Genomic DNA, 144,179 nt, shown 5'->3' with positions numbered 1-144,179 from the left:
GTCCTTCTTTTCTTCCTTCCTCTTTCCCTTCCTTCCTCCATCCCTCCTTCCGGTTTGCCTCCCTCCCTCCTACCTTCCTCCTTTCCTTCTTTCCTCTGTCCTTCTTTTCTCCCTTCCTCTTTCCCTTCCTTCCTTCCTCCCTCCCTCCTTCCTTCTTTCCACCCTCCCTCCTACCTTCCTCCTTTCCTTCTTTCCTCTGTCCTTCTTTTCTCCCTTCCTCTTTCCCTTCCTTCTTCCCTCCCTCCTTCCGGTTTTCCCCCCTCCCTCCTAACTTCCTACCTTCCTTCTTTCCTCTGTCCTTCTTTTCTCCCTTCCTCTTTCCCTCCCTCACTTTCTTCCTTCCTTCTTTCCTTCCTTCCTTCCTTCCTTCTGTGTACTTTACTTGAGTATTTAGATTTTATCTAAATTTGATGGTAGTTTGAAGTTATTATTAATAATGAGTTATAGAAACTACACCATTAAAACAATGCTTATATATTAGACATTACATCACATTAAATCAGCAATAATAACGTCAACAAAAATATAATAAAATGCCATATATGTAATATAATGTCATATGGTGTTATAAGTAAAATAAAGATATTAACAATACCAAAAAAGTACATTATAAAGCTCCTTAAACAACTTTATATAATATTGAAATATACAGTATGATGTAAATGTTTCGTATCTTTGTAGGCACAGTCACAGTGTTGAGGATAGTAAGTCTCTTTTCAGCATGATGTATTCTCAGGCCTCTGGAGACGCCTGCAGCATTAGCGGCACTAAGAATCAGCAGGCAGACATGTTTCTGAAATGTGTGAAAAGAGCCGTTTCTATATGTAGGTATTCTGAATCCTAAGGGGGGAAAAAAGAAGATACATTACAAATATTACATATACAGAAAGAGCAATGTAAAAATCAACAAAATGAAGCATTTTCTCTTTGTTAAAGTCTACTTTTTTCATGAAATGTGGTAAAATGCTCCTTTCTATCCCTGCTGGTTTTTGTGTCATCTACAGTAGGGGAGATCAGGGTTGGTCGTCACATTCATCAGGTATCGGTCTCTATCTAACCTTGTATCATCAAATGTATCATATTGGATACATGAGTTTTAGAGACCTTTAAATCATCAGTGTGATCATATTCCATTCCTGAAAACCTGAAGATCAGATAAAAAAGTTTAAAAGGTTTTGTTATGAGCTTTATGCAGGACCTTAACACTTGTGTCGTCCTCTCGGGTCAAATTGACCCTGTCTAATTCTTCCTCCATCCCCCTTTCTTCCCTCCTTCCTCCATCCTTTCCTTCTTTCTTCCTTCATTCCTTTCCTTTGCTCCCTTCCTTCCTTCCTCCCTCCCTCCTTTCCTTCATTCCCTCCTTTCCTTCCTTCTTCCTTCCTCCCTTCCTTCTCCCCCCCTTCTCTCTTTCTTTCCTCTGTCCTACTTTCGTACCTTCCTCCCTTCCTTCTTTCCTCTGTCCTGCCTTCCTTCTTTCCTTCCCTCCCTCCCTCCTTCCTTCCCTCCTTCCTTCCTCCTTTCCTTCCTTCTTTCCTTTCCTCCCTTCCTTCCTTCTTCCTTTCCTCTCTCCTTCATTCTCTCTTTTTTCCTCTGCCCTTCTTTCCTACCTTCCTCCCTTCTTCCCTCCTTTCCTTCCTCCATCCTTCCTTCCTCCCTTCCTTCCTTGACTCGAGGACAACAGGAGGGTTAAGATATCCAGAAGGACCAGACTCCTCCAGATGTAAAGTTCAGAGCAGTCAGAGAGACGAAAATAAACAATATTGTTATATAAGGACAAAAAAATGCACTTATGAGAAGGATTGTTCCCGTTTTTGTTCTCTAAACTAAACATTTTAAATACTTTTTAAGATTGGCTACATTTATAATTTTCCCCCATTAAAATAACACAGGGACAACCAACCCCATAGTGTGTGACCACTTTACTCCTACCTGACACTTTAGGCTTCAATTACAAAATAAAAGGAAATTTATTCAGTGTGCGGTTAGCAAAGGAAAGTAAAAAAAATGTGACTACCAACCCCGTTCTCCCCTACCAGCCATCTAACCAGCAACTGTCCAATTTTCACACTGGGAGAATACAGAGGATGTTTTAGAGTGATTTTTTTTTATCAGATTCTTCGTAAATTATTCACCAGAAAACATTTTTGACAGGAAATAGGCCAGGACAAACCTTCAGAGTAATTCTTCACTCTAAAATCTAAACAGCCTGGTTTAAATGGTTATCCCCAAGTTTGAGAGTTTCAAGACTCATCATCATCATCCAAACCACTCTATCTAAATATTGTGATGACTGATTCTAACTGGATGTTTTTCAGACTCGAGTTACTCAGAGAGTCTGACAGAGTTTTCTTGTTGTCAACAATCCTGAGTAAAGCTAGTCCTCTGAAGAATGACTGAAGTCTATATTCTGCAGTCGTTTTAATACCGCCGGCCGATACAAATAAAGCTGTCCTGTGGCATCTTTAAATTTAAAAATGGAGCCATTATTATTCTTTTAGTGTCCCACAACTCATTTTTGTGTAATACCAGCCTTCACTACCAGACTTAAACTGCTTTTTTCACTGCTCTGCTAGACTGTTTACAATCTATGATCCCTGCTCATGTTACTTTTTGATTATAGGCCCACCATATCATCTTTTTTTGGTCCAAAAAGTGGAGAAACTTCATTATAATAAAAGCAGATGTGACCAAAGTGCTGTTAAAAAATTACCAAAGTTGTTAAGTTACTGACGCCTGGTTTGAAGTTTATAATGTTCCATGTTTTAAAGACTATAATAACTATAAAGACTATAATAAACAGTTCAACTTTAAACCTCAAACTGCCTTTCTGTCCTTCATTGATATTCTGTTATATGAATGAAAGGACGGTAGCACAGCCTCCGAATTAAAGAACTAAATGAGGTGTTTGTACAGTAATTGCCCTCCAGCTTTTAAGGTCTTCTTCCCTCCCTCTTTTCCTTCCATCTGTCCTTCCTTCCTTCCTCACTCCCTCCTTTCCTCCAGCTTTTAAGGTCTGACGTGAGCACATGGCACATGGTTGCTATTAGAGACAGATCATGGGTTAAAATAACTGCTTTAGTAACCTTCATGTCGTCCTCCCAGGTCAAATTGACCCCATCTGTTTTGACTGTTCCTTCCTTCCTTCCTTCCTTCCTTCCTTCCCTACCTCCCTCCTACCTTCCTCCTTTCCTTCTTTCCTCTGTCCTTTTCTCCCTTCCTCTTTCCCTTCCTTCCTCCCTCCCTCCTTTCCTCCCTTCCTTCCTTCTACCTCAGTTCCATCCTTCCTTCCTCCCTCCCTTCCTTCCTTCCCTCCCTCCCTCCTACCTTCCTGCCTTCCTTCCTTCCTCCCTCCTTTCCTCCCTTCCTTCCTTCTACCTCAGTTCCATCCTTCCTTCTTCCCTCCCTTCCTTCCCTCCCTCCCTCCCTCCCTCCTACCTTCCTCCTTTCCTTCTTTCCTCTGTCCTTCTTTTCTCCCTTCCTCTTTCCCTTCCTTCCTCCCTCCCTCCTTCCTTCTTTCCTCCCTCCCTCCTACCTTCTTCCTTTCCTTCCTACCTTCCTTCTTTCCTCTGTCCTTCTTTTCTCCCTTCCTCCCTTCCTTCTTTCCTCCCTTCTTTCTTTCCTCTGTCCTTCTTTTCTCCCTTCCTCTTTCCCTTCATTCATTCCTTCCTTCCTCCATCCCTCCTTTCCTCCCTTCCTTCCTTCCTTCGGTCCTTCCTTCCTTCCTTCCTTCTACCTCTGTTCCATCCTTCCTTCTCCCCTCCCTCCTTTCCTTCCATCTGTCCTTCCTTCCTTCCCTCCCTCCCTCCTACCTTCCTCCTTTTCTTCTTTCCTCTGTCCTTCTTTTCTCCCTTCCTCTTTCCCTTCCTTCCTCCCTCCCTCCTTCCTTCTTTCCTCCCTCCCTCCTACCTTCCTCCCTTCCTTCTTTCCTCTGTCCTTCTTTTCTCCCTTCCTCTTTTCCTTCTTTCTTCCCTTCCTTCCTTCCTTGCTTCCTGCTTCCTCCCTCCCTCCTTTCCTCCCTCCTTTCCTTCCTTCCTTCCTTCCTTCTACCTCCGTTCCATCTTTCCTTCTTCCATCCCTTCCTTCATTCTTCCCTCCCTTCCTTCCTTCTTCCTCCCTTGCTTCCTTGACTCGAGGACAACAGGAGGGTTAAGGTTAGGGAATGATTTCAGTCCTGATTACGAGAAACCAACACTGACTTTTGGTAGAAAACCGGAAGGATAATAACATTGATTTGTTCTATCTTGTTCTGATGTTCTGTTTGTCTATCTGTGCTCTCTCTGTGGCCTTTTGGCTCTACAACAAAAATCCCTCCTTATTTGCTTCAAACAAAGATGAGTCATAATTCCTACCACATCTATAGGTCTTTGTCGTTTTTTTTGAGCATTTGATGAAAGGAGTGATGCTGTCGTGTTTCTCTGGAGAGCAGTCTTAAATCTAACACATGCATATGAAATGCTTCGAAACATCAGAAAATAAGAAGAGATGCAACTTGAGTAATGAGTAATTATCCATAGATGACTCGTTCACCTTTCAATCACAGTAAGATTTTTTTAGTTTACCAAGAAGAGAGAGCTTTGTTCCCAGAAAGTGGTAATTGTAAAATTACAATTTCATGGAATCTTTAAAAACACTACAATGAATTATATTTAACAATCACACAGGAAGAAATACAACATGTAAAAAACACAACCTGTAGCTTCCACCTGCAGGAGCCTCAACAGAGCAGAATGTAATACAGCTACAGGACATGAAGTGTTTGGAGTTGTCAGTCTCAGTTCTTGTCAAATAAATAAGCTGTCACTCCTTTATCACTATCATTGCTGCTCTCTGTCACCACTCTATTCATGAAGCTCAATGCAACAGTGTGACATTTATGTGATGCCAGAATAATCAGAAAATTTAGTTTTCAACTGGGAAGATTCACATGAATGCCTCATTCAAGTCCGGAAAAAAACCTGTGAAAATTTTGGTCCACAACTCGTTGAAAGTTGACTTTATATGCACAGAAGATAAGATAAGATATTCCTTTATTAGACCCATGATAGGGAAATTTACATTATGGCAGCAGCAAAGTAGACAGTGAGGTAGAAGTGTATCAATAAAAGAATAAAGAACAATAAATAATAAGTAAGTACAAGAGCAATAAAAACAATAGTAGGAAAAATATATAGTAAAACAATAATAACATTATGTACTTAAGTAATATTGGCATTGAGTGATAATATACCTAAGATTGATATTGTTATTGCACAGATTTAAAGTGAATATATATACACATATTACATAGTTGAACTGAAAGTAGAAGCACACCTGAAATGCTAATATTATCAGGGCTGGTTATAAAGTCAAGAAAGATGGCAGATGAAAGTATCGCCTTATAAAGTCCATAGTAAGCAAAGCATACTGAGATCGTAATTCATATACAACAACTTCTTTACTTACTACTAATAAGCAATAATTTTGAGGTTATTGAGGGAATAATGACTAATTAAGAGCCAATATCTTACTAATTTGCATGCTAATAAGCAACTAATTAATGGTGAATAGGCGTACCTTAATATAAAGTGTTACTGAAAGTAGTAGTACACCTGAAATGCTAATATTACAAAGGCCAGTTTATCAGATTGTCCAGGTTGGGGGTCTGTTGGACTACTGGGAGCAGGGCTGGTTATAAAGTCAAGAAAGATGGCAGATGAAAGTATAAGTTTGATTTATGACAATAATATTTACTAATTCATGCATTGCATATAAATTTTTTCCCCCTGACATGTAATTTGTAATATGATATTAGGTTGTAAATGTTAGTTGCTGTCCACTTAGAGTGACTGAGATTCATTAGAAAATTAATTTATTAGCATTGACCCTGATAACAAGTCAGGTGAAGCAATATTTTAATGTTTTTAGGGAATGTACTGGTGCACCAACAAGTCTGGGACAAAATACAACACATCTTCTTTATACTGTAGCATCCATGTTGTTTCCACAAGATGACTCACAAGCTCATGAACTGTCACGCATGTTCCCTGACGACTGAGGCAAATAATTCCGTGAAATGTAGTCAGAAAAAAACTGGCTGAAACCAGGCGGGGGTTCTGGTCCTCTGAAATGAGGCCAACGCGGAAGTAACTTAGAACTGCATTCTATCAAAAGGCCACCAGGGGGCGACCGTTTTGGTGTCAAAAGGACTTCCGTCTCTATACAAGTCAATGGAGAATTCACCAACTTCTCACTTGATTTCTAACCTCAGTAAACGTTTTCAAAATGTGTTTATGGTCTCAATCACTAGTTTAAAGCCTTCTTCAATGCAGTATGATGTTCATTTGTGAAATTTTGGCCTCCCTGATTTTATATCAGTCAATCCTGACGTGGCTACGTCGGGATTGACAGGTTGATTGACCAATGTCCTCTAGATCCAGCCCTCGCAACCATAGCAACCTCCCCGCTCCTCCCATGACTCCGCCCATGACCCCGCCTCATGCCCATATAAGTAGAATCCCTGTTTTTATTTTTCCAGCATGCAACTGAAATTTTCAAGATGGCGCTGCCCAGATTCGAAACTATTTGCTTCCGAGCAGCAGTCCACAAACCAATGGGTGACGTCACATCCGTGACGTCACCCATTGGTTTGTGGACCATTTCTTCTATACAGTCTATGAGTGAAACAGAAGAATCATCCCAAACTTCTACAACTCCTGTAACAATGTCACCTTTTAGACATGTGAACACTGAGGTGAGACTTCTTCTTCCTGCTCTTCTGGGCCACGGCCGAGCTGTACATCTGTGAGCCTCTCCACAATAAATGCTGATCAATGACGAACAGGTGGCTGACACAGAAGACTTTATGAATATGGATATGAGTAATGTGTTGAACAGTGGCGGCGTAGTTACAGTCGCACGCTCCACAGAAGGGCTGGGGGTGGCTGGGGGTGGCTGGGGAGGTTAGAGTGTTGGGGGGGTGTAGCGGAGTCTGTAAGGGAGACAGCAGGAAATAGATTCTCATTTCTCCACACAGAAGAGGTAAAGGTCAGTCAGAAGCCCATAATCGAATGCACCATGTGCCACTTCCTTGTTTCACATATTGTACGTGACTGGAAGGCTGATCTGGAGCTCTGTGGTTTGACAACACTGAACTGGTCATCATTATATGTCTGTTTTGTTTGAAAGAGAAGTCTTTTTTTTAACATTTCACCCTAAATGAGGCTTTTGAGACTCCAGTTCCACCACATGACATTTATTAATTGTACAAAAAATCTTTATTGAGGTCCATCGCCAGGTAATGTGTCCGTATCTATTCAGGTCGGGTTGATTTTCCTGTATAACACACAGCGTGAGATAGACAGCCGTGCTTTTTGGGCCAAGGCCAGCGGGTCATTATCTTGTTCTCAGGCTGTCTTTGGAGGATTTCAGGGCAGCAGTGATGTCTCCTCTACGTGCACACACACACACACATGCACACACACACACATAGTGCACAGTACACATCCAAACACACACATGTAGCTCAGCAGGATGTTTTTTTTTTCCTCTAGCAGTGACCTGTCCGATGTCCTCTGTCTACCTTTCTCCCTGTGTAGCTGTTCATCACACACATCCCTACACTTGTGAGGACACATCTGTGACATAAGGCCTTCCCTAGCCACTAACTCTACATTTAAAGGGTCAGTTCACCCAAAATTGCAAAAAAAGAACAAAGTCGAGGCTTTGCGATATGGGCCTTTATCCTGCCACCCCAATATAGTGGAGGTGAATGGGATTTCATAGGTGTGGTGATCAAAGCAACAGCAAAAGGATAGTTCACAGACCTCACTATTACCTCAGAAAAAGTAGTTTCAGTTTCAAAGTGACTGCATGGCCGGGTGCCAGTGGTCAGAAAGTGAGAAAATACTCCAGTTCTTTTTAAAAGCTGGGTGAACTGACCCTTTACACAAATCCCAAAATCCAACTTGAACCCTGAAACCAAGTCTGTGCCTGAAATCACTTTCTTCATAAGACTCAGAAACACTAAACTGAACTTCTAAAAACCTCCTCATAATACAAAGCTTTATCCGTGATAGAAGTAAAAATTGCCATTTTTGTTAAGTGTCAGAAATATCAATTGACTTCTCATTATAGAATAAACTACAGAGTGTTTTTTTAATAAATAGGAAATGATGAATAAAGGAACCAGGAAATGATTGTGGATGCAGCTGAAGGCTTGTGAGATAATTGCTTTTTACATATATGTGTAGGCAAGCAGCTGCAGCACTAGTGGCATTATTCACACACTTGCCTCCATACTTTCTTTGTATCTGGAGGATAGGCAGCATATCAGGACTCAATCCAGCAATATATTTTCTTAAAAAAGAGCCAATTGTGCACAATACAACACTCATTATAGGCGGAACTCTCTGCCATTATTATAATATAGTTTTTAGAGTGTGCTGATATCCTTTCCTATTGTTCTGATATAGTGTCACCTACTTTCATTCATGTGCTTCATCAGATGCAAAACTAACACAGACAGGACATGCAGGATGTTTAAGGGCTTTAACACACACACACACACACACACACACTCATAATGACCCACAGAGAGCTATCACCCAACTCAAATGTTTTAGCATCTTTCGATCAGTTGTTTTGGTTTTATTGCAGATGCACTCATCAATCTAATTAACCACATTTCCAGCATTGGCAGACAGCTGTTTTTTTTTTTTAGCAAAAAGCCTCTAAAATCCCACTTCAGGTTACAAGCCCGGCACCAAAAGGTAGTTAGACAAAGTTAGGAACTAACTGGTGAAAATAGTAGATACTTTAGCAGGTAAATAGCCAAATATATCCAGCATGAAACCAATGTTAATAATGATAATGCTGTACTGTATATGCTGGATGAGTAAATACACAGTTTAATATATCAACTTTATAAGGTGATAATATGTCAGAGTTGTGCTCACCTCATGTAATGCTGCACCAAAGTAGCCAAATAATAAACTAATACAGGTTTAAGTCAGTTTGTTGCAGTTTAAAGCTTATTTTTATGTTTTTTGCTTTTATTTTGGTAATAATAAGACACCCAAATATCATTAAAAAAGAAAGTCAGACAGAGCAAGAAACACGAGCAGCCACACGATCAATCAGTAATATTATTATACCAAACAGCACTAACTACAAAATACAAGCTGTAATAAATTTCACTTCTGCTGTAAACCATCAAAACAGCTCAAGTGAACACTGGAGAAACTTCCTTCACTTTCCAAAAATACCCTCACACACACACACACACACACACACACACACACACACACACACACACACACACACACACACATATATATATATATAGTTACAAAAACACAGCGACAGACTCGACTCAGAATATAACTCAGAATATTTTTCCTCTGCCTCCGCGCCCACTTCCTCCTCCTGTACCTGTTTACCACATCCACAAACTCCCAGCTGTGCATACATAAACACACACACACACACACACACACACACACACACACGCCAGCTCATTAGCTGACCCGAGGCTTGGCTCCGGGCCTGCAGTGTGTCTCTGTGGAACAAAGGTTAGCAGGTAAAGGCTCAAGGTACCACTGTTGTTTTGTTTTTTTTAGGGGGAGGGGGGGGTGCAAAGGCTGACCTTAGATCTCTGTAAACTGGAAGGTTCATGAATTCAACATCTTCCAAAAAGCTTACGTGTGTCCATGAATAGCTATTCATGCAGTGAAAGAAAAAAAAGACAAAGCATCAGTAGAAGACTTTAAAAAGAAAATGTTATAAATGACTTCTGACGGAGGAGGAAGAAGGCTGTGCTATGCTACGCTGTGCAGAGAAAGAAAGACATCGCTGCACAAGAAATGCCACCATTTTGGCATCGACTTGCCTTTCTCACTTTTTCTCCAGTTGCTGCACGAGAGATTCACATTTCAAAAGCCAGCAGGCACACAGAGGAATCGAGGAGGGGTGAGGGAGGGAAGGGGGAGGGGGGGTAGGTGATGGCGGCGGTGGCGGTGGTGTGGGTGGGTGGGTATTGCGGGAGGGCTGATTTGATCAAGCAGCAGGCAGCTAAAGCGTGCCCCACCACCACCTCCACCACCACCACCTCTCCCCTCCACCCTCCTCTCCCACCCTCGCTATTCGTCGCCCCATCTCTCTTCCACAGAGCGATGGAATAAAAGTGACAGAGTGCAATCACTGTCTCTTATCTGCCAATGAGGAGAATGGGTAGGGATGAGATTGAGTGACCGGCCAGCTGTGGTGTGTCTGCCGTGTCAACCTTTATTGAATTATGACCCGGCAGGAAGTGGGATGTTATGAGTCGTTCGGTGTGGGGGGCGGGGGGGTGGCGGAGGGGGGGGGGGGGGTGGCGGCGAGATATCACGGGCGTGGATTCAGCATCAGCATGAGCAACTGAAATGAAACCTGTCTGTATGTAAAGTTCATGATGTCTTTTATGCAGTAATGGGATTTGAAAAGATATTGCGGTGGCTGTGATGGAGAGATGAGTTACAGCAGGTTTTAGAGGAATGTAATACATCTTCTGGTTGGTCGCATTGCAATAGATACTACACATTATTGTATGTGTCAACACGGCTGCCATATTGGTCTGATAATGTGTGTTATCTGCTCTTACAGCGAAAAAAACTCACTGAATTGTCAATGAACACGGTTGTGAAGGTTACTATGGTTACACATTACTAGTTACCTTTTTTTAAATGTAGTAATGTAAATATTTCAATGACTTCATCAATGCAATGCAACTTATTATATTTGATGACTTTTCTAATTTTCTAACCAATGTTTTCATCCGTTAGGGTAAATGTTCCCTCCATCTGTCCTTCCTTCCTTCCTTCCTTTTCTTTGTTCGTTCCTTCGTTCCTTTCTTCCTTCTGTCCTTCCTTCTTTCCTTCCTTCCTTCCTTCCTAAGATCTAAGATCAGTTGTTAGGGTAAATGTTCCCTCCATCTGTCCTTCCTTCCTTCCTTCCTTCCTTCCTTCCTTCCTTCCTAAGATCTAAGATCAGCTGTTAGGGTAAATGTTCCCTCCATCTGTCCTTCCTTCCTTCCTTCCTTAATTCCTTCCTTCCTTCCTTCCTTCCTTCCTTCCTCCTTCCTTCCTTCCTTCATGGATACTGACATGATTTATAAGGGAGATCATTTCTTATAAAGCAACATTTATCTCTCATTTGAAAATGTATTCATTAGTTCATGTAGATTTTAAAATATAAAATAAAGATATTTGATGATAAAAGTCAAAAGTCTGACATGGAGCTTAATTGATACTGTGACACAATTTAAGCCCATGTGTGCTCCAAATAAGCCAATGTCATGATTTATTTACTAAATATAAAAGAAATATTGATTTCAAAGAATTAAAAACAGTAATATATGTATTCAGTAACATGTTAGATATTAAAAATCTTAAAGGTGTGACTTCAGATATAATCTCTTCTGTAATCATCAACATTTTCATCAGTAACTGTCATTTAATGACACATGTTTTCTCAGTAGCAGATTACACTTACATGTATTTTAGTTAAATAACATAACACTGTTACATTTAACTAGTTACTCCCCAACACTGTCAATGAATCAATTAATCTCCCAGCAGATTGGGATTATCACAAACTCTACATTTGCATCCAACATTCACTTCTTTCCGATGTGGTTTTCTCTCCACTAACTCAGAGAGAATAGTGCTTTACTGCTAGATTCTGCTCTATCTTCACCAAATGTCTTTCTGCCATGCTGAGCAGGCAGCACACACTCTGTCTGTCTGCCTCAGCTTGTTTGCTGGAAACAACTCCCTGCTGTTTTATATGCAGGCTTGATGAAGGCCATAAGATTCAACCATAAAGTCTATTGTCTATCATTTGCTCACATCATATCGTACAGAGTATAAATAGAAACTGAGAGAAATCTGTTCATATCAGCCGCCTGGTTATAATGAGAAGTAGGAGTTGGCAGGCAACTCTAAGTAAAGTTACAAGTCTCGTTAAGCAAATTTTACATCAAACTCTCAGACTTTCAGTTCTGTGTGTGCTGACTATTACAATAACACAGCCATAGATGACATAAAACAGTGTTGATAGTGTTTTGCTTTGCTTGTCCTTTCAATTCAAGCCAAAAAGTGTGATGTGTTGTTAAGTGAGTCCTGCTGGTTGCTGTCTTTTATGGCTATTTTGTCATTGTTTCAGTATTTTATTAGGTCGAAACAAGGGAATTTAACTTTTTTTTTTGTGTCTTTCTAGTCTCAAGTCAGTCTGTGAGGGAGTCTGAAGTCTGATTTAATGTCACAGCTGTCACGTCCAAATCAATCCTTCACCCTCACACACTGTTCATATTCTGACCGTCCACAGTTTCCCCTCATAATTATAGTCTCGACCAAACTTCTGCACAACAAATCATTCATCAATACGTCATCATCAGTCATAGATAATGGCAAGATGAATCCTTAATGAAGCTTTCTGAGAGCAGAGAGAGTTTATTTTTCAGTTTTGACACTTTGGGCCTGATTTACTAAGATCCCAAATAAAAGGTACTAAATTGCGTGCACAGTGCAATAGATTGCGCGTTTCGTTTGGGTGTGTTTTGTGGGTGATCTACAAAGAATAAATGTGTAAATGAAATAAGGAGCAACAGGTGCAGACAGCAGTATTTAAATGAGGGTTTTGCGTCTGAATGGAGAGTTTGGACGAGCAGAAAGCTGCAAGAGCTAAATGAAATGTGATCAGGTTCTAGTGGAAGAGGTTAACTAATATATTGAGTTATAACAAAAAAAAATACTATTGCCAGAAAAAATGATATATGGGAGATTATTTGTGACAAAGTTAATGCTAGAAATATTCCACTCCAAAATATTAACACAGGTGTCTCCACTGTCTCCTCGTCTCCATCGTAACAGCCGGTTAATATCTGCCCTTCAAAGGTTTTATTTAGTAGACGCAGTTAGCATCAGCATATTTTTAATAAATATGGGTCATGTTCTGTTTGTTCTGGATCACATTAGAAGGAGTCATCAAATATCAGGCTAAGATTTAAGTATTTAGGGTTTTTACAGCTCTCAAATGTAAAAATAGGTCAAATTGACCCTGAACAGTATGTAAGGGTTAAGTTCTTAATTGGTCTGAAGTCTAAAGCTCTAATATTAACAACTAGCTTCTATCCTGATTAAAAACCAACAACTAATAATCTCATTTACGCTGCATCTCATTCATCTGGTGTAACTATATGACAAGTAATTGGGGAATCTGTCAGGAATGATACCAATAACACTACAGATGACACATTTCCCACGCTGCTGACATGGTGTGAACGCACCACGAATGAGCTCAAAGGGGTTAAAAGCTGCACAGACCTGCAGCGCAACCTAAACGCACAACCTTATTTCACATTAAACTGTAATTTGATTGTGTGTGTTGATATTAAAAAAATATTGCTGGGTGCAGGTTAATATCTCCATAGTTTCAACCCAGCAGACTGCAGCGTTTATGCTGTTTGTGCTGAATCTGTCTTTCTTTCTTTCTTTCTTATTTTTAATCTCAACATTTTAAAATCTTTCCAGTCGTCTTTTGTCTATTTGTCATGCTCCCTCTATCTTCTCTGTCTTAAGTTATTTGACCCTCATTTGAACAAGGTAACGCACAAGGACGGCAATTATCAAAGGTACGCTGCTGCAGCTCAGGCCAGGGATTTGTGGAAAATTACACAGCAATAAACCAGTCACCATATTTCTATGCAGATATATATATCTATATATCTATATATATAGATATATATATGGTACACAGGGCAAAGGCTGTATTATGACTGTTGAAGTATTATATGAGGGAATATGTACAACAGGGTCTGTGGCTACGTGCCTTGCCTCAAAATGAGCTCTGAGCAGACGAGTCACCGCAGAGGGCAACAGTAGAAAGAAGGAGTCGATGAAGGAAGCATTTTCAGTCTGTTGACCATTTATGTGGTGTGTGAAATCACAGATATCTGCTGTCTGCTCTAATAAACACTCATCGAAAAAGCTCACGAGTGTCATCCTCCAACATCAGCGGCTGAAAGAGAGATGCTGTCACCTCTGGCATCCGCACTTCTTTTTTCCACAGCTCTGCACAAAATGAATACAAACTCAAGGGGATAAGGATACTCAGCGACTCTACTTAATAATGTAATTCTTATAACTGACATTTACATTTTTCCAATGCAAAGTGAGTTAGTCCCAACAAAGTGAATGCTGTGACAAAACTAATTAACTGTTATGGATTTTTAAAATGTCAAATAGATCTGTGGCAAAAACAGCAAAGTCGGTTTATTAAAAAGTGGAGAATAGTTTGATATTTATTATTTAGATATCATTAAAATGCACCAAACTCCAAACAGAAGCTCACTAAATGTTATATGTATAACCAAATAAAGCTCTTATGGTTGTTTGAAGCAATCACCTTTATAGAAGAAGTCAGATATAGAATTAAAGTGACAATAAATTAGCTTAAATCGAAATCAGCCTCATTTTTCCTTTTTAATTTTCTTACATTTTCTTACAAGAGTAGGATTTTTAAAAACTTGCATTATCAAAGTCATGTAGTTTAACAAGAAGGTCAGAATCGTGTCATTACTGATGTATTTTACTGCTGCTTTATACTGCTGACAGTCACATTATTGTAATTTATGATTCCCAAATGACACAATGACACTATCCTGTTTGAACTACTTTTTTTATATATATGTATCAGTGAGAATGTGTAAAGATTTATAAATGTGAAGTGACTGAAAGGAAAAATAAATAAAGGTTAGAAATGGAGAAATGCTTCGTCATCCATTTAGCAACCAGGAGTGAACTCATGTACTCGTATCTGCAGCTTTAAAGTCAATGAAATAGATGAAATGAAAAGAAATTCTTCACCTTGCTGCTAATTGTCTGTTGCATAACACTAGAGCTGGATATCAGATAAAAATAACAATACCAGCACTAATCTAAGTAACCTTAAAGTGACACCGACACCAACTGAGTACTTCATTCATTCAATACCCGTCAGGTGAAAAGAAGCATTAAATTGCACAAAATACCAACACCAATACCAAGACGTTCAGACAATCACATAAAAACGAAAACATGCTAGTGCTGTCCTTACAAATAGTCATATTTACTAGCTCTGGGTGCAAAAAGGATCGATTGCAGGTATCGATTTATTTCGGTCGATACCTTAAAGACTGTGTAAAGTGAATTCAGACATTTTCTTGTAAACACATTAAATAGGTCATGAATGTATTTCTAAAAAAGGTGTAAAAAGCATTTCAACCATTTAGATTTGAATTGTGGAGCTAGGCTTCACAAACTGTGTTTCAAGATTTCTGTGTTCAGGATTTAGTGATTAGCATAAACCCGCCCCTGTTGCTGTAGAGGTATAAATACATTCAGCGCACACTACTACTACTACAGTCTACAGTTAGCCAGTTAGTCGAGCTAGCTGCCGAGTTAGCTGCTGAGTTAGCTGCTGAGTTAGCTGCCAAGCTAGCAGCTGAGTTAGCCGCCAAGCTAGCCGCTGAGCTAGCAGCAGAAAGCTCTCAGATGTAGCGTCCATGTTTCTGGTAGAGGTGGTGACTTTGATTGACAGGTGACACTTGGTAGGGGGCAGGGCTTCAGCGAACTCGGCGGCCACGCCCACAGTGTTTGGGAGCAGAGAAAGAGGCTGATTTTTACACAACTTTGAAGCCTAATTTAATAGCCTATATTTGGCGATTTTTTTAATCATTCAAATTTGGCAGGGTGGTTAACAACACACTTTTCTGTGGTATGTCAAACTCAGAACACATATTTATTCTTACTTTACACGGACTTTAAAGATATTGAGTGCCGATACCAAGCCTTACATAACACTATTTATTGGTACATTTAAAAACATGTTTCCTTATACTTTCATATTATGGTCCAAAATTCTCTTCTTTGTTTTGAAGACAGTTATCATGTTTCCATCTGCTTCTGTTATGTGAATATAAAAGTGTTGGGATGTATCAAGATAAACATCTGGAGGCACTCCTTCTTTGTCTGGTGTCTTTGAACTATTGCATAAGGAGAGAGTGCAACAATATGAGCTCATTAAACAATAGAAACCCAGGTTGAAAACATGATGAAATATGGTATTATACTGCTTGATTCATGAGTCTCCTCATCGCTCCACACAGATGTGATATTCTCACCATTTTTTTTGTGTGTGTGTGCCTTCAGTCGAGCACAAGCTTGAGTGACATTTAAGTCACATGCTTCACATGCTGAGTCTGTTTCCATTGTCACGTTTTCATTTTATCAATACACCAACTTTTCTCTCTCAACCAAGCGTGAAAAAGAGTTTTTGATATTTCGTCTTTCCCCCCTTCCCCTCCCCCCCAACATTTCCTGTGTTCTCACTCAGGTTTAACGGGTCGATAGAAAAGCGCACTTCACAGTTTTTTGAGCAACCCGATACAGTTGAATCTCCTTTCACATGCTTCAGTTCACTTTTTAAATGCTCGCTTTCTTTGTTAAACCCCGCCTGACATCCCGTTTAAACTAGAATCTGAATTTTTTACAGTTCATTGAGACTTCTGATCACATTTACGCTCCAATAAGAAGATTTTCAACATGAAGATATGGGCGTCTTATCTGTCTAAATGAGCATCTCATAGAGCAGGGGTGTCAAACATGCGACCCGTGGGCCAGAACCGACCCGCCGAGGAGTCCAATCCGGCCCATTTACCTTCCTGTCTTCTTTTCCTTCCATACAGTATTTCCATCCACCCTTTCTTTCTCCATCTGTCCTTTCTTTCTCTCTTTCTTCCTTCCTTCCATCTTTCCTTCCTCCTGTTCTTCATTCCATGTCTCCTTATTTCCTTTCGTTCCTTCCTTACTTCCATCTGTCCTTCCTGTCTTCTCTCCTCTTCCTTCCTTCCTTCCTTCAATCCTTCCTTCCTTCCTTCCTTCCTTCCTTCCTTGCTTCCTTCCTTCCATCTTTTTAATGGACCGGCCCACATTAGATCAAATTGCGCTGTATGTGGCCCTTGAATGAAGATGAGTTTGACACCTCTGTCATAGAGGATTTGTCTTAGTTGTAGTGAATGATGCTTCTGTCCAGAGAAAGATCGAAGTCAGACATGTTTGGTTTCTTTGGTTTAAAACACCACAGATCGCAGCCAAGTTGGTAGTTTAATCTTTAGCCTCAAAAACAGCTGATTATGAGAAGAAGAAAAAAAGTTGTCTGCGGCTGAAGTGTTTTCTTAACGTATAGCACTTTGAAATGAAACACTTCTGCTTATACACTACGAACTTAATAAGTAAAATAAATATGAATGTTCCAGAGCAGTTCCACAGATGTGCTGGAAATGACCTCCTTTTTAAAAAGAGAAGCTGGCACTCTCCCTAAAAGAATGACATTGGTGTTTGGTTCAGTGAAATTTATAGTGACTCATGGTCTATGCTGTTTTATGGGTCTTTCCACCAGCCAAAAAACTGTTTCTGCAGGGAAACTCTGTTCTGCTAGAAGCACAAAATCACTTCTCACTGGGTGGCATCGCACCGTGAAAAAGACTTTATATATAACGCTGTCTGTGTGCTTTGGTATGTGTGAACTTTGACCCTTGATTTGCTGACATTAGGCTACTAATCCAGCTCTGCTTTTCAGAGACTTATGTAGTAGTTTGGGGGTTGGGGTGGGGGGTTGGGGGAGGGGTAATGGGGGTGGGCGGGGGGGTTTGGTGGTGTTTTGTTAGACAGGGCTCCCATGAAGAGAGAATTATGGGTCCTTGTTCAAATAAAGGTTCGGGGTATAAAAGGGGGAAGAAGCGATAAAAACAAAATAAAAAAAAGCCGCAAATAAAATAGGATGTCAAAATGTAAAAAGGTTTATCTCTCTAGTCTCTGCTGGTGTTAGAGTTAAAGCTTTAATAATAAACTCCTCTCAGCAGTACAACATTTCTAATACATTTCACCAACTTTTAACTGCTGTTTCTCAGTCATATCACATATAACGTTCAGCAGCGAGCAGATACAAACATGATTTATATATCTTTTTAAGCATAAAAACTCTCAACCCTCTTTAGGCTGGAAATGTGTCTCTGAAAAGTGTCTAGCTTGCTCCTGTGCAACTTAATGAGTTTTTATCCACAGCAGTTAAAATGGATTCAAATGGAGACTCAAAAAAAACCATTTTATACTGTAAAACAACACGAACACTGAAACTTCTCAGACTCTTGCTGCTGTTGATTCATTCAGGATATTACAAACAATCATCCTCCCACTAATAAATGGTTAAGTACTTCTGGTTCGACTGTTCCTTCTTTCCTTTCCTCCCTCCTTTCCTTCCTTCCTTCCTTCCATCTATCCTTCCTTCCTTCCGTCTGTCCTTCTCTCTCTTTCCTCCTCATTACCTTCCTTCTTTCCTCTGTCCTTCTTTCCTTCCTTCCTCCCTTCCTTCCTTCCTTCCTCCCTCCCTTCCTTTCTTCTCCCTTCCTCCCTCCCTTCCTTTCATCTCCCTTCTTTCCTTCCTTCTTCCTCCCTTCCTTTCTTCTCCCTTCCTTCCTCCCTCCCTTCCATTCTTCCTCCCTCCTTTCCTTCCTTCCTCCCTCCTTTCCTTCCTTCCTCCCTCCTTTCCTTCCATCCTCCCTTCCTCCCTTCCTCCCTTCCTCCCTTCCTCCTTTCCTTCCTTTTTCCTCCCTTCCTTCGAGGACAATAGGAGGGTTAAAGGAATAATATAACAAAGTATATGAAACAAAGTGAACATAAGGGTCGACACTGACTGGAGTGAAGTGTTTTCTTGCAGTAGTGAGAGTAGTGAGACGAGCTTCTAATGGACGTTTTAATAGGCTTTGACACATTTTTACCATGATCTTGAGTTTCCATTGGCATCTTTTCTTACTGCTGTCGGTTGAAGCTACTGTACAGAAAAACAAGTGAGAGTGGCCAAAACCTGCAGAGCACATTCACAAGACACAGAGAAAGGTAAATATAGGAGTGGACACAGGTTTGATTCATGATTAAACTATGACACCAGGGTCTTTATTGGACAAAGGGGAATTGTGCAATACTGACGGCAGCCAGTGGAATATCCTGTGTGTGTGTATTATGTGTTTTAGTTAGTTTAGTACTAATTACTCATTTATTTTATTCCTTTACAAGCACCTTCTTTCTTTCTTTTTTTGCTTATGATTTCAATTTTGTTGCACATGTATAATGATAATAAAGACTATTCTCTCTCTCTTTTATATATTTATTAAAATGGTCACTAGTGGGAGATCACAGCATATAGTAATAAAGTATTAATAATAAAGTAATAAACACCTTATACTCATTTCTTTAACCTTCCTGTCGTCCTCCCGGGTCAAATTGACCCTGTCTGTTTTGACTGTTCCTTCCTTCCTTCCTCCCTCCTTCTCTCTTTCTTTCCTTCCTCTCTTTCTTCCTTCCTTCTGTCCTTCCTTCCTTCCTCCCTCCTTCTTTCCTTCCTTCCTTCCTTCCTCCTTTCCTTCCTTCCTTCCCACTCTCCTTCCCTTCCTTCCTTCCTCCCTTCCTCCTTTCCTTCCTTCCTTCATCCCTCCTTTCCTTCCTTCCTTCATCCCTCCTTTCCTTCATTCCTCCCTCCTTTCCTTACTTCTTCCTCCCTTCCTTCCTCAACTCGAGGACAATAGGAGGGTTAAGCTGGACATTTTTCTTGTGAGACCCACAGTAGAAAAAAATTGAAATACAATGCATTATTTTATTTTTACTTTTTACAGCTGATACCCATTTTTGGATGCAAATGTACAAAATCAAAAAAAAAAAAAACACCATCCAAATATGTTTTATTCTTCATAGTCTATAAAAATGTGCATAAATAAGTACAACACATTCTACTCTTTAACAGCTTCATTGAGGATTTTTAAAAATTAATATTTTTGACAGACAGTAGAACAAACATAACATTATTATCATTGTACAAGAATACAAACATACATAAAATTCACTGTAAATGAAAACATACATTAAATAAACACAACAACAGCTTTTGACATTTATTAATGTCTGATGGGGAATTGATTCATGAGATGAGTCAAAATATGAACAGTATGTAATGACAACCTGAATGCACCATGAATGTTTCCAGGTGAGACATATACTGCATATTTCTGCTCAAGAAAAGGACGTTTTTTATATTGTATTTTTCTGCAATAACCCGAGTAAGTGTGGTCAAGAGCAACGGTAAACACCATGTTTGAAGAGATGAGGAGCAGAGCGCCACCTGCACAACAGCATCAGCCAGAGAATCACAAGCAATAATCCTCCACATGCCCACACTGTTTGATTGACAGCCCATCTGAGGGAGAAAAAGGCTGTGCAGGAGCTCCACAGCACAGAGCGCCTAGCAACAAAGATAGAGACAAAATGAAAAAGGGAAGAAGAAAAAAAAGAAAAAGGAAATAAAACAGTATGTCACGGATTACCTCTTCATAAAGGACTCTCATTTCCAACACATCCATTCTCATCAGTGTGAAGGCTGCTGATCTCACTGTGCCAAAAACTGCCTGCCCGAATAAAGCTTGAAAAAAAAAAAAAAGCCAGAGCAGTCGAGGACACGCAATATGTTTCACCCACATCATCATGCTGCTGCTGCCACTTCTCTTCCTGCACAAGTTTTTTTTCCTGCTTGTTTGTTTGCTGTTGTTTTTTTGTTTTTTTTCCACCCCGACAACAGCCTGAAGAAAGAGTCAGGCTGCAGTGATGTGTGTGTGATGTGATGTGTCACCTAGAGGTGGAGAGGTGTGGGGAGGGCAAGGGGGGGGGGGGGGGGGGGGGGGAGAGGAGGAGGAGGAGGGGGGGGGGGAGAGGAGGAGGAGGAGGAGGGGGGGGGGCAGTCACAGTCTAGCATGCAATACTGCACATTAATTGGTGTCACTTCACCAGGGGAGGAGGAGGGGGGGTTAGTGTTACATTAAGCCCCCTTCCCCTCTTCTTTTTTTTTCTGACAGTCTAATTAGTCTATCTGAGTTGCAAATACGCCTCTGTGTGTTGGAGCGTGTGTGTTTGTGTGTGTGTGTGTGTGTGTTTGGCGGGGTCGTAAACAGGTACACAGGGCCATGAAGGACAGAGGGGCTTTACAAAGGGGGGAGGGGATGGGGGTGGATGAGAAATGCCCTGATGAGTTATGGGTCATCAACGCCTTCTCTGCTGCTAATCAGCACCATGTTTTCATCTCACCCTCCCTCCCTCCCTCCCTCCCTCCCTCCATCTCCCCCCCGCCCCCCCTCGCCTCTGCAACTGCACCACCGCTGTTGGCTTGATGAACACTGAATCGTCAGCCGAGGTATCTGCAGGATGCTGGATCCTCCAATGAGCCACTCCACCAATCATTTTGTGACCTTTTTTTTTAGAGTTTGAAAATAAACTGGCCTGTTTATTTATTTTTATATCAATAAACGTATAAATAAAATTCAGCTCCTCGTTCATCAGCTGTCTGCTTGTGCCGACTGTATGAATGAACACTGTGCACAGGTAATCTTGATGCTTTTAATCGACCGGTTAGCAACAGATGCCAGAAATGTTCCTGCGCCATTGAAAAGTAGCTAATCAAGACTCTTTTCAAAGGAATAAACTACAGCTCGTAAACTTCATTTAGACTCTTTTTTCCTCCATTGGAAATGCAAACAAAGGGTTTCCAAGCTCTTAAAAAGTTTCTGTGATCCAGAAAAGGATTACAAAAGCCTCTTTAGCCCAATTGTGTGTTTCCACTACATCTGAAGACCTGCATGAACAATTTTGAGATTTTTTTTACTTGTGGCAACTCAGAAAGATGTTTATTGTAATTATCTGTTGTGTATATGTTAGAATGGATTTATTTTAGACAGTAGACGTGCACAGATTGGAAAGGACTTTAAAAAGATAGAACAATAAGAAACTGTTTGGGTTTTATTTTTTGGGGGTATTTTTTCTCCATAAGAAGTAACCACACTAAAAAAGATAATTAAAGTTTTGTATTTTTAATCGTGCGTGATATAGATGGAAAATATTTGACAACAAAACAATTAAATTTACCACAGTATGTTTGCTAATACTCTGTGAAAGTAATGGCCTTTAAATTTTATGGAAGGAAATATTTCTTTAATTCTTCTTATGAGCAAAAGAGTAGGAATCAAAGCCTAGTTTTACTTTGTACTCATGCCCCCCCCCCCATCAGTCCTTTTCTCTTTTTGTTTGTTTTGTTTTCTTCTATTCTTGGCTGTTGGCCAAACTACATCTAAATTAAAAAGCTTTCTCATAACTTCCTCAAGTAAGGAAATACAAGGAAAACACAGTCATGGATCAGCATTTACAGATCCAAGAGTTTAAGCAAGAAAATGACATATAATTCAGATCCTTATGACTCATAGATTGACAGATTTACTAGTTAAAGTGTTGTTTATTTGTTTTATTATACTCTGTTTGTTTGTGATATAATTGCTTATAATTGTATTTTCCTTATCGGCAAAAGTCTGTTTCTGAAAAGATCACACGATTCTTTCAGTTTCCACCTAAATCCAAATCAATAAATGCAGTTTATCAATAATGAATTCAAAAAAACATCTGTTCTGGCATTAACCCAAATTTCCCTTTTGTAGGTTAATAAAGTTTCCAAAAAGAAAAAAAAAGACCTAATTCAGGAATAATAATTCAAAGAGACATCTCTGATATTATCTCAACATTATCTTGACAAACTACAGCTCTGCTCATCTGTTGTCTCTCTCCCTCCACAGATCAGAGTGTCTGGCTAACCTTTCCGTGGGAAAACTGATATTGAGGGCTGAGTAGATTAGGCCTTTAATAACAAGGCCAATATTTGACTCTAGACATTCTCTGCAGTGCAAAAAAACCCACCAAAAAAAAACATCAATAGCTTATTGCTAGTCATTAAACGAATTGTGAACCAAAAAAAAAAAAAAAAAATGAGAGAGAAATCGCTCTCAGACCAGTTCCACTCCAGAGGCATGGCAGACGGACGCAGTAAAACATTTAATCACCGCTGTTTAAAAGCTCAGAGATTTATTCACCCCGCACTGTAGAAGGCTGCAAATGTTGCGATCTGATCTGTTTAAAATACCGCCCTTGATCCGCCCAGGGCAAGAGGGCTTCTCTGGCTCATTTTCTAACGCGACTCGCTGTTTAACTGCCCACCAGTGATGGAGAGAGAGAGAGAAAGACAGAGAGAGACAGAGAGAGAGAGGGAGTTAGGGAGCCAGCAGGCAGTGGAAGGTCAGCCCAATGTGAGCTGCCGAGCCTGGCTGGTAAACATCCCCGGGGGAGAGGTGTAAGAGGCCCCTTACCCAAGCCTCGACCTAGCAGCCCACCAGGCGAAGCTCGGCAGATGAGGACGGGGCTATGAGCCAGCTGAAAAATCCCACCAACCTCTAAACTCCCACTAAAAAATCATTCTCATTTGTTATTCGCATGCCCTTAAGGGCCCAGTGCCTGCCTATCGCCTCCCAGCGTCTCTAACACCTATTTCACTGTGGAGCTAGTGGGTGGATGAGCATGTGTTAATGCTTCTGTTTGAGGGACCTCGCTTCACCTTTGATCATACATTTCAGAACTTTTTGCACATGGAGCAAAAACAAAAAGTGCTTCCAGTATCAAACAGATGCTTTTTTTTTTTTAACTCCCCTCTGTGACCTTATGAGGTGAGATGCATCGTTGTGTCACTGTGATGAATCTCAGAGAGGTCCACAGCTGTCTCACCATGTGCTGTTTTCTGCAATTGTTTACTTGCGTTTTGATGGATATGACGGCGTAATCCTTGTGACAAAGTGACTGCTGCAGCGAGCCCCGAGCAGCTTCCCATGCAGCTGACTCTCTTCTTTGCATGGCCGAGTGATGTGAGCAGTTAAGACAAAGCCCTAACGACGAACACATGATGGGGTCCCTTGAAAACAACATCTAGACTTGCGACATGGCAGGGGACATGAATGAAGACCTTTGTGTAGTTACATGAGAGAAAAAGTGCTGCATGATCTGTTTCCTACCAAAGTGCTCATCGTGATTATGATGAGGAAACAGGAACGCTCCCAGAGCCGGAGATCATCAAGGGTGTGGTCGAGTCCCAACTGCAAGTCACACGATGAGTCTCAAGCTCTTCATGGAGGTGCAAGCTGGAATAAATACAAATATGGAGGTCTTTTTGCAAAATTACACACTAAAATCTATCCTCCCACTAACCCCTGGTGGTATCTAGTGAGATGATTCCTGATTTCTTCGCCCAGATTTTGAAATATAGGCTGATTAGACTTCCGGAGATAATCCACAGCCCTCACTCTGGAGAGCTCCTGTTACCCCTTTTCCACCGAGCTGGAGCCAGTGCAGGTTCGGAGCTAGTGCTAGAGCCAGTGCTCAGTTGGTGCTAATCCAAGCACCTCTGACGAACCTGTTGCTTTTCCACCAGCAAGGAGCCACGTGATTACGTCACTGTATAACGTAGCCAGCGCACGCCTTTGAAACACTTCATGATTCACCAGTGAGAGGCAGCAACATGGCGCAAGGCATCTAGCCTGCCGGAAACGAAGAAGAAGAAAAGAAGAAGAAGAAGAAGACAACAGCTCTGGCAAAAAAAATGATAAAAAATAATATTTTTCATTAACAAATCTTTAACCCTCTGTAAATGCCACACTAGTCAGCTAATAAATGTTAACCCTGCTAGTCAGCTAATAAATGTTAACCCTGCTAGCCGGCTAATAAACGTTAGCCCCGCTAGCCGGCTTATAAATGTTAACCCCGCTAGCCAGATAATAAACGTTAGCCCCGCCACCAGTCCGCTGACGTAATCGGTTTTTGCTTTAGCTTTAGACCAGCAAAGAGTTGGTGCTTGCTCTGGCTCCCGTTCTGAGGCTCAGGGCTGGAGCTTTGGCGGTGGAAAAGCAAAGAACTGGTGCTTAGTCAGGCTCTGGCTCCGAACCAGCACCAGCTCCAGCTCGGTGGAAAAGGGGTATGTGTGAACTGTAGCACATAGCCAGGTACCTGCCTGTCTGCCAATAAAATAGTACTGGTTCAAATTTGTGGCAGATTTTCTTCTCTTGTGGCAAAAGGTAGTTAAATAAAGTCACATTTTTGAAAATGTAGCTAAACAACAGAGTACTTTAATTGTGGACCTAACACGTTAAGTCACTTGTGACATCAAAAAAGCCTGCACACCAGTTGCATCAGCCTGTGAAGATGCATTTCCATGTGTCAGGTTATGCCACTGTCTTGTTTGGTGTCAGCAATTTTACATCCGCTGCCCACATCAGCACATCACAGCGTCTGTGCATGACTACCTTCTCCACTTCTGTATTTATACTATCAACTGTATGGATGGTGTGGCTTATGCTACAGGCGTCATATATCAATGCTCCTTATTTGTGTTGCTATTTAAAACAATGGAAACGCTTGTTGAATGCTAAAGTAATCATTTTATCCATTTTAAAATAATGAGGTCTTCACATTTTACCATCCAGTGAAATAGATATTCATTTATCTTAGAATACAAACTCCGAGAAAAAAAACACTATCATCACTCAGCTTTTCAGAGAGAGAAATGGAAAAAATACTTAGTGCAATGAGAATTAATCAAGAAACTGGGGTGAGATTGCATCTCTCTAGAAAGTTGGAATAGAAGGAGAAAATAATCACTTTATAGTCACTTTTAAGGGGGACAGATCATGCACATTTCAAAGTCTATATTTTATATTCTGAGGTTCTACTGGAATATCTTTGCATGATTTACAGTTCAAAAAAGCCTCTTTATGTATCTTATTCTGGCTCTTTATGCAGACCCTCAGTTCAACCTTTATGTTAAACAGGTTTTTAGCGCCTGTCTCTTTAAGGCCCCCCTCCGGATGAGCCCGCTTTGCTCTGTGTTCGAAACCGCATACTACATACTACATACTACATACTACATGCTTCTATACTACATATTTCTAAACTACATACGGACATACGGACTATCTGGTCGTTTAGTGTGTAGGATGGAACCTACACACTAAACGACCAGATAGTAAGCAGACCGTTCACACTGTAGTAAACTACACGATAACCCACAATGCATTTCGTTCCTACCCGAGCTGAAATCATCAGGCTGAAGCTGATTTTATTTTAGCTCTAACTCTGTAAATATACCACTTTATCCACATTTCTAACCTTTTTAGGAAGAAAGTAAAGTAGCCCTTTAGATCCACAATGTGACACTAATTTGTCCAAATAACACCTGTTTAAAGTTTTGTTCCTGAGAATTCGGAGCCACTCAAGTCCGGTCATTTTCACAAAATAAAACACCTGTTGCCATTTTATTATTAAGAAAACCATAACTATATATTTTGTGCTTTTATTTTGAAAACAGGAAGCAAACATACCCTCGCTGTACCTAGGTCTGTGATGTTTGTATTTTGGGGTTTTTTCAGAAGTTGCGTTGCATCTTGGGTAATTTGAGTGTGAGTAGTCAGCTCTTGATGCATACTCTGCATTTCTGGAGAATCTAGTAAACCATCCAGGAACTTCTCACATACTCTAAATCACATACTACGCAGTTGAAACACACTACATACTTCAAATGACGTCAGAGTTAGTACGAGTAGTAGGAAAGGATGCGGTTTAGAACAGACCCCATGTAAACTAACAGGACTGGTAGAATTTCACTCAAAATGGAAACTTATCAAATACATCTATACATGTTTGAGTCTGAATCCAATCTGAAAGACGCCAGTGAAAAATATGACACTGTTCTACAGCAGCTCTAAAGACTGGCACATGTTCAATAACGCTGGCACCCAGGAGAACCACATCAATCTTGAGGAATATAAAATCCGCAGACATATTGATGATGTGGTGATCACAAAGATAATAAAATCATTCCCCAACCTGAATGCTATGGATGAATGGAGAGGTGAGAGCTCTATCCTGTCTTTTGGGCCAGGTACCACCAGCATCAAGGAAACAAAGTATAGAGACATCAGCAGAGACTGGAGAGAGACCTCAACACCACAAAATATGTGGCAGCGGATCCACAACATCACAGGCTACAAAAGCAGAAGCACCCCCATAATGTGTGAGGCCATGTTACTGAAAGAGCTTAACTCATTCTACTCTGGCTTTGATGTCCTCAACAAAGCTGTAAAGTCTACTCTGCCTCCAGAGGACCTGCCACTGTCAGTATCCACAGCAGATGTGAGCAGAATCCTGCTGTGAGTGAATATGAATAAAAGCTGCCGGGCCTGATAACATCCCTTTGCCCCGTACTAAAAAACATGTGCCACCCAGCTAGATGATGTTATTACTGACATTTTTCACATATCACTGTCACAGGAGAGTCAATATAGCCATGTCAAAGCAACCTAACCGTATCATCCTGTGGTATCATCCTCATTCTGATGAAGTGCTTTGAAAAACTGGTTCTCAACCAAGAGAAACATCCCAACCAATCTGGACCTTCAGTAGTTTGTATACACTCTACAATGTGACAAGTTCAGCTTACTTAAAAGAATCTAGGAAACCGATTGCACTTAAAAAGGTAAGTAACTGTAACTAATAGTCTTAAGTTCATATCTAGTTGTATTCACTTAATTTTGTGAAGTTGTTCAAAGTAGCAAGTATAATAAACTTGGTCTTTGTAAGTGTTTCCAACTTAAGTTAGCAAAGTTAGTCAGACTTAAACTGAACAGTTGTGTTTACTTAATTTTGTGAAGTTATTTACACTTAAAAATAGCAAGCATAAAAACTTGATCTTTGTAAGTGTTACCAACTTAAGTTAGCAAAGTTAGTCAGACTTAACTGAACAGTTGTGTTTACTTAGTAGAATCTAGGAAACCGATTGCACTAAAAAAATCAAGCAAGCAGAACAAAGAATGATAAGTTTGCAGGCTTATTTTATTGGAACAAAATGTAATTTTGTGCATATTAAGCCAAGGCCACTCTGTTTGTGGAAACAAATCAAATGACACAATAAAACAAATATGTAAGCCTTGTAAAATAATATTTTATAAGCACATCTTTCTAAACAAATGTAGAAACATATTTTTCTGTGGCATTACTTAAGACTTCAACAAGGCTCCTTTTATCACAATACCATTCAATTAAGTTTCAGCCAGCTTTCAAGTTCAATGAAAGACAAACAATCCATATGCTTTGAACTGTAACAAAAAAAAAATTGCAAAAATGGGTGGATTTCTACAGGCAATCTGGGTGTTTGAATTTCCCAAAGCTAACAACTTGCAGTAAAAGTATCCCTAAAGATTTTGCAAGCACTATCCAGCATTTTAAACTGGATGTATTAATGCTAGTATGGTCTGAGTTTTCTAGAACGCAAGATAATTTGAGCAACTCACACCAATTCAACAAATTATTTCAAATGTATATTTTTCACAAAGACAGAAAGAACAAAGACACAAGACACAAGGGATCACACATTCACTTCTCTCTGTCTTCTCACTCCTTACATTTCTCTTTCCCTGTCACAGGAGTAGGCCACAAGCTGCTCCATCCTGGTTGTCTGTCTTCAAGCTGTAAAAAAATAAAATAAAGTCACAAAAATTGCAGCAACTACTTTAAGTGAAATTAATTTAATTTAATCACCAAATTAAATTACCATTAATTTAATTCACAAAGTTTGTAAAAGCTACTTTTAAGCAGAATAACAACAATAACATGAAAGAGACATGGGAGTACCCCTCCCAGCACATGTTTAACCCTCCTGTTGTCCTCATTTCTTTTTTTCTTTTCCACTTGCAAGCGCAACGTCTGACACAAGAATCAATACAGTGGCGAGACTGTTGTTATTCTGTCACCTGAGTTCACTGACTGCTGTGTGGAAAACCACACATTGGCCCGTTAACGAGGCAGAGGTGGAAGAGCACCTAAACCGAGTCGAGTAACTTTAGAGCTGTAACTGAGTAGTGGAAAAGGGTGCAAAGTAATGTTAACTGGTACGTTAGTGGAAACCGTGCTTTACATTGTTTTAACATCTTAGAAAATAACCAACATCATTCTGAAGGTGTGGTGACTTTAATTTTGCAGCTAACAGCTAACAGTATCGTAATATCGTGTGAATGACATGATAATGGCGGTTTTAGTTAGCTGGTTTGGCTAATGTTAGCTAACAATAGCATTAGCCTATCTCCAGAGATATTTCCGGGAGCGTACCTATGTTCCCCGGGTCCTATGTTTCCCGATCGTGGCTAACTCGGTTGCTAGCTCAGCGGCTAACTCCGCTGTTAGCTCCGCTGTTAGCTCGGCGGCTAACTCGGCTGCTAGCTCGGCGGCTAACTCAGCTAACTGGCTAACTGTAGACGGGATCATCCCTATGTTCCCCGGTCACATACAAAGCGGGGAACATAGGGATGATCCCATATTTCCTATGTTCAGAAAAAAATGTCCTGCCAAAATTTTTGTTGTACTTTAAGTAAAGAAATTATAGCTGACAACTTAAAGACTTTGAATAACTTATCAAGAGACCCAGAACTTGTGGTGTTCTTCGAAAGCTCTCATGCAGGCTTCTGGAAACTTCCCTTGTGCTGCTCTACTGCGCATGTGCACTGCCGAACCTCTGCGTTAACTCCAGGAACAGAAGTCCAGTTTACTCAGATGAACTTAGTTTTAAACCTCTTTACGGAAAAATGAGTACATACTTACATTTCATGAGTTAAATCAACAGGATGGGGACAGATAAGTAAAGTACACTATTATAATTTAAGTAAGCACAGTTATTACCTTTTAGAGTGTATAGAGCCAACAAACCTACAGAGGATGCCTTCTCCACTTTTCTCCATTTCATCTCAGCATTTAATACATGCCCTCCCAATGAAACAAAGTGGAAAACCTACTGTAGCACTCTTGGTTGAGTATCACACCTTATATCTGGACATCAATGGACAGTTAGGATTTATCAGTTATGGATCAGGACATCAATGGACAGTTAGGATTTATCAGTTATGGATCAGGACACAATGAAGGAACCGATGGGCTCAGGCTTACTCAGAGTCGTTTATTGCAGGCGGGGGTCAAAACCAGGTAGGAAATTCAACATGCAAAGGTACAATTAACCCTCCTGTTGTCCTCAGGTCAAGGAAGGAAGGAAGGAAAGGAGTAAGGAGGGAGGGAGGGAGGGAGGGAGGGAAGAAGGAAGGAAGGAACTAAGGAAAGGAGTGAGGACGAAAAGAGGAAGGAATTTAGGAGAGGAGGAAGGAGGAAGGAAAGGAGGAAGGAGGGAGGAGAAAGGAAAGGATGGAAGGAGGAGGGAGCAAAGAAAGAGGGGAGGAGGGGAAGAAGGAAGGAAAAAGTAAAGAAAGAGCGAAGAAGGAAGGAAAGAAGGAACAGTCAAAAGAGAAGGGGTCAATTTGACCCGGGAGGACAACAGGAGAGTTAATCGGCAGGCTAAACTCGATGGTCAGGGAATCAAAGGGAGGGAAACACGGCTTAAATACAAAAGGAGGGGGAATACAATTAGAGAAAGGTGAAACACATTAGGGTGGGAAAAGCAATCACACAGGCGGGAAACTTGACAGGAAGACAGGGGTAAGACGAGGACTTCAAAATAAAACAGGAAGTGGCACAACAAGAACATAAAATCAACTAAAACCCTAACAGACACTAACAGACCCTGACAGGATTGTTGGTGACACCTCCTCCTACGTAGTGCTCAGTACTGGAGTACTGGAGTACTGCGGTGTGCTCAGCCCCCTCCTATTCATGCTGTACACCCGTAATTGCAACTCCCAAAAAATTAAACAAAGAAATCTCTACACACCTGAATAGTGACAGGTGCGTAGGAGGAAAGTGCAATCACAAAAATGAAAAAAGGCGCTGGTGCATTGTCTGAGATAGTATGTGAGAACTTTTTTTCATTTTTTAAATAATTGTAAACCCCAACATGAAGAGAACCTTGTTGTGAAGTTTGCTGACGATACCACCATCATTGGCTCTATATATTGGAGTTCAATAATAATAACAATCTTGCAGAATGGGGGCACAAATGGAGAACAACCTACTGCTGAATGTCAACAAAAGAAAAGAAAAGTTGCTGACGATACCACCATCATTGGCTTGATATGAAACAACAATGTCAACAAAAGGACTCTAGAAAACAGAAGGCAAAGACACACAACTGTCTAGATCAATGGAGCTGAGGTGGAGCAGGTGTGAATAGTTAGCATCTCCACCCTAGTGAAGAAAGATTAGAAATTACTATATTTCTTAAGGAAACTTGAGAAGGCAATATTCCATTCCCATCCCAAAATCTGATTAACCTCCACAGAGGAGCAATTTGAAGCATCTTGATCGGAAACATCACAAATTGACATAGATTGTGCACAACCCAAGGCTCTGCAGTGGGGTGATTAAAAACGCCCAGAATATCATCGCTACCCATCTATCAAGCATCAGTGATATCAGTGAGGTTAGGTGCCTGTACAGAGCCCAAAGGATACTAAAAGAGCACCCACCCCTCTGCCACAGCCCACTCACCCTGCTGGCATCTGACAAGAGATACAGTACAAAAGTATCCGCTGTCATACCATCAGACTACAGAGCAGCTTCTTTCCTCAAGCTGTGAGACTCCTCTCTTCATCATTTTCACTCCAACGTTAAAAAAAAAGTTTTATTATTTATTAATCCATTCATGTAATTTCTGTTTTTGTCAGTAGAATAAAGGAACTACAAACTACATTGTGTTATACAACCTTGTGTTGTATCAAAATGACAATGAAATAATTTTGAATCTTGCACAAATCACGAAACAAACAACCGTAGCAACAGAGGCTTCAGAACAGACAGTTTTGTTTGTGAGCATTCTTGAATAATCTGACGTCTCTCATGAGGAGGAAGTAGAAGTAACATTGCAAAAGAAAGAATGATTTTGCATTTCAGGGATCACAACAATATAAAAATGAGAGAAAATCAAACTGAGAAGTGAATGAAAGTTTGCAGAAGGTTTTAAATTTACTCAGAAATTCACTCTTTAAACTTTCTTCAGTTTTTTGGTTTTGGGGATTTTTGTTCATCTCTGGCAAAACTGCCTCACCGCAAGGTCAACACTGTAGCTTTGAACGACTCCTCGTCCATGTTGACTTAAACTTTTTACAATGAAATTTTAACGTTTTAAAGTTTCTTCACCTTGGAAACAGCATTTGGACAAACAGATTCACCACAGAGTGCATTCAGTAGCTGTTGTGGATAGATTGATCATCCAGCTCCTGTTTAACCCTCCTGCTGTGCTCCAGTCAAGGAAGGAAGGGAGGAAGAAAGAAGGAAGGGAGGACGGACGGAAGGAAAGGAGGAAGAAAGAAGGAAGGGAGGACGGAAGGAAGGGAGGAAGAAAGAAGGAAGGAAGGGAGGACGGAAGGAAGGAAGGGAGGAAGAAGGAAGGAAAGGAGGAAGGAAGGAAGGGAGGAAGATGGAAGGAAGGATGGGAGGAAGAAGGGAGGAAAGGAGGAAGGAAGGGAGGAAGATGGAAGGAAAGGAGGGAGGAAGGAAGGATGGGAGGAAAGGAAGGAGGGAAGGCAGGAAGGAAGGAAGAAAGGGAGGAAAGGAGGAAGGAAGGGAAGGGGGGAGGAAGGACGGAGGAAAGAAGGAAGGGAGGAAGAAGGAAGGAAAGGAGGAAGGAAGGGAGGAGGGAAGGTAGGAGGAATGAAGGTAGGAAGTAAGAAGGAAAAAAGGAAGAAAGGAAGGAAGGGAGGACAGAAGGAATATTCAAAACCGACTGGGTCAATTTGACCCGGGAGGACGACACAAAGGTTAAAAAGATCAAGAATTAACTTTTATTCTGAAGTTTAAAGTCATCATGGGCGAGAAGTCGTGAAAATGGAAATGGAAACATCTACTGTACTGTGTCTGCTGAAGAATAAACAATCTAAAGCTCCAGAAAACAGCAACTGAATGAATGTTTTGGTGAGATTGCTCAAAGGTCAAGAATTAACTTTCAATCTCCATTTCCTAATGTTAGGAAGCAGGATCTGAGCCCTACCATAGGAAGGATTGAAGGGAGGGAAGGAGGAAGGAAGGGAGGAAGGAAGGGAAGGAGGGAGGAAAGAAGGAAGGCAGGAAGGAGGGAAGGAAGGGAGATGGAAGGAAAGGATGAAGGAAGGAAGGGAAGAAGGAAGGGAGGAAGAAGGAAGGAAAGGAGGAAGGAATGAAGGTAGGAGGTAAGAAGGAAGGGAGGAAGAAAGGAAGGAAGTCAAAACCGACGGGGTCAATATGAATGAGTGTTTTGGTGAGATTGCTCAAAGGTCAAGAATTAACTTTCAATCTCCATTTCCTAATGTTGTTAGGAAGCAGGATCTGAGCCCTACTATAGGTCAAACCTCCTTCCTGTTTCCTGTAAAGCCCATAAAGGCATCGCATGTTATATCAGATTAGACAAATAAAGTTGACTTGATTCGATTGCATCTGCTCCTCTCACGCACTAAAAAAATCACTGACTTGAGTGGAAACTTGGTGGATTTCAGTCACACTTCAGCTCTTTGCTATGCTCTTATGTTTTTTTCTTAGTGTGTGCTCCTTGCATTGAAACTTTCCGCTGTGTGTGCAGGTGATGTGTTTGTGTACCAGATCAGCTCTAAGCTACTGTGAACTCTCAGGCAATTCTCTGAGTAATAATCCCTGAAATCCTGAAAAACCATCAGGCAGATCCACCAGAGCACAATAACACAGGGGAAGTGCTCCTCTTCTTCTTCTTCTTCTTCTTCCATCTACCCCATCCACGCTCGTTTTTTTTTCTTTTTTTCTTTCAAATGGGTAATGATGCTATTTGGGAGGGCAGCCTTGATAACTCTGCTGAGATAATCTGGTGTTGTAATCCTCTCCTCTGTAAATTGGGCTCTTCGACTGCCAAGACGACGGTTTTCTGAAGTGCCTTTGAGAAACACTCTCCCACAGATTACCCCACTCGTTTCCCATCTCATCCACCATTTCAGCCACTTTGATGGTGTCATTTTTCTGTTTTGTGCATTGCTTTTTTTTACACAGAAGATTGGGATCTTGTTATAGCAGAACAGGATTTTTTTTTTTAACCTCTGAAAAACACTTTTGAAATGGAAAGTCTGCCAAGAATTGTCAACAAAGTTTGGGGCACTGCATGAGGAGATTATGATTGCTTATAATAATCAGCATGCCTTCAGGTCAGACTGTGTCTTTTGATGCTTCAAATAGGGACATCCGAGTTTGAGGAAGGAGTCGTGAAACCGTCTTTATATTGTATACTGAAAATATGATGGTACAATTGCACTAAACCTGCTCATGGGTGGCAGCTGGACAAGCTATTGGAAATATTTAGATATCCTGAGTTCTTTCACCACATGGTCTAATATTATCTTAAAGAACTGAAGTAAAATATACTAATTCTAGTGTGGAACTGGTCTGCAGGTAGACTTGAAATAAAGGCAGAGAAAGGAAAGAGGAAGAAGGAAGGAAGAAAAGGAGGGAAGGAAGGAAAGAAGGGGGGAAGAGGTAGGGAGGAAGGAAGGAAGGACAGAGGAAAGAAATGAGGAATTGAGGGAGGAAGGAAGGAAGGAGGAAAGAGGGAGGGAGGAAAGAGAGAAGGAGGGAAGGAGGCAGAACAGACGAAGGAAGGAAGGGAGGAGGGAGAAAGGAAAAGAAGAAGGGAAGAGGAAAGAAGGAACAGTCAAAACAGACAGGGTCAATTTGACCCTAACCCTAACCCGACACAAAGGTTAAGAGTGTGCAGCTTTCTCTGCCTTTATTTCAAGTCTACCTGCAGACCAGCTCCACACTAGAACTTGTATATTTTACTTTAGTTATTTAACCTTTGTGTCGTCCTCTCGGGTCAAATTGACCCGTCCTTCCTTCATCTGTCCTGCCTCCTTCCCTCCTTCTCTCTTTCCTTCCTCCCTCTTTCCTTCTTCCTTCCTCCCTACTTCTTTTCCTTTCTCCCCCCTCCCTTCCTTCCTTCGTCTGTCCTGCCTTCTTCCCTCCTTTTCTCTTTCCTTCCTCCCTCCTTTCCTTCCTTCTTCCTCCCTTTCTTCCTTCCTCCCTCCTTTCATTCCTTCTTCCTCCGTCCCTTCCTTCCTCCTTTCTTTCCTTCTTCCTCCCATTCCTTTTTTCTTCCTTCTTCCTCTTTCCTTTCCTTCCTTCTTCCTCCCTTCCTTCTTTCTTCCTTCTTCCTTCTTCCTCTCTCCTTTCCTTCCTTTCTCCTCCCTTCCTTCCTCTCTCCTTTCCTTCCTTCTTCCACCCTTCCTTCCTCTCTCCTTTCCTTCCTTCTTCCTCCCTTCCTTCTTTGACTCGAGGACAACAGGAGGATTAACTCTGACTCAATCTTTTCATTGTATTCTATCAATCAAAGGTTCTTCATCGTGAAAAAGGCGAGAAGAAAGGAAACTTTGATCTATAGTTTCTCTAATATCATGCTGAGCCTGCACAAAAATAACAATTCAGAATCACTGTATTCAAAAAGTGAATACACATCATGATAACGTCTCCAGAGACTGAATTGTTTTGTTTTTAACTTTATGAGAGACTGGCTTGTTTTTTTGTATCTGTTTCTTTGTCTTTGGTGAATTTCTTTAGTTTGTTGGTTCTGTCTGTTGTTGATTTTTTTTAAGGTAGGTTCTGTTTTTGTCATAAAAATTAAAACTGCTCATAAAATATTCTCTTAAATCTAAACAGAGCATATATTTTTTAAGATACCGGCACTGGCAGCTGCAAAATCCACAACGACTGGTATCAGGCTACAAAAGTAAGGTCATGATCGATTGTTTGTCGACATCATCATCATCATCATCATCATCATCATCATCATCATCATCTTTGTTCATGTAGCACTTGTAAGATAAGATAAGATGACATAAGATAAGATAAGATAAGATAAGATCATCTTTTATTAGTCCCACAGTGAGGAAATGTACAGAGCTACAGCAGTAATAAATTGGACAGCAAAAATAGAAAGAGCACCAATAAAAAGAATACAGAACAATAAATAATAAGTAAGTACATATGCAATAAAAACAGTAGTACTAAAAGAAATAGTAAAAAAATAGTAGCATGATGTACAATAAAAAAAAATGGTGTTGTCAGAATAATAACATACCTGGGTCTGATACTGCACAGGAGAAAAAGCTGAACAGTGAATGGGAGCTTGCAGCGCCATCTTGAAACATGTTGAGTTTTGAAGCCATTACAAAAAGTTCAGATAAGAAACAGTTCAATATTTTTGGCAAATACACATTATCTTACATCTGCTTTGATATGGAAGTAGACGGCTGGAATGAAGAGTTGATCTGAGGATTTATTTATTTATTTTTAATTTATTATTATTTATTTATTTGTAGTATTATTATTATTATCATGATTATTATTATGATTTATTTGTATTATTATTATTATTATTATTAATTTGTGTTATTATTATTTTATTTTATTTATTTATTTTTGAGTGTGTTTATTTTTGGTTTTTTTTTACTTTTTCTATCTTTTTTTGTTGTTAATTTTATTTATTTATTTTTCTTTTCTCACAGTTAATTGTATTTATTTTTATCTACTGTAAAAATAAAAATAAAAAAAACAAATAAAAATGAACACACTCAAAAATAAATAAATAAAATAAAATAATAATTAAAAAAATAATAATAATAATAATAATAATAATAATAATACATTTAAAATAAATAAATTATCATTATTATTGCTATAATAATTACCTATATGTGTCTTGTTCTGTATTTTTCTCTGTAAAACTAACAAAATATAATAAACAGATTAACAAAAAAAAATCTTGCATATGCTTATTTTCCAAAAATGTCACGCTATTTCTTAAATATAACTTGGAACCAAATGACATTTCCAGCCTCTGTTTTGCCCAAATGAAGCATCAGTCTCAGTCAAAGTTGTTCTGGTTCTGCCTCCAAACAACAGAGCAGTAAAAACCCCAAACTCTATACTTTAAAAAATGTACATTTATGGATCAATGGATAAATGCACAGATGCTACAGTATGTCAGGCGGCCTGAAGCTTGCAACTGGAAGGTCACTGGTTCGATCCCGGGGCTTTGCAGCAGGATTCCTGGAGGAAGAGGAGGAAAATCTTTAAAGTTTTAAGGTTAAGTGAAGATGTTTAAACAACTAGAGCATGTTGTACTTTTATTCGCCTGGACACTTTTATTCCCATTCCGTTTTGATGCTACATTGGACGTCATTTTGGCACTCCTTGTTTTAGCCTGTGCCAGCTTTGGCTTTGGCTGCTGTTCAACGTGCACACATGCTGCTGTTAATGCAGTGCAAATTAAACAGTGAACGTGGTCAGATCACGCTCCATCTCACTGGGCTTTAAAAGGATTTAATGCAGATTTTGGACCCAGATACGTGTCTTTATTTAAGGTTTTGGCAGTTCCACCGTTCAGTATTGGGTTATAAATGCATACAGGTTAACAGATTAATGCTCATCTAATTTGTGCTCACAAATCATTATTTCAGGGGTTATGAATTACTAATGTGTGTGCACAAATTGTTACTCCGACCCGAGCCAATGCACTCTAACCTTTCAGTTTATTGCAAAAAATCAACAGGGCGATCCATTTCCTGTCTTCCTCCTCTCACTTAGTTCTTCCCTTCACCTTCCCCTGTCATCGATCCACTCCAGGTCGACTCCCTAATGGTGGAGTGACCTTCATATTCTAGTCATAATAGAGGAGTCACTTGCTTCCCAAGACTGAAAACTCATCTCTGCTAGAAGCGCCTCACATTTACCCCCCCTGCCTGCCACCGCACCCCCCCCCCCCAAAAAAAAATTAAATCAACCTCCTTCTTCATATTTTTCTTCTCTGAGCGCTCTCATACATTCTCATCAGAAGAATTTTTTTTTCCTCCGCTTAGCTCCTATTTCCCGTCTGTTGCCTCGACCTTTCATCATTCTGTCACCGCGCAGGTCTGAGTTGGCTGTGGCGCTGACCTTTGACCTTCTTAGTATTGGTTTCTTGTAATGATCGTGATCTTGGAAGTGAAGCTCATTCTTCTGCAGGACTCTGGTGGAGTTTGTCAGCTAAAGACCTTCACTGTAAATGAAAATGGATGATTAAAAAAAGGCCTCAGGGGTGATGGGGGGGGGGTATACCATATAGTGTTTTATTAGGTGAAACATTGCAGCGCTGCAACTGATGCAGAAGCACTTTAGAATGACAGATGTGAAGTATATTCCTTTTAAAACTAAATAAAGAAAGTGAACTAATTGAATCAAGTTGACTTTCCTGCCTTTTAGATCCAGATATTATACTTTGTCACTGTCCAATCAAAATCCTATTGATCCTAATTTTTAGACTTTATAGTTTTCAGATAGATAGAAGGATTAATAATAACATTACATTTCATTTTGTACAGCACTGTTCAGTCATAGTGCAGCTCAAAGTGCTGCAGTATTAATACAATACAACACAAAACACAGAAAATTGTGATAAGATGAAAAAACCTTCCTACAAAAGTTTTTAGGCCTTTTTTAACCCTCCTGTCGTCCTCCCATCTCTTTTGACTGTTCCTTCTTTCCTTCTTTCCTTCCGTCCTCCCTCTTTCTTTAATTTTTCCTTCGTTCTTCCCCTCCTTCCCTCTTTCTTTGCCCCTCCTCCTTCCATATTTTTTCCTCACTTCCTTCCTTCTCTCCTTCCTTCCTTCCTTCCTCTTTTTCTCCCTCCCTCCTTTCCTCCCTCCCTTCCTTCCTTCCTTCCTTCCTTCTCTTCCTTCCTTCCTTCCTTCCTTCCTTCCGTCTCTCCTTACTTCTTTCCTCTTTTCCTCCTTCCCTCCTTCCTTTCCTTCCTTCCTTCCTTCCTTCCTTCCTTCCTTCCTTCCTTCCTCTTTTCCTCCCTCCCTCCCTCCTTCCTTCCTTCCTTCCTTCCTTCCTTCCTTCCTTCCTTCTCTCCTTACTTCTTTCCTCTTTTCCTCCCTCCCTCCCTCCTTTCCTTCCTTCCTTTCTTCTCTCCTTACTTCCTTCCTCTTTTCCTTCCTCCCTCCCTCCTCCCTTCTTTCCTTCCTTCCTTCCTTCCTTCCTTCCTCAGTCCTTCCTTGACCTGAGGACACCAGGAAAGTTAAAGAGAGGGGTCTGTGCTGCCCTCACATGTGTTTTTGTTGTGACAAAAAGACAAAAAACCCATTTACCACGTGCATGAAGCTAGCTCCAAGCTGAATGTCATGAGATGCCTCATGTGTTGACTCACATGGATTTTAACCACATGGTGGTGTTTTAGCCACAGAGGATGATGAGTAAACCTCAAAGTCACAGAGTGTGTCCTTCATCTGGAGGATCAGAGTTCAAACTGCAGCGTCAGCAAGTCGTCACCTTTCCTGAAGTGTTGTTGTGTTATTCAGAGAAGATCTACACATATGAAGCAGGCTGGGATAAAGTATTTAGCTCCAATTCAAGACTGAAATGATACAAATTATTTAGCACAGCAATCTTCTCAGTGTTGCCTGCAGATATTAGTGTTGATTGGATATATATGGACAGAATTACAGTTATGTTGTTGCTTGTATTATGGTGCTTTTCCACTACACAGTTCCAGCACGACTCGACTCGACTCGACTTTCCATAGGGATAGTACCTGGTAACTGGTACTTTTTTAGTATCTGCTCTGCTGAGGTTCCAAGCGAGCCGAGCCGATACTAAATGTGACGTCAACAGACTGCTGGCCGCCGATTGGTCAGAAGAGTTGTCACTGGAAGAGTCATGAGCCGTCCCACACAAGAATCAAACCCGGCATTTTTAAATACCGGCAACAGCGTTACAACTGTACGGCTCAATTTTGTTGCTTTGTGTGTGACAGAAAGCCACATACAGCAACAAGTACACCATCACCTCCATGCCCTCCATTGTTTATGTGTTTGTGTCGCATATGAAACGAAGTCACGGCAGTTTCGCGGAGCGTTGCTATGACGACCCCACCCACATTGAGTTGGTACTATAGTAATGGAAAAGGTCGTTCCTGGAACCAAGCCGAGCCGAGGCAAGTCGAGTCGTGCTGGAACTGTGTAGTGGAAAAGCGCCATTATTATTAGTGCATTAGTTCACATCCCAAGTTCCATTTGACTGACATTTTATATTATTTATTATATTGTATTAAGTATAAAGTTGTCAGCAGATAGTTGCATATTTACACATGCAGCACACACACAGAGAGTTAGAGTTCACTTAGAGTTTACCTGACAAACTTAACTCAACTATTCACTCTCTATTAGTTCTGTTTTGGTCATCATCTCTTGAGAAATGTGTGGCTCCTTAGCTGTTAAAGTCTGTCTGCAGTTTATTGCTGGGCAGGCAGCGTACCACGGTGAGTTTGCCAGAGTTTTATTTGACTAAAAATCAACTTCCTGCTGCGACTGGAAGCAAGTCTGATGAGAGCAGAAAGACTGAAGCACAACAAACCAAAACAATGATTGATGATTTTTGATGCTTATATTTATTTCATAAGACTGTTGTCCAGTGATAATGATTTAATTATAATGTATCTAGTGTTTCTGACATATATAATCCTCGCCTGAGTGGACTGTATATATGATTTCCTCTATTGTATATGTACACATGTAATATTCCTCTTCATTATATATTTTAATGACTCTTCTTGTCCCTTACTGTCTTAATAAGAACTTAAGAACACACAACATAAAGAAAATATTAATAATGGTAATATTAATATGATTAAAAAGCCTTCCTGAATACAAAGGAATTAGTCTTCTTTCCACAAGTGTGGTGCAGCAGAGCAGAAGGCTGCATCCCCCGTGGCGTGGAGCTTAGTATAAGGGGGGCTGGGAGAAGCAAGCTGCTGGCGGGTGCAGGTGCAGGTTTGAGGTATGATCAGGTCCTGTAGGTACGGCAGGTAGGTGCATGTCTCTAGATGGATTTATATGAATAGGAGGATTTTTATACTCCTGAATGAAGGAGCCACTACAATGAAAACAGAGTGAGTGTTATATGTTGGTGTTAATAAAATGGTTCTATTAGCAATAGTTGGGAAACAACCCTCCTGTTGTCCTCGAGTCAAAGAAGGAAAGGAGGGAGGAAGAAGGAAGGAAAGGAGGGATGGAGGGAGGGAGGGAGGAAGGGAGGAAGAAGGAAGGAAAGGAGGGAGGGAGGAAGGATTGAAGGGAGGAAGAAGGAAGGAGGGAGGAAGGAAGGAAGGAAGGACCGTTTGAGGTATGATCAGGTCCTGTAGGTACAGCAGGTAGGTGCATGTCTCTGAATGAAGGAGCCACTGCAATGAAACCAGAGTGGGTGTTATATGTTGGTGTTAATAAAATGTTTCTATTAGCAATAGTTGGGAAACATATTTATCCCCTGAGCACAGAAGCTTTTGTGGCTGCTAATGTCTTCAGATCCATTATGTGGAGGTTATGACTCACTTATCTCTCCATCACAACACATCAATGTATTACCTCATCATCATGACTGCATTATTTCATTATCTCCCCGGATAACACTGGAGCTCACGTTTATTTTTCTAAGATCAGTATCTCAGTATAACGGTACGATGGTATGTCGAGGTATCAAATATTGTTTTCTGATGATGATGATCACATTTTTATAAATATCTAATTATCTCAGTGTAATGGATTTATATTCTTCATTTGTGGTTCATCCCAGTCATCACAGAGTCATTCCTCCTAGCCATGGAAGACAAAGTGAAAATGTAAGAAGCCTATACATACATATCACCATCACTGCTTATTAGCCAAAATGATATAATAAAGTTATGGTTAAACATCCTGCAGATTTTACTTGCAACATTTCATCCAGCAGGTAAATACCTACAGGAAGGAAGTGAAGCATATAAACAGCAAAATAACTAGTGACATAATCATCTAATCATGTTCATATGTGTCATGTTTCTGTATCCTTATTATCAAAGGGAAATAAAAACATTAAAATAATAGATATAAAGGAGCATTGCACAATTTTTCAATCAATAAGTCACAAATGATGCAATAAAAATAGAAAATTATATAATAAGATAGGTTAACCCTCCTGTCGTCCTCCCGGGTCAAATTGACCCCATATGTTTTAAGTGTTCCTTCCTTCTTTCTGTCCTTCCTTCCTTCCTTCGTTCCTTCCTTCCTCCATCCCCCTTTCTTCCTTCCTCCTTCTTTCCTCCCTCCTTTCTTTCCTTCCTTCCCTTTCCTTCCTTCCTCCCTCCTTTCTTTCCTTCCTTCTTCCTCCCTTCCTTCCTCCCTTCCTTCGTTGACTCGAGGACAACAGGAGGGTTAACCTTCCTGTCGTCCTCCCGGGTCAAATTGACCCACCTGTTTTGACTGTTCTTTCCTTCCTTCCTTCCTTCCTTCCTTCTTCCTCCCTTCTATCCTTCCTTCCTTCCTCCCTCCTTTCTCCCTTCCATCCTTCCTCCTTTCCTTCCTTCTTCCTCCTTTCCTTCCTTCTTCCTCCCTCCTTTCCTTCCTTGAATCGAGGACAACATTAGGGTTAATGCTTGTTGCACTTGGGAGTTTCACCGTGAATGAAAAGTGTGGAATAAATTAAATGTATTATTATTTTCATTGTTATTATGATTATTATCATTATCTTTTTTATTTTTATAGCTTAGTAGTAGCAGTAGCAGCGCTGTCTAAACAGAAGGAGCTTAACGGCCATCTCTTCCAACCATATGCTGTTTGATAGCTTAACACAAAATCATTGGCATGCAACACTGCAGACACTGGAGTGGTATCATGTGTATGGATTTACATGTGTGTGTGTGTGTGTGTGTGTGTGTGTGTGTGTGTGTGTGTGTGTGTGTGTGCGTGTGCATGTGTGTGTGTGTGTGTGTGTGTGTGTGTGTGTAGTGAATCAAGTGGACATTTTGTGACAGCATTAGATTTCTGTCTGAGGCTCAGTGTTTTGGCGAGATGGAGGAAGAGAGAGCGTGTGTGTGTATCTTTGTATGTGTGTGTGTGTGTGTGTGTGTGTGTGTGCATGAGAGAGAGAGAGAAATAGAGCTCTGTTTGTTCCGCTTCTCTATTTGTCCTGAAACTGACCTCTGACATTAACTCAGATGATAAACAAACAACCAAATCTCTCTTAATCTTTGTTTAGTTGAGAAACCTGGTGGGGATTATGATTCCCAGTATTGGATTAAGATCACACAGACACCAGATACACACAGCGTATCACTAATGCAGCCAAATGGCTATGTTTCCAGCCTCTCCTTATGGCTGCTCATGCTAATAAGTCATCACTTAGCTCACTGATCAATACATTAAAATACAACAATTAGATCGGATATACTGAGAAGCCATCGGTATGTTATACTTTACATCCGTGCTGCCTGATGTGATTATTACTCTACATTATACGCTTCAGTCTGTATAGTGTCATGTTTAAATTGTTCTAGCCCCTATACTCCAGCACATTTAATTTAATTTGACATGAGGTTAAGCTCTTATGTTTGGTATGTGATCTCCAGCAGGATTTAGAAAATAAAGGTCTGTGGGTTTGAATAATATTGGACCCACTGGTGGGCTGCTCCTTTTCAAGAGATGGTATTGTTTGTTTTCTTTACTCTCACCACGATCTGTGATGAGTCTGAATGTTTTACTTATACCTAACTTTAACCACACTCTATCCAGCTGCCATGCATAGATGTTGTTTTTAACTCTAAGCATTGAATGTTATCATTAAACATCATGCATGATTTTGCAATATTCTTGTTGGCAATATGGTCGACTGCTCTGATGTCTGTGGGTCAGAGATATATGATAACTTTATTTAATTTAAAGTTCTCCCCTTCTCAGATGTGTGTTTTCATTCTGTTCTTCACTTGGATGTTTGAACTTGACACCAGAAAGTAGATCTATAACAATCTTCTGATAAAGGGTTAATTTCCTCTGCTCGCTTTAATTTAGATTTTAAGGCATAACTGTCAGTCATGATCCACTATGCACTTAAACAACTTTTGAAATGAACACAATGTGTATATTCAGAGACTTTTTCATAGATTTTTCAATGATGGAAAAGAAATAACAGTTTTAACTGAATAATTAAACTTTTTAAGGTTAATAAATATCAGGCACAACTATTTAGTCAAAGCAAAGTGTTTCGATATACCTTAAAATGTTATTGTAATAGATTTTTAATGTTAAATTGTAGGGCTGGGCCAAAATTAATGTTTTATATTAATTGCGATTTTTTTCTGGCGATTTTTTAAAAATCGATTATTGATTTATTTCTTTATTTATTTCTTAATTTTTTTCTAAAGACCAATTAAATGTAGCAGTTTAGTTTATTGTAAGATGTTGGCGGATGAGGATGTTTTTTGTGAGGGCAGGTGCACAGTTTTAAAAATAAATCTCACAAACTGATGTGATGTGTGTATTGTTTTTTGTAAATATGACTTATGATGTATTATCAAGTGTGTTGGTTCAACCTGTTCTTGTTTAAGGAAAGAAAATCACAATCATTGAAATATAAAATCGCAATACTTGTTTAATCAGAATGGCAATTTAAATAGAATCGGGACCCAAAAATCGTTAGAGAATCGAATCGGCACAAAAGCATATCGGCCCAGCCCTAGTAAATTGCTGCACACATTAGACTGAGTGACTATGCATTGTATATAAATGCCTTTAATTACAACACAGTTCAGCTCAGCTAGTGTAAATGTAAAATTAAAGATAAAAGTTGAATTTGTTTTCATTTTAAATCAAATGTTCAGAGCCAACAGTACAATATGTTTTCTTATTGAGTGTCTTGGTTTGTATGTATGTCATGAATCAAATATATCATATACTGACAGCTTCATACTGTGCTATATGTTAAAATACCTCATGCAGCTTAAACTCCTTCTGATAAGGATTCACCACATTATACCAGAACAGAATAACAATGTCAGCTCAAGTTGAATACATTCAGACACAAACTTTAACATTACCATATTATATTATGCACACCATTTAATCACATACACACATTCAGTAGATCCACAGTTGAAAAAGACTAATTGCACATTATTTTAGTCTGTTTGCTCCTTTAGTATTCTCCCAATGGAATAACAGTAGTACATTTCCATATTAATGATTACTGACAGGCAGGGAAATGCCCAGCTTCCAGCTTCCTGGTAAACAGGTAGATATTCTGTCTGGTCTTTTTCAGTCCTGTGAGAGGATGAGACAGTAAAGCCTTTTGGAGCATTGTCATCATTATGCTGGATTCATACCCCACACTTCTCCCATTCTGTTCATCATCTTTCAGTGCTTTTGCTTCCTCAAAGAGACCCATGGGACCAAAACATGAAATATATAGCTTGTGTGTGTTTCCCATAATTGGCTCTAAGGTGACGTGAGTCTTCGAGTCGTTCCAGCGGACTCCAAAACAGGCTGCTTGAATTCAGCCATTGTGCTCACATGCTTCACCCTCAATGCAGGCATTTGTTGATGTACTGCAGGATGATTGTCAGTCCTTACTCAACCTATAGGCTGCAGAACCAGTTTTCAAGACTCCTCTAATGGTCACAAGGTTATCTTGTGTTTGTTAAGATGTTTGGCATTCGGTTTACAGGCTATTGCAGGAGTGTTAATGTTAGCATTGCATGAAATGTACTGAAGGTAACATAATAATATTTATTTAGATTATGATTGAGGACTTCAGTGTTTTGTTAACAAGTAGAAGCAATGAGAAAATAAATACTCAGATGAGGTGCATGTGATATTCTTTTAAATGGAATCTGAATAAAAACATCAACTTAATTGCTCTTGTATATAGTAACAAGACTGAGAGTCCACAGTCATGCTAGTGGTTTCTTCTTCTTTGTGCTTGATGCTAATGTTTAATTTAGCAAGTTAGCATGCTCACATAAAGTACAGCCGAGGCTCATGGAAATTAGTTTCATCTTTTAAATACAATCTGAATAAAAACACTTAATTAACATTTATTTGATGGTGTGTTTTGTTTTTCTTGTTCTTGAATATAATACAAGACTGAGAGTCCACAGTTATGCTAGTTTTGGTTGTAATTAGACACAGTGGTGCTTAGAGCTTGATGCTAATATTGGTGTGCAACTCTACTCACAATGACAATGCTAAAACGCTAATTTTAAGCAGGTATAATGTTTAATTTAGCATGTTAGAAGCAATGAGAAAATAAATACTCAGATGAGGTGCATGTGATATTCTTTTAAATACAATCTGAATAAAAACATCAACTTAATTGCTCTTGTATATAGTAACAAGACTGAAAGTCCATAGTTATGCTAGTTTTGGTTGTAATTAGACACAGTGGTGCTTTGAGCTTGATGCTAATGTCGCTGTGCAACTCTACTCACAATGATAATGTTAAAACGCTGATTTTAAGCAGGTATAATGCATTTTAGCATGCTCATATAAAGCACAGCCGAGGCTCATGGAAATGTCATTAGTTTGGCAGGTATTTGGTCATAAATCAAAGTACTGGACAAATTGATCCTCTGAAAAGTCACATTTAATCCTGAGGTGGACATATGTATATGAAACTTATGGCAATTCATCCAAAATTATTGAAATATTTCATGAAAAACTAGAAATGCCTTCATGGTTTCAAGATTCAAGATTCAAGATGCTTTATTTGTCAGTCATCATGTCAGACATGTGAGCGAGTTATAGTACTCAGGTCTCACATACTAAAATAAATTAAATCTAATTTAAAAACAAGCTAAAACAGGCTAAAACATAATATACAAATAAAACATAGTTAAAGTGACTGGTAGTTAAAAGTGCATCACAGACAGTCAGGGTATTACTAAAGTCATTAGGATACATTATCTGGAAACAATTAATTTTATGGCAATTAGTCGATTAGTAGATGTTGAGGTATGACACATGATAAGGAAACCCATTGACCTGCTGGAGGCACTAGAGGAAAAATGAGAGGATCACCAACGTCTGTAAGTTTCATCCTCTGAGACAATCTTTCCATCCAGTAGTTGTTGAGGTATTTTAGTCTGGACCATAGTGGCAACCCAACCAACAAGCCAACAATGCCACCATGTCTAAAAATATTCTGTATTTGTTAGTGCACTCCAAAATGAAACAACATATTGCCCAATGTTCACAAACTACTGTGCACCTGTTAGCCGAAACAAGAAGGCAGCTCAGTCTGATTATCAAGGTCACCATTATACCTAAAACTGTTGGGTTAAAGAAAAGAAAAGAAAAAGTAACTAAAAGCTGCCAAACATGTCCTCATATATCCACCTGTGCTGTTTGTATCCTGGTGAAGGTTTTCCTGTCTGCAGCAACGTCCTTGTTGGTCTTACACAAACAAGTGAGAACCAGTTTGAATGACGATGACAGCCCACAGCATTGTTGCCCTTTTCTAACCAATTATTATGTACAAATTTCCCAACTCCTCTGTTGTTTTTGCTGTAGGTGTGGTTTCGTGAGATAAGAAGGCAAGAGGCAAAGAGTTCACCTCCCATTGTACGCAGAAAAGTCACAAAATGAAGTTGACGAGCAAGGCTGAGGGAGGAAGTTACAAAATGCCATCAAAAAAAAAAAAGATTCACCAACTGAAAGCTCAATTATCTTATTATAATTCTTGTAAGAAAGGGTAGCGTGGTTAAAGAAATAGTTGCAACAGATTGAGAAATGCACTTTGTTGGCAAGAGGTTTGATACTACTCTTGAGAATGATACAATTGTTTTTAAAGGTTTGTTAAAAATGTGCATTTTGTGTTTATGTTGGTTTTATGACATTTGAAATGACATTTATTTTAACCAAAAGTAAAACTGAATGCTCCTAAAAATGTCAAATGGTGTAACCACAAAAGAACAAAAGATATATTAGATATTTTATCCACCTACATTTTATTCAAGTGCACTTATAAATGAAAAGAAAATATTTTTGAGTATTTCTACATTTCTAAATGTCAATATTGAGCAGGACATATCCAAAAAATAACATTTTCCTTCTAAATAAGTTGTGACGAAGGATGTAAAATGTGTTTAAAGCCCACAACGCTGCTTTGAAAAAGTGTATTATATGTATTCCACATTTTAGTTCACATTTATTTTTGTGTATATCTGATTTTTATGAAAAAATAATGGTTACACCAATCTCCACAGGGTTGCAACAATTGGTGTAACCTGTACTTTTCATAAAAAATCTGATAGACTGCCTGATCATGAGAATGATACAATTGTTTTAAAAGGTTTGTTAAAAATGTGCATTTTGTGTTTTTGTTGGTTTTTTGACATTGTAAATGATAAATGCACCATTTATTTTAACCAAAAACGAGACTGAATGCTGAAATGTCAAATGGTGTAACCACAAAAGAACAAAAGATATATTAGATATTTTATCCATCTACGTTTTATTCAAGTGCACTTATAAATGAAAAGAAAATATTGGTGAGTATTTATTTAAATTTTAATGCATTTTGTCGATATTGAGCAGGACATATCCTAAAAATAACATTTTCCTTCTAAATAAGTTGTGACGAAGGATGTAAAATGTGTTTAAACCCCACAGCGTTGCATTGCAAAATTATATTTATTTGTTTATATTTATTAGTTCACATTTATTTTCATGTACAGATTTTTATGAAAGAATACTGGTTACACCGATCTACATTGGGTTGCATCAATTGGTGTAACCAGTATTTTTCATAAAAATCTGATCCACTGCCTAATCATGTTTCTTCTCCAGTCAAACGACATTGTTAGTTGAAGAAATGGACACTTAAAATCAAATATGACAGTCAACAAGGTTCAGTGAACTTAGTGATGGTGTCAAACTTCTCAACCAGCTCTCAGCAAAAACATCAAATAAATCAAACTCTTCACAACACTGAACTGGTTCTTTAATAACACCAATAACAGTCAACCCAGCAATAATTTTGTGCACTTTGTGTGAACATGAAGAGGATTACACTCTCAAGCAGCGGACCTCCAGGCTTTGAAGGTGTTTTCATCCAGTGCTCGGGGATCAGCCACTGTTACTCTGAAGAAAAAGAAAGAAGAAGATTATGAAAATGCTAAACAACAACAACAGCTTGTTAATATAGTATATCAAGCCTTTGTTCTGCCTGAACCATTACAGGCTTTGTGTTATATAGCGAACTGAGGGTGGCCAAAGATTTAGTGTGTCCACGCGAATCATGGCCCACTCTCTCTCTCTCTCTCTCTCTCTCTCTCTCTCTCTCTCTCTCTCTCTCTCTCTCTCTCTCTCTCTCTCTCTCTCTCTCTCTCTACCCCCTCTCTCTCTCTCTCTCTCTCTCCGAGCTCTTGCCCTTTTCTCTTCCCTCTAAAGAATCTCACCACAACAGGCAACATCCAACACTGCCAAGAGAAATGACTGGAGCAAATCTATCAGGGTTGAGTGAGAGCTAACCAAAAACACACACTGCCATTTTTCTGCGGCTTGAGGCCAAAGAGGAATGTAATGAACAAGCATGACCTGAAAAGGAGAATCTTATTTATCTGACTACCAAGTGGCTCACAGTATATATATGTATAACAACCGCTACAGGAGCCACTTGAACTCTAGTCTTGTAGTTCCTTTTTTTTCTTCTTCTTCTTTTTCTAACATGGCAGCATTTTGACAAGAAAGACTGACTGAAATGGAAATGGAATAGATGAAGACTAGAGATGAATGAATCAGTGAGTCCATGGCCATCTATTAGATTATCATCAAATACTGATGCAGAGTCAGATCAAATGTCTCAGCTCTGCCATCTCTTGCACAGGTGTCTTATTAGTGTTTCTGGGAATGTACTACACACCAATCATCACCAACTAATTAGCTTTATATTGGTGGCTACACTTTGTCCTCGGCCTTCAAATTATACTCACCTTTTTACTCTGCAATCAGGAGAACATGCAGTTTGTATTTTTTAGTATTTTATCTGGAAAATAAACTTGCGGGAATGTGAGCATGAGTTTGAAAGAGACAATGAGTAGCTACAGGGTAGAAAATTAACTTTTTTGTCCACTGGCCATTTTACCAGCCACTCTACAAATTACTGTTGTTGTTTTGGCCGGTGAGAGAACCATATTTACCAGCCACTTACATATTTTACCAACATTTGGCGGGTAGCTAGTAGCTGGTGCCACTTTCGTGCACCTGAAGGTGAACATGCAGTATGTGTAGCTGTTTACGCAACACATACGCTTGAAGTGGACTAAACTAGTGTATTGTAGAGCTGAATCAAGGTTGATTAAGTAATTAGTCAACTGACAGAAAACTGACAATCAATTTTAATTGGTTCAAGTCTGGCAAAGGATGTTTGTTGCATGTCTTACCCATTTCACTCTCTTCCATTGTTTCCTGTTGGCCTCTCTGCCACTGACTGTCCAATTAAGGCAAAATGCCCAAAAAATAAATAAAAAAATGAATAGGTTAATTTGTAAAAAAAAAAAAAAAAAATGGCAAGAATTTTTGAGGATTTTCTCTGTTGTTTTTTTTTTTCTTAAATCATTGTAATCTGACTATTTGTATTTTGAACATAAACAATTTCAGTGACCTTGAGCTCTCAGATGTTATGGTGAGCATTTTCACCATCTCTGGACATTTAATAGACTAAATAATTAACTGAGTAACTAAAACAAGAATGATTGACTGATTAATCATGATGGAAACAATTTAATTATCATAATTTAATCAATTAATTATAATAATCGCTCCTGTACAGTTCATACAACTGTACAAACTGTGTTATTCTATTCATATGAATCAGCACATTAGTCAAATTTAGAAATTATTTGTGACTGTAATGAATAATAATAGGTTTTTATTATAATTTACACTCACCTGCCTCTTTATTAGGAACACCTGTGCAATCTAATTGAATCCAATTCAACCGCTCTGCTTTAAAGTCTACATTTATGACGTTTATACATTTTTAGTGTTTGTTGACATTGTCATGAAGGTGATAATTCTGATTTATTTTTATTACTGAGGTCGTGCTAAGTGGTGGTGGCATACTGAGGTATTATATTGACTGGTGTTCCTAATATTTTGCCCCCCTAATGTATGTTAATGTAGTGGACAAAAAAATATCAATTCAATATAATGCACCACAGTACGCCAGCACCTCAATAACAAACATAAAATACAATTATTATTACAAGTATTAAATTGCATTAAGATAAGATGTATTTTTGTTGATCCCCCTTGGAAAAAAAGTAGCAGCATAAGGGTGGAAGTGATACAATAAATACAATAAAAATACAAAATAAAATACTATATACAGTAAACAATCTTTGTGTAAATAAATCTGCAATATATAAATGTGCAATATGCATAAAATCCTGAGATAATACACATGTGTGCAATGTTCCTGGGATTAACATAGTAAGGACAGCATCAGTCTTTTTGAGGTACTGGGAGAATAACACATGAACTGAATCTATAAAATGATGACAGCTGATTAATGTGTTAGTATAAAACTAATTATAATACCACACAAATGCCACTGTGGTGTAATGCAACATAATTTACAAGAGACTAATGGATTAATAAGACGATTTCTTTCTTCTTCTTCTTTTTTTTTTTTTTTAGTAAATATTCATTTAAATAGCTTCAACTCCTCCCATAAAGTGAAACTATCGTGTGTGTTTAAATCCCCCAACCTTGCTCTCTGATTGGCTATCTATGGACCTTGTTATTCAAGCATTCAACATCTGGGAGAAAAAAGTGAGCTGGGCGGTGTCACAACACACAAAAAAAAGAACGTTCTACTCGACCAATCAAGTGCGAGATGAAACCTTATGCTCGCGTGTGATTGGCTGGAACGCCTGTCAGTTTGTGCCTCAGAGGGGGGGGCGGGGCTTGTGCAGCTGCTGGAGTGTTGTGATTGCAGTCTGGCTTCAGTCTTGTCACAGTAGTGAGGGGCGCCTTTTCGCCGCTCTGGTGCTCTGGGAATACTAACCGTTTTTTGGCGAAGAAAAACTAGCTTTAACTAACATATTCATTGTGCTTTTTTCTATCACCCTCACTTTAACCTGCGTCTCTGCTCAAACGGACGACGAATATATGTGTTTTTTTTTACGTGGAGCTACGAAGGAAACAATAAAAGGTAAGAAGTGCTTGCTTGGCTTATAGTTGGGGAGAGACTTTGCGATGCTGCTGCTGCCGCCGCTGCTGCAGCTGCACTCACTTTGCTCATTAAAGAGTCTCATGCTTCAAGTTTGCTACAGCGGAGATGATTTAAACTGTGTGTATCGCTTTTAAAGCTGCACACATAAACTCACCATATATTTCACGTCTTTTTTAACCCCAAACTCTTCCGTCACTCTGTTTTTAAGTTGAATTTGAGCACCCGGAGAAGCCGCCTATCTCCTCACAATTTTTCCTCCTCTTGTGTGTGTGTGATTTTTTTTGGGGGAGTGTTGGACATTTTCACACTGCGGATGAATATCAATAATTGCAAGCTCATATCAGCTAAAGGTTACAATGATTTTTGCGAGCTGTTAAATGTATTTTGCAGCCCTCTACATCCGCGCTGTGGTCGGGCTGCTTTTTTTTTGACACACAGTCGCAGATTTCTATAGATGCTTTGTCTCGGCTGCAACTAAAATGTCTCATTATTATCAAATCCTCCAACAATGAAATCATGTTTTCTCTTCATATTGATAGTTAATTGGAGTCCTCAGCAACTTATCACGAATTAACAGCTGATCCGGTGTCTCTTTTTGAGTGGCATCTTGCCCAAAGACACTAATTGAATTTGGATACTCTGGTTTATTTTGCATCGGGGAGGAAACACACTCACTGTGTTTCTTCAGGGCCAGTTTGTGCGAAGAAAATGAACATCTAATAAGGGGTTAGGAGGGGATTTGCTCCTTTTTCTTAACTAGCAGATAACATTAACAAATCAATTTGAGCTTGCGTGGTGCCTTGAGGGGAAAAAACCAGCGGTTGCGTGACTGGTCGATTAAATTGCAACCTCATATTTGGCTCTTCATTTGCATAGATTTTTACCTGCTAAAATATGCTTACTTCAGCTGCAGCCCTGTCTAATTGCCAAACTCGGAAAGGGGGGAAAAAAACCGATGAGCTCATTGTTCTAACAGGTTTCTGCTCTTGCACGCAGGGCTCCAGCAGCAGTCAGTATTGGACCTCAGCATTGCCAACAATGCACAAAGAAAGAAAGAGAGAGAGAAGGAGAGATTAGAAAACCTGTGTTTTTCACTCATTACATTCCCAGGAGTCGCTAGTGGTGGTTATTTATGTTGAAATAGATGCTCGAGCTGCTCTTGAGGCATCCTCAGCAAGAAATAGGGGGCTATGATTTGTCTCAGCCTGTTGTGCATTAGCCTTCACTTCTCCCTCAGTGGGTGTTCAGTTTCAGTTGAGGCTAGGAACATTTCAACAATAAATAAATCTCTTTCTGTGCACAAACAGAAATGGACTAGACCATTACTTTTTTTCTCCCCCAACTGTGGCCCTATTGCAAGGTAACATGCGTGCCCTCTTGCCTGACTCAAAGGCAGCTTGCTTCTGTTGTTCTGTTTGTTTGTTTTTTGCTCTGATCCTACAAAAGTTTTGGAGGCAATTTTTTTAAAGAAAAGATGGTCAGCTTAAGGGTTACATTGCCTTGATTGAACGGCGTTGAGAAGTGTGCGCTTCTTGTTTTGGCTGCCACAGGAGGGGAGCATCCTGCACTTCCTGCTCCAGCCTGGTCAGATGTTTTAAGTGGAGACAGCGTGGTCGGATCTTGTGATTTTCTTGGGTTTTGCCTCGTCTCTGCTCCTCTCAGCTGCTGCAGTGATATCACAGGATGGAGAGGCAGGCCACTGATGGCTTGCGGTTTTGCCACCGCAGTTGTACAGTGACTTAGCACTCTGTGCAGCTCAGAGGACACTGCAATGTGGTCTCAGGTTATTTTATTTGACATGTTACTGCTGTGCTGACAGGGAGAGGTGCTGCTGGAGTCTGTCTTGTTGCAACCATCATGTTTGTCTGTGCTTCCTCCTTTTTTATATACTATACATAGTGCATACAAATCTATATTCAACCCTCGTTTGTGGCAGTCTCCCACGCTCACAATCAGCTCCTCTGTGTTTTTTTTCTCCTCCTCTTTTTCACACAGCACCATTAGGAAAAGTCACATTCTGCTGACGAGCGAGTTACAGTCACACACACAAAAAAAAAATGTAAGAGAGCAAAGTACCAGCAGTGCATTCATTTTCTCGTCACCGCTGAAAATTGCTTGCTCTTCGTCCGGCTCTCATTTTCAGGCCCTGAAAGGTGCGTCGCTCAGTTAGCATGGTTAATGGTGCATTTAGCCCAGTGTGTAATTTTATTTCCGATTTCCATTTCGGCGCTTGCTTTTAGTTTGAAATGACAAGAGGCCCCGGTGGAGGGCCCCCTGTGTGTGCAGATGGCATCTTCCTAATGGTCCTCAGGGTAATGATGTTTGAAATAGGCTCCTAACCAGGGCCGAGGACTGTGGCGCTGGGGGATGTTCGGCAGGCCCATTTCCATTTTCATCATCGAGATAAAGTGCTCAATATCTGAACATAGCTACATATAACACTCATACACCAGCGTACGCATAGTTGGCTTGCAGTTTGGATTGGCCAGAAGGGGAAAAATGGGAAAACCTCGCTGGGACGCATGAAGACACGATACATTAAATCTTCAGTTGAACTTGCAGTTGCTGAATTGCTCCACTCTCGCTCATTTCCCCCCCATTTCAAGCTCAGTGGAACTCGAGAGCATCGGATAATATTTTTCGGGCTGTTGTTGTGGCACCTCGACAACAGTGATTTGTCTGAAGTGTCTCAGACTTCCAGCTCACGGCCGGCGTTTTGCAGCAGCCGAGGTCTAAAGAACGGGCCGGCTCAACGCTGCGCTTCAGGAAGCAACAGTTAATCTCAGCTCCTCATCCGCGACATATGGGACTTTGTTTGGCCCCGCACCTGAGAGAGGCTCTGGTCTATGGCACCTCATATTTCATTTTGATAATGGCTGGTTACCCATAGCAACGGGGCGGCCAATGAGAGCCCCGTTTCTTGAAGGGGATGGTGGAGAAAGTGTGAAGAGCTCCAAGGCTGCATCCCTCCACACACCCGCAACTCCCCCCCCCCCCCCCCCCCCCACCACCTCTACCTCCCTTTTCTGGCTGGTTGTGTCGTGTCCAGTGAAGGGTGTGGGACCCCTGGGGAGTGAATTATTACCTGTCAGCCCCACAGGCTCCCCTCCATCCATAATCCAGGGCTGACACAGCACACGCCTGTCCAGGCTATCTGCTGAGACCACCAGGCCTTGGCCTCCAGGTCTGGCCCCATTTGGCCACAGCCGCTAAGAAATCACATTAACATGTTGCATTAAGCGTTACAAATGGGCGGGTTAAGAATAGCAGGCAGACCTGTCTCATGCCTTGTGCAGCATGGATGAAGAGGATTCTCCATCACTCGTCTGACTGGATGTTTTTTTCTAATTGAATAGTTTGCATCCACTTTTCCAACTGAGCAGAACCGGCTCCGTTACAGCACCCAGAAAGGTTTTGCTGATTCAGAGCACAGTATATTGGCCTGCAGACATAACGTACACTGCCATGATTGAGCTTAGTGGAAGGAAAGGTGAATACAATGGGTGTTTTTAGCACAGAATACCTTTTTTTTTTTTTCTCCCACTAGTCCAATCATCCGCTATTAGATTTGAATCCTTGGCAGGCTTGTAATTACTTTTGATTCCAAAAACAGGCGTGCAGCAGCTTCCCCGCTGTGGCCCCGGTGTGGTTAGTGCACGACTGGAAATTATAGCCGAGCTGATGAGTGTGTAAATTTTGGGAGGAAAAGCTTGGAGTTCAGTGAAAGGCTAAAGGCAGAAAGAAGAAGGGGAAAAAAAAAAGATGGCGGGAGGCGGCAGACCACAAACTGGACAAGTGACAGGCCTCGCTCCGTCCATCCAGACTGGCTGTCTTCCTGTGGTTTTGTCGAGCTGCTCTTCAGAAACGTTAACCCCTTGTCGAACACGGGCTGGGGCTCCGCCTGCCAACCCGCCGCGGCCACAAGCAGCGCAGCAGGAACACTTGGATGATTGTCTGTTCCGCTTCATGAAGCACGGTGGCTGGAGTCCAGCAATTACAGGGGAAAATTTAACCTGTGGCTGTGGCAATGTCAGCAAACTGCCTCAGATTGATATTTTTAGATCGGAGAGGGTCTTACAGCATGACAGAATCTTTGTTAAAATCTGTTGTATGTTTTTCTTCTTTCTTTTGAGGCTTTCTCTCCTTTTGTTTAATTTCCGTGTAAAGTCACGCACCGAGGTTTCTGAGCTTTTTGTTTGTGGTTTAGTTTTTTAAAATGCTGCCGTCAGATTCATAATACTTGTAGATTTATGGTTCTTTAGTGTCTCTCTCTCTCTCTCTGTGTCTGTCTGTCTGTCTGTCTGTCTCTCTGTCTGTCTCTGTCTGTCTCTGTCTCTCTGTGCTTTGAGTTTCCCTTCACATGAAAGTACCTACACATAGTATAGACACGTGCTTTGATTTGTGTAAGAAGGATGTGCTCGCTACCCACAGGGCAGCTTTGGAAGCAGCCTGCACAACAAAAAAAGGATTCCTCATGAAAGGAGAGAAAATGAATCACCCAAAAAATGAATTCTTGTCGTTTTTCATGCATATTTTACATGAAGAAGTAGCTAATGCGGCTTCATATGTGCATGGATTTTCATTGTTTTAAAGGATTATTAGCTGATGACTAAGCGCAAAGATCTTCCAAAAACTCCCATTCAGCCGCATCAAACCTAAAATCCTCAGAATCCAGTTCATTTAAAGAACCCCCCCCCCCCCCCCGTACCAATCAGTAGCATAAAATGAACTCCCCTACAGATTACGCTCCCTCTCGCCAACCGTGGAGAGCACAGAAACCTCTAAGTTCGATTCTCCACGCTTCTGTGTTTAATAGAAGGAAACGCCTGGAATAAGGAAACGAGCGCCTCTGTAAATAGCCTCTGGCCGTACATACAGTTATTGATTGGTGAACTCTTTAGTTGGGTGGACAGGGGTGATGCAAAAGTGCATTGGTTTGTTGCTCCAAATGATCTCTTAATCACTTCATAATGAGGGCAGAGCTCCTGCATCATTGATTAGCCAGCCAGGCTGAAAGTGGAGCAAACTGCCCCCCTCTCTCTCTGTCTCTCTTTCCCCCCCTGACTTCCCAATCTCCTGACCCTCAAGCTGTGGTATCAAAGTTTTTCAACATAGGATTTAAAGTGTCTCACAGCAGCATGTTTTATACTGTGTTTTTAATATATCTGGTCAGCTGGTGCAATGATCCAAAAACGTCCTCACACACCTCCCATATGGAGTTCAGCTCTTGTCCATCCTGTGCTGAGTGCAGTACATTCAGAGATAATGAAGATGATGTGATGATGACACTGGGCTCTAATAAACATGATACAGTAGAAAATGAGGTTAAGTGCAAATGCTGACAGGAAAATAGTTGTGGCTGAAACAGTTTGACCTGAAACATGAGCGTGTCAACATGATGAGTGCATGGCAGAAAAACTCACACACACACAGCTGTATATTATATATGTATCTGCTAATGGCTCTGCATCCCTTAAAATACATACCAAGGGAAATACCAGGAGGCATTAATGTGTTAATCAACTCTATTTTAAGTATGTTTATTAGAGCCTGACCGATATATGGGTCAGCTGATATTGGCCGATAACACATATATATCAGTATCGGCTTATATGTTGTCTGATATTTGCTGATATTAAGGCTGGGCGATATAGATAAAATCAAATATCATGATATGTTTGACCAAATATATCGAAGTGGTTTAAAGCTAGAGCTAGAACAGTCTGGTAAGTTCAGAAATGTACATTATTTCACTGTAATTCAGCCTTTAAAACAGTAAAAACAACCGCATCATCATATCACAATATCCAAATTCTCAGACAATATCTCGTCTCATATCATGATATTGATATAATATGGACATTTTGCCCAGCTCTAGCTGATATATATTAAAGAGTTATTATTTTTAGGGCATTTTTGGCCTTTATTTGAAAGTATTTAGCTGATATTTTTAAATATCAGCTAAATTCATGTTTATTTGATTCTTTCTCTTAAGTCCAGCTTAATATATACCTGCATGTTTTTATTAATAAAGATTGATTGTAAAGTATTAAATTGACAGTGATCTTTTACTGATTCAGTGCAGTCATTTTATACAATAAAGTTTATTATCAAACTGTAGAATATCATGCTTTCATTACATATCTTTGTTACAAGTTTTTATAAGATTATTGACTGATATATTTTTGACATCCTGGTATGGGTCAGGCTCTAACTTTTATAGCTGCAAGAAGCAGAGATTATTTGTTCTGTCTGCAAACAAACATCTGCAGCTTCTGTTCTCTCAACGTTACTGATAGTCATAATGTATTATTAAAGGTTTATTATCCGTAGATCATATGTTTTGAGTATTTGGTTAATTCTGGATATTTAATATATTAAGACAGTCATTTCCTTTGCTAGTTTGTGCTGTTTGATGTTGTTTTGTGAGCTCTGTAGCCAGGTTTGGTGAGATTGGCAGGTGTAGGATTAGCCAGCTTCTCAGAGAGGCTTTAAATTTAGTTTTTTACCTCGGTAAGAAAGGCAGCCATGATTTCTTTGTTCTTCAGAGAAATGCAAATACATGTAGAGCACACACACATGTCAAACTCCGGGCCTGTGGGAGAGCTTGTAAAGAATATAATCTGTGTGACATGTGTTGATATGTGTGTGTGTGTGTGTGTGTGTGTGTGTGTGTGTGTGTGTGTGTGTGTTTCAAAGGTCATCTCAGGTGATCAGTAATCACCTGCCTGAGTCTAAAACCTGTGAGAATGAGTGGCAGCTTCATGGTTTTAAAGGACTCATACATGCGTTTGAGGTATTTTATCCAATAATGAACAGTGTATGAATTCAATTTCATACCCAATCTGTACTACATCACACATGTATTGGTAACATGGTAAGTTTTATCCATATTGGCCGCCTCTTCTGAAGCACTATCGTTTTTCTTCATCTCCATCGCTAAGCGTTTTTCTTTACTCCGACTTCCCAGAGATCAGCTCTCAAACGAGTGGCTCCGGCTCTACGATAACGTCCGTGTATTTTCAATTTGGGAAGTTTTCGTTGCCGTTAGTGGAGTTATTTTCTCGCTATCACAGCTCGTCGTACTAACAGCCTAGTTACTCTCCTGTTTCCCCACCAAACAAACGGCTGTTGTTGCTGCAGGGAATGTAACCATCCATCTTTGTGCCAGAGGTTATTTCCCTGGAAAGACCTACCAGACACCCAGCGCCTCTCACCACCCCACCCCACCCCCCCTCCCCTCCCCATGATTTTGGTCCATGCTCTTTAAAAAGCAGACATTTGTCTCGCTTTTCACCACAGGAAGTTTGTGCCTGACACACGTTCCCTCGAATCCCAACACATCTCATCTGTTGAAATGGCCCTTTATTTTTCTTTTTTCTAACAGGATATTTTGGCCTTCAGCGTTGTGCTTTGGCTCATCATTAGTAAAGCAACGAGCTTCCTGTTTTCCTGCTTTCTTTTTGGGTGACACAGATTGAAATCTCCCAAGTGACGGAATGATGAAATTGAGAGAAAACAAGGTTGATATCCAGGAATGATGAGGAAAAACAGGAAGGCTTCATTTAAGTTGGCCCGACGTCGCCTGAGAATCTGCCGTCCGCTGTGTCTACTTTGGCACAATTTAGCTTTTTCAGACTGTTTGTTAGTCGCTTGTTTCTCAAACTTCCCCCTGCCAGACAGTTTTAAATGTAGAGTTATTTATTTAGGAGTCGGCTGCATGCCTCAGCTTCTGCTTTGGTGCAAGTTTAAGATAAGAAAACAATTTGTGTGTAGTTTAGTAAAGCAGGTGATCTTTGAATGAAAAACAGCGTGATTGTGTGACATTGAAACATCTGCTGGAATTGACTTCAGAGTAAGATCTCTAGCTAATGATTATTTTCATTATTAATTCATCTGTCAGTTATTTTTGTGATCCATTGTTTACTCAGTGGAACGTCAAGGCTGAATGAGGACAATTGTCACATGTTTCCAGAGCCCAAATTACTGTCTGAGACTGTTTGAGCTCATAGATGGAACAGAAAATTTAAGTGTCACTCATTCATTGGCATGTTTTTAACAACAATTACCAAAAAAAGTAGCTAGTTTCAGCTTCTTTAATAGGGCCGAGCGATCCGGGCAGAATATAAAAATACAATTACCCGACTATCGATATTGTGACAGTATTGTAGGGATGAGTCTGTACTTTCAGAAAATATTTGCACAATGAGATTTTTGATAAATAATCATCAGTAATGTGGATAAAATGAGTAAGAGGATAAAGTTAGATCAAAGACCAGTCTGTCAAGCTCAGAAAATTGCACTTTTCCTGTAATGCAGGCAAGACACTTATCCTATATCACCGTATTAAGATATCTATAAAATATCACAATATCGATATATTTCTTTCGTCTAGCAAGATGGTAAGCTGACACACTGACATTATATAGACTAAACAATCAATTGCAGCCTTATTTTGACTGGAATATACTCAAATGTTAAAACTAAGTGGAAGAAAAGTAGCACTTTGTCACATTTGCTTGGTCTGGCAACGATTATTATATACAACTGATTATTTGGCTACTTGTTTGGAAGTTGGAATCACTATTTTTTTTTTGTTTTAGTTTAGTTTTTTTTTTTTTTTTTTTCTATGTCCAGGAGTGAAATCTACCAGAAAATTCACAGCAGTGAACTAAGACGACGTGTAAGGAAGTGTGCAGAGTAGTGTTGTTGTTGGAAAAGTCGTTTCCGAGGTCCAAAACAGCCGGTGATGCAAAGCAATGACGGCAATGAGTTTTTTTTTTGGCAAAGTGAGACTAAGCAGAGATTGAAGAGCCCATCTGATATCTTTTTTTTTTTTTTTTAAGGTTTCTCTTTTGGTAATCCTTTGCACAGCAATTGTCTGGCTTGTCACATCTTGGCTAAAGCAATTAGGCTGACTGCATTAGGGAGGGGGAGGAGGGGGAGGAAGAAGAAGAGGAGGAGGAGGAGGAGGAGGAAGGTAAAAAGGGGAAGGGGGGTATCTGCTACTTAGTTACTATAGAAGTAATTCTGAGTTATGATCATGTCTCATTGTTGCTTATTGCAGTTTTTCGAAATGAGAATTTTTATGGTCCTGAAACGTGAAATGAAGCAGGAAATTAAAAACCTAAGATAAGCTTTTTTTTTTTCTTTTTTTTGTCCCCCTCATCCAAAAACTGCTGCCGTCACACAGTTAATGCCTCATCATCCCATTCCTGCACCACACACACGCTCACAAGGTGACAGGTATTCACATATTGAATTTAAGTGTTAAGAGAAAACACTTTTTTACCCCCCAAATACACCCTTTGAAGCCTAAATGGGGCTTGACTCAGCAATATAATGTGTCATGTACCTTCGATGAAGGGGGGGGGGGCCTAACTGCATCTCATTTTCCAAACTTTCCAAAAATAGCCAAGCCCGTTCGACCTTGTTCCTGTTTTTTTTTTTTTTTTAAAGTTGGCCAAGTCCCCGTCGCTTCTCCTGCGCTCAATGCTGGACAGCAGGAAGTGAGACTCTCTGAGAGGCCTTAATTATGGGTGAAAGGTTTATTGATGGTTTATAAAAACTCCTGATTGGATTCCCAACTCTCCTCCTCCTCCTCCTTGTTCTTCTTCTTCCTCCTCCTCCTCTGGCTCTTTTTATCCGATTTCTTATGCATGCACTCTGCGCTCTGGAGATAGGAATTGTGGCTGATTTTCCACAAACACTCGCTGCTTAAATCTGGAATGTGTTAAATTTAGACTGAGCCACGCTTTTTTCCTTTTAAGATTGAACTCTGAGTCTGTGTGTTTGTGTGTTTGTAGCGTTACCTGTTTTGGAGGAGTTGAGAGGATAGAAGTGTATGGGAGGATGTTGTTTTTTTTTTTAATCTATACTTTTAGCTCTCACGCTATTATTTGTGTGTATTTCAGCATGTCACCATATGTGCAGTGAATATTTGGCTCAGACACGGGTGTAAGATAAGTCTGCTCGCCTACACTTAGCTTGGTCAATTTCCTCCATTTCTCAGAACTCCAGGCTTGTTTCCATCGAATCGAAGCTATTTTTAAACCGGTCTTTTCGGAGGGGGGGTAGGAGGTGGTGAGAGGGGGTTGGAGGAGGGCGTATGTGGGGAATGCGGGAGTTTATCTGGGGAGGGTTTCAGTTAGTGTCATATGAATCCAAACCAGGCAACGGTCCAGGGTGAGTAAAACACACCACCCCCCCACCCCACCCCCCCCCCCCCCTCCAGTGCCACGAACTCTTCCCATTCCAAGTGTGTGTGTCAGTTTATTAACCATGTGTTGACTCATCCCGCAGCTGTGACACTGTGGGAGACCGCGGGGGCACGTTATTGATTCTTCATAGATGAGCGTCATGAGTCGCTCTTTGAATAATTCAGATTAAAATTCTTTAATAAATTGAAAGAAATGGTATTTTTAGACTGAAGTGTTTACACAGCACTGATGTGTTGTTTTGAGTAGTTTTTTCACCATGAATAACTTCTTTCAATTAACTGTTTAACCCTCCTGTTGTCCTCGAGTCAAGGAAGGGAGGAAGGAAAAAGGAAGGGAGGGGAGGAGGAGGGAGGGGAGAAGGGAGGGAGGGAGGGAGAGAGGGAGGAAGAAAGAAGGAAAGGAGAGAGGGAGGAAGGAAGGGAGGAAGGAAGGGAGGAAGAAGGAAAGGAAGGAAGGGAGGAAGAAGGAAGGAAAGAGAGGAAGGGAGGAAGAAGGAAGGAAAGAAAGGAGGGAGGAAGGAAGGAAAGAAAGGAGGGAGGGAGGAAGGAAGGAAAGAAAGGAGGGAGGAAGGAAGGAAGGAGGGAGGGAGGGAGGGAGGGAGGAAAGGCAAGAAGGAAGGAAGGTAGGAGGGAGGGAGGAGAGAAGGAAAGAGGGAGGGAGGGAGGGAGGGAGAAAGGAAAAGAGGAAGGACAGAGGAAAGAAGGAAGGTAATGGGGAGGAAAGAAAGAGAAGGACAGATGGAATGAAGGGAGGAAAGAAGGAACAGTCGAACCAAACGGGGTCAATTTGACCCGGGAGGACGACACAAAGGTTAACTCCCCTCATGCATCTGTTTTAAAGCATAAAAGTATAAATTATCACCCAATTCTGTGTTAGACCTTTTTAGCCAACTTCATTCCAACTTATTAGCAGGTTTCACATATGTTTTGTAAATTCTGGTCAATAGGCTTCATTTAAATGAAAGTATACTTCATTGTTGAGTTAATCTTTGAGTCCTATCAGTCAACATTGACCCAAAGACAACAGGAGGGATAATCTATAATGTCAAACAACTTTAACGAATATCCATCACAAGCTCTGAAAGGTCAAAGTCACACTTAACAGTCTGACACTATAATTATAGGCAGAAATTATTATTAATGATCTTTTTTTTATTATTGATTGATCTGACAGTTATTTTCTCACGTAATCATTTGGTCTAGAAAAATATGAAGTTGTAAAAAATAACTATTATAGTTTCTCAGAGTTAAAAGTGACTATGACTATTATATTAATGCACTTTATTACATGTGACCATTACTATCATGTATGAAGAGGAAGAGTATTTAAGGACCAGTGTGTAAGATTGTATGGCATTTAGTGGTGAGATCTTATTAAATACCCCAACTTAACTTCCAAGTGTGTAGGAGAATGTACGTTGGCTGCAAAACTTGCGAAAGAAAGGCAAATATTAGGTTTGTCTGTTCTGGGCTACTGTAGAAACATGGCAGTGCAACATGTTGGGCTCCATGGAAGAAGACCCACTCTCTATGGGTCTGTTCTAAACTGCATCCTTTCCTACTACTCGTACTAACTCTGATGTCTTTTGAAGTATGTAGTGTGTTTCAACTGCGTAGTATGTGATTTAGAGTATGTGAGAAGTTCCTGGATGGTTTACTAGATTCTCCAGAAATGCAGAGTATGCATCAAGAGCTGACTACTCTACAAATTACCCAAGATGCAACGCAACTTCTGACAAAAACCCAAAATACAAACGTCACAGATCACCAGCTTCGTTGTTTCAAGTTAGCTACAGCGAGGGTATGTTTGATTCCTGTTTTCAAAATAAAAGCACCAATTCTATCAGGAACACAACTTTAAACAGATGTTATTTGGACAAATTAGCGTCACATTGTGGATCTAAAGGGCTACTTTACTTTCTTCCTAAAAAGGTTAGAAATGTGGATAAAGTGGTATATATACAGAGTTAGACCTAAAATGAAATCAGCTTCAGCCTGCTGATTTCAGCTCGGGTAGGAACGAAATGCATTGTGGGTTATCGTGTAGTTTACTACAGTGTGAACGGTCTGCTTACTATCTGGTCGTTTAGTGTGTAGGATGGAAGTATGTAGTATAGTAGTATGTAGTATGAGGTTTCGAACACATCCAATATGTAGATATAAAGCTCATTATAAAGTAACAGAAACACAGCTATTCTTATTCTCAGGTGATTATACACTAATTAAAACCTACTTATTAGTATTATCCTTCCTTTCTGCCAAATCTGCTCTGCTTGATGCCACTAAATCTTACACACTGCACCTTTTTAAAAGCATCAAATATAGAAACTTTTGGCATTTTTGATTAAAAAAAACTACATGAACAGTTGATCAATAAACAACGTGGATAACTAATCGTTGCAGCTCCGCTATCATTTACAGTGATGTTCACATTTAAAGGACTAATTGCTAACGCATGTCGAACACCTTTGCGTGGTCACACATTATATAAAATGACGATAGCAGTAAATTTACGTGACCTTTTTATCTTGATAATTGCTGTTGTGAACGCGGTCATACATGAAGAAGACACACACACACACACACACACACACACACACACACACACACACACGGATATGAGTCATTAGTCGCTCCCTGCATCACATGAATCACACTTTAAGCCTGAGTGCTTTGGAGTGCATGTATGAGATGTGATAGTTTCCATGTATGATGTTATCAGTAATAGCAGTTTTTCAAGCATGTTATTGTTAGTTTAATATCTGCTGTGGATGGAGAGAGAGGGTCAAGTTGTGTTTGTCAGAAAATGGGATCATTGTCCAAACACGGTCATAATCTCAGAGTAATCAGCCGTTTTTCATCTTTTTTGTGTTGCTATTAATATGCTGCCCTGTGATGTGGTTAGCTGTTCCGAGCTGGAAAAACATGTTCGTGAATTTTACTCTCAGGCTGTTTTTGTTAACTTTTATTTCCACCAAGACACACACACACACACACACACACACACACACACACACACACACACACACACACACACACACACACACACACACACACCTCCCACTCAGTCACACGAGACGAGCCACTCCACTTCCTCTAGTCCGGAGAACGAAGCCTCCTCCTGCCCCGTTTGATCTCTCTTCATCGGTCTCCTACATTTCCTCCCTGCCTCCCCCGTGTGTCCCCCCCCCCCACCCCAGAGGGCCACTTTCTGCTGACTGATGGCACGAAACACCAACCAGGGGGTAAACAAAGCACCCACCACCAAACCATGTTATTGCTGTAATGTCACAACTCAGTGACAGGTGGCCTGGGTGAAAGGAGTGAGGGAAGCAACACGCACACGCACACGCACACGCACACGCACACTCTCTCCCATACTTTCACTCTTCTTAGGCTGAAGCTGACAGTCGCCCTCCAGCACAACACAGACTGCGTTGGTGTTGGTGTGAGCCTGTTGCTACAGGTACAGAGAGAGGATGAAATGCCAAGAAGTCCAGTTTGAAGGCTTTTTAACCACCTAAAAAAAACAAAAACATTGCAGACTTTATAGTTCTTTGAGGCAGGATTGTAAAGCAGCTGCAGTAATCTTCTCCAGAACAGTAAAACAAGCAATTTACCACAAGCTATGAAGAATCCACCTGGTTTAGGATCTTTGGATGTGTGTGATGTGTGGACTTATAGACCGCCTTTCTGGTCTTTTTTTGACCATTCAAAGCATTTTTATATTACATGTCACATTCAACCATTCATACACAGATGGAAGCTAACTATTCACACACAGTCATTCATAGTTGGTGCAGCCATTGGGAGCAATTTAGTGTATCTCCCCAAAAGACAACAACACATCAACAACAATCAACAACATCAACATGTGGACTGGAGGAGCCGGGAATCGAACCACTGCCCTACCTATCTATCCTTTAAAAATAAACTTAAGAGATGGATTAAAAATAACCAAAACTGTAACCATAACTAACCTGCACTGTAATTTATGTTTTTAACAACCTGTTGTTTTAATTGTGCTGATTTGTCACTCTGTTGTTCATTCATTTATTTTTCTTTTCCTTTTAGTTTAGTTTTTTTTTACATTTATTTTTATGTATTACTCTTTCTTTCTCTCTGTCCTGACCTACCAAGGGACAACGGATGAAAACTAGCTATCTTAGCTAATTCCGATGCATTTACATTTTAATTTGAAATGTTCATGAATGTACACTGTCCCTTTTTTTTTTTTTAATAAATAAACTAAACCTCCTGAGCTACACCCGCCCCATACTACTACTACTACTACTACTATTCCCCATACTACATACTATTATGTGTTTAAACTGACCAATATAAATGAACAAAAACATTTAAAAAACACACAAGTGGAAGAGGTGGCACCAAGCAGCACCTAGAAATAGGCTATAAATAGTTGGAAATAGGCTATATTCATAGATTTAAACTTGAAATGTTAAAACACAAACGGAGCCAGTAGCTCACACACACATTAATAAATAAATACATATAAGACCTTGAAGTTAAAAAGAAGCAGCCTTAAAACACAATAAATATTTAAGAAAGTTACGATATGATTGTGTGAAACAGTTAAGAAAAGGAAAAATATTGCACATTATCCGTATATAACAAGCTACATCTAAACTAGCCTTTTCCTCTGAGCTGGATGCATAAAATTGGGTCTCTATGTACAGCTGCCTGCCTGAGACGAGTGAGCAGGGACCGAAAGAAACACTACAAAAACATTCAATAACTTCACTCTTTAACAGTGCTGTGTCCCCAAAATCACTTCCCATCCACCACTATACAGTAATTACATGGAGAACAGCCAAATGGCCAGCAGCAGCCCTGTTTAAATGCCATCAAAGCTTATTGAAAGTCAGTAGAGAGAGATGAGAGAGATGATATTTTCATTATTTTAAACACACAGAGATAATAAACAGCCTCAGAACACTTTTTTGCTCTTGAGAACAGATTGGAGGGATAAAACCTTTTATACCCGCCAAACATACATGAATAATTTGTCTTTTGTCTTTTAGTCAAACTTTCACCAACTACAGTGCTAATAATTCAAAGTATCATCATAGTCAATGTTAACGTTATTAAACCTGACCAACTTTTGAACAAACTCCAAAACGTCTTGGACGAAAAATCAATTTCCAAGAGAAAGATTCCTACAAGAGAAACGAAATTGCATTTAATCAAATCTCTTGTTGCAAGTTTCATTGACTGTCTGATGGAAATCATGACTCATTTAACGAGCAATAACCCCCCCACCCCACCATCCCCCCCACCATGATCTGGCGCACTTCCTGCAGCGCACTCCTCTCCTGGTGTTTGCCGCTCGTCAGTCAGAGGCCTTCTCTGATGTGAAAATGAAATGCATAGGAGAGAGAGAGAAAGAGAGAGAGAGAGAGAGAGAGAGACGGAGAGAGGCTGACTGTGCTCGGTGCCCAACATGTGCAGGAGACACAGGTCAGTTACCGCATCGAGGCAGGAAGATCTTTTTAATTAGGCTATGTTCTTTTAATTAACCAGCCGGCATAATGTCTGTGTCCATTTGTCACCCCTGCTTTGCTCAGGCAGAGTCGGGTGAATATATATATATATATATATACCCTCCTTTTGTCTCCCGTTGGTTCCAGAGGTCCCTGCTTTCCATTATATCCCCTCATTCACTAAAATGTATTTTTTCTCTCTCTCTCTCCCTCCTACTTCTTCTTCTTCTTCTCTTTTTGATTAGCATTATAATACCTCATGGAGGGATGGGAGGGGAGGGGAGGGGGGGGGGGGGAGCGAAGAGCTATTGCGGGACTGCTCATCAGACTCACTGTGTGCAAGACCGTGGTTATTATCATACTGAATGCACCATCGGTTAAACTAACATCCTGAATTCCCGACATTTATCTCCAATATCATAGGCCGACTGTCAATTGCAGAGGGAGCACAATGGGAAAATTATGGGTTATGTCTTGCTCCTTTCTTTCCTTTTTTTTTTTTGGAGTAAGGATCTTTCCCTGGCGTAATTACGCTATGCTAATTCTGCCCCCCGTCATGCACTTCACATGACAGCACCAAGTTTCCCCCAACCTGCTCGTGTGTCACAGAGTCGGCTAAAAGTGAAACACGAGTGAATTAATGTGTTTGTTCTGCAATGGCCGACAAACTCAAGCGCATCCTTCTGTTTCTCTCTTCAGCTGTAAGAAGGGATGAGAGGGTTGGGAGGAGGAGGTGGGGCTCAGCTGGAGCTTGTTGCCCTGTTTCCAGAGATGGGGTCGGATGCAGGTCAGGCCACCTTGAACTCCTCAGCTGGATTTATTGTGTAGAAGGTGGACAGGGTCAGGCCACGCTCCTCCCCTCAACACGAGGACTTTGTTAGCATCGGACACGGAGCAGACGCTGGCAGCGCAGACAAATCCCTGTCACGCTCTCTGCGGAGAACCCCGCTGAGGTCAGGGGTCGTGTGTTTAAGGAGGGGAGGGGGGAGGAGGGGGGGTGCGGAGGGTTTCCCTGTGGCATGACATGAATACTGATTGATTTTTCTTGAGTGGGTGTCAAGGAAAAAGGGGGCTTTATGCATGGTGATAGCAGGGAGAGAGGGGGGAGTCAAGTAATTTTTTCCCCCCTCCATACCCCATGCAGCGACGTGGAGTGAGGGAACGCGGGGTGAAGCGAGAGGAAACGGAGTAACAACATGCCAGACTCTTCTGCTCCACTGTGTACCTCAGCGGGTGTGTGTGTGTGTGTGTGTGTGTGTGTGTGTGTGTGTGTGTTTTCACTTTCCCCCCCGAAACAAGACACTAGACCACATGTTTTCCTTTTAATAGACAGCTGAGTGGATAAAGGGCAGGAGTGTGGTCTGTTTGCCAGATGATCACTGGGTTGTTGGCATTTGGAGGAAGACAGAAGAGCCCCCCCCCCCTCACCCCCATCTCCCCCCGCCCCCCCCCCCCATCCCCCACGACGTCCCTCTGCTGGATTTATTGCTTGTTGTTCAAGGAAATGCACAACCATGGTGGCCGTTACCAGTCAAATCAATCATGCAATTAGTGCAGTTCAAAGTGCTTTACACCGTACTGACCATGGCCATCAGTCCTACCAGTAATAATTAGAAGAAAACAAAGGCCAGCAGTGAAATTAACTCCTTTTTTTTAAACATCTGTACAATTTACAGATGCATAATTTTTGGGTTTCCCACACTTAAGCGATTTATTTTAGTGAGTACTATGTTATCAGAACCAACAGAAATAATGGCCAAAACAATGAAAATTACAAAATTAGTTTCAGAAACCGCTCCAGACTTTCCTTTATTTAATGTAATCAGTCAAAACATATACGTAGAGTGAAACAGAAGACTAATGAATGAAGATACAGAATTAAAATGGAAATAAAGTGATTATAGAAATACACAAAAGTTTTAGATATTGGATATTGTGATGTCATGATATTGCATAAGTGTCTTTTCCTGGTTTTAAAGGCTGCTTTACAGTGAAGTGATGCCATTTTCTGAACTTAACAGACAGTCTTTACCCACTTTATTACATTTATCCACATTATTGATGATTATTTATAAAAACTCTCATTGGGTAAAGCACCAATAGTCATCCCTGTGATATCGAGATATTTGGTCAAAAATATTGAGATATTTGGTTTTGCCTGTATCACCCAGCCCTAGTAGACAGTTAAAAAAAAATTAAACTAATGTATGAGGATACATAATTAAAATGTGATTAAAATTATAGAGAAATGTAAAGAGAAAAAGAACAAGAAGTCACTGTTTTAACCTTCATAGTTTAATTTTAAAAAAACTGCACAGTGTTGAACTTAATCTTAATCATTTTCTGTCAGGGTGATCGTTTCACTCTCAGCCACAAAGCCACTAAAAGTATAACAGATAGTGTTTTCACAGTAATTCTCAGAAGGTTTGACTTTTTTTTCGGAGCTGCAGCAGCTGATATATTATGATATTTAAGCAGCGGTGTGCGGCTCACATGTGGCTAATTTCGATGCCTTCCCAGAGGACAGCTGTAATTACGAGTAAAAAGTTAATCTGCAGTAGCACAATGCCATTTAAATGTCTCCCATCTCCTCAAGTGAAATGGAAAAGGTCACAAATAAGACTGAAACAGAGAACTCAACAGTCACCTTCAAAACCTGAATTTTCCCTATCAGGGCAGCTCTGATATTTGAAGCCAACTTTCCTCTGCTTGAAGAAGCGTCATACTTTAAAAGGCGCCATTGCGTCCTTCAGCTGAACCTCAGAATAAAGCAGACTTTTAAAACTATGTTCTTAAATTGAGATCTGATCCAGACTCACTTGTAATCAATCCACATAATATACAGGCCGGGAGTTCAGGTCCTCTGAAATGAGGCCAACGCGGAAGTAACTTAGAACTGCATTCTATCAAAAGGCCACCAGGGGGCAACCGTTTTGGTGTCAAAAGGACTTCTGTCTCAATACAAGTCAATGGAGAATTCACCAACTTCTCACTTGATTTCTAACCTCAGTAAACGTTTTCAAAATGTGTTTATGGTCTCAATCGCTAGTTTAAAGCCTTCTTCAATGCAGTATGATGTTCATTTGTGAAATTTTGGCCTCCCTGATTTTATATTTGACGATAAAGCAGGGTATGCATTAGGGTGTGGCTACGTCGTGATTGACAGGTTGATTGCCCAATGTCCTCGAGATCCAGCCCTCGCAACCATAGCAACCTCCCCGCTCCACCCATGGCCCCGCCTCATGCCCATTATAAGTAGAATCCGTGTTTTCATTTTTCCCAGCATGCACCTGAAATTTTCAAGATGGCGCTGCCCAGATTTGAAACTATTAGCTTCCGAGCAGCAGTCCACAAACCAATGGGTGACGTCACAGATGTTACGTCCATTTCTTTTATACAGTCTATGATAATATCCCAAATTTTATGCTTTTTGGTTTGGTTGATTTTGAATTATTGATCAAAAGCAAAAATGTACTTTCCAACACTGTATTTTGGACTGTCTCACACACTTCTTCTTTATTACAGATTAGGGCTGAGCAATTAATGGAAAAATAATCCAAACCGACATTTAGAAACTCAAGTGAGAAGTTGGTGAATTCTCCATTGAAACCGACATTTTGAAAACTTGTCTCCAGTGATGATTTTAACCCAAACCATGAGCTTTACATAGTTCTAATCAAGTAAACTAGACATTAACCACAGCGTCACACCTTAAAACATCTTTATTTTCACTCCCTAAAGATCCTCATGTGTGAGGGCAGCAGTGGAAAATACTAAACTAAAGAAACTGAAAATACATAATTGTTCATCAAGGGTGGAGATAATCGTTCATTAATCGTAATCAAGGTTAAAAGTTCAATTCATCGTGATTTTGACTTTTGCCATAATCGCCAAGCCCTATTACAGATGGATTCAAGTTATGAATATCTATGAAAAAAGATTAAAGAAAAGGAAAAGAAAAGGGTAACTTAGTCAGGAGCAAAGGGATCCAAAGCAGGAAGTGCAGTATTTCCTTTGGCCGCCACAGAGTGATGGTTTCATTCAGGTGTGTCAAGAAAGACAAGGAAGAAATAGAAGCTTAGAAGGAAAAGAAAAAGAGAGGAGTTTTTTTTTTTTTTTTTTTGGTAAAGTGGCTGAGCAGTAATAGTGTACAGTTCTTGAGCTGTAGATGATCCACGGAGCAGATCGGCACCCTGGAGTTTTGATCCAGGATGATGAGCAACTAAATCTTCCTATGTTGGGCTCAGTTGATTAATCAGACTGCTGCCAGGGTAGCATTAATAGGGTGGGGTGGGTTGGGGGAGTTGGGGGGTGGGAGTACTAACCCTTTTTTTGAAGATCTCTCCCTCTCGCACTCCACTCCTTCATGCAAACCTCATCCAACTGGTACTTTTTAAATATATTCAAATAAACAGTTGTTAACAAGTGCTGCTTGACATGGAGCTAATCATTCTTTCCCGGCATTCCTCTAAACACATGCAGTATGTTTTTTTTTTTTTCGAGCTGTTAATGGAAGCTGGCACAATCGGCGAGGTTGCGGTACACCCCCTCTCTCTCTTTCTCCCTCCCTCTCTCTTTTGTTTCAGGGCTCGAATCCATTTGCGGAATCAATACCAGTCATTCAGCAAAAGTGTGAGGTTTTGGAAAAAGTCAATACATCCATAATCAATTTCTAGCAGATTACGTTGAGTTTAAAAACAAACAACAACCCCTCGAGGTAGCCTGAGCAAGCAAATAAGTGAAACAAACATCCGGTCCAGAGGCTAAGCATTGATTTGATTACGCTCCTCAGTTGTGGCTCTAAATTGTGGTTTTGAAATAGTTCACATTTGAAGGATAGTGTTTATGTGTTTCGTCAGCAGCTCGGGACTCAACCAAAGCACTCTCCATTCTCTTTACTCGGTCAAATCAGATGAACCCATCACCCAAACACGCAAACTTTACTTTTTATCCCAAGTCTTTCTTCACCCTTTTTCCTCTTTTATAATAATAATAATAATAAATGTAAGTTGGGTTGTTTGGCACTTCTGGAGAACAGACTTCATTACACGAGATGTTTTTGTTTTTTTGGATTTTAAATGAGAGCGGCAATCATCAGCACAATGGGTTTTGACTTCTGAGGTTTTGCAAAATCAGACTTTTCCAAGAGTTAAACGCCCCCCCCCCCCTCCCCCCACATCTCCTGTTCTGTGCCTCCGACTCGTTAACTCGCACAGCTCAGAAAATGATGGATGACATGATTCTAGTTGATCGCCAGCTGATCCACATTACTGAAACCCTTCTTGGTGCTGCCATAAAGCACAAACACACTCGACTAAATTAATCTCAACGCGTTTTAAGGGGCAATTTGTGGTCTGGGAGCTTTTACGACCGCGGAGAGAATCTGGAGCGTCTATTGTTCCTGCACTGGAATTCCACTGCACACAAGTCCTTATCTATCTTTTTGCTCTTTTTTGATGGTTTGGGTTGTTTCCCAGGCAGTCCAGTAAGTTCAGAGCTGACCTATTATGAGTTTCTACGCACAAATTCATAGTGATCAACACTCCTGCACCACTTACATAAGGAATCATGACAACGTGACCAATGGCATCAAGTTTCGTGATTGATATAGAACTTTTAGAGTCGGGAAGAGAGAAATAAGCTGGCGAGCTGGCTTTGACTTAACCTCAACTGAACCATCATCAGCATGTGGCTGCCAGCTGGTGTGCTCGCTAATCCAGTGGATGCTGCCTCTGCAAGTCTTCCCCGGGCTCCGCTGCTTGAAATGTTGCCGGGCTTGAGGTCAAAACCTCCATCATCACCATTTGTTAGAATTTAGTCTTCGTAGTGGTCAAGATCCAACTAGGTCATTACCTCTCACAGCATCTCACTGCACGACGACGGCCAACTATCACGTCTTCAATTATTGATCAGCTGCTCAGAGAGTTAGTAACCCTCACATACTGTTCATATTCTGACTCATAATTAGTGTCTACATCAATTCACATTCATAAATTCCCCTTCAATCATTAATAAATGACATTCACAATCACTATGTTGTGGTCCAGGAGAACATTTTATAGAATATAATGATAACTACAACAGGTTTTAATGGTGATTTTAACTTTTTTTTTATAAACTCATATAAAAATGTGTATCAGCTGCACAACATTGAAAAAATTGTGCATTTTATTTCCATTTTTGGATACTGTGGATCACATTGGGAAAAATCTGGCAAAAAAAATTTGTAATGTGTGTTTTTACAGCTCTGAACAGTATGTAAGGGTTAACTGAAGGCTCAACCAGGTCAATAACTTTCTAAAAAATACAAAAAAAGCATAAGTATGTATGATGATTTTTATTCACTATTTGAATTTTGCACACATCTGAGGTTATGCATGAGATTAAACCTCTGATGGCTTTTTCATGCTCGACGTTCAATTGAAAACTAATCAGAAGTGGCTGTATGGAGCAGGAAATTAAATACATTTACTATATATCCAGGAAGAAGGAGTCTCTTCTTCCAACGTGGAGAAAATTGCTCATCAAGCTCAGCGAGGTTGTTAATTATTAAAAAACTAACTGTATTGTTCCGTATCAGCTAGCAGATAGCTTGTTTGTTGTAATATCATATGGAGCTCTGTTGAGTGTTGTTCACTGGCGAGGTGAAGATGTTTCCCGGAGAGCAGATTGCCTCAGCAGATTGTGTGCTGAGATGCCATCATCATCAGATTTTGGCTAGTTTGAGCTGCGGGGATTTGTCAAAAGATTTTGTTCACTTATTACTAAATCAACCTGTTGTCACGCAAACCTCTCCAACCAAGCCTTATCTTCCCCTCGAGGGTTTGAAGCTAACTCTGGTTTTATGTTACATTCTGACAGTTTTCCACCTGATGATGAAAGTGAATCGTATATATTTTTTCAGCATTTAATAGTCTGTCACTGTTACTCCCAGTTTGGACTTTTCCAGTTCTTTTGAAGGAGGGGGGGGAAAAAAACTGCTCATAGAGGCTCACGGTGCATCACTGCCAGCTTTCCTGCATTATGTCTCAGACGTACACAGATGTTATAGTGATCTCTTAATTTCCCCCTTCACAGAAACACACACAGATGACAGCTGCTGTCTGAACCAGCCAAGCACCGACCTGCTACTCTTACCTGCTCGCTGGATCATTGCAGTGAGACTGTTTTGGAAACGAAGGTACGGTAAAGCAGTCTTCTTTTTTTTCTAAAGTGGATCCTGTGTTGTAATTAAAAGTGTGGAGGAGATTTGATTTGGGGGGAGGATGAAGGAGGGGGGGAGGAAGAGAGGGAGGCTTGGAGTCTCTGAGCTTTCTGAGATTGAGTTGGATGTAATGTGACAGAGAATGGGCTCTACTTTACTTTCAGGAGAAATCTACAGAGAACACTTAATTAAAGGATGCTACCGAAGCCGCTTGTTAAATTGAATATCGTCTCCTCTTTTTAATCAAATGTCAGGGATTGGGTTTTTTTAAATATTTGGCATATTTTTGTTGAAGAGTTTTGGTCAATCCATCTACAAAAAGGTCATCGGATACATGAGGAGCCGCATTGCCAAGTCTGAGGATTATCATGTTTTTCACTACATGCAACGATGTCCCACACGAAACACACTCTTTATTTTCTGCCAAAAGCTGGAACCAGTTTTTGGTTATTTCACATGCGACATCTATCTCTATATCCGAGTGTTTGTCTGAGCTCTTCTCGCTGGTTAGAAGTTGGCGAAGGCTCCGTCGGAAAAAAAAAAGAGGTGATGTCACACATTTTCCGTGTACCAGTTGGAGTTTGGCAGCGTTTTGGACGAGAATCTGGTGACAGTTGTTGGGGTTGTTTTCTGGCTAACCTGAACAGAGCTGCTCCACACAGTCCTAATGAAGCAGATTAGTCGGGTTTTATAAATAAATTAGATCTTTTTTTTTTTTTTTTTTTTGAAAGAAGACGAAGATTTGAACACAACTTCTCCTTTTCAGTTTAGCTCATGATTGTATTATGAATCTTAGATTACTGAGCTCTGTAGTGTAGAGCTGAGCAGTGATCAGTATAACAAACATCATACTACAGGATCTTGTATATTTGGTTACTATGCAGCTCTGTTGCTTTTACTTATTGATTATAAATAATAATTATTTTAGTCTGAGCTCCTGATAGTTTGTGTTTTGGTTGTAATTCAACTACTGCTACATCTAGTCACTCTATTTGTTATATATATATGTTACATCTATCCTAAAAAAAAAGAAAAGAAATATCTCTAATTATAATATTGATTGATTGGTGTGTCACTGCTCTCGTGAGGTTGTCGGTTATAAGAAGAGGAAAAGAAGAAGTGCATTAAAAAGCATCATAGACCTGTAGAATCAGTGAGAAGCTGTTGTGTCTGGAGGGGCATTTCCCCCCAGAGTTTGACTGTGGACAGTAGAGGACAGGGCCAAGGAGCGGCGATGACAGGACGCCTCATGGGAAGGCTGGAAACAGATGGCTGGCCAGATGCAGGCCTGCTGTAACCTTGAAAGCATCCGAAAGGTAAAACCAGCAAAAAAAAAATCTAAAAAAAACAAAATGAAGTGACGACAGAGAGCGGCAGCGGCAGCGGCAGCTTTGTGTTGTGTTGAGCTGTTATGATGATAAACGTCTGCTTATTGTTGTGTTGCATTCGAGTGTGATCACGCATATAGTTAATTTTCTTTGGTCGGCACCTCTCAAAGAGAAGTTTAACCTTTTTTTTTTGTTGTTTTCTGGCATGTTCTAATTTGGTTTGTTTTGGTTCACACCATTTGATTGCAAGCGAACCATAGCTTGTAAACAACAGATTAATGGACTCACAAAGCTTTTTACTAATTGGAAAATGTTCCGGTCGCCTGTCATCCTGCAAAGTTTGAGGATTTCGGTGTTGTAGCGAGGTCAAATTACTCTGGCTGCACTCTGAATGATTTACTTATCTCAGCTTGGTTTCCAACGTTTACCTTTTGTGGTATTAATGCAGTACCGGTTAACAGAACATGAGGGAAAAAGCAGCTGAATATAAACATCATCGGAGCTCGTGCTTCATCTCTGCTTCATGATGTTATGTTCGGCTCTCCAAGCATGAAGAACTGGTTTCTATCACATGTCAGAAGCCGCCTCGTCTTTATCTGCTGCTGTAGTCAACCTTGTTCTTTTAGGCAAGGTAAGTGGATTTATTTGGCACCTTTTTGACATTAAAAAAGACAGAAATAAATAAAACATCATGAAATAGAATAAGTGATAAAACAGGAAGATCCAAAAAAACTGACATTGTCTCTGTGAGAAGTGAGTTCAGCTGAAGCCTCAGTGAGAAAAATGTCAATTTATTATTCATTTTATCATCAGTTAATCATTTTCTTGATTAATTAATTAGAATTGATCTCATAAAAAAGTGAAGAATGGCCATTAAAAAGCTTAGATTAACATATTCAAGTTGCTAAAGTCCAATTTTATATATTAAACTATCACAGAGGACGAAGAAGAGCAGGAATTTCTTACATTTCTGTTTCATATCATCTAAACAACAGTAGCCAGAATTGTTGCTGATTATCTGTCGATTACTCACAAACAGTTTCAACTGTCATTCTCACCTGGCAGGACAAGCTGAGCTGGTGACTAAAGCTTTCAATAGAAAATGAACGATGCCAACTTACATTTACTGACTTTGATTCAATGGTATTTGGAGAAGAGCTGTCAGACCTGATCTCGTGATCATTTCAAAGCGTTTCAGAGATATTTAGGCGTGCTCCTGCAGGTTTGCACCCTGCTGTGACTGTTATATATGTATTTAGTGGGTTGGATTCATCTGACAGGTTACATGCATATATGCTGATTGAAATGTGTATAAAGTGTATTGCTAAAGAAATGACTCAGGCAGACTGTGCTCGCTGATCGCTCATGGATCATCAGATGAAGTCAGACTTTCTTTTCTTTGTGTGTGTGTGTGTAACTTGTTGAAGTGTGCACGCTCACATGGCTTGAACAGTAGTGATCTTTTGTCAATACTAGAACAGATGCCTTCCTGCAGCAATCCAGGCAGCAGACTGTGAAGCAAACGCCACCCGCAGCCTGATATTCCTCAGTCCTTCGGGGGGCTTTGAGCCACAGCAAAAGGGAGAGAGCCGTGATCAGAGCTGGGAACTAGGCTGCTGAGGTGGGGCGGCTGTGAGAAACGAGAGGAGGCGGAGGAGGGTAGAGGTGTCAGGCGTATAATTGGGGTGAGGAGATCTCTGGGGTGGATAGAGAGGGGAAGCTTTATTAAGACTGCTCAAGTCTGATGCGCTCGCACGGTCGCCTGGCTCTCCCTCGCACACCCACGCCTACGGGCCAATCTTCCCTTTCCACAAGAGACTCTGTAACAACAAAGGGATGAAGGGCAAAGTCCTCAAGCTTCCCTTCAGTCACAGATAAGACAAAAGACCCCATTACTTGAAAAGCACTGATGGGGAAGCAGCAGCGTATGGATCTGTCTGTTTTTTGGAATCAAGTCCTATTGTTGTGCCTCTGAGTGCTAAAGCTAAGTTGCTATTGCTTATTGATGGAGCCGAGGTATCCTGAGATGCTGGAGCTCTTTGACTCATTTGCACTTCAATGAGAGCCTCCAGCAACGTCGCACCATATATGCCACAGCTGGCGATTGGTTGACAATATCGTCGAGTTCATTTATTCCCTGGAAAAGCAAATACCTGCTCCTCTCCTCGCCTGTTCCCTTTAAATATTACAGATAGTTTTTATTTTATTTTTTAATGCATTAGCTATTCCAGTGACACATTTAGACAGCGCACATTATATTCTCCTTCTTTATAATGTTTTAGGGCGGGAGCCAGCGCACATGCACGCCTTGAAAATGTATTGAGAGCAGAACATTTATGAAATATTTACAGCTCAAAGTCTCGGCAAATATTGGAAGCTCAGAACGGATGAAAGAGGGAATAATCTCTCTTGTTTTGGCTCACAAGGGAAAACAAACTTTCCAGGGTGACTCCCCCCTTTCCGAATCCCCCCCATCTCCCCCTCCATCTCCCCCCTGTGACTGATCGTATCAAGTCTGATGCTCAGATTAGGAGCTTAACTGCTCAATTTCCTCCCGCTCTGTGGAAATTGAAATGTTACTTTTGAGTCAATGAAGTTCCCGTAATCGATAATTGTGTAACCCTTTTTTATTGTGCGTTGTGTGTGTGGATGAAGGCTTGGTTGGACTCGGCCATCCAGAAAACGTTTGCCATTCTCATTTTTTTTTTTGTGAGTGACACAACAAAGATTTGGAGTTGAAGTAGGAGGCGGTTATGGGGGAGAATTAGCGGCCGCCCTCAGTTCTCGCCTATAAATTGGTTTCTGTGGAACTCATGAAAAAAGGGGGCTGGAGTTCTGTTCTCTGCTTTCTTAGTAGCTTGTTAATCCCCCACAGCTCCGGCCGGAGGGAGAGCCGCTCACGCACACACACACACATAGCCCCCTCGTGGAAATGGCGCTCACTCCTCCTCCAGCCCTCTTTCCGTCCTCTTTCCACTCTGTCCTGCAGGGCTTGGCTAATCCTCCGCCTGGTCATGGTGGGGAGATTGCCGGCTTTTTCAAAGCCCTTCGCTGGCCCGGACTTCAAAGCTACAGGGATACAGGGACTTGAAGAGGTGGGAGAGAAAATGAGGTCCACCACGAGCAAAAAAAAAAGAGCGCAAAGGGGGTTCGCCTCAGATTTTTTTTTCTCTGGCGGCACTCCTGAGGTGACACTGAGAAATATGTGGTCTGAAGGGAAAAAGGGGCTTTGTTGATTTGGGGGAAAGACGAGGACACGGACAGTCGTCTGTGGACATCTGAAGGTGGTGGGGGAGTGTGTGTGTGTGTGTGGGGGGGGGGGGGGGCTTTTATGGCTTTGCTTGGGTTTAGTTTAATTAGTTAAAATCAATACAGTACATAAACGAACCCACCTGTAGAAAAGAAGTGACACATATTGAATATTGGACACACAGCTGATACACAAAGACAAAAATGTCTATAAAGTGCTTCAAGATGCTGTGTGACATTGAAGCATGACGCAGGATACAGCAGCTGAAGCTTTTTTCCATACTTTCTCAGGTCTGCAGCGTTCTGTTATGTCGTCTCTAACCTTGAAGAGACTTTGCCTCCTGTCATAATTCATAGTGCAAAGAGAGGGTCGATTACCCAAAATTAATCAGACAAATTCTTCCATTGTTCAGAAAGTTAATTCACTCTGAATGAGATCAGTAGATTGTGAACCCTCTCCTCTCGACCTTATCCTTTGTCTGGGAATAATCTTATCAAGGTCTCATCAATTCAATCTTATTCAATTGGATTCACAGGATGTCTGGATGCCTCAGATTTGAGCTCTTTTCTTTTTTTTCTTCCTCTTCTCTTTCTTAGAGATGCAGCCAGAAAGTTTCCATCCAGTATTTTTTGGTCCAATTGTTTTTGTTTTTTCCTGCCATGAATCTCTCTAATTTGATGGAAATTTCCCTGAATGTTGATCCTGTTAAACTGTCAGATAACAGCGAGTGAGATTAGAGCCCACTTTATGCCAGATGAGGAAAAATTCTCTGATTATTATTCTTTTGCATAATAATGGCGTGTAGTTGACTGTGCTGGCGCTCCTTGTGTAAAAAGCACTTCACATGTTCTGGCACTAGCAAGTGGATTGGGAACATAATTTGCATTTAAGGGTTTATTTATTGTAAAAAAAACTAAATTAAAGCAGATGCTGTGCTCTGATTTAAAGTTCCATCCGACACTTTTGTTAATTTAATGTACTTAACATTCTTTCTCTGCAGCCTTTCTATACTAACATCCTGCTTTTTATTATCATTTAACCCTCCTGTTGTCCTCGAGTCAAGGAAGGAAGGAAGTTAGGAAGGGAGGAAGAAGGATGGAAAGGAGGAAGGAAGGGAGAAATAGGAAATGAGAGAGGGAGGGATGGAAGGAAGGAAAGGAGGGAGGGAGGGAAGGAAGGAAGGTAGGAGGGAGGGAGGGAAGGAAGGGAGGGAGGAAGGAAAGGAAAGAAGGACGGAAGGAAGGAAGGGAGGAAAGGGAGGAAGGAGGGAGGGAGGAAAGAAGTACAGAAGGGGGGAAGGAAGGGGAGGGAGGGAGGGAAGGAAAGAAGGACATAAGGAAGGAAGGAAGGAAGGAAGGAACAGTCAAAACAGACGGGGTCAGTTTGACCCAGGAGGACAACATGAAGGTTAAGGGTTTATTTATTGTAAAATAAAATAAATTGTGCTCTGATTTAAAGTTCCATCCGACACTTTGTTAATTTAATGTACTTAACGTTCTTCTTTCTATACTAACATCCTGCTTTTTATTATCTTCCATCTAAAAGGCCTTTTTAAATGCAAAGTCAAAGGCTTTGTTTTTGAAATGAATTGGTTGTCCATATGCTTTTCTAACGAGCCTATTGACCCCCTTTGTTCCTCTTTTATTGGGTTTCTCCGTTGAATACAGCCCATCAAGTGTCTTAATGGCTTTAACAATTCAAAAGGTTCATCCATTTAAGCTCTTTTATCACAGTGAAGCGTGATCTCAAACGTTCACCTCGCTCATCATGTGTTTGAACAGCACATGCAGACGTATATATATCTGTAGAATTACATTAAGAGGACTCTGGAGGGTTGAGGATTACACACCATTCCTCTTTTTTTTTTTGATGTTCGTAAAGTGTGCAGTCAATACATGACTCAGACAGACATTAATGCACACACACACACACACACACACACACTCTAGCATTTAAGCGCAAGATGTCAATAAGCCATTTAAATCTTCACCCTGGGGTTAACCCGTCGTAAAGGTTAGTTAGCTTTAGCTCAACAAGGAGGATTATGTCATTAACTATGGCTTCCTTTAGTAGCAGCTGTGATGGAGTTTTATCTTCTTCCATTCAACTTATGTCATTAGTACCGCTTACTTAAAATGGCTTTCAGATGATATCGGTGTGCTCGAGGTGCAATTATAGAGTCTCAGTTTGTTTACTGGAGTCTGAACCGTAGAGGGAAAAAAAAGTTAACTTCATTGTTTGTTTTTATGGTTAATTAAACCACTCAGTGACCAACGGCTGGTAAACAAAAGTTCCAAACTTCCCTTTAAGCGTCGTCATAGAAACGGACTTTGATATGCTTTCTCATTCTCTTTTTTTTTAATTCTTTATTGGAGTTGAGACTGCAACTAATTATGATTTTCATTAGTTAAATAAATTATTAGTTTAGTTAAGTGTGAGGAATTTCCCATCGCAGTTAGTCAGAGCTCATCTTTGCTGCTTTTCTTCACTTTACATCATTGAATTGTTTGTCAAAGCTTCACTTTTCCAACACATTGATTCCAAAAATCAATTATCAGAAAAACGTCCTGTCACTCAGCTAATCAATGAATCGCACATTGATTTCAGCACATAGCAGTTGCTCTACTCATCAGTCCATGGCAGCAAGACCATAAGTGATCCAAGTATGAGTCATTTCATCGAATAGTTCAGTCCTGTTGTCACTTTTGGGAAAATTAATTTCCAGCATGACGAAAGCAGACACACAAAAGCACAATCGACTGTTTGTGAAACCGATTAGAAAAAAAAGAATCACAGATTTATAAAGAAACGGCAACCATGAATTTGATGATTGTTTTGAGTCATTTTTTATGCTGTGCTATGATTTTAACCCTTACACGTAGGGCTGAGCAATTAATCGAAAAATAATCTAAACCGACATTTAGAAACTCTAATCTTGCTGATATCAATTAATCGTGGTGTTCACTGTTGCCATGACAGCAAAGGTTGCATATCTTTAAGGAATATGAAAACTTGTCTCCAGTGATGATTTGAACCCAAACCATGATCTTTACATAGTTATAATCAAGTAAACTAGACATTAACCACAGCATCACATCTTAAAACATCTTTATTTTCACTCCCTAAAGATCCTCATGTGTGAGGGCAGCAGTGGAAAATACTGAACTAAAGAAACTGTGAAAATACATCATTGTTCATCAAGGGTGGAGATAATCATTCATTAATCGTAATCGAGGTTAAAAGATCAATTAATTGTGATTTAGATTTTTTCCATAATCGCCTAGCTGTACTTACACACCACAAATATCTTTTATTTACCCTGAAATGTAGTGACTTTTCCTAAAGTGGACCAAAATGCACAAAGATGTTGTCCATTGATGCTGTTCTGGGTGAAATTTGGGTCAAATAGTGAAATGAATAGTTAATAGTTTTAATAAGATAGTAGTTATGAGGATTTCTTTATATGATGTAGCAGTGAAGACTGATGGCTCTAATGGTTATACAATAAACCCCACAGCTCCATAAAGTTCTGCTCATTTTACCTTTACATATAAAATAACATTTAACCACCAAAAAGAGATGAAGAAATGACTAAAAGACACACAAAACCCTAAAAACTACTAAAAAGAAATGCAAAAATTACTAAAATCAATCTACAATCTATCAATGATCAATCTACAGTTAGTTTGAGTGACAGCTGCCATCTAGTTACTGTGGTAACGTAGAGATGGAGCGACTAAAGAGACTCAAAACTACCAAAAAGGGACATTTAAATCATTATATTTTCATGTCTGAGGTAAAATAGGACATGATATTGTGTGATAGGAGCTGTTTAGTGGTGTAAAAGCTAAAACATTCACTCTCTCTGCTCTCTGAAACATGAATCAAAGGTTTAATCACATTTATTGATCAGTCAGATCGATTATTGATGCTTTCTAAACAGATCTGAGGTTCAACATTCGGTATAGACACTTTTTATGGGGGGGATTTTTAGACTAGATTTGAACTAGAATAATATGAACAATATGTGAGGGTTAAAGGAAAAATGACAAAAATCTGTTAGTTTCCAGCTTCTTAAATGTTTTTCCTTTTTGTGGACATTTTATTGACCAAATAATCAATGGATAGAATAATTGGAAGATTGATCAGTCATGATAATAAGTTGTTAGTTGCCCTACAAGAGAGATTATTGAGTGTTTCCGGTCCAGGCTTCTAATCTTGTGCAGAGCGGTCAGGACGACGTTGAGGAGCGAGCGTATCGACCATGCAGCCCATGCTTTATGGACACAGTTGGTGCTGAATGTGGTTCATTGACCGGAAGCTGTTTGCATGTAGATAGACTCGTCTGATTAGTCTGATTGGCAGCAGCTCAGTGAATCAGCCTCATTTTCTCTTTAAAGACAGTTTTTTTAATTTCTCCCTTCATCTGTCGATCAGAATAATTTAGCTGTAAAGACTCAGGTAGTCTTCACACCCACCACCACAATTTCTCCCACTCTGTAAGTGATTTGGTGGAGGTGGTTGATTTTGGAGATTTAACACTTTTTTTTTTTTTTTTTTTTTTTTTTTTCAAATCTTTCTACTGCCAATATCATGTTGTGACTTCTGCAGAGCGTTGGGCTGTTTATCTAAGAAGCTCCTCTTTTTCTTATGATTGATGTTTACCATTTCCCAGGGTGGGGCATTAAGGCGGTATTAATTGCCAATGTATGCCATCTAAACGGGTAATTGCAAGCTGTTTGCTGGAATGTAAATGTGCTCAGCTTGGGTTTAATAGTTTGTTTATTTAGATGCTGGCCGCTGACAAATTAAGGTGCTTAAACTCACGCCCTCTGCTTATGAGGACTCAGTGTGCTGGTTGTTGCAGGTAATCCTGTTATATGGATTTATTCAGATACATTTATTAAGAGACATTTCATAAGTTAATACAGTAACAGAGGAGTGAGATCTAATTCTCAATGATCTGTTTTATTTCATTGAACATATTAAATTATTATAAAATGCTCATTATTAGCTCAGAGAGGACAAATTGGCGTCTTTGAATGGATCCATTTGTCCGACCAAAAGTTCACAACCCAAAGATATTCAGCAGTGTGTTAACAAGAGATGCAACTAATCCAACATATGAAAAGCTGCAACCAGAAAAGTTTGGTGTTTAAATGACCTAAACCAGGATTAAAATTCACTGAGGTCCAAATTGTGAAAGTTTCCTCAAGCCAAAGACTAGAACATCAAAATGTCCATGTTTTTTTTCAGGTCCTTGAAGTAGCATTGTAGTTACAGTTATTAGTATTTAGATTCAACTTGTGGGATTCAAATAAATAATAAAATGAGAATTAATCCTTCCCAAATATCAAATAAGAGTCTCTCTGCATGTCCGAATGCATGGATATGATTGGCTGATTAGCGTCACATGAGAAGATATATTATACACAGCGATGTGAGTTTCTGAGGGCCGCTCCACTTTTACCGTAATAGCTGGAGAAGCTGCACCCACAAATATAGGAACGCTCAGACAAAATTTAACAATCCTCAATATTCAGTCAGTTACAGGTTAGGGTCCAGATAGGAAAGCGTCTGGGTCCAGATCCGGACCTCGGGCAGCTTATTAGTGACCTCTGACCTAAACATTTAACCAATAGTGAAAAGTTACATTCCTACTGATTTAATTAGACGTATTAAATGTATTTAAACAGTTGTCTGAGCTCACAGACGTCTGCAGATATCAGACTGATGTGATGTCTCTCTTTAGCTGATAGCCAATAGCGATGTAGAATAATTAATCATGTGCATCACTATATATTTTATTATTCTTGGTTAATTATCTTGCTAATGAATACATGAGAAAGTTATAGTTCTTATTTTAAATGGTGAATTGTTGCTAAGCAGTATCACCGAGCGCTATCGATTAACTGACTCAGTATTTTATCACTAAGTGTGTGTGTGTGTGTGTGTGTGTGTGTGTGTGTGTGTGTGTGTGTGTGTGTGTGTGTGTGTGTGTGTGTGTGTGTGTGTGTGTGAACAGTTGTTCTCGTGGTGCCGTAATGAAACACGCCATCAACTCTCATTAACAAGATTTAAATATATGGAAATACGTTGTGAGTCTCGAGGGGCTTTTGACTCCAGTAAAAGTGTATATTTATATCTATGTAAACCTATAAATAACTACCTACTGTGTCATTCTGCTCCTGCATTCAATGTAATTATCTTGATCTTTTTTTTTTTTTTCCCCTTCTTTCTCCGGAGCAGTTAGACATTAAAAGAAAAAGCGGTCCTTTGTCATGGCTGCCCTCGGTTACTGTGACCCGTGATAGATGACTTCTCTATGGTAGCCGACACAGGTGGACACATCCACTAAATCTCCCTCTGTCCCAAGACCCCCCCCCCCCCCCCCACACACACACACACACACACACACACACACACACACACACCTTAACTCCCACTATTTTCCATAATATCGACCATCTCAAACCTCTACGTGTACTGTATGAGTGGGTGTGCTTGAAATGAGTTCATCTTCTTTCACACCCCCCCTCGTCTCTCCTCTCTCTCAGCGGGTCCCCGGCCCCCTACATTCACTATCCAATTTCTGCCCAATTGCGGGATGAAGAAGCGGAGCAGGCTCGTACACATCCTCCTCTGAATTCCTCCACACATCAGCACACACCTTTCTGTCAGAGGCTGATCCATAGAGAGAGAGGGGGGGGGTGGGGGGGGGTTAAGCGTTCTCCTCTGTAAGAACCTGTGTGGCTCAGAGATGGGGGAGTGGGAGGGTGGGATGAAGATGTTTGGAGGTTGAAAGAGGTGATTACTGAGGGCCGGCTGCAGAGAAGCAAGACGACAGATTTATTTATTTTTCTTTTCTTTTGTGGCACAGCAGAATCTTTTCAAATATAAAGACGAGCACAAACGCTTAACAGCCCTTTACTTCCTGTTTGTAGTCATTTTTAATCACTCTGTTATCCCTCCACCCCTCCATTATTTCTCTCTCTCTCTCTCTCGTATTCATTTTCACCTGTGTTATCACCTCACTCTCCACCTTCAACAGAGCCATGATTGGGTGACACTGAGCTCCAATGATCCAATCTCATCCCTATTCATAGACTTCAGAGCACTTTCCTCCTCCTCCTCCTCCTCCTCCTCCTCCCTTCCCTTCTCCTCCTCCTCCTCCTCCTCCTCCTTTCCCGTCCCGGCCTCCACGTCACTCCTCAGCGAGCCTGTCTCATCTTCTTTTTTTTACCTCTTTGTTTCACACATTTTGTTTAGCTTTTAAGTCCCCATCCCACTTATCCGACTGACTTGCCTAGCGTTAAAAAGTTGACATGGCATCACAAGCAAAAGGCTTGGTAAGCTTTTTAGAGCCAGTCACGGTGCACCACCACCCCACCCCCCCTTCAAAACCCCCCAATTTCCCCCCTCCCCCTCATCGTAATTACTGCTGAAACAAGCAGCTCTGGGAAGTTTCAGCGCTGGTGGACCCGTCATTACTGACAATCTCCCAGCCTTTATCTGCCATAGCTAAGGCGCTCTCGCACCGCGGGGCTGTGATGATTGCCTTACTGAGCTGGGGGAAGAAGAAGAAGAAGGAGAAGGAGAAGGAAGGGAGAAAAAAAAAGAGGATGATCAGAGAAAGAGAGAGTGGCGTGCAATTGGAGGTTTTTCATAAGTGTTAGAGGCGTAGCGCCGTAGCTGAAGCCCCTCTAACAGTAAAAGTGTTTCAAGCCTGCCAAACAGCTATCGCGGTTTCCATGGCGATTTGACACTCTCTATAGCTCAAAGTGGAGAACTTCAAATCTATTACACTCACGCTGCCTTGTCGGCCATGTTCTTTTTTTTGTTTGGGTTTTTTTTTTTTGCTGAGGTGGTGTCCGACGCTTCTGTCAACACTAAGCGCCAAAGATTGTTCCTGCCCTTCAGATCTTGTTGTCAACACACACACACACACACACACACACACACACACACACACACACACACACACACAGATATACACACACAGGCCTTTTTGAGCTGAGGAGGTGTCACCAGTCATTTTGCATTCTCGAGGAATCCACTTGCAGCTTTTTTTATTTTTTTTTCTTCCCTCCTCCCCCGAAGATAAAACGTGTATTTCTTTTGCTACATCTATGAGCTGTCAGTCACAGACCGGCTCATAGAAGTGGCACCTTGTGTGTAGGAGCACTACTAAAATATTTATGCCCTAAACTCCAAACCTAGTATTCCTTGTTGTTGCCTTTTATTCAGACATTTGACCTTCAGTGAGCAGAGTTTGGCGTTCGTGTTCACATTAAAACATGGAAGAGCATTTATGATCCAGTATAAAGTGGATGGACTTTTCAGTAACCGGGGCGTCCAACTCTTAAAATATAACTTATTTGCATATTCTTAGATACTGGATTTTTTAAATGAGAGAAAGAGAGAGAGAAAGGGAGAGTAAATGTGCTTCTAAGAATTCTTAAATTGAGCTTTTTTGGTGGAAAAACCATATTAGACACAAATTATTATAAGTCAAAGAAGATTTTTTTTTCTTTTTTAATGGTTTAAAATATGTCTGCAGGGGCTCTTTAAAAAGGCTGCTCATATCACTGTTTTATTTCTGTATAGTTGAAAAGGAAGAGCGGCTCGTCTTGCTTTAAAGAGCTGCTAAGTCTGATAATAAATCTCGGGGCCCATTTGTGGTCAAAATGCTGCTTTTAAGGGAAAAAAAGGCTTTTCTGTCCTTCTGAAGAAACTCTGTATTTCTCTCTGGCATTGAAATGAATCCCTAAACGTTAGCATAATGGCTACCAATCTGTAGTAGTAACCCAAAGGCTCAGTAAATTTTCTGTGCTGCCGACTGACCAACTGTTATCACCAGCCTTTTCTGCAGCATATACTCCACCTTCTGTGCCCAGTGTTTGTGCTTCAGCGTTCCATGAAATAGCTTTGGCTACGTTCGCCGGCTTGTTGGTGTGAGATTTCGCGTGCATGCGTCCGTGCACCAGCGTGCGTGTGTGTGTGTGAAGCTCCATCCGGCTCCAAACAGACGTGGGACCGCGCTAAAGAGGGAGAAGGGAGGCAACTGTGCTGGCAGGGAGCAACTTGGACCCAGCAGGTAGAAACAGGTTTCATTACCTACCTGCCTGGCTGCAAAGCACCTGCCCCAAGGTGGGGAAACAAACTGGTTCTTGAGAAAACAACACAGACATGGCAGCATGAGGGAGTTCACCTTTTTTTTTTTTTTTTTTTTTTTTTTAAATGTTGCTTCCAGCTTGAGGAGGCTTTTTCGCTTCTCTAAAGGACACTTTTTTTTGCTCACTTTGGCTTCACAAGAGTGAAGAAATGCAGGATCTTGATGTCAGGCACAATTATCATAGATGATGATTTGTTCCTCTGCTGGTTTCTGGACTACAGGTAAGATTTTAGTGTTAAAGTCAAAGCTCCAGCAACACTTGTATTATAGAACATGTATTAATAAACCAATGAGTTTCTGCTTGCGGCCTGCGTCAGGGTCATCCACTTGGTCTGTTAATAAAGTTGTTTTATACTACAAGTGTTGCTGGACCTTTGACGTTTTTGAACTTTCTCCAAAGGTGAAGTTGTGCCAGAAACCTTTACCCTGCATCTACAAGCTATGGTGTTAACAAAATACAGAAAAATAGGTAGATACTTGCAGATCTTGGAAAACTCATCATAATAACTGTGGTGGTCTTCTTTTTATTCCACAACATTGTCATAACATGACATTCTTCTTTATTATATGGAGTGTCATTTATGATAAATTGCCTTTGTACTGTACATGAAGTCAGAGATGAGCGAAGGCTTTATGTTTGCTGGTCGTCCATCTGTCCCGTTCTGTTCTCGTGAAAGCAATATCTCAGGAATGCATGGAGGGACTTTCTTCAGATTTGGCACAAATGTCCGTTTGGATTCGAGGATGAGCCGATCAGATTGTGGTGGTCAAAGGTTCGGGTCGCTGTGAGCGCACGCAACATGATTTGGGCAGTGATTCAAACATTAATATGCTAATAGTAACAACGTTTCACACAAAAGTGATTATATCTAAAAGGTGCAAGGTCGGCTTCACTGTGACATCATCATTTTCTGCAGAAACACTTTTGTGACCATTTTCCAAAGCCCATAACTCATGGACAGCAGGAGAGATTGGGACCATATTTCACATTTGGTCAGGTGCTGAATTGGTGACATTAATCTTGGGGTGTAACCTCACATCTGAAGCTTCGTCTACTGTTGTAACTGCAACTTTGTGTTTCGACCAGAATCAGCTTTATTGTTCCAGCTCGGGAACACACACAAGGAAAATAGGTTTAATACTTCTTTATTAAATTCCTTCATGGTCTCCACTAATATCACAGGAGTGTGGACAGACGTGGATGTAAACTGCAGCTCGACCGGTTGGCGGAGGCACACAAACACGAGGCCATATTTCCAGTTTTGTTGTGTTGGCTCTCGACTCACGCATGTTGGAATTAAAACTTGAAATTAAACAGTGACTTTGAGTTAAAGCTCTCAATGCTGCCGGAGGAAGAGCGCCAAGCTCCAAACGATCCAGAGTAGCTGCTGATCCAAGCTTTTTTCTGTGCTCTTCACGCCATTCAGGGCCTGCATCCATCCACACATATTGAGCATATTAAATTCTCTCACTTGTGTTTATTATTTTTGCATCTCACTAGTTCCTTCCTTTTTTTTTCTCCCAATTGTTAAAACTCTGAACCTCAGCTTTTAATTGGAGTGTGTTTACATCCACATTTTAGGTCCTTTTTACACATAGTCACATCATTTTAGGGGCCAGAAAGTAATTGGAAAGGTTAACCGCACCAAAATGTAACTCATCATAGTTTCTATTTGATTTGAGTTATATGTGAAGTCTGAACCTCAGACACAGAGTATCTCCAACACACACGTGATATCTTCAAAGCTCCTAAACTGAAGCCAGCATTGCTTGTTTTTGGGGGCTTTTTTCCTCCGGCCTGGTCTTTTAGCAGTGAAACACTTTTGATTGGGATCATGTGAACAACTCCGAGAGTGAAGCACATGCTACTGTTTGACCATAAAAACTCCTTTGGTTTCCGTCTCTGCCTCCATGTTTAGGAACATTGTTCTAAAATTGGGACACTGTGTTTAAAAAAAGGCCCACAAGTTCAACACTCCTGACCTGCTATAGATGTAAACCCTCAGACTAAAGCTTCAAGTCAACGCTTTAACCTCATAGTGATTGTTTTAAATCCAACATGAAGGAATACAGAGCATAAACAATGAAAAACTAAACTGAACTGCAACCTCCCCCCACAGACTCATATATGTTTGTTGCTGCTTATTCCTCAGGGCCCTGCTACCAGTTTTAACATCCCTGGCAAGCTACTACCCTATAATCTCATAAATGAAGTCATCACTTTATTCCTGCCCAAAGGTTGTGTATGCATAATTCAGAAAAAAAAAAACGGACAAAAAGAGCAATAAAGGAATAATTTAAAATTCCCAGTTTATTGGTGTTTGTCTCATATTACTGTTTTGGGTAGAAGTATGTAAAAGTGCAGCACGGGAAGGTTGTTTTTATGAGTTTGACGCAGTGGGAGGATTATTTTTCCCCTCAAGGTTTGTTACTGTTACTGTCTCTCCTCTCAGTTGCATGCACAGGCTTCGGATATGCTCTCCAACTGCATAATACCACCTCAGACCAGGCGCAGCGTTCGTCTCAAGGGCAAAAACCTGAATAGGGAGTAGCTCCAGCGCTCTGTTGACGAATGAAGCTCATCCATGTGCCAAGTTCAACAAGTCAGCCACACTTTCCCTCCTCTTCTGCCTTTCTCTCCCTCCTCCTCCTCCCCCGTGCTACAACACTTCATGTCCTCCCTTTTCAAATGGTAATGGAACCGAACCGCGCCGGAGCCTCTTCAGCCAGAAGCAGAACTCCTTTTCTTCTCAGTGGAGGATTTATGGATGGTCATGCAGTGAGTTTTTTAAGGTTTGGCCCCAGCAGGCACCCGAGAATTTTTTCCTTGTGGCCTGAATCATATTTGGCCACAGTCTCAGCAGCGTTCACCGCAATACACCGAGGGGTCTCATGCTATTGTTATTATTATGCATATAACGTAACAAAATCCAGTTTCTGTGCCTCCCGGCTTCACCCACGTCCCCCCCCCCTGCCCCCACTTAACGCTTGACAAATACTACTGATGGTAATTTAAGGGATTTGTTGCTCAGCTTGCATGCTAGCCTACTGACAGCTATCCAAACTATGACAAAGTGAATCAGTTCAGTTTCCCTCCTAAGTAACACAAACAGCTCACATCATCATCAGTAGTTTCACCATCCCGTTTTCCCCTCAAAGCTCGTTTTAGCCAAAAGAATAGACAATGACGAGCTCCGCCGTGTCTGCTGTCTTAATGTGTTGGTTTTTGTGGACAGCATTCACACGATCACACATAAACTACAGAGAGAAGGAGAAGAAGGATCATTGTTTTTGCATGCAACCGTTTCCTGTTGTTTAGTTACTCTCGTCCCACAAACATCGGCCCCGTCAGTACAGCTGCCAGATAATAAACAGGTAATATTTTCCAGACTCTTATTTTGACACATGCAGCACTGCTTTAAAACTGGTAGTGATTTGTTAAAGGTGCAGTATGCAGAATTGAAGACATTTAGTGGTAGAAATGGAGTATAGTATTTTAATTAGTGTTTAATCACCAATTTTTTCATGCAAAGTTTCCTTAGTGTTGGCTTCAATGATTGTGCATGAAGGAACAATACAACCATATGCAAAACAGTGCAGGTGTTGACATTATAATGAACAAATGAAATGAACAGCACTGCTTTAAAAGTGGTAGTGGTTTGTTAAAGGTACAGTATGCAGAATTTAAGGGCTTTAGTGGTATGGACATGGCAGAAATGGAGTATAGTATTCATTAGTATGTTTTAATTAGCGTTTAATCACCTTTTTTTTTCATGCAAAGTTTCCTTAGTGTTGGCTTAAATTATTGTGCATGAAGGAACAATACAACCATATGCAAAACAATGTAGGTGTTGACATTATAATGAGAAACAATGTGCTGCTGGCCAGACATCCTGTATGTGTTTAACCCTTACATACTGATCAGGGTTTAATTTGACCCATTTTTACATTTGAAAGAAGGAAAAAAACTTATATTTTTTAGCCAGAAATTTGATGACTTCTCCTAATGTGACCCAGAATATACAAAAATGGAAATATTTCAACTTTCTAACTTTTTTTGTGTAGCTGATACACATTTTATCATTTATTCCAAAAGTTCAAAAATACAGTTTATTCACCATTCATCATCATCATCATCCTTTATTGGAAGCATTATGTTCTCCAGTGTTTACATATAACGATGGACCGTCAACAAAAAGTTTAAAAACTAAACAATACACTCTCTCTGCTCTCTGAGAGCTTCATTAAAGGTTAATCAGCAGTTTATTAATGACTGATGAGCTATTCATGAATGATTTGTGCTTCTGAACATGAACAGTATGTAAGGGTTAAATGAACAAAGCCGTGAGGAAGCAAATCAAATGTGCACATAAAAACAACACGAGCATTTTTAAACAAAGCAACGTGCCTGTAAGAGCAGCACCAAACATATGCAAACACATCTAGGCTGCAGGTTTTCATATTAAAATAACAACGAAATATCTAAACAAATCAAATCAGCAGCACTGATTAGCTCGACAGCTCAATTATTTAATCATGATTCTTTTTGGCCAATATTGAGCTCAGGATTGTTTTTAACACTATTATTGAGACACAGAAGAGAAATGCACTAACTAATGCCCCCCCCGCCCCAACACACACACACACACATAGTTTTTTAAGCTTAACGTCTGTTTCTGGTTCATTTAATGATGCATAATCTTCACAAACAGCTGTTTAAATCCCACAAATATCCCATTGTTTATGTGTTTCAAACTTATTAACGTTGTTTACACTGATTGGTCTGTGAGCTCACCTGTTTCACTACAGGCAGATTCACTCGGTATGCTGGGAAATAAAATCAATCTAGAAATACAAACAGTGATTTCTTCCCGTGGCGCCGACATAAAAACTATTTTGGTTGAGTAAGTTTCAGCTGTCAGCCCGTCCGGTGAAGGCTGGTTAGCCGGCCGCTGGTCCGGAGCTGCTGCTGCTGACGGACAGAGACACTGAACACAGGTTTGAGTCAGTCTGGATTCTTCTCACTCGTCTCACTTCCTATTTGCATTCAGTGAAAATGACTTTGGGGTGAAATCACACTGGCGTTAATGGACAGAGGTGTGCTGGATTTTATAACACAAGACAAGAGGGGAGAGCATCATTGTTGAAAAAGAGGTAATCTTTGTTAGAAACCCAGCCAGGTTTTTCTCCTCTGATGCCTCTGTGGGAGTGTTTGGTGGTGGAGATGCTGCTGGTGCTTTGTGCTTCTTCCCTGACGTGTGCAGCTGCCAGCTTCAAAGCCTCCTGGATACAGCTGTCAACTGCTGCAGCCTCAGGCTCATCTAAAAAGCTCGTTTTGAAGCAGGGGTCAGTGAACCAAGCCGTTTGCATGACTTCTTTTTTTTTTTTTGCCTTCTCTGAGTATCTGTTGTTATGGTCTGCTCTCATTAACCTGTTCATCTCCTTGATCAGAGATGGCTCCTTATCCTTGATCCTTTTTCCACCTGGTCCAGGCTTTTGATGGAACAGGATGTCCACATCCTTGGGAATCAGATGTCATGTTCCTCTCTCTCCAGTCAGCGTTGCACAGATCGGGTGCTGTTGGATGAGGAAACGTTCAAGGGTCTTTTTGTGTAGTCCCCCATCGCATCACCACATCATGGATCAGAGCCTTCTGTGGCATGTTTGAGGGCAGCCTCAGTTTCCTCTCTTCCAGCTCCATGAGAAGCTTTTGGACCAGATTATGGCAGGCCTTGACTGCTGCGTCAATTATCTGAATTTTCAGAGCCTTTGAGTAGGCTATGTTCAAATTATAGCCAAAGCACCCAAGTCGCATATCTGGGAACTCATCAAAAAGCTGAATCATGTTTGTTGCGTTCTCTGTGGTTATGTAAATCAGATCTTTCTAGCTGATCCCACCCTCTTCTTGCATACTTTCAAAAACAAAAAAATCTCTCTGATGTTGTGAGCTGAGTGATCTTCTGGGAAGAACTCTGTTTTCCAGGCAATTTGACTGTAGTTGCCAGAGTGGGGGTGAGGTAATGGACAGTGAAGCTTGGAGTAGGGTTGGCCAGCCCCGCTTTCTCTGTCCAGAGGTCAGTGGTTGCAGCAAACATCGAGTCTGCAGCCAAACTTTTTCCAACGTCAGCTTTAACCTGGTTGTTCAAGTTTTGGGATGTTAGAAGAGAATGTTAACGATGGCCTTTTGTAGTGAGTCTCTAATGATTTGAAATGGCTTCATGTCCTTTGTGATGCAATATGAAAGGACTGCAGTGAGGTCTTGAGTAGTTTTTGATTTGGGCGCATAAGCAGTCTGTCTTTAAAAAATGCTTGCTCCAGTGTCTCTGTCGGTGTCCAGGGACGAGTAGCATCATTGGATTTGCATGCTGCTGTGATATTAACCATCAGCAGGTTCACTGTGGTTAATGGTGAAAACTGCAACAGTTTCATCACCAGTTTAAACACAGGGCATCCAGGTTACACTGTATGAGGCATGCGGACGATATGAACATGATTATCCTGACCAAAATAATTATGATTCATGATATTATCTCAGTAATCATAAAATATAATGAAAGAGACAAATATTTGTATTGCATCACATATGACATCTTTTTTTTATTGTACATCCTTGTTTAGTGTAATACAGCCAATCAAATAATGATTGATGATGTGAACTCCCCATTTGTGCAATTCAAAATCATGTCACTCATGAAGGATATTCACCATTATCCTGATATGGAAATTTACCACAATCAACTTATTGTTTTTTTATTTCAATCTGCAATCAAATCTTTTATCATCCCATCCCTCCATTATAAAGACTAGTGTAGCACAGTGATGCAGGATTACATGTTAGAGAGAGTTCATGTCAGGATGAATAGATATTACTTCAGTGGTTCTGATTGTAGTGTTTTAAAAAACTGATTGAAATGAACTCAAAGCTTACAACTGCATGCCATGTTTGTTAAAAAAAAACCTTTTAAGAGAGATGTTCACATGTTTTAGAGTCGGTCTTAAAATAACAATCACATGGCCATATGTGCATGGCTGTACTTTTTGGCCACTGTAATTGGCCCCCTGCTCTCCATAGTGGACATGAAGTGATCCCTGTCTGATCTCTGCCTGGAGCAATTTTAGTGTAAGTGACAGGAGGACAAAAACCCACAGTTCATCCTAAAGTTCAGATGAAACCAAATGTGATGCTTCAGCAGGCCGAGTTAGACCAATCAAGTGAATATCTTCCACAGATACAGCGCAAAACTCCCTTTTTGGTGTTAGTGTCTCACTGCTGCAGCTAAACACTGAAAACACTGTGCAGAGAAACACAAAAATGAGTGTCATACTCTAAAGAATGTGATTTTGGACCGTGTTCACTTGACTTTGGCTTCATTTTAAAATGCATTTTCTTACAGAAGTGAAGAAATAAATGGACTGTGAACATCCTCTAATTCTTAAACTATAGCTTTCTGTGTTTTGGTTATTAAATGTTTGGATGGTTCAGGTTTGAAGTCACTTCCAGTTGCATGAAGGTTTTCAATTAGGCAGTAAAGGCGTTGGCTCCTTTAAACTATTACCGTATATAGGGAAATACATTTATAGGCTTAGTCTCTTTGCCAGTTTTTCAAAATAAAATGTTTAAATGGAAAAGAGCTACAATAAATAAATAAATAAAAACACACACACACACACTAGTCAGCACAATAAAGCCATATCTGTCTCTATTGACATAATCTTGGCAGCAGTGATTTTTGAAAACAGCCGGACCAGTTTATGAAGGTGTGGGTCCACTCTATTAACATTGAAATTTGGAAGGCTTGTATTTCGTTATAGTGGAGCATAAATAACAAGTGGAGACATGTTGTGCGTGCCAGCAGTTAAAAGCAGTGCTTGGCCGATCACCAAGCCTATTCAAATACCCTGAAACTGATCATAATTGATCAGAAAATGTTACAAAGCGCTAAATGTCAGATTTAGGCAAGCAGCAGAGTTTTTTCTTTCTGTGTGTGTGTGTGTGTGTGTGTGTGTGTGTGTGTGTGTGTGTGTGTGTGTGTGTGTGTGTGTGTGTGTGTGTGTGTGTGTGTGTGTGTGTGTGTGTGTGTGTGTGTGTGTGTGTGTGTGTGTGTGTGTGATGAAACTCCCCATTTATTTCCTCGTACTCGGAGTGTGAGAGAGGCCAACGCAGCCAAGAGTTCACGCAGACGAAATGCAAAGAACAACAATCCGGCTCTTATTCCTGGAAAATAACACTGAACAAATTGGGTACAGAGGCAGAAGCTGTTGAGAGAGGACGAGCCAGACTTAGATGACCATCTGGACCCTCGCTGTGTCACTGACCCCCAACTGATACACTGTCGAATTTTTTCCTTTAAATAACTGGAGCCTTTACTGCCAGACCCTTTCTGCGAGCCTCAGATCTCCAGCTCTGTTGTAAACACGGGGCTTGTGTTGCTTGATTACAGTTGCATACTCGCGTGCGTGAGAGGAATGGGCTCTCGCTGATTTGTGTGCCCGAGTTGATTGGTGGTGATTTGTGTGAATTAGTGAGGGGGAGGGGTAACAGCGACACAGCAAATTGAGTCAGATAATGGAATCATACACTGCCAACTAGAGTAACGCTGTATTTTAAGAGCACACTGAGGCTTTCTACATTACTCATCTTTTCTTTGGGGCCTTTTAAAACAAATAAAAAAATAAAATACAGTTACAATAGCAAGAAAAAGCATAAACAGTACAACACATATTCTCTCAGCAGAGATCTACCCCAGGTTGGCACCTCTCTAAAATGATCCCCTCTTGCTCCAAACCTCTTCATTACTCTAACAAGCCTCTTGAGTTGAGAGTGCTGTTGCGTTCTGGCAATTTCAGGCGTTTCTCAATAATTAAAGCGAAGGGTTAAGCAGCACTAGGTTGCCTCTAAGTGCTTTATTTTTTCCTGTCAGGGGAGGGGGGTTGGGGTGGGTGGTGGGGTGGGGAGCCCTATGGGACCAAACATTGGTTCACTGTATGAAAGTATGGCAGCATAGTGCTCAGCCTCAGCCTCATCTCTCAGGGCATCGCAGCATCAGCAGCAGTAGTGTGTCACCACTGCTGCAATTCAGCACAGCAAACATGGCTGATCCTCCAGGCGGGGGATCAAAAACCTGGCAACCACACCATGCCTGAATAATCCCCCCCCCCCCCCCCCCCCCCCACCTCCTTCTTTTCTCTTTTTTCTTATTTATCGTTCAATACGAGTGTATAAATAAGTAATGCAGGATCAATCAGCTGAAACTTAGCCAAGAGGGAGACTTCAGGACTTTATAATGGAGTCATTTGAATAAGAGGGGAGAGTGTCTTTGTTTTTTTTTTAAGTTTTCTGTCAGAAACATCCCTACTTGTGCTCCCAGTGGATTTCACTCTTAATTGGACACTGCCTTTAAGCAAATTGTTCATAATTCATGAGTGAGAGCACGGTGACGGGAATGGAAGAAATCCCGTCTCTACAGCAGATGATGTTTGTACGTTTAATGTGCAGCGCTGCATTCATGTCGGCTCCTGCCCCCACCCCCGCCCCTGCTCAGCTGTGTTTGCTCCCAGCCTCCAACTTTTCATTTTCCCCCTTTTTTTCCTTTCACTCCTTTTGTATCCCTCTGTTTCCCGTCTGTTGTCTGCTCCCTCTGTCATCACCTTGGTTAAAAAGCCTGTTCACGGCCCCGAAACACTTAATTGACTTTTCATCGACGCGAGCTGTAATTGGCTTTTAATCACCGTTTTACATCATGTTTTGATATTCAAATCAGCGGTGTCAGCTCACAGAAAGCGGCCTCTTCAGTGCCTCGCTGTCATTCACTGTGGCTGACACCACAACAGAAGCATCTCAATATTGATGCCGTGTCTAACATGTTACTTGTGCTATCTGACTGAAAGGGGAGAAACTCTTGCACGTTGTGTTGGTGCACAAGGCCACATCTGAAACCACGAACATAAAGGCTGATTGGAGGAACAATTGGGCTGAATCAAGCTAAATTGCAACCACCTACACACAGCTTGTATTCACTCTTTGCCCTGATTGATGCATTTGTCCTCAAATTGAACCCCTAATACTAAGTCTCATAGAGCAGACAAATTGGAGCGTACACAGCTGAAATCAACCAAACTTGCAATTTCAAGTGATGGCAGTTTCTCGTGTGTGTGTGCGTGTGTGTGTGTGTGTGTGTGTGTGTGTGTGTGTGTGTATGTGTAATCTTGTACAACCTAGTACAACATCTCTGCCATAAAGCTTATACATTTTCAGTTTTTGTTGTTATCGTCATAGTGGGTGGAGGATGTTCCTATCATTTTGTCCACCCCCGTGAACATACATGGAGTGGAGGCAACATATTAGACATTGGTGCAAAGGCAGGTGCAAAATTACACACTCAGGTTGACTCAGTGACTACATGGCAACTTTGACACTTCCTGTTTGGATCACCAGCAGCATCATCATGACGATGACGATGATGATGATGGTGATGGAGTGTTATGCCAAAACTTATAAAACAGATATTTCAAACAGGATAAAAGACACAGTAGTAATGTTCAAAATGTGCTGTTGGTGGTCTTCAGTGGTTCACATATTTACCTTGAACACTAATCTGTGCATACAGATCTTTAATGTGTTTAACCCTCCTGTTGTCCTTGAGTCAAGGAAGGAAGGAAGGATGGAAGGGAGGAAAGGAGGAAGATGGAAGGAAAGGAGGGAGGAAGAAGGAAGGAAGGAAAGGGAGGGAGGAAGAAGGAAGGAAGGAAGGAAGGAAAGGGAGGGAGGGAGGAGGGAGGAGGAAGGGAGGGAGGAAGAAAGAAGGGAGGAAGAAGGGAAGAAGGAAGGGAGGGAGGGAAGAAGAAAAGGAGGGAGGAAGGGAGGAAAGGAAAGGAAGGAAGGGGGAAGGAAGGAAGGAAGGTTCATACAGTGTCTATCACATAAAACTCATAAAGCTATAAATTGACTGTATATGAATAGCACCACTGATGAGTCAAAGGACAGATATCAGAATAGCTTTATTCATACTGAAAACAATGATCCATCTCAGGCCAGCAGAGACATACAGTCTGTCTGCAGTAAACTGTTGGATATGAAATTAAAGCTGAGCAAGTAACAGCCGAGTGGGATTAATACCTGTGTTCTAATTTAAGCAAACACTGTGTTGTATAAACATCACTTTTGTTCTTAAGCTGTCAACGCTGGTGGGGGAGAAAAAAAATACCTATATAAGTTTATTCAAATCAATAGTTTCCATTTTTAAACCGTATTTTCTGGCAGGTGGCCATATGAGGCAGGAAGATGTTGCGTTTTGCGAGCAGCGGTCGATAAGTCAGGGTCAGTTTTCTGCCTCCGCTCGGCGCTCTGAAAGCAGTTCCCACGCTCTTTGCTACCGGTGGAGGGAAGATGAAAATTGGCATGGCTGCTGCAGACGGTATCAGATTTGACAGATGCAACCTTATTTTTCTTTCTTTTTTCTCTCCCCCCCCCCCGCCCCCCCCGACAGTAAACATGGCAGCTAAAGTCGGGCTCTGCTTTTTAAGACGTCCGTTAACTGCTCGGCTCCAGGATGGACACTGGTGGTGGTTGTTTTGTGCTCTGCTCGGATTAGCAAACGTTTCCAAGCTCCGCAGCCTGAACTCACATTAGAAAGAGGAGGGCGCCACAGGAGACCAGGATTAGCATGCAAGGGTATCTTTTCACTCTGCGCCTTATTTTTGTCTACCTTTTACCCCCTCGCCTACTTTTTTTTTTTTTTTTTGTTTATCCACCATAAAAGTCTCTCTCCTTCCTCCCCCCTTCTCTGTCACTTTCTGTCACTGTCTCTCCATTTCTTTCTTTCATTTTGTCCTTTTTTTCCTACATTCCTTTCCCTCCTCTGTTTATTCTCTCTCTGTCTCTGTCTCTGTCTCTGTCTCTGTCTCTGTCTCTGTCTCTGTCTCTCTCTGTCTCTGTCTCTGTCTCTGTCTCTGTCTCTGTCTCTGTCTCTGTCTCTGTCTCTGTCTCTGTCTCTGTCCCTGTCTCCCTGTCTCCCTTTCCCTCCCTCCCTCCCTCCCTCCCTCCCTCCCTCCCTGGTGGCTGAATGATTGTGAGTGACGTTTAGCAACTCTTCAGCCGCTGGGGAGGTTTTTGGTAGAGAGCCCGCTCCTTTTTAGAGCGCCCAAGATGCTCCCCAACAAATTGTGACACTAAGACGAAACGTAAGCTGGCAGCCAGCGTGTAAACCATTCAACTCCTCAGACCTCGCATAGGTTTTTTTTCTTTCTTTCTTTCTTCCTTTCTTTCTCCGTGGTTCCATAAGACTCATTCCCCTCTCTTTTCACTCTCCCCTGGCATCCAGCTGGAGAATGTAAAAGCATTTCTCTTTTACTTCAGGAAGAGGAAACCCGAAGGCTTTTGAGTTTTATTGCAATGATGACGCCTACTACCATCCATCCATCCTCCTCCCTCTTTTACTCTGTTCTTTTCCTTCATTTAAGTAAGTAATTCAATTAAAGACCTGCACAAAAAGTTGTTTTTTCCCCTCACGCTTCTACATTTATTATTAAAAAAAGTAATAAAAATACTAAAGGAGTTGTTTTTTTAACTGTCACGACCAACACTGCCCTGCATCCCTGCTGAACGTCAAATTTTTTTTTTCTCCACCTTAGCAGAAGGGATTCATTTTCCAATCCACTTGCACTGCGTGATTAATTTTGTCTGAATCGTGAGGGAGGCAATTATTATTTCAAGTAATTTTAGGTATTGCTTAATATTCAGTGGTTACCTTAGGCCATGTTTTATACATTAACTATAAATCATGAAAAATAGCAAGGTTGGAACAAGCACAGCCAGAAACCTGATTAACAAGAGTATTTCTCATAATGGAGCGTCTTGTGATTCATGTAGGTGGTAAAAACCGCACACTGTGTACAGTCTCACTGTAGCATTAACTCATTGGTTGAGCAACCTTTCATATTAAGCTTCAGCAGGTCTCCTGTCCAACCCTTCATTAAAATGCCCCATTATCTGAGTCTCTGCCCCTCTGAGGCTCTGAAACCAGCTCGATAACGAGGCCTGCCATTTAAAGAGGCGACAGTATTCTCACTGTGTCATGTCTCATTACAAACCACCACCAAATTTGTTTACACCCCTCTCATGCCCTCTTATCAAGACCTGTTTCTGTAAGGATGGTAATGGTCTAAAAAGCCTTCATCAAAGAAATGGGTCCCAAAATTTCTATTTTACACTGAAGTGCAGTTACAGTCTGTTTTCCTTCCTCTGTTGCCCCCTTCCCAATGTTTCTTAGCTAGATCAATCTTGTTTCCGCACAATTGCACAGATTGTAATCTATTCCAGCTAAAAGGGGGGAAAAAAGCTCAACTTGAAATAGAGCCATTCATCACAGAGTAAACAGCATAACAGAAGGGCCAAGAGAAAGAGCAGGAGAATGTTAAAAGAAAATGCTCAGGGTAAAGAGAACAGAAAAGAAATTGCCAGTGGAAAAGCAAACAAACCACGGCACCCTTCGGTTGACAGAAGTCAACGAAGCCCGTCGCCGTTTCCCCCGCTCTCACGAGGATGTGACATTTAAGAGGAAGGTGTCTTGTCTTTGCAGGCCTAATTAAAATTCCACGATATGCCAGCTGGAGATGGACACCCTGCCAGCACAACCCCCCCCCCCCCCTCCCCTTTTTTTTATTCTTCTTTTTCACCCTCAGACGTGTTTGTCCATGAGCTTCTTTACTTTTCTCTACATGTAAGCTAACTGGCTCTCAGTGAAGGTTCCCTCATGCCCCCGAGGTCTTTATTCTGTGACGATGCACACAAGCGCTGTCAGTGTCGTCTCAAATGTTCCACTGTGGTCACTCTATTTCCCATTGCCAGAGGTGTCAGGCAGTGGTAACCATGGTGACAGTGTTAAGGCCTGAATTGTCGGGAGGTGGTGGAGCCCCCCCGGGGGAAACACAGATCTAACTACAACAATCCGTCAGGCTCGATACTTACTTTACCAGGTCGCTTACAGTCCTCTGATAAAAGTCAAAGAAATGTGTCACAAGCACACAAGCTCACCTCGACACAGCGATGCCAGAGCTGAGATAGGATTTCCATTTGTAAAGTACACATGGAAGACATCTTTGTTCATAAATGGACATTGATTTGATGGAGAGATTTTTTTATAGCCATACTTCCCAGAGATGTGTTGAACTGTGCAGGTAGTGGTGTGACATCCTACTTCACTCTGATGAATTTTGATTGGTAGTCTCACTGTAGGCGGTGCTCTGTTTTTAGTTCTGTCACCTTTATCGTTGCCGTTCATGCTAATTATTCAGTGACAACCATTTATTTCAAGCTGTTGCTGCATCTGAGTACAAGTGTACAACTGTCCTCTCAGAAATGACCATATAAATGTTTGAGATGATTTAATGAAGCAGCTACAGGTTGACTCACTATTGTCATACAGTATGTGAATCTACAGTAGCATTTAATTACAGGCCTTCTGCTATTTTCTGCAGAGCTGACATCATCACAAATCTAAACTTTCTCTTTCACTCCAAATTTCTGCAGAAAAAAGTATGTTTTTGTACATTTCATACAGAATAGAACTGGCATGTGTGCTTTATGTGTTTATTTGGAGCCTGTTTGATTACACATCTGTTTAACCAGTAAAAAAAAAAGTCTGCATTCACTTACAGCACTGCTGATAATTTTAGTGTCTGAGGGCAAAGAATTGTATAACAACCAGGACAGCGAGTACAGAACAGAAAGAAAACGCATGGCAAAAAAATTAGAGGCGGGAAAGCGAACCCGGCTGGTGTGAAGAGGACATTATTGTTCTCTGCTGGTACATGTGTGCTACTTATAACTTAAAACGCTGTGTCAACCTTTTTTGTTGCAGAACAGGTTAAAAGCATTCAGAGAAATGCTTCGTGATAAATGCAAAAAAAAAAAAGGACATGATACAGAAAGTGGGCAGGCAGGCAGCAGGATAGAAGAGAGGAATCAAAAATGAGGGCTGTCGAGTTCCCGTCCCACAGGAGGAGGGTTCACTTCTCCTGATGTTAATGTGATATGAGCTTCATGTGAGAAGGATTAAAGACCCTCCCTTTATATTATTTCATAGGAATGCTGAAATGCTTTGCTTTGTTCAGTGCCTTTCTATGTGAGCAGCATTTAGCAGGAGACATTCACACAGTGTTGCTGCTAGCAGTGATCTTTGAACCTCTGCCAAATGATGCAGCATGAAGCCCTACACCAGATTTAATTCAGAATTCTGCAGAATAACCAAAAATACACCAGATAAATAGGCCGTCTCCTGGTGTCAGTAAGTGTGTGTGTGTGCTATATTGTGATTTATTCATCACCTCAGTGTTTGGCTGCTTATCAGCAGTGCAGGCAAGTATCGAGCTTGTGGAGATGACAGAATTGCAGGGCTGGCTGTGCCGGCCTGAATCTCTGAGCCTGGAACAATAGACGATGAAAATGAGAGTGGCAGTGCAGGGTTGGGGGGCGTTGTCACTCGTGTGAAAGATGGATGCCACACAGAGCCGGGGCTGAAAGTGGGACAGCTCTCAGAAGGACAACAGAGAGACAAGGGGCCGAGATACCAAATACTGTTTATCTCTAGATGTCTGTGGCTTCAGAATCAATGGTCTGGGCAGGTCTTTGAAGGACTGATTCAGCAGCCCACACTCTGTTTCAGTATCCCAGTCTGATAAATAATAAGCATGAGTGCTCCGGTTTTGATGTTTGGGGCCCCTCCCTTGCTGTCAGTTCAAATGTAACTCCAATTTCGACTATGTGCCTCTGTGCATTTGCGCCTCTTCTTGTAGGTGGAGTTCTCTCCCACTGGTAGTAAATTCCAGTGACATTTCATCGTCTTTGATATCCTTGATTGTGTACTCCACCTCAACTAAAACACTGTCTCTCAGTCTGTGTGGGTCTCTGCGGACTGTCTCCGCTGATCAATTCCTCAGCCCGTCCGTCTGCCAGGCTTATTCACAGGGCCGCACAGTAGGCGAGATGAACCCTCGCGGCAGGAGTCTTCATTAAACCAATTCTCCCTCCCTCCCTTCCTCCTCCTACTCTTCCTCTACCTCTCCCCAGGCCTGGGCAAACTTAATGAGAAGATTCGATCAGTTGGCTCCCCCACCTTCCTAGACTCCATCCTCTCACCCCAGCCATTGTCTTCCTCCCACGTTTTGACTCAGTCACACAGTTGGACGGTGGCTCCTGACCTCCGTTCCCACCCTAAAACCCAGTCATCCTCCAGACAGTAAGACCAACTCATTTATATATCAGGGTAGATCTTTTTTACTTTAATACAGCAACACTGAAACAAGTCTGAGAATGTATCTTTGTTGAAAGACTTCATTTTAAAATCCTGCTTCCTGGTGGTTGTATCACTCTGCACACAGTGATTAATTTGTTGAATTTCACTTACTCATGCACCAATCCAGTGTAGCCGATGAACACTAACACCAGGATCCCACCGGGTTTTGTTCCATCCTCTATTTGGCGTCTTATTCAACCAGGAGGGATTCAGAAGTGGAGTCTGCCTTTTTAAATTTAGGTGCACTGCTACTACAGTAATTATGGCAGCCTAGTCAAAGCCGATTTTAGGCTGCTGTAATTACTGTAGTAGCAGCATATTGCAATACAAATTTTAAACTGGGGGGGAAACAAGGGCTGGCATCAGGTCAGTACCCAAGATTATATTAGAATAGATATTGGAAGGTAAAAAGCAGGAATGATGCATAACAGTGTTGTTTTAATCTAAATGCTGTTGATTTTCACATTAGTAATGATAAATAATATTCGGAATACTGAAACAACTTCCAGCATAAGTCTATATCATAATCTGAGCGATTGTCTCCATCTTAAAAAAAAAATCTGCTTCAATATAGAAAAGCCTTCATCGGCAGAAACCCCCCCGCCCCCTCCCCCGCTTGACTCTCCTTCTACCTGCCGCTGTGCTGTGCTGTGTGTGGGAGGTGGGAGTGATAGCGTGGCTCAGTTGTTCAGCCAGACAGAAATGGATTTGTAGTGATGGATGGCATCAGTGGCACTGTACAGGTCTCAGCCTGTTGCTTAAATCACAGCTTTAAACTAATTTTGCGGGCACAGCAGAGCCGTTGTGCTTTGTGCCCGAGCTCGGGACCTGGCTCGTCTAACCGCGCCGCCGGAGCTTGCATGCCAATTACCCCCACCAACCTGCCAAGAAGAGCAGGCAAAGCAAGAAAATAAAGAAGTATTTGCTCACTTGCTGAGGCAAACACTTTGCTTTTAGCGTTGTTGTAATTCAGAGCCATAGGTAGCGGGGACGGTTACGCTGTGGACAAGCCCCCACATTCATTTAATTTAATTCGTCATGGTCATTTTGCTTTGCTGTTAAGATTGTTAACGGAAGTTTCTGCATGATTCACCACATCTCGGACATCTTGACAATGTATTCGCTTTTTATATTATAAGCTTCAGACCTGTCTTAGAAGTATTTAGCTCAGTGCGCAGTGTTTACCTCGTATGCTCTGCACAGTGATGGAAAACTAAATGGAAAGAATGTCAAATATGACTTTAACTCAAGATGTTTTTTCATCACGTCGTCTTTTTTAATTTTCCATACACTGTGAAGCTTTGCAAAGGTCTGTGCAATGATGAGAAGTTACAGTTGTATCCAGAACAGATCATATATGGTGGTGATTGTATTTTACAGCCTTTCTAAGATGTGGAATATAAAACACAATATTTTCTGCAAACATTTAATGCACAGACACTTTTTATGTCCTAAATTGAAACAAAATAAAAACATGATTGTGGCATGTGCAAAAGTTTGGGCACTCTACATAGTGAGTACTTGGTAACACCCCCTCTGGCAGATATCACAGCTTGCAAACACTTCTTGTAGCCAGCTGAAAGTCTTTCAATTCTTCTACTTGGTATTTTCTCTCAATCTTTCTTTTTTAAAAGGCTTCTGCAACATTATTGGGCCATCTTGCATGAACTGCTCTTTTAAAGATATACACACAGGCTTTCAATTAAGTTTAAGTCTTTCCAAAAGCTTCGGATTGTCTCTTGAGGTAGTCAACGTGGATTTTAAGATACATTTAGGATCCATCATCAAGCCAGACTCTTTTTAACTTGATGTTTGTTTCTATGAATTGATGGTATTTAGTGGAGTCCATTCTTGCCTCCACCTGTACAAATGTTTCCTGTGCCATGGGCTTCAACACAACCGCAAAGCATGATGGATCAATCCCCATGCCAAACAGTTGGCAAGGTTTTCTTGGCATAAAATTCTCCCTTTTTTTCTCCAAACATACCTTTGCTGATTGTGGCCAAAAACAAGTTCAGATCAGTTGTTTCTGTTCTGTTGCTTACATCTGATGATGAATGTTAGGATGAGGACAAAGGTTTTCTTCTACTGGCTCTTCCAATGAAGGTCTTGATTGTGATTCACTACTCCTGAGTCAGTTAAACCTTCATGCAGGTTTTTCGCAATCGAACGGGGGCTTTGATTTGCCTTTCTGACCAGCATACGAGCAGCTCTCTCTGGTAGTTTTGTTCTTGATCTTTCAGATATCTCATCTTGGCCTCCTGCTCCCCTAAACTATCACCTCTTAATTACATTTCACACTGTGGAAACTACAAGCTAACAATGCTTTGCTATCTCCTTCTAGCCCTCCCCTGTATTGTGGCCAACAATAACTTTCAATTTCGAGAGTTTTCACAGCTCTTAGAGGAACCCATGGTTACTGAGTGTTGCATTGAAATTGGTACCAGCTGACATTTCCTAATGACAACTGTTCACATGGCTCAGACCTAACAAGCTGATTAAGGGCTGAGACCTTGTAAAAAGAATCTGAGACTTCAAAACTCTTACAGCGTTCAAACTTTTGCTCATGCCACAATTTATTTGTTTATTTATTTTCAATTCATGACATAAAAAAGTAACTATGCATTCATGTTTCCAGAGAGAGAGTTTTAATTATAAATGACTAAAACATGTTATTTGTCAAAGGGTGCCCACATTTATTTCATACAACTGTAAGCGTTGGGAAAAACTTGCAGGAATGAAGAATGGTTTTCCTTTCTCGGGGCACAATATTGTGAGCTCTACTCATTTCACACACTTTGAGGAATTACTGTACAATAATCTGCTTCTATTGTCTTCCCTGAGGCTTTGAACTCTCCTCTGCCTCCACTTTTAAACCTCCTCTGGACGGGTCTCATCATAGCAGCTGAATCTAAAACCAATCATAAGTTGCACCTGGACTCGGCTGGTTAGTATGTTTTTAAAGTGGAGAGAGCATGCACAGTATTAAAGGAAAAATCAACTTTTCAATCATCTGACATTGTTAGATGTCATCACATGGTGACATTCACTCACTTGTGGTTTGATAGTAATTCACCGTTGTGCTGGAACAAGCAGAGAATAAGCATACATTTGATTTCAATCAAGGTGCTTTCAGCCATGGAGAGTAAATATAAATAGCTTGAAGACATGTTTGTTATATTGTGAGCTATGCATTTCAGTTTCATTGTGTTTCATTGACTTTGTTAGTGGACTGGTGAGTGTGAAGGCTAGCACAGCGGCTGCTACTGATCTGTACGGCTCCTCACACAGGGCTCCTCACACAGGGCTCCTCACACAGGGCTCCACTCTGCATCCAGCTGCAAATTCTGACATGGTCAAATCTGAGCAACAAAGAAAAATGCTGCATATCTGCTTGTTCATGCCTCTCTCCCCCCCCCTCTCTTTCTGTGCTCTAGTCTGTAATGTTATGCTGGGAAAGCTGGCAGTGTGTGATGCCATGTCGCCCATTCATCTGCTGAAACAAACGCTTACTCCAGCGAATTTAATATCGCACTTCAGGAAAGTTTGGGGGGTTTCGCTCCTTTGATGTTGACAATGCTTTTTAAAATCTGTCTCTCAAAGACGCCGAGAGATCCTGACTTGTTTTGCCTTGTATGGGTAAAGCATCAAAACCACTTGATCTTACATTTCCCTTAATGCAAACAAAAGCACTTTTCATCAGACTCTCCTCCGCCTTCTAAATGTCTTTGCAGCTCCAGGCTTTTTTAACAGAGGCTTCTCTGATATGCACTTCTAGTCTGTGAGCCTGATCCGAGATAACTAATGATGTCGTCAGGATCATCAAGGCCACAGAAGACATTATACAACACATTTCACAAGGCTGCGTAGTATTCCTCATGACTAGTAAGCTGAAAATCAGCGGAGTTTCCCTTCAATGTCGGGACAAGATCCTTCACAACAAAAAATGAGCTCAGGAATGCAAACTACGCTGCCAGTATGTTTGTCACAGTATTGAAGTGTTTTTTAGGGTGGATTCATCTTTTTTTATGATAAAACATTCCCACCTCTCAGGACAGTCTATATCGACGAGCTGTCCTGATGCAGGTAAGGTGATGCAAACATTACACTGACAGTATTGTTAAGTACATATCTCTTCTTTCTTCCCCTTCCTTTTTCCCAGAATCAGACAGAGGGATTTGTGGCAGCAGCAGTGTGTGTGTGTGTGTGTGTGTGTGTGTGTGTGTGTGACCTCAAACGTTTGGGTCTGTAATGCATTAAGATGAATGCAGCCGTCCCACTGTCAGATGATGAATTGTGGGCTGCAGGGAGAGGCTCTACGCTATGTAAAAGAGGCGCTTGCAGACATGGCACTTTCATCAATCAGAAAGTGAGGGGGGTTTGGGGGGGTAAGTGGTGGGGGGGGGTTGTAATGTTGTTACACTGCAGAATGAAGAGCCTCTGTTTATATGCAGCAGACAGACCTGGAGAGACAGAGACCCTTCTTCTCTATTTAAGCCGTTTGGATAATGCTTTTCCCTTTTTGTGGGATGAAGAACGTGACTTGGGAGCGCATCAACGCAACATTTAGCCGGATAAAGTTCTTACTCGGAGCTCCATTCAGAGTTATTCCACTGTGTAATCAGCCGTCCTCAAACAGGTGTAACGTTGCCATATCCGCCCTACAATTTTCTTGTTTTTTTGCTCAGACGGAGATATCAAGGTCTCAATTAAAGTGACACCGGGGGATCTCGCGTTCACACTTCCTCACAAAAAAAGCCCAGCAGAGCTCCAAGACAGCTGCTTACTCACTCAACACGGGAGAAACCCCGGAGAAGAGTTTTTGGCTTACTGCGACGCCCCCAGCGGAGCGGTGGAGCTCCAGTGAGGTCGGAGCAGCAGCCGAGGGGTTCACGGGGCTAATGCAGGAGAGCGAGGCTGCTGTCACTGCCTGGTGACAGGTGTAGAAAGAAGAAGAAGAAGAGGACTGAGAAGTTGTTCCTGTTTGCCTCTTGGCTGTCATGTTCTTCTTTTCTGCTTCTCTTCTTACTTTTACTCTTCCCTCCTCCAAGTAATGAGTCTACATCGATATAATATGAGTTAAATGTTGTCAGGTCTAGGTCGTTAAGGCTCTGTTACACTTAATAAATGAATTTTCTGGACTTATATCAGTGTTTTGTTTTAAAAAAAGAGGTGCATTTCCTAAATTTTGAGGTTTCCACACTATATTACACCTTTGCTAAGAATTCAATTGAGTAATATTTTGAAATTTAATGAAAAATTGTAAGTTTTTTAAACAAATGTCTCAGTTTATCATGATGAGTTGGCATTTATTGCATACCTATTTGAATTGCGTCAATAGAACTGAGCTTTAAAAACTGACAAATACCCAAGGTTTGATCAGATTCTTCTCAAGACTGTCTTATTATATTTGAACAGACATAATAATAGTAGATTAGGTTCAGACAAAACCGCTATTATGTTTGTAAAGGACATCGGAGCCTGTGTGCAGAATCGACTGGTGTAGTGAAGCTTCCTCAGTCTTTTCTTATTGTTTGAACAAATCTTGAAACGTCCTCGGAAAATCAAATCAACCAAAGTTTTTAGACAGTATTTCTTTTTTCATTCAGGTAAAGTTTGACAATAAAACACCATTAAAAACCGGAGAAAGTTTTGTTGAGAAGTTGAAACCCCCCCCCCCCCCCCCAAAAAAAAAAAACATTCAGATATTCCTCAAACAAGCATCAGTACAGTACTGTATGTATCGCATTTGCACCAATATGACAGAAACAATACCCAACCCCTTAATCCTGATGAGTCTTATTATAAATAGTATTGTGATACAAACCTACATATACTGTCCTAGATTAAAGTAATGTAGCCTATCTCCTCTCCAAACACACCTCCCATGCTCTGTCACATTATTCCTTCCTCCCACCTGTATCCTTTTCCTTTTTTCTACAAACAGCTTTTTTTAGCACCTTCACCGGATCTAATCATTCTTTTTTTTTTTTCGTGTGGGTTTCTGATCTCTTCCTCGAACCCACCATATCTCTACCTCCGCGTTCTCTGCTCCCCCCCCCCCCCCCCCCTCCCCTTCCCCCCCTCCTTTTTCCTGTTGCAACCCTCTCATTCTCTCTGCGTGCGGTCGCTGAGTCGTGGCAGTTCTTGCAGCGGGAGGTGTGGTGTAACCCCGGCTGTTTTGGCAGATAAGCCCCTCAGCCTTGCCCACCTGCTTCCCCGCTGCTCATCAGCCAAATAGGGACTCGCGCTGTCACCGGTATTCACTCGGCAGCGGCGGAAGGTTGCCACCTCGACGGATCCGCTGCGACCGCCTCACAGCTTGTAATTCTCCATCCCTGAGAAAAGGATGGAGAGCATCCAAATCTCCTTTAAAACAAACAAACAGCAATTGTTAAGAGTCTCCACAGAATTAATCCATTGAGTAGTAAAATTGCTCCTTGTTTATCTGAAATGGTGAAATTGTTTAATTTATTTTTCTGGCATTGTCTTCTTAGATCAGGGTTTTGTTTTTTTCAGCACAGTTTTATCAAAGACTAGTCAACTAATTGATTCATAAATTGATAGAAAACTGAGAGCTGGAGGTATATCGCTTCATCAATCAACAGAAAATTGACTATTAGTTCATTGAGATAACAATGATTAGTTTCAGCCCGACTGACTAAACCAGATTTGATTAGTGATTAATTCATTTTTTAAGTTTTAAGGTACTTTAGTTGTCACACATACAGTGAAATTCAGTTTCTGCATTTGACCCATCCAAAGTATTTGGAGCAGTTGGAAACCGATGTTTTGTGAGGATTTCCTACGTTTGTCTGTTTATTATTGTTAGTTAAATATTTCTTTTGGCATTCGGCGAAAACGAGCAATTTAAAGATTCTTTCTTGAAATATGGGAACATGTGATGCACACTGTCAGCCTCTTATTACAACAACGACTACTTTGCCATTTTGTTAGAAGTTGTAGTTTTAAAGATTTCTGAATTTCATACAAACAAACAAACACAAGTGTTATCAAACATACAAGCTTTATTTTCACACTCAGTATGGAGGCTGGGAATGAAAGCAGCTAAAATATCCCTGATGATGATGATGATGATGATGATGATGATGATGATGATGAGTGTATCTCTCAAAGAACCTATGATTGTTCAAGACGAGCCAGTTCCTCCTTCATTGGCTTGTTTCATTGTCACCATGTTGTATTTGAGATAATTCCCAGGCTGCATGTTTTGGGCTGTGAAATCAGACGTTAACGACCAGATTCCAGCCTGAATGAGACTGTGACCGTTTAACATCGTTTTCTCAGGCACACGCGTGTACACAACCTTTTAGTGCTGCCATTCCCTTTAATTGATTTGTTACTACGCTAGCGACGGATATAACATCAAGTTGTCTTTTTGATGATCCAATCATCGTGGCTGTCAGCGAGGTGCCCACCCCCCACACACCCCACCCCCCCTCTCTCAGGCGCTCGCTGCACATCTTGATGTTGGATCCTGAGCTATAAATGTATGAAAGCTGCCGGCACAATGGTGGATTTACAGTCGGAGCTTTATTTCTGTGCTTCTAGCCAAAGAAGCGATTGCCTGGTGAAAAGTGCTATGGTAAAGGTCAATGAACAGCAGCTCGGTTATTGTGTGGCAGATTGAAAAGGAAATTATTTTGAGGTGTGTGTGTGTGTGTGTGTGTGTGTGTGTGTGTGTGTGTGTGTGTGTTTGCATGAACTGTTTCTGTGAGAGAGTTGACGTGCAGCTCTGTGCCCTGTTCTTTCTGTCGAGGGTTTCTCTTGGCAGCGAGTCTTCCAGCTGACCTGTCAGTGTTAGTCAGCCTGCAGGGCTGTGAAATGACCCACCACAGGGCTAACCTGGGGCACAACCTCTTTCAGCTGTTCCCTTCACACGGTCGCTCTCTGACTATGTTTTATTCTGTTTCCATCTCTGCGTTGTTGTTTTTCTTTTCTTTTCTCTTCCTTGCTTTTGTATTCACTCGCCACACCTCATTCACTCACTCACGTAGGCACAATCTCTCACTTTCTCTCTTTCCTCCAGAGACTTAATGATTCCTGTTTTTGGATCCAGTTTTCAAGGCTTCAATAAGAATCACTTAATGTAGTGAGAGAGAGGAGACGGACCCCTACTTTTTTTCATAGACCACTGAAACTGTTCCAGGAATAGGAACAGCCTATCTCAACAGCCCGTCTTGCTTTCTGTGGTTTTTGGCCGTGTCTGATGCTCTTGCATTATGTACAAAATGAGAATGCCAAGTTTCTTTTTTTGTTTTCACTCAGTCTCTGAAGTAAAAACAAAAAAAAAACATTCCTTCATCTTCACAATACTCGGTGCACTCACAACACCAACTCTCTACCTGCAAGTTTGAAATTGAACCTGTTTGTTCATTTTGGGAGATATAACCCACCCCCGCTCTCACCCCGACATGCAGGCGCGTCGTACTTTCCCTCTGATGGTGAAGAGATGGGTTATGGAAAAGAGATTGATCATCATGGCGTCGACATCAGTCACGCTGACAAATGGCAGCCCCAAACTTGGAAAGCCATTAGCCGACAGAGTCAGGGAGTGAAGAGGGGCCAAGCCCAACTGATTTCCACCAATCCCCCCCCACCGCCCCCTCCTTCCCAAAGCAAAAGGCTCGTGCCAGGCCGCGACACGGCGGCAGGTGTTCGCACCACCTCACATCCCTTCTGGCCTCCACTGTTATACGAGCCAGCATGTTGACAGAGGGCCGAGCCCCAGTCATTAACGAACAAACCCTGCAAAGAAACATGAAGGGGTCGAGCCGTCTTTTCATTTAACTGTCATGACTCATGCAATTGGCAGAGAGCTTTGTGGGAGTTGAAAATAAGTGGTCTGACTGGCATTATGGATTTACCGCCTAGTGTTTACAGTTTGTCAACACTGATGTCATAATTTGATATTTGGACAAAGTAAAGCAGAAAAAGCTAAATTAAAGCATATGTGGAGGCACAGATGTTGCTCTCTGATATAGAAGATTTTCTCCGTTATATCTCAACGCTTCCCTTTTGAACCTCTGTCCTTCTCTCGCTGGACGTGAGCCAGACGGAATAATTTTCAGATTTAAAATCAGATTTTTTTTCTCTGTCCAAAAGAGATTTTTTTTTTTTTTTTTGAGCTTCTCTGACAAAACAAGGTGAGAGGTTAGTGTCTCTGCCTTTGAGTGAGCTCCAGAGAGAAGAACGTGTTTTTCTTTGTGTCTTTGTTTTAGCAGCTGCTTTTGTAAAGGAAATATCATTTTGTTTTTTCTTGGGTTTTTTTTTTAAATGTTCAAACAGAAATAATAAGTTGGGAAGGAGAGAGAGGAGAGGGAGAGGAGAGGGAGAGGAGAGAGAGGAGAGGGAGAGGGAGAGGAGAGAGAGAGGAGAGAGAGGAGAGAGGGAGGAGGAAATATTAGCTTGTCTAAACGCTATGTCAGAACTCTGCAGCTACAGTTACGGTAAAATAACACTGAATACATCAGGAAATGTTTGCAGGGTCGTCTGAGAAATCATGTTTGATTTTTCTAACTTTTGTCGTTAAAATGATGTTTGAGCGAAAAGTCATTAGGGTTGATGCAGTGTAAATACAGAGAAACAGTTAAGCTTACATTTTATCAACGAGGCTGCTTGTTAGATGATATTTATTTTTTTTACGATTAGATTCAGACAACACTACTTTAAATGTTTATAAAAAGAGACATTGGAGTCTGGGCTGCAGCATCGACGTGGTGTAGTGCAAATGTTCTGCTATAGCCGAACAGAAAATTGGCGTCATTTCAAAGTGTGATTACAGCCGGTAAACAAAACATACCGTCTGGGTCTGATGTCTGTGTTGAAAGAAGTAGTTTCCTCATCATTGCCAGACAGAGCGTGACTGTGTTAGACGTGAGTTTTTTTTAAAGTTTCACACTCTCGTTCATTGACACTCAGGTAGGGGAGAGAATGTGACCCTACAGGAAAAGTCATGATTCACCTGGAGATAAAAACACGAGGAATGTCGCCCGACTCTTCCTCCCCAACGCTCACATGTGTTGATGGGTGATGGAGTGAAGCGCTTTAAAACTTTAAAAACCATAAAGAACAGTTGGACATGTGGAGTAATGCTGCAAGCTTAAAAAAACAAAACAACAACAACAAAAAGAAGCATTGCGTGAGTAATTCTTTACACTTCTCGTCTTCTCTGTTTTATAGCACTTTGTCTTCAACCCTGCATGAGCTTATGAGCAATTTAACCTTTGCTCTTACTTCCACTACTGCAGGCTTTTAACTCTTATTATAGATGCTTGTAAAATAAGCTGCATGACAAACTACAGTAACCACAATGGAAATGTGATTTTCTCTTGAGTCAAAACACAATCATGAACTTACACATTACTTTTCGTCTTTGTACTGTCAGTTAACCCTCATGCAGCTGTAACATAAACTAGAGAGCAGCACTTGTTGCCGTGAAACAGGAAAATACAATTGAGTAAAAAAGGGAAAATAAAGAAAATAATATACAAATGAGCAAAAAAAGGACAGTGTGGTAAATATTCATTAGTTACTGGAAAGTGTTTGTTTTTGTTTTAACAAACTTTGATGAAATAGAAAAATCGAGAGCTGCAAAAATGAGTCAATTAGTAGATCAACAGAAGATGAATCAGCAGCTATTTTGGGTAATTGAATAATGGTTTCAGTCATTTTCTAAGTTGCTTTGTAGTTTGAGTGTCTCATTTCTGAGGATGTCTCTGTTTTTATCATCAGTCACTGAAAAAAAGGAAAGTCTTTAGGTTTTGGATTGTTGGTCAGACTTCAGCACTGCATTAGAAGATCTCCTATTGGACTCTGGAAAAGTCTGATGGACATTTTTCACTGTTTTTAATGAATTTATATGCATCGAACAATATATCAATTAAGATAATTAGTGGATGAATCAATAATGATCTTTAGTTGCAGCCTTACAAGTAATAAAAAAGTAAATGTAATAAGAAAAAACAAAACCATTCTCTCACCATCACCACCAGGACAAATTAGTGTACATATATAATGAGTTTGGTTTAAAAACAATAGATTTAGAGAACAGAAACTTCTGTCTCTGTCTGTTTTTATAGTTACTCTGAGCAGGTGGAGGTGAAACTAACCTTTTCTTGCATGAAATGGCTTTAGTGAATTACTACTATGACTGTCACTCACTACAGTTATCACCAGCTTGTTGCATTTAGATATAATGTGAACTCTGACCGCTACCTTTTTAATAGCTTCCAAATAGATTAGTAGTTTTTATTTTTATTTCATAAGCAGTTAAATCTCAAACCAAACCTCAACAAAACAACAAACTACTTGTGGCTGGATTGTCCTTCTGTGGTCGACTATTGGAGGGATTTCAAGACAATATGAAATTTCATCTACCATCTAGATGCTGTGTTTACTGAAGAGCTTTGCACACCAGGAAACGGGAAAACAGGAGCTTAAGAGTGTGGCTGTCGAGAGAAAAAAAAAAGAAGGGGGGATAGCGTTGACAAGGCAACAGGAGCTCATTATCTCGTTGTCTATGCTGGTCCACGGCGCGCCATTGATGGGTGCCAGAGGAGAGTTTGGAGCAGACAGATGGGGTTGCACCCTACGTCTCGCACAGAAGACGATTGAGAAGGAATAACACGTCCACGGAAATGACATGTCGGCGCTGTAATCCTGGATTACCTGTCTTTTTTTTTTTTTTTTTTTTTTTTGTCGCCGTGCGTCTGCGTGTCGCACGTTCCACATCAGACAAGATAACAAACAGCGACTCAGCCTCAACCGCTGCGAGACTGTGTTTGATCTGTATTGTCAAGAAACAAAATGTGTGCAGCGGGGGAGCCCAGATATTTCACCCTCCCTTTCTTCGCTCATTCTCTCCTCTGTCCAGTTTCTATCGGGGGGGAAGGGGTTCGGGCAAAATACCTAGAACAGGCAAGATTGAAGCAACTTGGATAGATAGAAATAATTAGTTGATCTGGTCTTGTGTCTGGCACCATCACCCGCATGACTTCACTGATATCTCATTTTGTTTGGGTTCATCATATCAGCTGTAGCCTACTCAAAGATATAATCCTTGATCTGCTACAGTTATTATCTTCTTTTTTTCCAGTATGAAAGCATTTTATTAAAAGTTGTCCTTGTGCACACCTTTTGTTATAAAGCATTGGGCAGCAGGTGTGTCTGTGAAGTACTATGAAAGAGACGGATGAGAGAAAGTCCTGAACACACTAGAGCAGAGGTGTCAAACTCATTATCATTCAAGAGCCACATACTGTACAGCCCAATTTGATCTCATGTGGGCCGGATCGAAGGAAGGAAGGAAGGAAGGAAGGAAGGGAGGGAGGAAGGAAGGAAGGGAGGAAGGGAATACAGGAAGGAAGAAAGGGAGCAAGGATAGATGGAAGGAAGAGACGACAAGAAGGAAGGAAGGACAGATCGAAGAAAGAGAAGAGAAAACAGGAAGGAAGGAAGGAAGGTAGGAAGGAAGGGAGCAAGGATAGATGGAAGAGACAACAAGAAGAAAGGGAGCAAGGATAGATGGAAGGAAGAGACGGCAGGAAGGAAGGAAGTAAGGACAGATTGAAAGAAGAGAAAGAGAAGAGAAGACAGGAAGGAAGGCAGGAAAAGAAGACAGGAAGGAAGGCAGGAAAAGAAGGACAGATGGAAGAAAGGAAAAGAGGCTGAAGGAAACTGGGCCGGATTGGACCTCTCGGCGGGCCGGTTCTGGCCCACGGGCCTCATGTTTAACACCCCTGCACTAGAGCATTTCATTGAACAAGCTGTTAGCTGCTGTTTCCTGCTTGTTGATGTTCACACAGGAATGTGGTGCTTGGCCAGATAAGAACAGCTAATGTAGATTGATTGAAACATAGCTGGTTGGTAAATGCCAGACTTTATCTACCAACCTGAGGTATGTCCAGAGTTTTACTTCTGCTTTCACCTCATCGTGCAGCGTGAACCCCTGACTCGCCTTTATACCTTATTTATTGAAAGAACTTCAGTAAAATAGGTTGTCTCATTGAGATCAAGAGAATCCTGAGGACATAGACCAGAAACAAAGAACCAGAACCAGCGAACAAGAACTAATAAACTTGATTTAACAAATGTTTAGTGAAGTTAATGTTGTGATTTCAAAGAAGCTCCTTATTGTGTTGCTTGTTAGTAAAATGTGGTATAGTATTTTTTGTTTTTGTTTATTTATTTGTATGTTATATCTTTTGTAAAGTGTCCTTGGGTTTGTGAAAGGCGCTATATAAATCACACCTATTATTATTATTATTATTATTATTATTATTATTATTATTATTATTATTAGGGCCAGAGCACTGACCAGCACGAAGCCCTATTTTATCTGTAAATCAACATGCATACGATGGGGAGGGCCCACTCATCGCTGCTTGCGGCTTTAATTATTATTATTGTTATTATTATTATTATTATTATTATTATTATAGTTTTCAAGATCGTCCTTTTCTATATTATTAATATCAATTTTTTATATTCCAACTTGAGCAGTCAATAAGTCAAACAGTACATATGTCATTTACGGTTCATGTGGTGCTATTTGAATTTAAAGCTGCATAGATGATGTGTAGCTTTTTGCAGTCTATACTGATAGTTTGAAGTAAATTGTGGAGTGAAAAACCTTGAGACTTGGAAACTCTTCAGCTCCAGTACACACTTGGTCTGAGAGATCTACATCAGCAGCTCAGCGGGTGAAGACGAGCCTCAGAGATCGCCTTGGACCGCTGCCACCGGTCAGATTACAGCTGCGGAAAAAAACCTCTAACAAAACAGCCCCGACTTCATCCTCAACATTGTATTTCTAGACTGTAAACTCTACTATCCTCTCTCAGTGAGTTGTTTACCTTTAGCGTGTCTCGGCTGTTCCTGTGTTGGTGCTCGCGTGCCGCCTGCAGTACTTTGCTAATCTAATCGATGTATCTTTACTAGATTATGTGGTTTGTAGGAAGAACCTGACTTCAATGTTTACTTTGAGTACAGGCAACATGTTTGTGATTTCGTTGAGTACTAAATAACACAATTGTTGAATATTTTCAGATCATATCCTCCTCCTACCTAAGAGTGCATTTAGTAGATTTCTTCTTTCATTAGTTGGGCTAATGAGTCGTTCTTGGTTGGAAGCTGATATTTATCAGCAGTTATTTAATCTTTTGTTTTTGCTGCCGTCCTGCTGATAAGTGTGATGTGACTCGTGTGTTAAATACTGTCTATCATGTATCAGCTTAAAGACTTGAATATTATTATTATAGTGTATTTAACCCTCCTGTTGTCCTCAGGTCAAGGAAGGACTGAGGAAGGGAGAGAGGGAGGGAGGGAGTAAAGAGAGAAGTAAAAAGAGAAGGAAGGAAGTAAGGAGAGAAGTAAGAAGAGAAGGAAGGTAGGAAGTAAGGAGAGAAGTAAGAAGAGAAGGAAGGAAGGTAGGAAGTAAGGAGAGAAGTAAGAAGAGAAGGAAGGTAGGAAGTAAGGAGAGAAGTAAGAAGAGAAGGAAGAATAGAAGGAAGGAAGGAGAGAAGGAACGAAGGGAGAAACAGAGGGAGGAAGGAAGTGAAGGAGGGAGGGAGGAAGGAAGTAAGGAGAGTAGGAAGGAAGGAAGGAAGTGAGGAAAAAAGTATGGAAAGAGGGAAGGAGGGGAAGAACAAAGGAAAAATTAAAGAAAGAGGGAGGAAGGAAGGAAAGAAGGAACAGTCAAGAGACAGGGTCATTTTGACCCGGGAGGACGACAGGAGGGTTACAGCTAGAAGGACTATCTGATGCAAGTATCACAGTGTTTATAGCTAATGCTCAGTTACCTCTTACTACTGAAGGAGGGCTTTTGTAAATTTAAGGGATGAAAATATTTGAAAAAATAGAAAAAAGAAGAAGCCAAGTACTTCCTCACAATAAATACAACATAACAGAATAAAAAAAACAAGGTCAGACATGGCACACGGTACAATAAGACACACATAAAGATAGACATGAGGACATTTTTGTTGCTCAATTAACCAGGATATGATGCGTCTCTTGAAGGAAGTGAAGTGTTCAGGTAGAGACTTTCAGATATTTGCTCCTTTCATAGAGAAAGCCGTCTGAGCAAAGGATGTTTTTAATAAAATGAGACTTTATAGTTTCCTCTAAAAGCTCTGGATCATCATGACGAAGCAATTTAAGTCAATGAATAATAATTATATTAGTATGATGATGATATACAATGTTATGAGCAGGGTTAAAAAAAACATAGAGAGTTCAGATAAATGTGTATAGCTTCTATAAACATGGTTGGCAATGATTTTATACAGAGGTTTATTGAAGTAAAGTTATAGTGTTATGATTCACTGAGCTAGCTAATGTTAGTTGGAACATTATTTCATGACATATTATTAAGATTAATGATAATTGTTTGGCTGTGGACATCAATAGAGATACACTGTGAGCTTATTTAAACTTAACGTTAGCTAAAGTTATTTTCTTCTTGATGACGTAATCGTATCTTCTGCCCTGATTCACTGTGCCTGAGGACAAACTGCTGTACTAGCGCTGTTGTTTACTTGGTTGTCATGACTTTGCGAGTGATTGACATCCTGTCACCGCTCCACGCTCATCCTCAAAGTGGAAAGAGAGCGATCGACCGATGGTGTGTGACTTCAGTGGAGCGTTACGGCGCCACGGAGTCGTGTAATTGCGACTTCATGACATTTCATAAGATTTTGAAGCAGCGGTGAAATTTCCATAACGGAAACACTGCAGGATGTGTTCTGCTGCTGGTGTTTACTGAGGGGTATGTCTTCTGTTTTTCAAGAACCGAGTGGGAGAAAGGGATTTAGTGTTTTTTCCTGTTCATCATTTGCATGATTTTCGGTTGGAAGCTCTGAAGCAGCCTGCAGAATTTTTTTAGGCGCATTTAGTTGGCACGCACAGTCGGGTAGCTCCGAGAGAAGCAGGCTGAGATTTGATATCTTGGATTGCTTCAAGAAGGCTTGTGTAGATCACGTGTGTGTCAAATCTTTTGACACGCATAGAACATTTTTAAAAAACATTGCAAAAGTTGAAGAGCAGCATTCTTTAAGCTGAGTTGAACAATGGTCCACTGACACTAACACGGAAGAAGCAATAATCAAATCTAATGGACACAAAACAGGAAATGGATTAACCTTGTCATTTCAAAGGCCGAAACATAATGAAACATAACATTTAGTTGTCACATATCCTAAGTCTGACTTGTCCTGTAAAGCTGAGATGAAAGCTTTTTTTTTTTTTCTTCTTGATAGTCTAAATTATCAAAGTACATAGCCGTTTTGTTTGAGTGTTGTAATCCTATAGAAGTTGAACATAAAGGTTCTTAGTTTTTAACAAATGACCAGAGCCTCCATGCTACAGAGACAACATCACAGGCAGCAATGAAAGCAAGAAATTAATTCAGTCCAAAGTCAGAAGGCTTCAAAGACAGGACACACACACACACACACACACACACACACACACACACACACACACACACACACAAACACAAACACACACACACACACACAGCCGGATAGGTTATTCCAAATATATATATATATATTGTGTTAACCATAATCATGTATGTGATGTTGCTGAATTTACACATAAATAATCATATTGCTTTCTAGTCTAACTCAGTCCATCAACATTTTTACAACTGATGATGAGCGAGACCCATTTTTTATGACACTCCCCTTTTTTAACCCTCCTGTCGTCCTCCCGGGTCAAATTGACCCCATCTCTTGACTGTTCCTTCCTTCCTTCCTTCCTTCCTTCCTTCCTTCCTTCCTCCCTCTTTCTTTAATTTTTCCTTTGTTCTTCCCTTCCTTCCCTCTTTCTTTGCTCCCTCCTCCTTCCATACTTCTTTCCTCACTTCCTTCCTTCCTTCTCTCCTTACTTCCTTCCTGTTTCCCTCCCTCCCTCCTTTCCTTCCTCCCTTCCTTCTTTCCTCCTTTCCTTCCTTCCTTCTCTACTTCCTTCCTTCCTTCTCTCTTTACTTCCTTCCTCTTTTCCTCCCTCCCTCCTTACTCCTTTACTTCCTCATTCCTTCCTTCCTTCCTTCCTCAGTCCTTCCTTGACCTGAGGACAACAGGAGGGTTAACATCCCATCCTAATTTACAGGAGTGTTGATTTTAGAGTTTCAGACTGTTTGCTTACCACTAAAGGAAGCAAGTCAAAAGGTTCATAACCCGTTACCATGTTCTCACACTTATTAGGAGTGAGAGAACTCAGGATGTTTGATTTTAGCATTTGAAGCTTTGCATGACAAAAGGCTTGAGAGCTTTTCACATGATCAAGCTTAAGTATTGTATCCAAACTGGACAAACTGACCCTGACATTTTAATGTTTTCTAAAATATGGCTTGAAATATGAAAAATGTTGATACTTGTCTTGATAAGTGCTTTGTTTTTGGACCGCTTAAGAGAAAAGGCGTTGCCGTTCTTATGAGAAGTTGTTTATCTGTCTCTGTTGTTACCTCTGTAAGCTCTCTAAATGTGGTTCTAAGTGTTTGTCTGGGGAGAAATAATACTGGAAAGGGAAACGGTCCAAAAGTCTGAGACCACTTTCCCATGGGAAAATGGTCTCAGACGTTGTGTACTGTATATTGTAAGTTTTGTCTGCTTGTTGTTTCTGTGTGTACTGTAATCAGGGTGTCTTTATAAAAAAAAAACAGCTCGCCTTCAATGGCTCTCCCTGTTTAAATAAAGCTCATAATTATAGGTAGAGCACAGAGTGATGCTAATCAGACGGCAGATCTTCAAAAAAGCACCTTTTTTTTTTTTTTTTTTAAAGTTCAGAGAAATCTACCTCGTGTGAAACCAACTGAGCACAAAAGTCTTGATTTGAACAAATTGGCGGGCTGAATGTTTCACCGCTGTCATGATGTGGGGCCAATACTGATGCCACATCTCTCCTCTGTGCTATTTCTTCTGTCAGCTCACATGATGTTTACTTTTGACATTTTCCAATTTAGCTGTCAAAGTTACTGGAAGGATGAATAAAAACAGAAAAAACAAAACAAAAAAAACAACTCATCAACAAAGCAGAACACACACACACACACACACACACACACACACAGAGACCCTCTATTGTATACACAATTTGGCCAATAACATTGAGAGATTTACTAAGGCAAATCAGATATGAATAGACATTCATACATCCAAATTGATGCGTCACTCACAATGGGAGGGAGACAATTGCTGTAATTGTGAAGAGGGTGACAAGATGTAAAAACAATGTCTGCGTCTCACTCACTCACACACACACACACACACAGCCACACAAACACACACACACACTCATGCTATGTATAAAAGCTCGCAGAAATGAATTTGTGCCTGCAGAGGAAAGTATTTGTATTCTTATGTTTGCATAAACATATGAGTTGAGGTGTTCGGAGCAGGACAACTGTGTGTGGAGGAAAAAAAAAATTCTCCTTTCAGTATAATGTGCTCTTTAATAAAGACACAGGTTGGCAGATTGGGAGTGTCAGTGCATGTGGCATACAGCCTCTTCAGGTGATTTATGAGTGCCCTGCTAGGCTATTACATTATGGGCCCCAGTCCTATTCAGTGAGATAAGAGCGGCCCACCTCTATTGAAACACTGCAGGTACAAGCATTTTGTTTCAGTTGAATATCACTGCTTTTTGATAAAGGAATTAAGTATGAGGAATAATCTAATCCTGTTGTTTGTGCTGCAGCTGTAGCTCATCTATTAAGTTAGCGTTTTGTGCTTTTGTCCTTCAGAGTTTGAGGCGCATGTTCAAGGTAAGACGGCTCAGAAGTTGTTTGCATCTTCATTGAATTTCAAATTGTACAGCCCTCTTTATTGTGTAAACATTACTGTATTATGCAGCAGTTATACTCGAATGAAACAGCCAAGAGAAAGTTTTTTAACCTCTTGAGGACGTCTTCCATTTACTTTGGAACGATCCTCTCTCCAGAACAGTTTTGGAAACCACACTGCAGAAAGGAGGGGGGAAAAAAAGGTGCAACTCTGCATTTTCTTCCCACTCTGTGTGACTTTGGACCCGGTCTTGCGTTTTGTTGAGGAAGAGAGGCGAGAGGCCGACACAGCGAGGCCAGAGTTCACACCGCAGAGCACCACAGCCCGAAAGGCCAGTTGTCAACCGCCGGCGGAGGGAAAAACAACGGGGCATCAGACAGAGCGGTTTGGAAAAAGGACGAGTCAGGGTCGCTTTCAATTAGCACAGCGTGTCGTCACTGCAGAGAGCCACAGGGGCTGAGAGGAGGAGGAGGTGGTGGGGTTGGGAGGGGGGGCAGCCGTGAGTTTAAAGAAAAGGAGAAAGAGAAAAAACACAGAACAGAAGGCAGAAAGACATGTGAATGTTATTATTGATTACACAATTGATGAGTAAGAGTAATTGAGATTGTTATATGTCACAGGCAGAACTTGGGGCAGGATCAGTATTTTTCTTGCTTAGAAACTGCTTTTGTTGACTTGTGTCAGAAATTTGAAAGCCAGAAATTTGGGCCAGTTGCCAAGTCCGCAGTACTAACCCTCTGACAGCTGAGATGGATGTCAGTATCCATGCTGGTCAGTCATACCTGCCGTCTTTTAGAAGTATCAACACTCTTTTTTTTTTTTTTTTTTTTTTAGATTTTCAGGATTTTGGCTCAATTCCTTGACTTTCGATGCAGTTTTATTTTCTTCCTCAACCTTTTTTTGTTTCCAATCACAGTCCTAAAGGCATCTAAAGGTCAACGGCAAGTCTTGACAGTTTCTGAATACTGGATGCGTGTGTTGGCTGTATTGTCCTTTGGGATGATGTGCCAACAGATTCCAGTGACGGCGTGCAACAAAAGCTCCATCTTTAGACATTTGCTGCCACAGCAGTGGAGTCTAGCAGAGATGAACTTTGTAAGATATGAGGGTCTGACTCAGACCTCTCAGAGCTGAATAATTAATGGCTCTAATACATCGACTGTAAAATGATGTCACCCATCAGTTTGTGGGCTCCAATTTTAAAGCGTTGAGTTTGCACTTTGACTGTTGCCATCTGTTTTTTTTTGGAGCCAGAAGTGACTTAATTTGGATGAGAGTGTGGGGCTGACTCTAATGCTAGCTGCTAGCTTGATTAGCATGGTGCATTTACAGTTTATGTTTAACTGTAATAATCCTAATGTTAATTTTAACTAGCAATAAACAGACTTAAAACCATTAAAACAAAATGTACTTGAACAAACTGAACATCTGACTCCTTAGAGGGTCTTTTGAATAAAACCGAACACTGAACTTTCATGGACTGAAAACACACGGCTGCAGCTCTACTCTATAAATCTTGTCGCCATGGTAACAGCTTCCCGGTGTCACTCAAATGGCGATGTAGAGAAAGGCTAACCCTCTATAAAGTTTTTATGAATTAGAGATCAAAACTGTTTTGTACCAGGCTGTAATATTTATTTCCTCTGTACATTTTAACGTGTAGAGTCTATATGGGGAACTCACTTTTGGAGCCAACCTCTAGTGGCCATGTGAGGAACTGCAGTTTTTTGGCACTGGCTTCATTTTTCATCCCTGGAGATTTTTATCCTGTAAACTCCTCAAGAAACTCATTTGTGACATGAAAACATACTTAGACTCATCTCAATTTTGAAGAATAGTCTTCTTATGAGTCATCACATGAGAGACGAGGACCCAAAAAAGCAAGCCTAATATGGTGACGTGCATCAGTGGCTGTCCAGTGCACAGATAAAATGAGTATTGTGAGCTGTATGTGGATGACAGACTGCATTGCAGCTTTCAGTAATAAGTTTTTTTCCCCTTGTAATTTAGCAATTTAGCCAATTGCATGTCTTCTACAGGCTTCACGGATTTTTGTTGCGTGTCAAAAACAGCACAGTTATTGCACTAAATATACAAATGCATGCTGAGACTGTCCTCCTCCAAGGTTGGCAGGAGTCAGCAGAGGAGGATACAACTCTCCATGGTCTACTGGTGCAGAGGCAGGCTGAGACAAATAATGCAGCTCCCCATTTGGAAGGCATTATCCCCTCAGAAGTGTGAGGCTATTTATGTTGAGTGTGGGTGTGTGTAATGAGTGTGGCCATACCGATGTGCCAATTAGTCTCCTACTCAGAAACTCATATGCATGCCTGCTTCGCCACTTGTTGAGAATTAAGATGTGATTTTGACAGAAATAAATATAGCATCAATGTTGTTACTGGGCTTGAATGATTTGGTTTTTCATTCCAATATTGATGGAGAAACTCGCCGAGTGGTTTTCTAATAATTTTAATATTTGGATTCAGTTTCTTCTAAAAACTTTTTGACAACGAGACACTTAAATTGTTCATTGAAATGAAGAATAATCGAAGTGCTTCCCCACAGACTCTGACAAGTTTATTCCTGATCAATTTAGCAATTAATATGTCCTCAGACTAAAATGCATCACATTTATCATGTTGGAGGTTATACAATGACACTAAGTGGCCAGTAATTGATTCTTAATCAAAATCGGAAATACAGCCAAACAAATCTCAGTCTAAAGTGGATGAGAATGATAATTAGTGTCTTAAACAACATTGTGTATTAAAGATAAACACATCATGTGCAGAATTATTTAGCAGCTCTACCTTTTACAAGTTCCTCTTCCCCCCTCAGACTCAAATCTATGTGAATGTGTGTGGCGCGGCTTTGATGTGTGTTTTTATTAGTTTTATCTCCAAAGGACAGCAAGCAGATTAAGTGGAACTCCATCTACACAAACCTCTTGCGCCCTTTAGCAAACGGCTGCGCTCGGCAACACCGACATCATTACACACATTACACGAAAACCGGAGAGTAGCGAGGCCCTTATCATGTCATGTTTTCCACATAGTGATAGCTAACAAGACACAAATGTGGGAACGGGAGGGGGAAATCGTCTCAGATGAGAAAAGCAAATAACAGCAGTGTCTTCTCCAGTTAGCAGCGTGGTCAGTGCAGCTGGGCTGTTTTTCTTTCGGCGTACGCAGGTGCATTGTGGAGGAAAGCCTGCAGAGAATTGAGCAATTTATTAGACATTTTTAAAGTAATAGGGTAGTCTGTTAGACTTTGATTGCATTCTTGTTTTTTTGTTGTTTATTACACAGACTCTGGCTATTCTTCACTGAATTGTACACTCATCTCAGAGGAGGAACATGCATTCCTAATCTGAAGAGTCCCCTTTTTTTTTTTAACAACCTCAGCAGATATAGTCGCTCTGTCCTCGTACTTGTCAGACCTCCAGTCCATTACATTCTCCTCCTTTTCTAAAAGACAGCAATTAATCTAATTAGTAATCAATCAGCCGTTGGGCCTCCCGCCTCTTCTGCGCTAATGGAGGATATGGCAGGCCTGGACCTTACATTATTAATACCTCCATTCCTGGAGCCCTGGGCCCCCCTGGCGCCCGCAGCCAGGGGCCATTGATCACTACCACAAGCCAGTGAGCACTGCAAAGCCTACTGGGAGATACCGAAATGGGAGAGGAGATGGGAATGTAGAGTGTCAGCTAGTATAGGAAAAAATCTGTTTAGGGGGCTTTAGGGTAATTCCGGTAAAAGAAATAAACCAAATGAGCTCAGGGGAGGTTTAAGATTGTTGCGTGCACTCAAAGAGACATTGACTCGGTGGAGCATTGGGTCTACAGGGAAGTCCAATGGTGCACGTTTGGAAGGAATTGAGGGATTGTATGAGCGGTGTTAATGGGAACGTTGTGCTCCGAAAAGCTCATTTGGTTAATGGGGCTCACCTCAAAACTATTATGGCAGGATAAGGGGGCCTCTCTGCGGGACTATTTCTAGAAAATGAGATTAAAAATTATAGGATGCCACTAACGACGGGGGCACAACGATCACACTGTGGCAGTGAAACAATCACGGGAACATTATACTTCATCTCCCATGCGTTTATATGAGCGCCCAAGTCTAATAGCCCTTGCAGCTGAAGTAACAGGGCTTCATAAGAACCCCAGCAGCTCATCTCATTCGCTAAAATCAATACTGCAGCCTACTCTGTGCAGGCTAAAGGGGGAAAAAAAGACAACAAAACAACAAAACCTGCCAGTCTTTTGGATGTGGAAGGGTTAGCCATGAGCAGAGAGCCGTCCTGTGTGCTCCGTAACTGAATCATCTAAACCCTAATTTATCCAACCTCTAGGCCAACGGCTGTTAATCATGTTGTTTTCCAGTCTACATGTTGTTTTTGAGGACATGCTGTCAAGACTTTGGTGATTACGGCTTGGCAGTAACTCAATATTATTGCGTATTAGCTTTCAGTGGAATCTCATTGTGATATTATGATGATATTGTACCGTTTTTTGAATAAAAATATTGAATGCATCGTTACATATTTACATACAGGGGTATACATTTCTGATCTTCACTCCAATTGCCTGTTTTACATTATATTACTTTGATTATTTGAGATGTGATTTTGTACATGTGATACAGACAGGTGACACATTAAAGGAAAAACCTGAAAAAGTTAGTGAAGAAATTCAACAAAAACATATTCTTCCATTCAGAGAGCATGAAGGCTCAATAATTAGTTTGATTATCATCCAATTATTGTGATACATAATGCTACAGCCTCCACATTCACCATATCTCTGCTCAATAAATCACATATAATTTTGGAGCAACATCAAAACACCAAATGAGGAGTATCTTTTGGAAAAATGATGTTTCCAAAAGTACTTCCAGTTTCCACAGACTTGTAGAAGATGCCAAGAATGCAGAAAAGGATCAGGAGGCTTATAGTGGCTCACTAAGACATTTTATGTTTTTTTTTATTTGTTGTGGTGGATTAAAAAAAACATCTGTAGTAACCTTGTGACGTGCAGTCAATCATGTGATTTCTGACAAGAAACACATCTGCGGCTCGCCCACAAAGTGAGCAGAGAGTGTGGTGTGTGAGGAGGTGGAAGTCAGTGGTCAGAGGTTGTGTGTAATGGAGCCTAGTGGTCTTTAAAACATTTTCAGAGGTGACATCACTCTCTTTACTCCACCGGGCCATTTCCCATGACTAAGACCTAGGGTGTCATTTGACATAACAACCATAACCTTTCCACACACACACACACACACACACACACACACACACACACACACACACCAGCCCTGCATTCTGACTCCCTGCTTTTTACACCACACAGGTTCAGTCACTGTGCGCCACTGCGCCAGCGCTCTCACACCGCTCTGCTTAATTTGCAGAAGGCTGGGGTCGTTAAGTATTTACAGACCTTCGGTGGCTTCATGAAGCCACGAGGGGAGTCAGCGCTGGTGTTGAGCTCACGGCAGCTGCAGTCAGCTGCTCCTTTCAGGGAGGGATTGGGAAAGCAATGCAGCTCATCTGTTGTGAGTCAGTGAGCTGGATGTGCTTTATCCATGGCTAAGGATGTGAGGCATCACTCTGCGGTCACAACCTCAACCCCCCCTCCTTTTTCATTAGGATGCCAGTGGGGTGAAGGTATATGTGTGTAGGTGGAGAAGTCTGTATCCATTTAACGGGCCGTAATCTTTGTGGGGCAGTCACCATTAGTCAGCACTGGTCGTCAGAGACAACCTGTGTGTTTCTGGGAGTAGAGAACAGATTTACAGGAAGTTCATCTGTCATGAATTCTCTTCAGTATGATGGTGGCGGGGATTTTTTTTCTCCAGGGAGGCAGAGTAAAGAATGACAGTGCAGTCGGTGAGGTGTGCTAACGACAGAGCAGCGCTGGTTTAAACCCCGGCTGTGCCACATGAATGAGTCTCTTGAGAGCAGAGAAAAAAACTTCAGGTGAATGAAGAAAGTTTTTAAGTCCTGAAAAGTCCAAAAATATGTTGCAGACAGAGAGAGAAACCTTCCCAGTTCCCAGAGAAAATGATGAAGCCTTTGAGAAAAAAACTGACATGGATGAAGCAGAGAGGGGGGCCGGGGGGCAAAGCAGCTGTAAATGAATCAACATGTATCATAAATTAAGTGAAGACTTTTCTCACACACTGGTTTTCATGCTCTTACTTTTTTTTGCTTTGTAGCAGGTTAATTTCTTACTTACTCAGCACAATATTTATTCCATATTGTCGGTTATGAAAACAAGTTTTGGGTGAAAAACCCAAGTTTAGCATAAGCGTGGGCTTTTTAAACTACATGCTGTATTTGTTTTACAGTAAAATAGCTGACACCTGGTGTGTGTGTATATATGCAGAGAGATGGTGGGTGGTGGTTTGCACTTGAGGACTGAATAATCATGAATTCATTGCTTGCTGTCAGTATACATAATATAATAATAGCACTATAGAACTTTTGTTTCTATTTCTACAAAAGTAAACCTGATGTTTTTAGTCACATTAAACAAAGCACTGATGTATTCAAACAAAAAAAGTATTGATGATAATACAAAAAGAGGAAAGTAACATTAAAATGTAAAGTTTGATCCATAAAGCTCTTTTGGCTCTTTTCCCATCGCGCCACGTTGCAACTGTAACGCAGCACATCTGGATCTATTTATGGCGTCTCTGCTTGTGTTAGCTGTGATGTTATGACAGCAGAGTGACTGAGGAGATTACACTAAGAGGACATGCAGCCCCTCTCGATAGGGGGGGTAGCTCTATAGGTCAGTGGCCCCGTTTAAGCAGAAGAGACAAACCGCCTTAGGTTGTGTTGAGCCGCGTGTTTGCAGAGCAGCTGTCCCCCTCGTGTTGTCCTCCACTCATTGTTTTTGTTTTGTGTGTTTTTCGTTCTCACAGGAAGTTTGCTGAAGGCTGAACGTTCTGAGAGGGGAGAAGCTCATAGGGGGGGTTTTTCACCCCTGCTGCCCCACCAACCACCCCATCCCATCTTCACTCCCCCTCCTCCTCTTCCTCCTCCTCCTCCTCCTCCTCCTTATCATCAACCCCTCCAGCTGAGGTCATTGCGTAAGAGAAGTTAGGAGGAACTGTGGATCACTTCACGAGGCGAAACCCCCTGACTGTAAGTGCTGTTTTTACTCCAGTTTCCTTCTTTTTTGCAGATGCACTTTAAATGCTACCGGCTGTGGCTGTTCTGTAGCATTGACCTCCTCCTGAAAAACACTCCACTTCTCAATCAGCAATCAATATGCTATCTTCAAATGCTATATACAGACTGCTTCTGGTATTTTTGCATTACAGTGGCGATCAATGCAAGCTTGCTCCAGGAATTCTTTCCTATATAGTCTGAACAAAAAAAAAAAACACCACACACAAGGAAACAGAACAGCCTGAAAAACCCCCTCTTTCCTTTCTACGTATTTCTCTATAATATATATAATAATAATAATAATGATAATATATTTGTGATGGAATAACCAACCATCAAGTAGTTCAAGTTGGAAATAAACATGTTTGGTAAGGTTTGATTGACAGTGTCAGTTTCTCGCCAGCGTTAGAAAGCAAACTAACAACTATCATTGATTCAGTGCATGGAAATACTTTATGTGGCGTCACCTTTTTTTATTTTTATTTTTATTTTTTCAACACAGAGCTGCCCACTTGAAACCACCGAGAAGAGAGCAGACAAACAAATACAAATACAGAAACCTCTCTAAAAATTGATTTTCAAGGCCTCTAAGAAGCATAATAGCATATCGTGTTTGGTGAACACTGGATCTCTTTTACTCCATTTCACAATGTTTTATTTCACATTTCCTGGCAACTTGCCTTTATTACACTGCACAGAATCAGTCATTTGTAAAAGTCAGCTTCTTTATATTCCAATTTTTTTGCTTTTTGTGTCACCCCAAAGTTTTTAATACATTTAAATGGCACGAAATAACACTGTATCTGTGTTTCAGTATATTGACCCATGCTTTTATTGTTGATGTGGCCTTCTTTCTAACATTCCTCCTCAGTGTGTGCTCATATTTTACACACACTTATACACAAAATTGTAACAGTTCCACACAATACTGACAATACTGTGGGTCATTAAGATGAATATAGGAAATAATGACATGTTTGCTGTACTATAATTTCAAGTTCACACCCTGCAAGACTCAGATTTGCCACAGTAATGGAGAGAAAACTGTCTGGCAGTTAATGACCTTCCACTATTACACCCATACCAGATTGTATAAGCCAGTACATTTTCAAGTGTTCTTCCAAAGTGGCAGAAACACTCTGGAGAGCTTTCAATCACAGCTCTGCCTCACACACACACACACACACACACACGCCCAGGTAGACAAATAAACAGGTTGAAATGCTTTATGTAACATTTTTGCGAGGCTAGCAGGAGCTTTGTCCCCAGGAGCTCTTATTTGTAGCGATGTTGACAGTACGAAGGCTCACACTGGACCATCTCTTTATTCCTGCCCTCTTTTCAAAGCACCACTATTGTGCTGTGATCCCTCTTCTGGCTACACGTGTATACATGCGGCACGGGGGCCATTGTGGAGCACCGAGCGTCAGTCAAAGTGAATAGAAGCCCACCACTTTTGCATCGCACTCAGCTGACAGCGGGGGGAAACAACACATGGTAGTTTGGCGTGACGGTTGAGCGTATAGGAAGGGGGGGAGGTGTTGGTGTCGGTGTCGAGCTGACATCGTGGTGGCCCCCCGACGTGGACGGCCATTTTTACCGCCTGTCATTATTGATGACACAAAGCCGTATCAACGGGGGTGAAATGGGACAGAACGGCAGTCAATGCCGGTGCACGGGCGTGAAACATGATCAGACCGCTGAGTTGAATAGAGGTATTATCACTCCAAAAAAGAAAGAGTGAGCGAGGGAGGACGGAGGCAGGAAGAGACTGTGAGTGGCATAACTTTCATATCTTGTCACCCACTCACTTGACAATGCAAGCACTGTGTCAGCATAGTTTTATGCATAGTTTGGATGTATAGTTATGTGCTCATGGGCCCACATACTTTACAGAACAATAAAACAAGGACAATCTTTATGCACAGAAACTAAAGCATTAGAACGTTTGCACAAATTTCCAAGAAAATGAGCTCGACTCTCAATCCTGCATAATGAGACTGACGGACACTCTGGTTTAGTTTAGTTTATATCTCGCAAATATTTTCTATTATTTTCCAGTTTATTACAACACACTGTTCTACATGCCATCACCTCTCTTCAGGAAGCTAGATTTAGCACCTGTCTCTTAAGCTACCCAATTAAAAAAAAAAAAACATCCTTCAAAGCAGAGCCACACTGAGTACGCAGCTGTCTCCATTTTTTTAATGACAGATTTTTAAATTGTCTTTGGCTTTTCTGCCTTTTTTTTTTTTTTTTTTTTTGGAAAAGCTCACGCTGGAAAGATTGGCAGTGACAGGAGACATGCGACGAAGGTCCTGGTCCACATTTGAACCCCGGGTTTTGCAGATATGTGGTTTGCACCTGAGCCAGCTGAGTCACTGTGAAGCCTCCTGTGTATATTTCTTGTCTTTGCCCTCCGATAAACTCCAGTTGACCTATCTCACTGTTTGCCCTGAGGGCTGCAGTCTTTGTCAGTGCCCTTATTTTCTCCTTCTTTCCTCTTCTTCCTCCTGTTCTTCCCTGAGTAGTGCTCCTGCTCAATGTTAAATGAGGGCATGGCCACACTTGGATGTGCTGTGACAAATTGGCACAGAGGAGGCAGATGGTGACGGGGAGGAGACTGGTTGTCATGCCATTTGCTGCAGCGACATGAATTGATCTCGGTGCTGCAGAGCAAACCACACATGCGCTACTTGTGTAATCCTGATTTTTGGTTACCCCATACATGCAAACACACACACATACACACAGGACAGGACACCAGTGAACTCTGACACACACATACAGTACACCAGTGAACTCTGACACACACCGCCACCCTACACCAGCCTTCCGTCCCCATTAGTATCAATGATGTGTGCGGCAGAGGCGCTCGCTGACTGTCAGGCTCACTGTTCGGCTCCGCTCGAAGAGGTGAAGGGATGCTGAGGGATTTCGACAGAGAGGCAGAGCTCAGACTAATGGTAGGCTGGTGGGACTCAGCAGCCATAACACACAGCCTACTATAGACACGCATGCCATCACTGACGTTACTGCACATGTCAGCAGGCTGTTCTATTTACAGAGCTGCTCTCTTAACAATGTTTACCCATGAGATTTCACTGCAGCTTGACTGAAATCCCCATGAGTATTTTTTTTTTTTTTTTTTTTTTTTCCCAGTGTAACATGACTTCTGGTAAGATCATAGTCTGCCTGATAGGACTGGCATTGCTCATTAGGTTGAGTTCCAGGGATGTGAAAATGTTCCCCGATTGTTTCCTGCCCAGCTGTGTTATGCTGTTTGTTTTGTTTTTGTTTTTTTTAATATATGCCAGTTTTAGCTCAAGTCATGTGAAACTTCAACAGTTCACTGAATGTGAAAAATTTGCACAGTTGTATCCGTGTTTACACAGTAGTGATAATGCAGTGTTTACTTGGCTTTGTTTATCTCTCTTGTGTTTGCTTTGGCTGTATGTTCATGTGCATCTCCTTTTGTTGGTCTTTTAAAGGTGTGAAGGAACATTGAAATTCACCTGAAACTATCAGAGTCCGATACAGCTGATTTTGGATAAACAGTGAAGAAACAAACTTTCTGAAAGGGCAACAAACAAAACAAAGAGCTTCACTTCCTGATATTGAATCTTTTGACCCTTTGCAGTAAGCAGCTCTTGAATGTGACTTTTCTTCATTGCCATTCACAGTGAAGCTGGCTCAACTTTAGCCAATCTGCAAGGCATCATCATCATCTGACAAAGTGCTGCATCAGCCAATCAAGTCCATCCCTGATAGATTACTTTGTAGTATAAACTGCTATATGAGAGCCTTCAAACTCATGGATTTGTTACTCAAGCTGGACTTTATTTCATATATCACTTTTACCTGAAGGAATATGACTATCAATGCAGCTCCTGCTAATAGGGAACAGTGGTTAAACATAGTTGTGCATGTGCAAACCCTCCTGTGGAAAGTGACGGACTACAATCTACATGCAGTAAACCTATGTGTCCAATTTAAGTATTGGGTTGCTACATCAGTCTTGGGTAATTGATACGTTTTAAATACTGAGCCATGCTAACAACAAATGATACTCATAAGTGAACATCACCAGTCATCAAAGTGAAAACCAATCTACTAGTCAATTATGGCTCCAAATTGACTTACAGATAAAAATACAGGATTTTAAATGAAGAAGCGGGGGGGGGGGGGGGTTAATTGATTAGAGTCTCTTCCCATTAAAACCCTGCGTTAGTTCTGTGGGCGGAAGGATGAAATAATTGCCGGCTTTAGCTCTTTCCCACCTGGAACGTGACAGGATAACTTTCCCACGGTTGCTTAATATTCAGTGAACCTTCGAGGCCTAAGCAGGAAGATATCGATCAGCTGATGTGATTTATTCCCTGCCTTTCTAACAGGCATCTGCGGAGTCATCTGAGTGGGAGTTGCGATGCTCCGTCTTCACCTCGGGGGCGCCAAAGTAAACATAAAAGGTGCATGGAGAGAAAGAAAAGAAAAACATTAGAGTGAAGTTCTCAGATGGTTGACGCCCCCCACCCCCCCCCCCCCCCCTCCTATTTCCAGGATTTTCCTCTCAAGCAATGAAGAGAGTAATTTTGTTATTGATCCCCATTTGAGCTGATATATTCAGCAGCGATGTGATGAGCTTTAAAACTACACAGAGAACCAAATCGACTTCCCTCTCTGAAACATGCCTTTCAGACTCTTAACATTTTGGACTTCAAACAATCTTTACGCTGACTTTCATGTTTATCAGCAGCTAATTATCCTCACGTGGGAAAAGCAAAGCTGAAGTGATGCAACCTCTCTCTCTGTGTGCGCTCGTTAAACTAGCCCGCGTAGCAAAAAAAAAAACCCTCGCACAGCACGCAACGTTTTACGAGATGTCCACACGCTATCAGACACTCGGAGATGCTGGACGGCAGCCAGTTTGTTACAAGGACACACATAAATGCATTTGCGTGCAGAAGACGGCAAGCTGAGAGGAGAAAAACAGCCCCTCCGTTTTGTGATAACAGCTCTTTCACTGTCAGCGCAAACAATCTGCAGGCCCTTTCTCCCTCCATAACCAGGACAAGTGTTCACATTTGCCATACTCAGAGAAACAAAAAAAAAAGCTCCCAGAACATGGAGTGCGAAAACAAATCCGCAGCGGCGTTTAAATAAATCATCTGCCCGTAATGGGGGAAAGAAATCCCCACTAAAAAAGAGAGAGAGAGCCGAACTGCTCCTTACAATGTCAGCAAACATGGCTGCAGCCCTACTGCACGCCACTCAGCCTAAAACATCTGTGTCAGGAACAAGAGTCAGCTGCTGTGGATGTGTGTGCTTTCTACTTTTAACCTTAAATCTGTCTTTCCCCAGGCAATTCTCCATCCCTGTGCACAATTCTGAAACGTTTAGCGAATTTGGATAATGAGGGGTGGGGGGGTCGGGGGAATGGGGGGGTTGTGGGGATCACTCGAAGTTGAGGTGAAAGTCAGCAAGCCCTCCAAAGCTGACTCAAGGCTGTTTATAATTACAATTCAAATGAGCAAAGGGGTCAACAGTTTAATGCATTTTTGTCTTAAACAACACGTTGAGGTCACCAGATAGTGAATCTTATTTTAGAATTGGTTGGAATGAAGCTTAATTTATGGTAATATTGTACGCTATTGAATAATGTTTACTTTGAGGGCAAACTCCAATTAATTATAATAAAGTTCATATATTTGCCTATTAAAGTTCTGTCAGTTTCACCCTTCAGATAACTTCCTGCCTACATTAAAATGGATCTATTTGGACACATGGCCGCGATCCAAACTATCTGCTGGAGGTGGAAACGGATCAGTGTTTTAGCTCTCGGCTGTTTGCACTTCTCAGCTTGACACCGTCTCACTGCACGTGCTTTTTCCTTTTTTTGTGCCTAAACAGGTAGACTCTGGTGTGGATTCTTCCTTTCATTAGATTGGTGGCTGTAGATCAGGGGTGTCAAACATAGGGCCCGTGGGCCAGAACAGGCCCGCCAAGGCGTCCAATCCGGCCCACTTTCCCTCCTGTTATCTGTTCTTCTTTCCTTCCTCCCTTTCTTACTTCTTTCCTTCTTTGTTTCCTTCCCTCTATCCTTCATCTTCTTTTCCTTTCTTCCTTTCCTTCCTGCCTGCCTGCCTTCCTTCCTTCTGTGCTTCCTCCCTCCTTTCCTTCCTCCCTCCCTCTCTCCCTCCTTTCCTTCCTTGCTTCAGTCCTTCCTTCCTTGTCTTCTTTCCTTCCCTCCGTCCTTCCATCTTTCCTTCATCTTCTTTTCATTTCTTCCTTTCCTTCCTACCTGCCTGCCTGCCTTCCTTCCGTGCTTGCTTCCTTCCGTGCTTCCTTCCTTCCTTCCTTCCTTTCTTCCTTCTGTGCTTCCTTCCTTCCTCACTCACTCACTCACTCACTCACTCACTTCCTTCCTTCCTTCCTTCTGTCTTTCCTTCCCTCCTTTCTTTCCTTCCTATCACTTTTCCCTTCTTTCCATCCTTGTTTCCTTCCTCCCTTCCATCTTTTTAATGATCCGGCCCACATGAGTTTGACACCCCTGCTGTAGATCATTTATAACACTAACATTCCCACTTTTCTACTGTAGTCTAAACTGATTTTTAGTTTAGTCTTACTTTACACTGTGTTATCTTTGTCTACAACAGAGTTTGTCCAGAAACAAATTAAGTACAAGTGAAGGGGACAATTTTGTTGAATGATAGTCTTTTAGGCTTTGAGTCCTTTTTATTCATCCTAACAGTGAGGAAATTGCATTGTGGACAGTATCTGGAACCAGCCAGCTCAAATACATCAAAGAGCCCCACACAGTTATGAAATGAACTTTTTTTAAGTATTATTATTATTTTGTTTTTGTTTTTTTTTCTTTTTCCAAGGCAGCAGTAGATGTAGCCATCTTAAGCCATGCAGCGATAAGCGGCCAAAAGACTTGGAGAGACGAGAGGCTCCGGCGAGCCTCAAAGCTTCTCTGTGCTTAAATGACAGAATGTGCTCCGTCATTGAGAAGACTGATTAAAAACTCTGTGTGTCACGGTCAGGGCGGCAGTGGCATATGGCCGGAGGGCTTAAGCATAGAGAGAAGACATCTGCAGTTCCAAATTACTGAGGCAGAAGCAAAGGAAATGAAATCACACAGATTAAAAGGAATCTGGCTCATTGTTCTTATGGAGAAATGCCTCATTTGTGAATAGCACCAGTTGGAGTTTTTTAAATTGTGATACAGTCAAACACGGCTGTTAAAGCTGCTCGATGGTTTAATTTAACTGGCATTTAAGTTGTTCTTCATGTTATCTGTCTTTTTTTTCTTTTTTTTTTGAGTGTACACTTTATCATAGAGTGAGATTAATTTGTAAGAGTCTGAATATACTTAAAAGACTCTAAACAAATGAAACAAATAGGTAACAAATGAGCTAGTGGTTCTAGTTACTTTAGTTTTAAATATGCCAGAGCCAGTTTGGAGAAGTTAGGCATCTGTTATTGTGCCTCCGTGTTTTTGTAAATGTTACAGTATTTTCTTTTTCTTTACTTCTGTTGAAATCCCTTCTTTTTTTATAAAACACACACACACATTTGTTTAGATTTTGGATGTCAGCCAGCACACAGGCCACAAAGTTTAAAAATTCAAGGCACCAAAGACCTCCGCACAGTTTAACAGTGTACATTGAAGAGAATAAGTGTTTATGGGTGTTGTGTGTGTGTGTGTGTGTGTGTGTGTGTGTGTGTGTGTGTGTGTGTGTGTGTGTGTGTGTGCTGTGATATATGATACATTGTCAAACACTTAAATAAGCAAACATTAAACCCGAGAAATTGCAAATGTTGTTCCTCACACACACACACACACACACACACACACACACACACACACACACACACACACACACAGAGAGAGTCCAGGCTGAGTGCTTCTCGTTGCTTTCCTGCATTAAAGTTTCAGATTCAGGGCACCGATTGAACACAGACGACTTTTTTTTGTCTTTATTCTGAATAAATTCGGCTTGTAACAGCTTGACGGATGATATTAAACGCCAATTTTCTTTTATACACACTGGCGGTGAGTATAAACGGTACAGATTATACATATTTTTTTGCATGATTCAGACATAATGTTGTGCAAATAACCTTTAAGAACAGAGTGTGTATGGAAATATACATTGATTCTGCTTCAAATGTTAGTGTGTGTGTGTGTGTGTGTCCGTGTGCTGCCCTTTAAAGGCCTTTCAAGACATTCAGACTCTCAGATTATATATTTATATATGTATATGTCTTAAATTACCAAAAAAAACTACTTAAAAAGGCAGAAATCATAGTGTAAATACTGTATGTGCTTAACCTTCGTATTGTCCTCCCGGGTCAAATTGACCCCGTCTGTTTTGACTGTTCCTTCCTTCCTTCCTTCCTTCCTTCCTTCCTTCCCCCCTCCCTCCTTTCCTTCCTCCTTCCACCCTTCTTTCCTTCCTCCCTTCCTTCCTTCTTCCTCCCTTCCTTCCTTCCTCTGTCCCTCCTTCCTCCTTCCTTTCCTTCCCTCTCCCTCCCCTCCTTCCTTCCTCCTTCTTCCTCCCTTCCATCCTTCCTCCCTCCCTCCCTCCCTTCTTTCCTTGACTCGAGGACAACAGGAGGGTTAATAATACAAATGTATAATAACTTGCAACCCAATCATAGTTCCTTTTGGTACAACACTTGTTTTTTTGTTTTGCTTGAATTACTGAGTGCAAATTTATCTGAAATCTTACAGCCGTTCAAGAGTCCTTTAAACACCAGGAAGAGTTCCGCCTGTCTGCTTCTTTCTCTATTTTTTGTTTATTTTTCTGTCTCAGTCTTTGTAGAATTGCCTGAAACCTTGTATCTTCTTCTCAGTTTGGCTTTTGAGGTTGCGTTCTTTCATCTTTCTAGATTGTTATACCTTTTTAAATGATCTCATCACTGGTCTTTTGGAGACGAGAGCATTAGGTGTTTTTTTTTGTTTTTTTGCTCTTCATCAGTAACCACCACATGGTATTGAATTGAAAAACATGGCATCCGCTCCACAGAGGCTTAGACATAATGAAAAATATGCAGCGATTGAGCATCAAGGTCATTCTGGCAGAGTATTTCTCAAGAGGGCTGAAAAGTCATCTAAGGAGTGAGCAAATAAGGCCAGGTGGTTGATGAACTCGAGGAATAGTTTGACAAACCCTATCACCAGTGACAAATTAAAGTGTCAGTGGCCGCCCTATGTGGCATCACGTTTCCTGTGTTGTTCTGTGATAAGCCCCACCGCTGATATGAGCCAACAGCACTTTGCTGTCTGCAGAATAGTCTGAGAAGGCCTCGAGGACAGAGGTACTGTAACAGGAGACCCCGGCAGATGCTTGTCTCTGAGTATTGATTGGACCAGACGTCCAGACGACTGTAACCGCCGCCGACGCAGGCAAGCAGGCAGACACGTGGGCTACCTCCTCCTTCATCACGGCTGCAGCTGAAAGGAACAGTCTTTAAAATTTGACATGACACATTGTCACACAGCGCTTTGGACGAGGGAATATGTTTCCCGGGTACATACTGCTATCACACGTTTAAAGACACCAAGTTCCGTGGTGTCAGAGACCCAGACAGCTTTAATATACATTTTCACACAGTGCTTCTGTTGCACAGCATGTTTCCTTGTTTCTTCCTGTAGAGGCTTTGTCACAAACCTCTTGGCAGCCGCAGCCACAGTTCGCTGGAAAGCTGTACATAAATAATGGCTAACTGCATAAGGACTTGGCAGGGAGGCTGAAAGGATTGTTGTGGTGTGGGTGTCATTTCAGGTTGCTAGGAGTGAATAAAGTAAGAGGTATGATTACTGTGACCGAGCGGAGTGGTTTGTTGTTGAGTATAGTCTTAAAAAGCACAGCTTGAAAAGAGTCGGGTTATTGAATTATAAGTAATAAAGATGCAGCTAGAGTTCTCTGACGGGGGAACAGTATGCAAATATATTAGAAGTCTAGATTCATAAAGGAAAAACGGTTTCTACTTACCGCCTCCTGAAAGTGACGGTCGTACATGAGCTGCCGTCTACTGTATAGTGTTTGCATTAATGTGAACTGCAGCTATTCCTGAATTTAACAGAAGACAGCAGTGATACAGCAACATTTCATCACTACAGTTACAGAGACACACTAACACGATGAAGCATTTACTGCTTCATGTTTTTTTTTTTTTTTTATGTTCTCATTTGTCATAATGCCCTAGAGACAGGAATTGCTTGGGTGTCCAATTCAACTGGAGAACAATGACCTTACACATACTTATTTAAACACCATGACAGCTGTGAAAAACCAGAATAAATAAATACAGGAGTCGATTAATAAAAACATTCTGATACTATTGGAAATTATTAATTGAAATTTCCCAGTCACAAACACAACATATGAGTCATGACAGCTACATGTAATTTAAAAAGCAACGTCATGTAATCAATACAACCAGATGTTGCAGGAGAGCTGAAAACATGGCTGTCGGAGGGTTCAAAATGCCTCCTGTGTATGCAAGCATCCTAATATATAAGCACACACTCACTGTGGCTCTTATACGCAGACACATTCAGCCTCTTGTCAAGGCAGCCACAAGAGTAATGGCCCCAGGTCTCCTCCTGAACACAGACTAATGAGAATCTCAAATCCGACAAGCAGAGTGCATTTATCACGCACTCACACTTAATGACACCACCACCCAGGCTCAACAGCATGCTCACGCCAGTATCTAGCCCCATTATAGATGGACCCGTTTGTCCCCTCGCTTTCCTATTATTATAGCTGCTTGGTCAAACCTATTGGAAAGATGAAGAGCGAGTAGAAGAGGAGGAGGAGGAGGTGTGTAATAGAATCAAGGTTTTGCCGGTAGGTCCGCTGGCAAAGGAGAGCTTTTGTTTACCACTTCTGTCTTATTTCTTCCTGTCCATCTTTTTTTTCCAGGCCCTCCCCAGTGTGTATCACTCTATTCTCAACTTCTTCTATTCTCTTTGTGTCCTCGTCACTCATCTCTCGTCTCTCGTCTCTAAAAACCCTAAAATGAAGATGAGTGGAACACTTTCAGCTCGGGAACGGTGACGGCAGTCGTTAGACGAATACAACAGGGACCACTTTGATCTTCCACTATGAAATGTTGATTTTTTTTTTTTTTTTTATTATTTGTGGGGTGTCATGAAGCTTTGCAGAAGGACTCTTGATTTGAGAAACTTAAAAGAAGAATCTGTCGAGGAAACCTGCATCGTCAAATGATTAGACATCTGGTAATGCATATTAAGCAGCGTATTGTTCATATGATTCAGAGGGAAATGTTGATCCATTAAAGCAACTTCTTTCATGTGAACATATCTACTTTTTCTTTTATAATCCTAAATCACAATCTCAAGCTGTGGTGAAGACTCTGGTGTTCACTTCAGTAGTAGAAGTAGTAGTCAAGGTAGAAATAATGACATCCCAGATACAATGCCTCCTTTACAAGGATCTTAAAGTTGTAAGAAAGGGAAGGATGATTTGAGCCCTAATTAGATGGACTTCTGAGCAGGCCCCGCCGCCTCTAATGACTGTTGGGGATTTAGACAGAGGTAAGAGCTTATCCTTCTTAAGTGCTGGAAAGGCAACATTATCTAAACTGAGATCTGGGCCGTGCTTCAACACACAACCCAGACACATTAGATGCACGCAGGAACACAGGCAGCCAACATTGACTTAGCAACACTTCAGTGCTGCTGAGAGGCTAAAGGTGCCACGTTTGCAGAATAACAATGGACAACAGGGACTGCTGCCTCTGATGGCGCCCAGGAAATGAAATTGGATTACGTCTGTCAGATAACATCTAGGTCTTTTTCGGACGGTCCATCTAACAGTCATTTACTTTGGCAACTCAGGAGATGTGTTGCTTTAAATTTAACTGCCTCTATAGAAACATAATTCACAACCAGCCAATCTTAACCCTCTTTTCTTTTCCCTTGATGCTCCATTCACAGCCGAACAAGAACCCCGACAACTTTAGTCAACTTTTCCAATGTAAATACAACCTTTAAATGTCTTCGAGCCTGTTGTATGCAGCATGTCTAATGTTTCAACAACCTGAACAGTTGTCTATATTTTGTGTTAATTCAGTCAGATTAATATTACATATTAATATTACATTAATATTAATATTACAATTACCACACACTGTTTTAAGTATAATTGCAGGCCTTTCACAACACAATGGTGGGGTCAGTTTAAGAGAAGTCAAATGTTTTGTGTCGTGTGTCATGGATCATCATATATTTGTCTCATTTGACTAGTTTGGTTAGTCATTAAAGTAATTCAGCACTGTTGATAATCTGGTGCTGCCTGTGGTGCTCAGTGCTGTTGAAGCATGACCTGACAGTCTGAAACTGAGTGGTGGGATTGATTGTCTGACTGATTCCGGACCAGTGAGCCGTGAGACGCCATCATTCCCCCCTCCCCATCCTCCCCATCCTCTTCCTCATTTAGATTTACTGTCTTTCCTACTGTCACTGTTCATGTCCCATTTCTCTGTTTCATGCCCTTGCTTCTACTGCCTTCCTCCCATGTTTGAATGACAGTGAAGTCTTTGAATGTTGCATGATTGCCCGTGGCCATTGACTTTTCTAGGGAGAGACAGAGTTGTTAGAGCCGTAAAATGAGATAAACTGAGCTTGAAAGCTCCTAGGTCTTTGAGTACGTGTTTAAATGATATCATCAGTGTGAGACAGCGCTAATAAAAGTGAGGTCAGCTGCCACTGTAGGCTACTACCCTGAAAGGTAGCTCTGTCCTGATAAGACTGCTGTCTCTTTTCATGTCTCCTCTTAGAGCTTCTGGTGTGTGTGATGAAGCTGACGCATGGATGTTGGGTTTGAGTGGAAAAGGCATCTAATAATTGGATGCATGCTCCGCGTACAGGGACTGTTTGTCCCAAAGACAATGATGAAGTGTTTAATCTTACCAGGAACAGCGAACCACACAGGCATGATGATGCCATTATCTTTGCAAGGCTCTTTCCTCGTGAAGCTTCACTCTTACCCTTGATTTATATTTCCCTTCATGAGCATCGACCACTCAGATTGCAAAAATTCTTCATTTATAAAAGCAGGGCTCACTGCTTTTGTTCTTGTTCAACTGAAATTCACCAAATGTACTTTTGTCACCCTGTTCCTTGGTAGCTCCCCCCACTCTCTTTTTTTATAATCTCATTGTGGTAATGTGACAGGGATGGATCTTCAGGGTGACGGCTGTGTGATTGCCTCTGCTAACAAGGGATAAAGG

At 41.0% G+C, this 144,179-nt stretch overlaps 1 long non-coding RNA gene across 1 annotated transcript; it reads left to right on the top strand.

The window, feature by feature from the left end:
* The first annotated feature begins 51,751 nt into the window (after positions 1-51,751).
* LOC128366575 (uncharacterized) lies at positions 51,752-130,733 on the top strand. Its single transcript, XR_008321864.1, has 3 exons — positions 51,752-51,929; positions 74,748-74,850; positions 130,658-130,733. It is a non-coding gene; the product is annotated as an uncharacterized LOC128366575 (long non-coding RNA).
* The last annotated feature ends 13,446 nt before the right edge of the window (positions 130,734-144,179 follow it).

The sequence above is a fragment of the Scomber japonicus genome, chromosome 10, assembly GCF_027409825.1.
Source record: "Scomber japonicus isolate fScoJap1 chromosome 10, fScoJap1.pri, whole genome shotgun sequence".
Taxonomy (NCBI): Eukaryota; Metazoa; Chordata; class Actinopteri; order Scombriformes; family Scombridae; genus Scomber; species Scomber japonicus.
This window is presented reverse-complemented; position numbering and strand designations above follow the sequence as displayed.